This window comes from Mixophyes fleayi, chromosome 3 (genome assembly GCF_038048845.1).
Source record: "Mixophyes fleayi isolate aMixFle1 chromosome 3, aMixFle1.hap1, whole genome shotgun sequence".
NCBI classification, from domain to species: Eukaryota; Metazoa; Chordata; class Amphibia; order Anura; family Limnodynastidae; genus Mixophyes; species Mixophyes fleayi.
This window is the reverse complement of record NC_134404.1, coordinates 204,416,228-204,527,516: the sequence shown is the minus strand read 5'-3', so window position 1 is coordinate 204,527,516 and position 111,289 is coordinate 204,416,228. Positions and strand designations below refer to the sequence as shown.

At 40.8% G+C, this 111,289-nt stretch overlaps 1 protein-coding gene and 1 long non-coding RNA gene across 3 annotated transcripts; one reads left to right on the top strand and one right to left on the bottom strand.

Moving 5' to 3' along the window:
• Positions 1-15,907: 15,907 nt before the first annotated feature.
• On the bottom strand, positions 15,908-109,834 carry RNF217 (ring finger protein 217). Its single transcript, XM_075203012.1, has 6 exons — positions 108,887-109,834; positions 43,361-43,594; positions 41,425-41,589; positions 24,832-25,033; positions 24,027-24,098; positions 15,908-19,436 (listed from the first exon to the last, which is right to left on the bottom strand). Exons 1-6 carry the CDS (start codon positions 109,556-109,558, stop codon positions 19,363-19,365), a joined length of 1,419 nt encoding a protein of 472 aa, XP_075059113.1. The 5' UTR covers positions 109,559-109,834; the 3' UTR covers positions 15,908-19,362.
• On the top strand, positions 72,601-86,097 carry LOC142142855 (uncharacterized). 2 transcript variants are annotated; one of them, XR_012689361.1, is made up of 3 exons: positions 72,601-72,671; positions 73,191-73,265; positions 85,475-86,097. It is a non-coding gene; the product is annotated as an uncharacterized LOC142142855 (long non-coding RNA). The 2 variants fall into 2 exon arrangements; XR_012689362.1 differs by lacking the exon at positions 85,475-86,097 and adding an exon at positions 77,014-77,085.
• Positions 109,835-111,289: the final 1,455 nt, after the last annotated feature.

The following is a 111,289-nucleotide window of genomic DNA, read 5'->3' as shown; positions in this document are numbered from 1 at the left end:
GAGCAAATTTAAGTCTCCATAATTTTTTCAAGGCACCCCTCCAAAATAATTACCGAGCAGTCCCGTTTTATAATTAGTTGGGTCAAAATAATGTAATAATTATTTAGGTCAGGACAGAAATACTTTGTTTTCAAAAATATTACATAAATCCAAGGGAAAAGAATATTTTTATATATTTTTTTCTATTTTATTTCTGTCAAAGAATAATTTACAGCTAATATTAAAAGGAATAAGATCAAACAAAATAAAACAACTACATGTACAAAAATCTTCACATTGCGCCCTTCTTCATTTATTTGCTTCAGCATTGCTGTTTCCTATCACCATTTCCCCTCCATATTTTTACTTGTCATACTTGGCCTTCTTTCTTCTATTTCTTCTATCTTCTCTTCTGTCTTCTTACCATATCCGGCGGCACCCGGGACCCAGCATTCTCCTCCCTCCTGCCGCTGTTCTCTGAATAAGTTGGACGTGAGGACGTTATGTCCAACATTCAGTGAGGAGGAAGGAGGATGTTGGGTCCCAGCCACCGCTGGATTGGTAAGGAATTTGTTTTGTTTTTTCCCCTGGCCGCGGCACCCCTGGGAGCCGTGGCGCACACTTTGGGAACCACTGAACTACTGCATTTTTGACAATCATTTTCATTCCTTATCCCAATGATAAGGAATGAAAGATTGTGTGCATTTAGTAAAAGTGCTTTGCAGGAACAACACAATTTGCATTTTCACAATAACCAGCTGTCCCAGCAAACACCCAGTTTACATATCTCCTATATCAGGGTTGTCCAACCTGCGGCCCGTGGGCCGCATGCGGCCCAGCACGCCTGTAAATGTGGCCCAGAAGGAGTTTTGGTTGTGACAAGGGGGCAGCGCTGTTAATGGGAAAAAAAAGCCTGCAAAAAAAGCAAAGAAAATACTTACCTTGCGGTCACGCGGTCACATCAGCTGGTACTCCGGCTCCCTACCTTGTCTCCTCCTCCGTGCGGTGCTCGTAGTGAATGTCGGGCGTGATGAACAAGCCGATTAAAAGGTAAGTTAAGGGGGATTTTTTTTATTATTTCAAGGGACGCTGACCAGTGAATAAAAGTCACCTGGTCCTGGAGACCTTATCTCCCTGCTACATACTTCTACTTGCAATACTAATGGGGCATTATATATTATTCTCTTTGGCCCATTATAAGTTGTTATCCCTTACATAGTGGTGTAATTAGCAAAACAGGTCACAATTTGGGGTCACAGTGATGTATATGTCAGGTACCGCAGGCCTGGTCAGGGCACCCTGATATACAATGCCTGGCTTAAATGCACTTTATTGATATTGCATCGAAACAATACAAAAAGTGATTATAGTATAATAACTAGAGAGGATTTTTTGAACAGGGCGATTGAAAGGTAAGTATAGGGGGATTTGAAAAAAAAGTGATATATATATATATATATATATATATATATATATGTGTGTTAACTATGTTTTCTATGGTTTTTTGGATGATCAGCTATCGTTATTGTTAGTGTACTCGTCGTCTTCCAATGTGGCCCAGGGAAGCTAAAAGGTTGGACACCCCTGTCCTATATGGTCTCTATCGCAACCTTTGAGATCGTGATGGAGGGGAGAGCAGGTGGGGGATCTGAAGATCCCTCTACCGCAATCATCACCATTTATTTATATAGCACCACTGATTCCACAGCGCTGTACAGAGAACTCACATCAATCTCTGCCCCATTGGAGCTTACAGTCTAAATTCCCTAACATACAGACACACAGAGAGAGAAAGACTAGGGTCAATTTTGATAGCAGCCAATTAACCTACTAGTATGTTTTTCGAGTGTGGGAGGAAACCGGAGCACCCGGAGGAAACCCACGCAAACACGGGGAGGACATACAAACTCCACACAGATAAGGCCATGGCCGGGAATTGAACTCATGACCCCAGTGCTGTAAGGCAGAATTGCTAACCACTTAGCCACCATGCTGCTCCCCCCATAAGATTCAATGGCTAACACCATCTTCAGATGGCGTTCGCCATCAGGCACAAGATCGGAAAATCTTTGATTTTCAGAAATTGTTAAATAACGAAATATAGCCGTCCTCATGGTGCTATTGTGTACGATAACAGTGGGACTGCAGCAGATATTGGAGATTTCGGAGATATCTGCTGCAATCACCTAGTTATAAATCAATAACCCACCACTGCTCCCATCCATCATCAACCGCATATGGCAAGTATATCATATGGAATACATTACAATTTTTCTCCACCACACCCCCATCCCATTTAATAAGGTCTGGAGTCCTTGGACTGACTATCAATGAGCCTCTCCTCCTTTGGCTTTCTAAGGCCTTATAGCTCTCACTCTCTTTCTCATGTCATGGATCTACACCTTCCATATTCAATTCTTCCTTCTTTTTTAGCTAGTGACCCCTCCCTCCCTCTCCTTTCACTCTCCTCTTTTTTGCATTCCCCCATGACATTATATACTGTTTGGATTATGTTGCCTATTTCGCTTGGAAGCTGTACACTGTTTTGTTTTATGTACAATGTCAGTTTCCCACTGTTATTTACCTGTAAAATGTAATAAAATGTTTGTTTATTCAAAAAAACCAAAACAAAACACATACTTGAAAATGCAGTTATCCCCCAAAAAATGGCTGTTTTCAGGGGATTTTAAGCAAAAATTTGCACAATAAATAGACCCCAGAGAGAGAGAAATTGTGTTATTGTTACCACCTCTCTCATTGTCGCCCCTTGCTTATAGCACTTATTGCAGCTCCCTCCCTATAGCTGGTGTAAATTCTCACCCTAGATTTGCTCATAACGCTAAATGAAGCCAATTGGGCAGAGATATTGAAGCCTGCAGCATTGCATTATTATACTTAATTTAGACAAAGCATATATTCTGTATGGAATGCAGAAACACTGCAATAAATGGGCAGCATGGTGGCTTAGTGGTTAGCACTTCTGCCTCACAGCACTGGGGTCATGAGTTTCATTCCCGACCATGGCCTTATCTGTGTGGAGTTTGTATGTCCTCCCCGTGTTTGCGTGGGTTTCCTCCCAGACTCCAAAAACATACTGGTATGTTAATTGGCTGCTATCAAAATTGACCCTAGTCTCTGTGTGTGTTAGGGAATTTAGACTGTAAGCTCCAATGGGGCAGAGATGTAAGTGAAAGAGTTCTCTGTACAGCGCTGCGGAATCAGTGGTGCTATATAAATAAATGATGATGATATGTATATAGGAAAATGTGTTCATGTATCTAAATTAGGGATGAGCGCACTCGGATTTATGAAATCCGAGCCCACCCGAACGTTGCGGATACGAGTCGGATCCGAGACAGATCCGGGTATTGGCGCCAAATTCAAATGTGAAACTGAGGCTCTGACTCATAATCCCGTTGTCGGATCTCGCGATACTCGGATCCTATAAATTCCCCGCTAGTCGCCGCCATCTTCACTCGGGCATTGATCAGAGTAGAGGGAGGGTGTGTTAGCTGGTCCTCTGTGCTGTTTAGTTCTGTGCTGTGCTGTGCTGTGCTGTGCTGTGCTCTGCAGTATCAGTCCAGTGGTGCTGTGTGCTGTGCTCTGTCCTTCTGAGGTCAGTGGTGCTGCTGGGTCCTGTGCTGTGTCCTGTTCAGTCCAGTGGTGCTGTGTCCTGTGCTCTGTGCTTCTAAGGGCATAGTTATTTCCCCAATATTCCCAAGTTTTTAAAAAATAAAAAAAAGTTTTTTTAAAAAATACCAAAAACTACTTTAATTTTTTTTAATTACCACAAAATTTGCACAACCAATCCTGCAGTATAAGCCCATTGGTACTGCAATATTACCAAGTTCACACATTCAGCAGTAAAAGTCCAGTGGTACTGCAATATTACAAAGTTTACACATTCTGCAGTATCAGTCCAGTGGTGCTGTGTCCTGTGCTCTGCCTGCTGAGTTCCGTAGTGCTGCTGGGTCCTGTGCCGTGTCCTGTTCAGTCCAGTGGTGCTGTGTCCTGTGCTCTGTGCTTCTAAGGGCATAGTTATTTCCCCATTATTCCCAAGTTTTTAAAAAATAAAAAAAAAGTAAAAAAAAATAAAAAATTTAAAAAAAAAAAAAAATATATAATAATTATAACCAAATTTGCAAAACCAATCCAGCAGTATAAGTCCATTGGTACTGCAATATTACCAAGTTCACACATTCTGCAGTATCTTGTGCTACATATAATGGAGACCAAAAATTTGGAGGATAAAGTAGGGAAAGATCAAGACCCACTTCCTCCTAATGCTGAAGCTGCTGCCACTAGTCATGACATAGACGATGAAATGCCATCAACGTCGTCTTCCAAGCCCGATGCCCAATCTCGTAGTACCGGGCATGTAAAATCCAAAAAGCCCAAGTTAAGAAAAAGTAGCAAAAAGAGAAACTTAAAATCATCTGAGGAGAAACGTAAAGTTGCCAATATGCCATTTACGACACGGAGTGGCAAGGAACGGCTTAGGCCCTGGCCCGTGTTCATGACTAGTGGTTCAGCTTCACCCACGGATCTTAGCCCTCCTCCTCCCCCCCCCCCCTACAAAAAATTGAAGAGAGTTATGCTGTCAGCAACAAAACAGCAAACAACTCTGCCTTCTAAAGAGAAATTATCACAAATCCACAAGGCGAGTCCAAGGATGTTGGTGGTTGTCAAGCCTGACCTTCCCATCACTGTACGGGAAGAGGTGGCTCGGGAGGAGGCTATTGATGATGTAGCTGGCGCTGTGGAGGAACTTGATGATGAGGATGGTGATGTGGTTATTGTAAATGAGGCACCAGGGGGGGAAACAGCTGATGTCCATGGGATGAAAAAGCCCATCGTCATGCCTGGTCAGAAGACCAAAAAATGCACCTCTTCGGTCTGGAGTTATTTTTATCCAAATCCAGACAACCAATGTATGGCCATATGTAGCTTATGTAAAGCTCAAATAAGCAGGGGTAAGGATCTTGCCCACCTAGGAACATCCTCCCTTATACGTCACCTGAATAACCTTCATAGTTCAGTGGTTAGTTCAGGAACTGGGGCTAGGACCCTCATCGGTACAGGGACACCTAAATCCCGTGGTCCAGTTGGATACACACCAGCAACACCCTCCTCGTCAACTTCCTCCACAATCTCCATCAGATTCAGTCCTGCAGCCCAAGTCAGCAGCCAGACTGAGTCCTCCTCAATACGGGATTCATCCGAGGAATCCTGCAGCGGTACGCCTACTACTGCCACTGCTGCTGTTGCTGCTGTTAGTCGGTCATCTTCCCAGAGGGGAAGTCGTAAGACCGCTAAGTCTTTCACAAAACAATTGACCGTCCAACAGTCGTTTGCCATGACCACAAAATACGATAGTAGTCACCCTATTGCAAAGCGTATAACTGCGGCTGTAACTGCAATGTTGGTGTTAGACGTGCGCCCGGTGTCCGCCATCAGTGGAGTGGGATTTAGAGGGTTGATGGAGGTATTTTGTCCCCGGTACCAAATCCCCTCGAGATTCCACTTCACTAGGCAGGCGATACCAAAAATGTACAGAGAAGTACGATCAAGTGTCCTCAGTGCTCTTAAAAATGCGGTTGTACCCACTGTCCACTTAACCACGGACATGTGGACAAGTGGTTCTGGGCAAACGAAGGACTATATGACTGTGACAGCCCACTGGGTAGATGCATCCCCTTCCGCAGCAACAGCAACAGCTGCATCAGTAGCAGCATCTACAAAATGGCTGCTCATGCAAAGGCAGGCAACATTGTGTATTACAGGCTTTAATAAGAGGCACAACGCTGACAACATATTAGAGAAAATGAGGGAAATTATCTCCCAGTGGCTTACCCCACTTAGACTCTCATGGGGATTTGTGGTGTCAGACAATGCCAGTAACATTGTGCGGGCATTAAATATGGGCAATTTCCAGCACGTCCCATGTTTTGCCCACACCATTAATTTGGTGGTGCAGCATTACCTCAAGAGTGACAGGGGTGTGCAGGAGATGCTTGCGGTGGCGCGCAAAATTGCTGGACACTTTCGGCATTCAGCCAGTGCCTACCGCAGACTAGAGGCACATCAAAAAAGCATGAACCTGCCCTGCCATCACCTCAAACAAGAGGTTGTGATGCGCTGGAACTCCACCCTCTATATGCTGCAGAGGATGGAGGAGCAGCAAAAGGCCATTCAGGCCTACACAGCCACCTACGACATAGGCAAAGGAGTGGGGATGCGCCTCAGTCAAGCGCAGTGGAGACTGATTTCCGTGTTGTGCAAGGTTCTGCAGCCATTTGAACTTGCCACACGAGAAGTCAGTTCCGACACTGCCAGCTTGAGTCAGGTCATTCCCCTGATCAGGCTGTTGCAGAAGCAGCTGGAGAAAGTGAGGGAGGAGCTGGTAAGCCATTGCGATTACACCAAGCATGTAGCTCTTGTGGATGTAGCCCTTCGTACGCTTTGCCAGGATCCGAGGGTGGTCACTCTTTTAAAGTCAGAGGAATACATTCTGGCCACCGTGCTCGATCCTCGGTTTAAAGCGTATGTTTTGTCTCTGTTTCCGGCGGACACAAGTCTACAGCGGTGCAAAGACCTGCTGGTCAGGAGATTGTCCTCTGAAGAGGACCGTGACATGCCAACAGCTCCACCCTCATTTTCTTCCACATCTATGGCTGCGAGGAAAAAGCTCAGTTTTCCCAAAAGAGGCACTGGCGGGGATGCTGATAACATCTGGTCCGGACTGAAGGACCTGCCAACCATTGCAGACATGTCTACTCTCGCTGCATTGGATGCTGTCACAATAGAAAAAATTGTGGATGATTACTTTGCTGACACCATCCAAGTAGACATGTCAGACAGTCCATATTGTTACTGGCAGGAAAAAAAGGCAGTTTGGAAGCCCCTGTACAAACTGGCTCTATTTTACCTGAGTTGTCCCCCCTCCAGTGTGTACTCGGAAAGAGTTTTTAGTGCAGCGGGGAACCTGGTCAGTGAGCGGCGAAGGAGGTTGCTTCCTCACAACGTTGAAAAAATGATGTTTATAAAAATGAATAATCAATTCCTCAATGAAGTACAGCACTGCCCTCCAGATACTACAGAGGGACCTGTGGTTGTGGAGTCCAGCGGGGACGAATTGATAATGTGTGATGAGGAGGAAGTACACACTGTAGGGGGAGAGGAATCAGAGGTTGAGGATGAGGACGACATCTTGCCTCAGTAGAGCCTGTTTAGTCTGTACAGGGAGAGATGAATAGCTTTTTTGGTGTGGGGGCCCAAACAAACCAATCATTTCAGCCAAAGTTGTTTGGTAGGCCCTGTCGCTGAAATGATTGGTTTGTTAAAGTGTGCATGTCCTATTTAAACAACATAAGGGTGGGTGTGAGGGCCCAAAGACAATTCCATCTTGGACCTTTTTTTTTTGCATTATATGACCAATCAACAGTCGTTTGCCATGTTCAAAAAGTAAAACCAAATTTAAAAAAATACAAGAAATTAAACCAAAAGTAAAATGCCGTGTCATAATTTAAAACAAGAGGTATTGACGTGCTCTAAAACTACTGTATTGTTGTTTATATTTTATAAACACTACACTTGAAAGCTTGAGTCTTTCAATAAAAAAGTAACTGTCCATTGCACGAATATTTGCAACAGGGACAATTTTAGGGTTAAGAAAGTCAACTAATAACACTTCGACGCTGTCTGTCTTTATAAACACTACACTTGGAAGTTGGAGGAGGTATTGTGGCCCCGGCACCAAATTTACTACCGGGGCCACTCCACTGTGCAGTCCATATTTAGGTGTATCAGATATTAAACAACGGTGACAGTTGATGCCCAATTTTTTAATTATATTGTGGCCTCGGTACCAAATTGGGTACCGGGGCCACTCCACTATGCAGTCCAGATAGAGGTGTATCAGATATTAAACAACGTTGACTGTTGATGCCCAATTTTTTAATTATATTGTGGCCTCGGTACCAAATTGTGTACCGGGGCCACCACACTACGCAGTCCATACCCTTTTTTGGTGGAATTCTGACACGTGGAGGGTTTTTTAATTATATTGTGGCCTCGGTACCAAATTGTGTACCGGGGCCACCACACTACGCAGTCAAGATAGATAGATGCGTATCATAGATAAAGTTCATTCAGTGGTGTGGGGCAAATTGAAAAATATTCAAAATGCACTGACATTATCAAAAACAAGAGGTTGTCACACGCTAAAACTCCAACATGTATATGATGGAGAGGATGGAGGAGCAGCCGTATGTGTAGTGTAATGCAGATCTGTTGAAGGTTTTTTATATATTTTATTGTGGTGCCCAGTGCCCACTCCTCTACGCAGTCCAGGTACATTTATTGGTGCGAATCATAAAAGTTCAGGGTTTTTAATATATCTTGTGGTGACCCACTCCTATACGCAGTCCAGGTACATTTATTGGTGCGATTCATAAAAGTTCAGGGTTTTTAATAGATATTGTGGTGACCCACTCCTCTACGCAGTCCAGGTACATTTATTGGTGCGAATCATAAAAGTTCAGGGTTTTTAATATATCTTGTGCTGACCCACTCCTCTACGCAGTCCAGGTACATTTATTGGTGCGAATCATAAAAGTTCAGGGTTTTTAATATATATTGTGGTGACCCACTCCTCTACGCAGTCCAGGTACATTTATTGGTGCGATTCATAAAAGTTCAGGGTTTTTAATATATTGTGATGACCCACTCCTCTACGCAGTCCAGGTACATTTATTGGTGCGATTCATAAAAGTTCAGGGTTTTTAATATATATTGTGGTGACCCACTCCTCTACGCAGTCCAGGTACATTTATTGGTGCGAATCATAAAAGTTCAGGGTTTTTAATATATATTGTGGTGACCCACTCCTCTACGCAGTCCAGAAAGATACCTTGTTGCAACGTTTTGGACTAATAACTATATTGTGAGGTGTTCAGAATACACTGTAAATTAGTGGAAATGCTTGTTATTGAATGTTATTGAGGTTAATAATAGCCTAGGAGTGAAAATAAGCCCAAAAACTTGATTTTTAAACTTTTTATGTTTTTTTCCAAAAAAATCCGAATCCAAAACCTTAAATCCGAACCGAGACCTTTCGTCAAGTGTTTTGCGAGACAAATCCGAACCCCAAAAATAACGAAAATCCGGATCCAAAACACAAAACCTCAAAAGTCGCCGGTGCACATCCCTAATCTAAATATAATGATAGAATTAGTGTGTATCTATAGCTTACAGCTTAGGTGGACAACAAACAGACCTCAAATGGGACAACTAATGACCATAATAATTCCTATCTTAATTAGCCACTCCTACTGTTTAATGGTCTGTTCACTTCATGCAGGTGCTCTGGTCTCGATGTGAACCAATTCCGTTTCACAAAGGTAAAGTGTGGGACCAATGGCCCCTTGTTAAGACACTGAAAAATATGCTGCCAACTACTGGTCTATAGGGTTTATTTGTAGGAAAATCTAAGGCCCAGCTAGCTGTGCAGAGAATGAAAACATGAGCATCCTGCCACATAGGTTAGAGTCCCAAGAAACCAACACTAACCAGCCAGCCAGTTCTGCTCCTCTAGCCAAAGATTCTGTCTTTAAGGAATACATTGTCCTGAAAACAGAAAGAGCAGCATGTTCTGGTTAAAACCACGAAGCTGGATTCCTTACTATAAAGCAAAAGGTACTATGGCACACAATTACTCCAGCAGCTGCAAACCAATGAGGTTCTCACAGTATAAATAAGAGCACAGGAGACAATTTGTGTAGGGCTGGACAACACGTGTTTCTTCCTCTCTGTGTTGCCAAAGCTTATAATTACCACACTCTTGTGATAGTTAGAAATGCCATTAGAATTTGATATTGGCACAGATCAGAAGGTTTCTTGTCAATCTTAATTTAGATAAACATAATTTGTATACATCTATACATAAAGCACTTTACAAAAGATCTATCTGTACACCGTTCAAGCAATCATGCAGTGCAAATTTCTGTTTGAAACTGTGCATTGTTTCTAATGCTCTCATTATAGTCTCCTTCATATAGCTGTCTCATTTCACGCAGTGCACATATTTTTACATGCATTCGTATGTTTTTTTTTTCCCATTTAATGCATTTTGTTGCATGTAAAAACTAATTGAAAATGTGGTTCTAAAAGGTAGAGGGGAAAAAACAAACACCAAAAAAAACCTGTATGCATTGCTATTGCATTCATCATAATCATGATTTTTGTTTTTACTTTAAAAAGAACAAAAATGTACATTAGCAAAAATTTAACAGGCAATCCCAACAAAAAAAATGTAGTTCTCACTTGTTAAGCCATATTAGTTACCTGTTTCAGCTGAAATACTGCCAGGTCAAGAGAGCCTGATTTTCCTTAGATACTGGCATTTTTAAGCTGGTAGTGGAGGTGGCTAACCTTGCATGAACAGCAAAAGAGTTTTGTGTAATAATCTTTGAAGACACAGGAGCAGCCAGGGATCCGTCAGATGATTGAGGAGGGAGGTTAGTGTTTGGGGGTACATTAAATGAAAAGGTGTAATGCTAATATAAATGGAAGAGTGTGTTTTTTGAAAATGTTAACGATTCTGCCTGTCTACTGTCGGACTCCCTCGTTCATCCTGTCACGTCTTTTGCTGCACTCTGAGTCCGCAAAGCATTGCTCACCCTCATCTGTGGTACTTATATGTATTACCTCATCTCTTTGTTACTTGCTTCTGTATCCGGCGCTACAGAATCTGTGGTGCCTTATAAATAAATAAATATATATATTTATATCAGCTTTCATTTTTTTTTTTTAAATGTACTATGTTGCCTTGGTTTGTATTGTTTAAGTTACAATAAAACGAAAATGCAAAATGCCACTGATCGAGCTACGGATAACAAAATATTTGTAAGGTATTCCAAACCTAGACAGAACTTAAAACGTTGGACACTGTGTTTCGATTTAATAGCTGTGGTATCCATTTCTGCAAAACTTTATATGAATTTAGTTTTGAGACTTTTTGTATAGCGGTGTATATTTATGAATGTTACCAGTAGCATTTTAATATCGGGTTTAATCAACCTTTAGATTAAATACTAAAGATTTGTCACGAATGCTACTACAAGCATAATAATATATTTATTTTAAACAGATGAGGCCTAGGGCTAGATTTACTAAGCTGCGGGTTTGAAAAAGTGGGGATGTTGCCTATAGCAACCAATCAGATTCTAGCTTTCATTTATTTAGTACCTTCTACAAAATGACAGCTAGAATCTGATTGGTTGCTATAGGCAACATCCCCACTTTTTCAAACCCGCAGCTTAGTAAATCTAGCCCCTAGTGTGCCTTTGTCAAGTTTATATGGGAATTTAATGAAGAATACTTTTTCACTTCAACCATCTTCCTGTATTACCTGTTATATTGATTACTGTAACCTTTGTACCTCCTAATCTCCTCTTCTCTGCTTTGAGTTCCTCAGAGAAATAGTCAGATCAATGTTTCTCCAAGTTCACTTGCAATAACAATCCAGCCAGAGTTTGCCCATCTTTAAGAAGCCCACAACTTGTGGGGTATGGGGTTCACAGATGTCAAAAAGATATTATTGAGCAGCACATTTTACCCAGATCACGACCTCTTTTGCTTCTCCTGCCACCGTATGCTGGCTGGACATAGAAGTTAAATATTTAAAACTCTGCTCCACAGCTGGCATTTGAGGACTCCCTAAACAAACTAGTTCAAATCTTGTAAAAACTCTTCCGAATTTATGTTTTTCTGTCACAATCTTGAATATGTATAAATCCCACATCATCTCACCTTCCCATCCTCACATCACAGTATATATCCCAACTTCCCGAAAGGCTCATAAGAAGGGGTATGATCTCCATTATTTATGGAATCCTACTAGAAAAGGTTCCAAAGCAGGCACTACAGCAGTGTTTCCCAAACCCAGTTCTCAGGGACCCCTTACAGTGCAGGTTTTCCAGATCACAAGTGAAATAACTAGTACAAGTGTTTATCTTTCAAAATGTGTCAGGTCAGTGATGAATGCAGCTGTGCTCCAACAAAGAGATATGACAAACAAGTACTGTTAGGGTTCCCTGAAGACTGGGTTTGGGAAACACTGCACTACAGGAAGTGAGAGAAGGATCTGGGACTTCCCCCCCAAGGAGGACTGTTGGGAAAAAATTAGGGAACGAACTTCAGCCAGCTTCATCTCCAACTTGACTAAAGAAAATGCTTATAAGGTCTATTCTAAATGGTACTATTCCCCAGATATACTATCAGCTATGTACCCTCTGCCACTCCAGACTGCTGAAGAGACTGTTGCCAGCAGGACTCATTCCTCCATATTTTTTGGACATGCCCAAAAGCTCAGCTTTCTGGGACAGGGTTCGGAATCTCTTGGCCTCGCTCTTTCCATGCCCTGTGATTAAAGACCCTTGGACCTTTCTTGGTTATACAGTACTAGAATCAGACAAACATCCATCTAAGTTAGCCTCCCACATCCTAGCCACAGCCAAATACATGATTGCAAAATTCTGGAAGAAATAAGACCCATCCAACGTCTTCTCCCTTAATATATTGGCTTCATTACATGCATGGAAAAAAATTACCTACCTCCTACACGATAAAGAAAACACATTCACTCTGGTCTGGATACCCTTGTTCTAGACCCATAATGTGTCGCTATAATACTTATTCAAATAATTAAACATGTCAAAGTCAAACATGAATTGTGATTTTATAAATATTATATATATATATTCTAGAATGATGTGATGTAGATTTTATATTTTTTGCATACAAATATGGACTTATTTATTAGTACTTAAAATATATTGACAGACATTTCAGAATAACCAATTATAAATATTGCACATTACTATATATATTTACTAGCAGATTGTAATTTATGAACCACCCCGCGAAGGGGCCGTGCCCCTAAAATGTAGTGCCTTTCTTTATTCTAGAATAAATGAATAAACATAAGTTTTCCTTAGTTTTTTTCTTCAAGCTGCAATTAATGATTTACAGTTTGCCATGTGTCATTTGATTACAATGGTAACCGGAATAACATGACATATTGCAGCGAGCAGAGTTGTTTTCTGCATGCTTGTTCGTAACGAAAGCACCCACCCCCCTTCCCCCGGTTTCCAACCTTCTCTGTCACCACATGGCCACTGTGGAGCTTCCTGACTGACTGGCATGGACTCCAAGGTTTAGGTTACACTCTTGAGTGTGTACAACATACTTGAGAGCTGAAAAGCAAATGAATTCCAGTTGACAGACTTTTTCTTGCAGTACCAAACATATCACTATCCAGCAAACAGTGAAGAAGGTGTGTTATAGGAGGAAAGACTGGAAAACAACTCAGCTTTGTGTTACAAGTTACAAAACTTTAAAAAAAAATAAAAAAATAGTCTATGTGGAGTAGCAGCGTTAATGTAATGCAGTTTGTAAATTCAGATATGAGAACTATTTCCTAATTTCATATTGTATTATAGGACTAGCTTCTTCATCGGTTTTGAATTGTTTATAAGAAAAAAAGCAAAAGGGAATTTGTGTAAAAAAAAAAAAAGAAAAACAAACAAAAAAACAAAAATGTTTAATCAGAAATTAATTTTGCCCCACTCACTAAAATGTATTTATTTTCTTAATTACTACAATATTAGGTTGTCTTTGCAAAAAGCACAATAATAACAGATTGACACACAGTGTAATATAAAAAAAATCTTTATTTCTTAAAGGTTACCCTGCCCATCTGTTTATTCAAATTACAAGTCACTTTTATAGCATTTACTAAATGGTTACGTTAATCTCGTAACATGGTGGAATGGTAATCTTCACCTAGCACAAACTTGTATCATGCCTATTCAAACTGCTATATCAAAACAGAAAAACTTTAACCTTCTGGGCACTGCCATACATAACTAACAGGAAAACAAGTGATTCAGGAAATAAGGCACTAAAGTATATTTAAGTATGCAACAATTGTGTATATGCATATATTAACAATATATACACACACATCCATAAACATACACTGACAAAGCACCAAATGGAAGCCTATGGAACCAATGTTTATCTTTAGCTAGAAGCCATGTTTAAGTTATGTGCAATTAAAAATTATTTTTTAAAGTGCAGCTTGTACATTAACATCATTAAATAAGTTACATTAAAATGATGGTATGTGTAATGCCAAACATAAATAGAATTAAATTACAGTACAAGAGACAATAAGTCACCCATTTCCCACAAAATGGTAAAAACAAATTTACAGAAATGAGCATGACAGTTTAGGTTAGACAGAAACTCCAATATAACCAATTTAAACATCTGTGGGCTCATGTACAGTTGGACGCAAGTCTGTTTTATTTACATAAAATAGGCATTTGAGTACTGCGCATGCACACACAAAAAGGCTTACGTTTCAGTCTATATGCATATTCTGTTGCTTCCCTAGGCATAGAGAGGTGGATCGTGGGTAGGAAGGAAATGGTGCACAGTAAGGGCTTGCTCACGTAAATGCTTCAACAATGAAGCATTTTTAAATTATTTTCAACCCCTGGTGCAAAATGCACACTGATGAAACTATCAGCGGCTACTTCTGGTTGGCCGTTTGCATCCCACTGATGACAAATAAACCATTAGTTTATTATATGAAGTTGTGTCCACCTACTCACATTGCTTAACTGATACATGCAATCGGACTGCGACCTAAAAGAAGATTACCATATGATTTTTTAAAGGGGAAGAAAATGAATGTTTGTGTTTAATTGAATTTAATTTGTTATTTTATTGTATGTATGTATGTCTGTATTTAATTATTACACTTTATTTTACATAGTAAATGCGACTTTAGCATTTATTAATAACACTATCCAGACAATATTCTCTTATGGAAATTCATTACAGTATTATATTGTGCATTGGGGTACTATATGGAACTTTAGCATTTACTACTAACATTGTCAAGCCACATCTCTATGGTTTTATTACTCCTAGCATAAACCAATCGCATATGCTACTGTGTAGCACGTGTATGCTATGCCTGTGTGTTTTTCCATAAAATGCGTCCAACTATACACAAGACCTTTAATGTATTATTAGTTGGTACCGGTGCTAAAGTAATGAAACAGACACTTCTGAAAAGTTTTACAAGATACAAGGAAATACATCCACATCCAATGGGCTAAAACAGTAGTAGCTTTACACATTTAAATTGTGCAAAATATAAACTATTGTCATTGTATTTTATGGGAATGAAAATCACATTAACAGTTTAACTTTAAATAAAATAAAGTAAAAAAAAAACAATTATATCCACACAATAAGGAATTCAAAGTAAACACGTCAAAACAATTCATGTGACAAAAGAGATCTATATTTATACTCTACCATTGTTTTTCCATTTCATAGGAATATTTTTTTCTTTAAATTACTTGAACTATAAGGGCTCATTCACATCTATGTGCTCAAAAACGCATGGTTTTAATATGCAGTTTTTAAATGCACTTTCACAGAATATGTGATGCGCTTGCAATGCAGTTGTGAGTTTTTAGCGTATTTCTAGACGTACACTAATGGAATCTTCCTCTCAAGACAGAGTTTCCCCTTTCCTTGCATCATGTATACAATGCTTAATTCAGGCGTGTTTTAATGCTGGCTCCAATTGTTTATTAATTCATCATTTTTGGTGTGCTACCAAAATCAAAACTGCTGCTTGCAAAAACAAATTATATATATATATATTTCTAGTTATGCATTTTAACGCATGGGTCTGAATGAGCTTCATTAAAATGGAAATTAAGTAGACTATTTAAAATGTGTTTACCTGATAAACACAATGTTCGTTATTTGGCGCTATGTCAAACCCCTCAACTCTGGAAATAAATTCAAAATTTCCTCCTTGACAAAAAAAAATAAAAAATAAAAATAAAAAAATTGTTGGGTGGGAATAAAAATACACCACATAAGAGTTAACTTGATCAGTGCAGTGCATTACGCTATACTGAGTTAATTACCTCCTAATACATACAAACAAATGTTGTTCATCTAGATGTGAACACTAACAAATTCACAAGATTGTAGAAAAGCAATAAGGCAATGATAAACTGCTTTAAGACGATTATATACATTCTGGCCCCTAATTGCATGAATATTTTATAAACTTCTAAAATTTCCATCCAAAGATTTAATTTCAGTACAGCACTTTCAATTCATTATTACTCAGTGTTTATGGCTTCCAACTGGGACTGAAACTACATATAGGGCACTAAGCCAACCTGAACATCCTTAAAAGGCAAAAGTTAGTAAAGCAATAATAATAATAATACATTTACCACATATTTTTGGCAAAATAACTTTGAAATGGCATCTACCACACAAGAAATTTTCCTTAAGATTGCCATATCTCCAGTGTGAGTTTATTGCATGTGTTCTTTTTCCAGAAACTAGATAACTTGGTTTTGCACGGATATAAATAAACCAATGAGTAAAAGGGAGATTATGGCATTTTATCTCTGTTAATTTGAAAAGCAGGATTTGTCATACCTGGTTAAAGACTGAAGACACGTGGGCCGGTCCCATAGTGAGCTACCTTGGGCTGTGTCACTTGCATTTTTTTCCTTTAAAATAGGCTGCTGATTTGAGTCTTGCCCACGGGGCTAAAATTTGCGAGCCCTCCCGCTTCTGTCTGTGGCTTGCGGCTTGCCTTCACGCCACTCCTCATGTTATCACACTGCTCTGGTCACATACAGCCCTGTCCTCATTATCATAATCTCACAAATAGATAACTCGTGGTCTCTTAGAATATTCGCTGACTTATCTCCTGCTGTTGAACTTTGACAATTTGTAAAAATCGCATTGTTTCTAGTAGTAAACAGTGCAAGTTTATGTAGCTCTTGGTTCATTAAAGATTAAATGGGGATTGTTTTTTTGCACTTCCAGAAGTTATGGAAAATACCCCTGATGATGTATACACTCTCACAAACAACCCAGGAGTTCCTCATACAATGGGCATCATTCTAACTGTAATCATCTTCAATGGTGATGTTGGACTAGTCTTTCCGAACGCTGCTGTACATCATTCGGCAGCCTGAGGACCTATACAATGTAGTCAATGGCAATACTATCCAATATTGGGTACTGTATGTAATTAGTAGCCAGAACGGCAACCAATCAAAATGTAAGAGTAGGATTTTTGTGACAATTCTATGATTATATGTTTTTATGGAGTTTTCTGATGCTCTTTAATATGGCATTACTAGGAAAATGATCTATTTCATGTAATGCAATATTTATGTTTTTCCTAGAAACAGGGTTTCATTATTAAGATAATCACATGGTAAGGTCTGAATACATAAAGCAATATGTATAAACATATCTAGTGTGGGCCTAAGCAAAATTAAACTCTCATATTGAAAAGGATTGGCAGAAAAACCGTTATGTGCACAAGGTTCATTTAAAATATTTATATTAACATACTAATTCATAATTGGCCTATCAGAATCACAGGAAAATCCATTTTTAACCATGAATTCCACACAACCATTCCAGGACGCCCCTGATTTATACCACTGCTGGCATTTGCAACCACTTCATTCTAAACATTGAGAATACAGAGAACACAATATGAGGTGGTCAGAAAAGTCATGGATATGTCCAAGTAGGTCCCATCTGTCAATGTCACATAGCACTGCCTGTAATGAAAACAGAAAAGACTGGACAAGCACTGCTTGCAGGTGCAGTTAGGGTGGTGGGCATTAGACCCCAGTGTCTTCCAGTTAGAGGGGGGAGTGCTCATGGTTAACAATTAGATTTTGACTGGAGTTTCCATTTTAGGTTAAGGAAATATAATATATAGTTATTAACCAAGTAATTTAATGTAATTGGCAAAAAACAAAACGGTAGCTCATTTTGGCATTATTATTATTGGCAACTTACATGGCTTTGTTCTAAACTATACAGTGTGGTATAGCACTACCATTTGTTAAATGTTACCCTGTTTCCTGACGACCTAGTTGTGGCACAGTTTTAATAGTCATTTAGTATGTCAATTCCAAGTTTAAAGCCATTTTTGGGCTCAACCAAAATTAACCAGGATGCCTCCTATTCATGCATACAAGGTCATTGGCTCCTAGTGACTGAATATTAGTTCAGTGAATGGGAAAGTACACTTCAAAAGAAGCTGCAAGCCTGCTGACCCTGTGACTCTGTGTTCATAAACACCACAATGTAGAATTTTTTTATTTTTACTTCCAATCAAAATGCACCTGCAAGGTGTCTATATATAAAGACATATTTGTTGCCAGGAGGATATGACCTTTACATAGGTTCAGTAAATGGACTCATTCTTATAGGACCATAGAAATGTGAAAGAAAATGAACACCTGCGCACTGGTCTGAGTACACTGTCTTTTTGTTCCAGGACAATTCTATGAAGACAAACAGAAGCAGTGGGCAATCCTTTAGATTAGTGTTATATGAAAAGTTTCTTAACCCATAGGTAAGAAAAACAAAACAAGGGATGGCATTTTCCAGTGACTGCAGTGCAAACACAGCACTAATAACAAATATATGTTCCGTTTCCCTCTTGGGATGTCTGAGAGGAAAAAGGAACACGACCCTAACCTGAGCTGGAAGATTTATAATTCAACAGTTAGCAGCCAGATTGGAAAAAAACAAAAACAAAAAACCTGGTGCTATGGGGTTTATCACCTAGCAATAAAATAACTGCTTAATCATCAGTGGATCCCAATGCAGTCATGTGACAAATCACGCTGCTACACACACAATCCATTACCAGTTTACAGTGCCAGAAGTTCTCCAATTACTCTTAAATGAAGGTCTTACTGCTACACATACAGTGTGTAAAGTAAGAGCTACCAATCAGTGTGAACTTCATCGCCGAGTCCGCTGACAGTTTGTTGTGTATGGTTATTGATTTGTTAAAAAATTCTCTTCAATAACTAGCATTAGAGTTTTCCTTAAATAGGTCAGTTCAGTGACAAAGGCTTTAGGAGGAGAGACAGGCTAGTCAAGCCTCAAAGTTCCAATCAGAGTAATTATTTTGATTGTCTAACAAATGGGAATCTAGTCTTAAGCCTACAGGAAATGGCAATTCAAATAATGTTCCAAAATAAAAATACAAATATCACAAATAAAAAAATAAGCAGCAATTCTGGGCATATCCAGCTGGGAGTGCACCATGAACAGGTGGCATTGTGGTCTGCCTTTGGGGGCTTTTCGGAAAGCAGAGCATTGAAGGTACTGTATCCTACTGTCCTTGTTCCAAGATCATGTAATTTACAGATGATCATGCTCACTGGTACATATTGTATTGCCCCCGTAGGACTTTTTCAAGCTTCAGGAAGTCCCCCATTCTTACCATGGCATACCCGTCCGTGTCCTTTTCCGTTGCTTTTTACAAAGGCAATAGACAGGCAGTCCAAATAACCCTATAAGAAAAGAGTTTAGCATCAGAATGAAAGTTAATAAAACCACATTATAAATAGGAGTATTTAATTCATACAAAGTGCTACATTCTTGTTTGTTCCATGCTGCACAAAAACTATATCACTGTAATACAACACAAGAATATACTGGTAAATGAAGAACAGGTTTAATTAAGTTTATTTCTCTATATGTTGAGTAAAATATATAACTATAGGTTATATTGCCCACACAGCAATATCTAGGCAGATTTGTGCTTACTAACATCAGTGAGAGCTGCCACATCATTTTCTCCACCAAACCATCATGCAAGTACATTATAAAATAATGTGTGTAAAGATTTTTTAATATGGGAGTGCTATTGTTTTTTTGTTTTTTTAAATAAAATAATTTTGTCTGGAAAGTAGTCAACAAAACATTATTTTCAAACTATCTACAAGGACCTTTCCAAATGAATGTGCTCCACTTCATCATATTTACATATATGTCAGAGTGCAATGAATAGAAGGTTAAACACTGTAAAACAGCTTGCCCGAAGAAGCACAACATTTCCTCTACCAAATCAGTGCCTTGTATAAGTAGAGATGTTCACTGACCCCCGTGTTCTGGTTTTGGATCCCTATTTTTTTGCTAAAATCACATAATTTTGCTTTTTTGTTTCCCTACATTAGTATTAATCTCAATAACACTAATTTCAAGTGATTTGCCATCCCACAGGTCACAATATTATTTTCATACGCTTTCAAACAAAGACTGCAGCGATCTGGCTGGATGGTAAGCGACAGAGCAATTAAACAAACACACGGCAGTCCCTAGCACATCTAGGAAACATTGCCACACAGCAGTGTCAGTAAAGTGGTGCAAGATAGAATTGTCCTTGGATCATGAAATCAGTTATGGTTCATTTGATCGCTCCACTCGTTGCTTAGATAACTGGTAATTCTACAACTAATACATGGCGATGAGTGCTGCCCCCCCCCCTCCTCCTCCTCCCTCCTTCCAGAATGAGTGCTTTTATCAGACCAAGACCAATCCAGGGTGCCAGACAGGCACTAAAAAGAGCCATTGTAATTCACAGCAAAAAGCAAGTTCATCACTGAGCTTCGAATCAGCCCCAATTCACAAAAAATTATAATATAGTTAGGTACCTTTGACATACAGTGCAGATTACAAACACTCTGTGCAATACTGATGAAACAGCAGCAAAGTGGAAGGTAATGCATATACACGTCTATTTAAACATCCATACTTGGAATTATCCTTAGGCCTTCCCACCCACCCTTATGTTGGATCTTAAAAGGACATGCACACTTTAACAAACCAAGCACTTCAGCGACAAGGAGTGCCACTTTTGAGGCTGATGTGTTTGGGCCCCCACAAAACAAGCTAGTGCTGTTAATGAACTCTACTGTGGCAAGATTTTGTTGTCATCATCCCCAGCCTCACTCTCTCACATTATTAATTCATCACCGCTGGAATCCACCATTACAGAAGTCTCAGTATTTTAATGTAATTGGCAGGAAAGGCATTCTTCGTGGAAATTGAAGTTAATTTGTATGAACATCATCTTTTCCAAATTTTGAGGAAGTAGCCTCCTACGCCGATCGCTGACAAGGTTCCTGGCTGTGTTGAAAACTCTTTCCGAGTACACACTGGAGAGTGGGCAGCTTAGGCAGTACAAAGCGAGTTGGTACACGAGTCTCCAAATTTCCTTTTTTTCCCTCCCAGTACGTAAAGGGACTGTCTGATGTGTCTATTTCTATGCTGTCGTGAAAATAATCCTCCACCATCCTTTGGATGTTGATAATAGGATCAGGTGGAGTTACGACAGAGGTGTCACTTTTTTTTGGTCAATTCTTTTAGACCAGCCCAGATTTCAAAATGTTGTGCAGAGTCATCTGCATCATCCCTGGGTCTCTTGGGAAAGCTATTTTTTTTCCTAGCAGCAGCTGAGTGAGAAACTGAAGGAGGAGACTTCGCCCTGTCACGTAACACTTGAGCTGTCATCTTGCTCACCAGGAGCAGCAGCAACAAGAATTCCTCTGAGGAATCCAGGATAGTGGAGGAGTCATCTAGCCTTAGCAACTTGGATGCAGGACTAACTCCGATCACTACTGAGGATACTGATGAGGGCAGTGTTGTGGGTGTACATTGCAGGTGCCAGGATCTAGCTAAGAGAAGGAACCTAGCTGATGATGGACTGCTTGTTATTTTTTTTAGCATAAGTTTCTGATTCTCTCAACAGTTTGCCAGGTACTCACTTCAAATGGCATAACATGGATGAAGTTCCTAGATGGTTAAAGTCCCTACCTCTAATGACTGTGGCTTTACAAATGCTACAAATGACTAGACAACTGTTGTCAGGATTTGGGTAAAAATAATTCCACACACAAGAGGTAGATTTTTTGGTCTTATGCCCAGGCATGACAATGGCCTTCTTCTTATCATGTGCAAGAACTGCTTCCACTCGTGCAGGACTTACACAAATAACATCATCCTCATCAACATCCTCATTAGCGCCCTCGTCAGCTACACAAATATCCCCCTCATCTTGTTGCAATTACAAATTGACACTTGAGCTGTTCATGCACACATCTGCAGAAATGCTGAAAGGGGATTTATTTATGGGTACACTATCAGACAGGTCAGGATTACACATAGCAGTCGTGGATAGACTCTCCTCAGGGATTTGTGCATTTCTGAATCTGAACATACATTTTCCTCTAATGTCTTACTGTTTTCATCCAGCTCGGCTTTTACACGTAAAAGTATTTGGACACCACTTTTGGAATTCGAATGACCAGGTCTTGCTTGGTCATGACTGATCTTACAAGAAGATGCCACAGTGACAGTTGCAGAACTAGCACTCAGAGAAAGGCAAATGCCTCATTTTTTCCTTGCCACTTCATGTCTAGAATGACATGTTGGCAATTTTATTTTTTTCTGCAGATAACTTTGCCTGGATTACAGGTCTTTTTTTCTTAACAAAGGTAAAAGGTGTTTTTTATACATTTTTGTTTCCCTGACTTAAAAACACTATGCACTTTAAAATAGGCTTAAGCAGATGACGTAGAAGATTACCATCATCATGACTGGTGCCAGCAGCTGCTTGGTGCTCCTGGTCTTCTGTGTACTGCTGTGAATCCATTTTGATAATACAGTACAATGTCACTGCAGATTAAGAACAACACTGCAAGCCCTATTATTTCTATTTCAGCAATAACAATTAGCAATGGAGCTCTCCTCTTTGTATGTTACCTATATAACACAGTACAATGCGACTGCAGATTTAGAAGACCAAGCCTTCCAGACCTATTATTTCTTTATCAGCAATGACAATTAGCAATGGAGCTCTCCTGAATGTCACTGGAGACTTTGAAGAATACTGCTACCCCTCCTCTTTCTTTTCTACCCATGACGCTGCCCAACTGCACTAGAGACTGCCAAGAACTGTGCTACCCCTTCTGTGTCCCTCTGTGAAATGGCGCTGGATCACCATGGAGGGCGGTACCTAGAATCCAAAACTCACAAGATCCAACGACGTAACAATGAAGTTTTGCCTTATTTTCAATTCCGAGGGAGTGCGAAAGTACTGAGCCGAGATCTGCTAAGTTCAGGTGTGTTCGGTTCTCAGGGAACTGAGCCTGAGCATCTCTAATTATAAGTAATAATAATATGTAGAAGGAGTGAATTAGTTTCCTGATGGATGCATGTAGTAATCTTGCTAGCTAGCTAAGTATAAGGAAGAGTTATGTTATGTTCAGAATAACATTAAATTTAAATTAATGTTCCTTGTTTGCAGAAAAAAGAAAAAAACTCTACTGCAAATCGTGGGATCTTTGTTCGTGTTATTGTCCTGATTTTTTCTTCTATTGGCATCCATAATGAATAGAGAATTGGCTAGCTTATTCACAGGTTGCCAAAATAAAAAAAAGTGTGTGAAAATTTAAAATCGTTCATAGTGTTACGGGTGAAGATCCTAAAAAATTAGTAGTAAAATTTAGATGGCTACGTGATATTTCACCTGATGTACCATAAACCTTTGCATCAGCTTTGCCAAGTCCCTGTTTTACAGGCTTTCATGTTTGGATGTCAAATAAGATATATTCTGGATTTTGAAAGTGAAATAGATTTAAAGGCTATGAAAGCAGGCAGTGAAAAAGGATTTGTACAGTAAATCTGGATTTATGCGCTGTACTCCATCTGTAAAAGAGCATTTGAAAGTATACAGTCCGCATTAGAGCACAGTGGTTGTCCCAGATTATGTTTGAGGAGAGCAGACGGCCATGTGTGTTTAGCTGCCAGTGTGCAAAGCTAAAAAATATCAGACTATCGCTTAAGAAAAGAACATAATTGAAATATGCTGATGAATAAGCCACCCATTTAGATAATATATGCATTACTGTTCTTTGGGAAAAATGATAATCAAAAAGATATGCACGACGTATAAAAATTAAATGTGAAGTTGATTCTTCATGCAGATTAAACACTGGAGAGCCTCTAATTATATGCCAGACAATTAGCTTACATTGTAATAAATGTACATATATTTCTGCATACATATGCACTGACAGTACAGCATAAATCATTCTTACCTATTACAACTGCAATCGCTCCCAATGCCAAACCTATGACTAGGAGCAACGGTGTAATAAGAAGTTTCCCAGCTGAAAAATAAAAATACAATAATTTTTTAGAACCCATTCAACCCATTCTCAAGCAGAACTGCTTAGAAAAGTCAGCCCTGGACATCAAGTACGTTTAAAAAGAGGCTTTCTAAAAGTGTCCCTCCTGCTAACCACTATCAAGCATCAATAACAGGACATGGCACTGATGATGTGCATAGTTACATCATCAGTATTTCAAATATAGCTTCTAACAGAGCTATATTTACTCCAATAACCTAAGACATAAGTGTTGTACAGTGCAGAAATAGCTTCATGTTCACTCATAACGCTAGAGAATGGCATTTATTCACATAGATGTGCTGCAAATTGCATGCAACAATTAAAAAAAAAACAACTTAAAATTGTATATATAAATCAAGCATATACAAAAAGAGGTTTGCAGTGCACTGTCTGGTGTTAGCTGCGGTTGGTGTACAGCAGAGCAAAAATGGGGCACATCATGACAAGCAAGGTTTACAGAACATAAATATAGTTTGAAAACTGGTCTTGCTAGTTTTGGCAGCAATATATTAGAATGTAAAATACTCATGTATGAACTCCACAAAGTTATATTTATGGTCAACTATTGAAATTTGGTTGGTAGTTCTACCCTAAAGGACAATTTTTATCCCATCAAAACTTCATATTGAAATTTTGAGACGTCATAGCTTTCTCGAAAATGTTAACATTGAGTTACCATGCAAATAAAATGCCCAGCAATTCATGCACTCACCACAAACAGAGCCTCGCACTAATCTCCTTACATGCGGTCTCTCGGGGAGGTAGCGGTATTTGCATCCAAATATACTGAGGTTTGATGTGTGATCACCAAAGAAGCGCAGCTGACGATATCTCTCCCCACAGCGGTAGCAAAAATTAGTGTTACATTGAGAACAGGTCATATGATCACAACCTTCTGTTCTCTGAATGTGGACCTGAAAAAGATTACAAAATTAGAACCCATTACTCCACTTAAACAAGTCTATTAAATAAAAAAACACTGAACAAATGTATAGCTATAAGAATGGGTAGACAATACCTAAATACCAGAATAAAACAGGCAATGCAAAAGACATTTATTACTTATTATACAAAAGGGATAGGGGAGGAGATTGAGGTTAAATAAAACATCAATAATGAGAAACTAAATTGAGTATCTAGCTAGTTATACTAGCCATAATGCCCTGTGATAATGATGTATGTGAATGCAAATATGCAATTAGAGCTTGTGCCAGCCGAGCCATCCAGGACAGTACAAGTAGAAAACAAATGTGTGAAATGTATTAATGTATGTATATAAACATTTAAAATCTATATGCCTTCTGAAACAAAAGAAAAATTATGTTCCTAAAATTAACTAAATAGTTACTTGTTCTCAAGAAATAAAACTATTTGTAAAATCTCCCTGTTCCTAACAAGCACTTTGTTTTGTTAACATACTCATTGTAATAAAAATCATTTGTTCCCATTCTCATTTATTTGTATGTCATTTTAGACTTTCCTTAGCTGTTAGTACACATGAAAGTTCACAGGCAGCAAAGATTCTACAACTGATGTAAGTCAATATATCAGTTAAAAGTTTGTACATTGGTCTATTACAGGCAGTTATCAAATGTTTTCAGTGTTTGTTGAAATGAAGAGCAGGGCTTCACAGTATGAATAAATATATTCTTGTTTTAGGTTTATACTACCCTTACTCTGTGCATGGTTAATACATTATTGTTAATTCAAATGTATTGCTTGCTGAAGTAAACATATACCATGGCAGGGACACAACTACTGCAGAAAATCAATTATTTTACCTATGTAGTAGAATAACTTCTTCGTACATATTTCAATCCATTTTGTAGAGATAAATAAAGTAGTCAATTCAAATGCTATAAAGAATGGATGCTAAAATGCACAAGAAAGCCAGCAGAGGGTGCTTATGTTCAAATTATGAGTTAGTACAAACACAGGTTTGTGTCATATATATATATATATATATATATATATATATATATATATATATATATATATATATATATATATATATATATATATATATATATATACACATACACAGATCAGCCACAACCTTAAAGCGACTGACAAGTGACGTGAATAACATCTCATTACAATGGCACCTGTCAAGGGGTGTGATGTATTAGGCAGCAAGTTAACAGAACTTTATTTGTTGCAAGCAAGAAAACTGGGCAAGCGCAAAGATCTGAGCAACTTAAACAAATTGTGATAGGGTGTTCCTGGTATGCTGTTGTAATACCTATTAAAAGTGGTCCAAAGAAGGACCAGAGAACCAGTAACAGGGTCATGGGCAACCAAGGCTCAGTGATGCGCGTGCGGAAGGAAAGCTAGCCCATCTATTCCACTCCCACAGAAGAGCTATTGAAGCACCAATTGCTGAAAAAGTTAATGCTGGCTATGACAAAAAAGTGTCAGAACACATAGTGCATTGCAGCTTGTGGCGTATGGGTGTGCATAGCTGCAGCACAGTCAGAATGCCAATGCTGACCCCTGTCCACTTCCAAATGCGTATTTGGCACTTGAGTGCCAGAACTGGACTATGGAGCAGTGGAAGAAGGCCTGGTCTAATGATTCATGTATATCTTACATCATGTGGACGGCCGGGTGCGTGTGCATCATTTACCTGGGGAAGAGATGGCACCAGAATGCACTATGGGAAGAAGGGAAGCTGACAGAAGCAGTGTGATGCTCTGGTCAATGTTCTGCTGGGAAACCTTGGGTCTTTATGAATGTCACTTTGACATGTACTACCTACTTAAACATTGTTGCAGACCAAGTACACCCCTTCATGGCAATGGTATTTCCTGATGGAAGTCGGGGTTGTCTTTCTGTATGGGTACACTGGGCAACTGCCCGGTGGCCCCATGGTCATTGGGGGCCCCATAGCCATTGCCCAGAAGAAAGAACAGTTTTTCTTTTATCGCCTTTACGGCAGCGATCCAGCTCCATCCCTCCTACCCACTGTGTTCGGCTCTCTCCCTCCTCCCCACTGCACTGGCATCATCATGCCCGACATTTTCTGTGAAGAGGACAGAGAGAAGAGCCGTGACAACAATGAATAAAGACAGAGGAAGAAACAGAGAAGAATTCAGAAGAAAGAAGGGAAGAGAAAGGTAAGTGAAGGGGAGTGTGAAACAGGGGAGGCAGAAAGGGGAGCAAAAGCAGCATAATATGGAGGGCACAGTATGAAATAAGGGTGCAAAAGCAGCATGGAGGGCATAGTGTGAAATTGGGGACACAGAAAGGGAAGCAAAAGCAGCATAATATGGAGGGCACAGTGTGAAATAGGGGTGCAAAAGCAGCATGGAGGGCATAGTGTGAAATAGGGGAGACAGAAGAAGGGCACAAAAGCAGCTGATGTGGATGTAAGGGGCATATGGAGATATCTGATCGGCATGCAAAGGGCATTTTGTTAGGTTTGATGGCATGTGGAGTGGTGTGATGGGTATGGTGGCCATTTATGACTTTTTTATCCCCACTTCAACAGTTCAATATTAGATTTTAACAACAGCACACTTGCCTACATTACTCTCCTGACGTGTTCAGGAGACTCCAAAATGTTTTAATGGTTCTCCTGGACCCACAGGAAAATGGGCCCCTCTCTCCATGGCGAGATTTTCCACGGAGCCAAAATTATGCGATTTGTGGCGACATGCATCACCGCATTTTTTAAAATTAGAAAGTATGCTTTACAGTTGATTAAATATTTAGTAATACTAACAACATATTATTAAGTACTTTACAGAGAATGTTTAAACATTCACATTAGATCCTGCCTCAATGGAGTGTAAAGTCTCTTGCAAGCAGTTACTAGGGTTATTGTTTTCAGAAGAGAAATTATCCTAGCATATTTTTGGCCTTGGGGGAAAAAACAAAAACAAAAAAACAAACAAACTCCACACAGATAGTGCCCTATTGGAGCAATGCTAATTATTGTGCCACCATGCCACCCATTTAAGTTTAGTACATTATTTGTATTGAAAAATAACATATTGAAATAGGTATTTGCATAAAACATTGTTACACTATAAGGAATTAGTGTCTTAATAGGTATTACTCAATAGTTTTCAACAGACGATTATGGTAATCCATGATAACCTACTAGACACTATATGGCACACGGGTTACAAACATCTGCATTAAATCAAAAGGAAAAGAAAGAAAGGGGTGTATATAGGGGCTCTCTGGGATGGGTGATAAGTTGGGTAAATTAAAATAACAATCCTGATAATGAGAAATCTAGCGAAATATTAAAAACAGAAAATGGTGAATTAAAAATTGTAGATCAACTACAATGACCCTGTTGTCACATTTGATAAATTGGTATAAACACCTTAATTCGTGTCACTCTTATTATTGTGTTTGTTATGTTTATATTTAATAAATTAGTATAAGATAGATTAGTTCATACTTCCTCTAATAAGATAATCTTGGTAGGGATATAGTCAATACATAAATAGTAACTTTCCTATAGTAATATTCAATTGTCAACATGGGTAGGATGACCTCTATAGGTAAGGATAGTAGTTGCAAGTCTTGCAAATAGGCTCTGATTACTACATATTTTGCATCCTATCCCATAGTATCTACTATAGTCAAACTCTCCTCCCACTCATGTTAGGCATATGATGATACCAAAACCGATAACTAGTTAATAAGTGTCTCTTAATGAATTTACTTAGCAGTGAAATGTATCTGCCAGTCCTGAATAATAGTTTAGTCCATATTAGGACTACTAGAATAGTTTATTGGCATATATTATTAATTCTGTGGATTGCCTGTAGTTTAAAAATGGGATGCAGCTGATGGTGCCAAATCCCAATGGGGAGGATTTGAGGATCCTATTCCTTACATACAAGATAGAAATTAGAAGACAATCAGGGTTAACGCGTCACTGTATCCATAGACTCCCTTCATCCTTTTGCACAGTAAAACCTGTCCCATTTTCAAATATACAGTATTAACCCTGCTCCTGTGGAAAGGACTGAGGGTCCAAGCAGAGGTATGAGTGTCTCTAGAACCACATAGATGCTCATAGTACTATGAGCAACTCTTGGATTACAGAGAAGCTCATAGCCCTGAATAAGCTAGCCATGTAGATGTTCCAGGTGAAAAAGGAGGCATTGCAATGCCGGGATTCACTCCTGTACCTAACAGTAGTCAAGGTAGGGGAGAGAAGCCCAGGTACCAGCATGGCACATGACAATTCAGGCACCAGAAAATAGGCTTGTCACCAAGCAGCAGATGGTTGCTCCTTTTTCTTTTAAGACTTGTTACGGTTGTGACTCCGGATACTGTGCCTCTGGCACAGAACAACCTATGTAAATTGCATGTTAGAGTGGTATATATTATGCGCCACCAAGATGACATTTATAAAAGGCACTTATAGCTACTAAAGCAGAGTAATAAAATGGTGGTGAAATAGGCATGTATGCAATTTTACTCACTATTCATGCCCTGTAAAAACACAAGTCTCTTTCAATTTAATATATTAAAGTGTTTTAGCTACACTCTGCAAAAAAAGTGTATCAAACAAATGCCTTAAGCTGATATAGAACATATTCAGGGATTGTTCACTTTTATATGTAACAAAAAAAATGTAACTTATCACAAAAAAGGCACGATTGCTTAAAATTAAACAAAAACAGTTAATGACTCAGAAAACACAAAATAATGTAATATACCCACTTCTCATTAAAAACAAAACAATTTTGCAAATTTTTGACATATTTAAAATAAATTAGTCTTTTGAAAAATCATAAAATAGACCGATTCAGTGGGAAAGCTAGGCAACATAGACAGAATGTTTAATCATTCATTAAACATATTCGATCTGATTACAATCTCCAACTGTTCCGCAATACAGGGTATTCCATTATCAAACTTCTTATCCCACCACCCACTGCTGTAATCCTTCTACTCATCCGGATTACACTTGTGAAGGTGACAGAGAAAACTGACTGGCACATTGTCAAGTGGTCCTTCCACAGTAACATACACCTGGTTTCGGTGGCCCCAGCTTACAGAGGGAGAGGCAGTTGTCACGCAGAACAGATTAAAAAGGATGGAATCTATAAGCAGGGATGAACAGATTTTGGTGTTTCGTGTTCTTATTTGAACATGAAGGGCATCCAAAAAAATAGACACCCAGTTTGTGTCAATAGCCATGAGAATGCAGCCTACCATGGATGACACCTGATTAATAGTCTTGAGGTACTGTTTCCTAGTGAACTGGAAAGGTTGGACTCTCATAAATGCTGGTACATCTTACAAAATGGCTGCCTCCAGTGTTATTTACAAATTGTTATATGTGCAAGTTAAACATTAGCTGTCGAGGGCCAGACCATAATAAATCAAAGCTTGTATGAGGTGGGCACAAACTTCTGCAGCAGCCACATATTTCTATTTCTTTCAAAGGGGATACACATCTTCCCTGAGTTCTGTAAAAGTCTACCTGTGTTATCAATTTGACTACATTATTCTGTCCATCCTGGCACCCAAATTCTTTCCAATCTGCTAATCTAATGGCTGAAAAAAGTTTATTTATAATAAACACTTTAGGATTTGTGTTGATTGCAGCTAACTGGAAGGCTGCAACAGTAGCTAGGAGTTTTGGTGAGGGCCTAATGCCTTTCACCTGCTGTAAAAAACCACATGGTACATATTAATTATACGAGCGCCACTGTCAGCGCTGCCTGGACATTCATTCAGATTCAAATTGCCTGCTGGCTCACATCACTTTCTTAATTGTTAGGTGTCCAACATAAAGGCTCTTCTCTATCTCCCCACTTTTATTTACACTCTGCACTTTCTGGTCTCTTGACCTCTCCATGTACTTTCCCTGCTGAACATCTGTCCTGTCTCCAAACCTATTTATCTTCATTTTTACTCCTTTTTTTTTATGCTGCCATAGTCGCTCTCCTCTTTGAATTACCACTTACTTCCTCCTTCCTTTGTCTCACTTTGCTCAGTGAAAGAGTAATTGAAATGGTGGCTCCAGAAGCCTGCTGGCATAAGTGCAGCTCCTGGTGCTGGCTCGGCACTCCACTGCAAAAGAACAGGGGCTCAACCAATATGGCTGCCAGTGCGATACTTGTGCCGACATGGTTAGTCCAAGCAGTGCTGTGCAAATACGGCAAGGAGAGAACCAGGCAATGCAATGGTTCAGTGTGGCAGAGTTCTGCTTTGCCCATTCAATTCACTGACAGGTAATGGTAAATTTGAACTCAGAACTTATGTGAGCTGATTGAATGTTCAGGCAGTACTGACAGAGTGGTGCCTGTGTAATTAACAAACAGGGCCGCCATCAGGGGGTTACAGCCAGTACTGCTGTGAGGGGCCTGGACAGACCTCTCCATCTGTCCGGACTCCCTGGAATGTCCGGGAGCCGCAGTCACCGACCGTGCTGCCCATTTTTTTTTCTTACCTTCTTCTCCGCATGGAGGGGGTGGGGGGGAACTTATCTGTGATGAGGGAGCGAGGGGGGAGATGTACTGTGATGAGGGAGCGAGGGGGGAGATGTACTGTGATGAGGGAGCGAGGGGGGAGATGTACTGTGATGAGGGAGCGAGGGGGGAGATGTACTGTGATGAGGGAGCGAGGGGGGAGATGTACTGTGATGAGGGAGCGAGGGGGGAGATGTACTGTGATGAGGGAGCGAGGGGGGAGATGTACTGTGATGAGGGAGCGAGGGGGGAGATGTACTGTGATGAGGGAGCGAGGGGGGAGATGTACTGTGATGAGGGAGCGAGGGGGGAGATGTACTGTGATGAGGGAGCGAGGGGGGAGATGTACTGTGATGAGGGAGCGAGGGGGGAGATGTACTGTGATGAGGGAGCGAGGGGGGAGATGTACTGTGATGAGGGAGCGAGGGGGGAGATGTACTGTGATGAGGGAGCGAGGGGGGAGATGTACTGTGATGAGGGAGCGAGGGGGGAGATGTACTGTGATGAGGGAGCGAGGGGGGAGATGTACTGTGATGAGGGAGCGAGGGGGGAGATGTACTGTGATGAGGGAGCGAGGGGGGAGATGTACTGTGATGAGGGAGCGAGGGGGGAGATGTACTGTGATGAGGGAGCGAGGGGGGAGATGTACTGTGATGAGGGAGCGAGGGGGGAGATGTACTGTGATGAGGGAGCGAGGGGGGAGATGTACTGTGATGAGGGAGCGAGGGGGGAGATGTACTGTGATGAGGGAGCGAGGGGGAACATTTACTGTGATGAGGGAGTGAGGGGAACATTTACTGTGATGAGGGAGTGAGGGGAACATTTACTGTGATGAGGGAGTGGGGGGCGCATGAGTCGCAAAGATGGAGGGGGGCACATGTATGGGGAGGGGGGCACAGCTTCTAATGGCAGCCCTGTCAACAAGCACCTATAAACACCTGGTATTTACAAGAAGCCCAGCGTTACTAATTAATAGAGACCCAGTAAGCTCCACGGCCACTCCTGAGTTCCCAGTATGATAGTCCATTATATCTTAAAGCAAACACAAAAAAGTACAAACATTTTTAAGTAATCTTTAATCTGAACAAAGTACACCCACTCCCCAATCTTTTCTTGATTAGACAAGGTATAGGTTTTCTTCTAAACAGGTAGGCCTACATCACTTATACTAATCCTGTCTCCTGTTTGTACAACATTTTACAATAATGGGCTAGGGGCTGTCAAGCATAATAGCTGTCTCTGTCAGTTTTTAGCTGACAGACATAAAACTATATATAGTGAAAAAAAAAAAAATCAGTTAGAGGGAAATAAACATTTTAAAAGGTAACCTAACAAGCAATGGGTATAATGAGCTAATACTGATCTAATTAGAACACTTGATAGCTTAGTATAAAAATCTAGAAACAAACTGAAGAAGTTTCTCTTTTGTTGATTCTAAAAAATAAATAATAAAAATCCTTGCTTACCGCATACTCACTCCAATTCATGTCAGCAGTGCATATCTAAGCATGTCTATTCTAATTAGAGATGGGCGGGTCCGGTTCTCCGAGAACCGAACCCACCCGAACTTTGGGTATCCGAGTACCGAGCTGAGCAGCTCGGTACTCTCCCGCCAATTCCGAATCCAAATCGAGGCCGAACGTCATTGTGACGTCGTCGGATCTCGGGACTCGGTTCTCGCGATACTTCAACTTTATAAATACACGCCTCCACAGCAATCCATCGCCATTTGACAGAGGGAGAGAGCAGGGTGTAGTCATAGGCTAATTAGAGCAGGGACAGAGAAAGAATACAATATTGTTCTTGCAATTGCTCTAACCAAAATCGCTAGTGCAGAGAGGAGGATAGAGGTTTATTATTTTTTCTTCATATTTGGCACTCCCCAGCGCTTTTGGGTTGTCCCCCATAATTGTGCATTAATATTTCTGGCTGTCAAAAGTCATATCTGTCAGCAGTATCTACTCAATAAATGTTAGCACTCCTCAGTGTTTTTGGGGTGTCCTCTCTAATTGTGCATTAATATTTCTGGCTGTCAAAAGTCATATCTGTCAGCAGTATCTACTCAATAATTTTAAGCACTCCTCAGTGTTTTTGGGGTGTCCTCTCTAATTGTGCATTAATATTTCTGGCTGTCAAAAGTCATATCTGTCAGCAGTATCTACTCAATAATTTTAAGCACTCCTCAGTGTTTTTGGGGTGTCCTCTCTAATTGTGCATTAATATTTCTGGCTGTCAAAAGTCATATCTGTCAGCAGTATCTACTCAATAAATTTTAGCACTCCTCAGTGTTTTTGGGGTGTCCTCCCTAATTGTGCATTAATATTTCTGGCTGTCAAAAGTCATATCTGTCAGCAGTATCTACTCAATAAATGTTAGCACTCCTCAGTGTTTTTGGGGTGTCCTCTCTAATTGTGCATTAATATTTCTGGCTGTCAAAAGTCATATCTGTCAGCAGTATCTACTCAATAATTTTAAGCACTCCTCAGTGTTTTTGGGGTGTCCTCTCTAATTGTGCATTAATATTTCTGGCTGTCAAAAGTCATATCTGTCAGCAGTATCTACTCAATAATTTTAAGCACTCCTCAGTGTTTTTGGGGTGTCCTCTCTAATTGTGCATTAATATTTCTGGCTGTCAAAAGTCATATCTGTCAGCAGTATCTACGCAATGGATTCAAAGCAGTCCACATATGATCTAAATGAGCAACCAGGTTCTGTCACCAGTCCTGATGTTAGTGTTCCCAGTACGTCATCTGGCCAAGGCGATGTCAAACAACAGAGTGTTTTCAAATTAGTGCAAAAAACAAAAACCAAAAAAAAATTTACTGTATTGAAGCGAAAAAGAAGTGTAACTGAGCAAAAGTTAAGTGACGATAAAAAAAAAATTGCAAGCATGCCATTCTACACACGCAGTGGCAAAGAGAGAATGAGGCCTTCACCTTTGGCTATTAGTGGCAGATCCCAAAAAGTTACCCAGCCTACAATTGGTGCACAACTACTGTTACGCGTCAAAGCCGAGCTGCAAGATAACAGTGAGGCATTACAGGAGAATATTTGCTCTGATTCACAAATGACAACAATCCCTGTGGAGAGTCCATCCAACAGTGGGATGTCTAATCGTGACCATTCTGTTAGTCTACCCATAAAGAAGGGCCCTTTCAGCAGTTCTGCTGATATGTGCCTGAACAGCCCGAGTGTAGCCGGTGATACACCAAGTGAGGATGACACTTTGTCTTTAGAAGAGGATGTGGGGGAGATTTGGGTATCCGACGATGAGGATGCGGTTGATTGTGTAAGTCCTGCAGCAGTGTGGCACCAGTGGGAGCAGTTCTGGCATGTGAGGTTCTGGCACCAATATGCACTTTCCAAACACAAGCAGGGATGACGCAGGGGGCAGACCACAACAGTTTGACATCTGGGCTGGTTTGAAGGATTTGTCAAAAAAATGTGTGACCTTGACCATAATTCCAACCAATCCTACTATTAACATGCAAAGGATGGTGGAGGGCCTATCAGGGATTAAACTGTATTTTTCATAATTTTCACTAATAATGTTTGGGTGTAATATACACCCAAAGACGAGTGCTCAATTGCTAAGAGTCATTGATGGAGAGGAAGACAAGCAGGCTTGTCTGTAGAATTTGCAGGCAAATTGTGCTGCGTTATATAGGTAACACCCAAAGAGAAGAGCTCCATTGCTCCATTGCTAATTGTAATTGCTGAAATAGAAATAATAGGGCTGACAGTCTTGGTCTAAATCTGCAGTTACATTTTATTGTACCATAGCTCACTGCGAAACTGGAGAGGTGGCAGGGTTTAGTGATAATCTTCCTCCAACAATACTAATTCATCCCAATATCCCAATATCATAGAAGTCTGTGTAGTATGATGTAATTGCTGATAATGGCCTTCCAAAGGGAATGACTAGTTGATTTTAGGGCAGAGCTGTCACGGTTTTTGGGCAATTCTTTTACAGCACAGCAAATATCAAAATGTTTAGCGGACTCATCTGCATCACCACTGGGTGTCTTGGGAAAGCAATTTCTTTTACTACAAGCAGTTGCCAGAGAAACTGAAGGAGAAGACGTCCCAACAAGATGTTGATAAGTCTGGGATCCTTGCAAAGAAAATTAAGTATTTCATCTACAATTAAAATATAGTTAGCACATTTACTTTGTTTTATTGCACACTATAATTTTATGTAGCACCTTTTCAAAATCTATTATTAAGGCAATCACTTGACTCAAGCTAACCGTGTCTGCACTTTCTTCACAGGTAACTACTTCGCTGGACTAAAGTATATTCCCCTCAAATGCTAATCTTCTTGCAGCTGCTGTATTCTCCTACATGCTGTTGCAGAAACCACAAATTGACCCTAAATGTTTATGGACACAAACAGCATCTCCTGCATGTCATTTTTCAAAAGTTCTGTAACACCAAGTTGATAGTGTGTGCAAAACAGGAAATGTGATGGAATTCAGCCCCGCTGTAATGCTGGACCAATATTGGGGTCGTAATCAGAAATGACATATCCTCAGGAGACTCCAAGCAGGATTAGCCATCTTTCAATGACATCCCTTAGTTTTTGGAACAGTTTGTCAGCTGTATGCCTCTTAGTGAAGCTGCTGATACACAGAGTAGCCTACTTCTCAAAAATGTGATGTACCTGGGTACATGCTGCTGCTGTCCATGCTGGGGAAGGCGAATGACCAACCCAGTGGGCTTTCACAATCATATAATATTTTGTTTGCCCAGTTACGCTTGTACACATATCTGTGGTTAAGTGTACAGTGGGTAGAATACCATTTTGTCACCCAATAATGACATTTTTAGTAAACTTTCGGTACAGGAGAGAATTAGCTTTTCTAGTAAAATGGTATAGTGATGACATTTGCTAACAGGGACATAACACCTCAATTAAATGTCTTAAACCAACTGTATTAATAGTGAACATTGGACGCAGATCTAACACTAGCATAGTACCCAGGGCGTCTGTGATCCGCTTTGCGACTGGGTGACAGGTTTCATTCTTGCTTCCTCTTGCAGAGGATTGTTTAACTGCCAATTGTTGGGGGGGAAGACTGCAGGTGCTGGGATGTAGATGAGAGAAGGGAGGTAGATTATGCTGGAATGCTTGTTGTTATTTTTTTTTTAACCGAAGTTTCTGATTTTCCCAACAGTTTTCCAATAACTCGCTGAAAAATGACGAAACATGGATGAGGATCCCAGATGGTTAAGGTCCCTACCTCTACTGAGTGTGGCTTTCAAAATGCTACAAATGGATAGACAACTCTTGCCAGGATTCGTGTAAAAATAATTCCACACTTAAGAGTGGATTTTTGGTCTTATGCCCAGGCATGACAATGGCCTTTTTGTTATCACTGGCAAGAACTGCAGCAATTTTTCTTTTCAAGTGTATGAAAATCATATTGTGACATAGGAGGTGTTCAAAATTGAATAAAAAATGACTGGAAATTAGTGTTACTGAGGTTAATAATAATGTAGCTACAAAATAATACCTAAATTATGTTATTTTAGCACCAATAAATGTAATTTTTATAACAAATTGCAAAACAAAACCAAACAAAACCAAAACCAAAACCAAAACACGCAATGGCGGTTTTGCAAAACCAAAACCAAAACCAAAACACAACGGTAATCCAGATCCAAAACCGAATCCAAAACCAAAACACGGGGGTCAGTGACCATCTCTAATTCTAATGCTTTTCAAAGTCTGTTCAGGATTACACAAGACTTCCATATGGTGGCTCCCCAGCTGCTCTAATCACATGACCATGAAGCTACTACTTTTACCTTAGGAAAGTCATACTTTAAATATATTTTATTTCTGTCACCTCAAAGGTGTTGCTGAAACAAAAGCTTTAGCCCAGCAATCCTTGGCTGTTGTCAGCCCTGCCCTGGAAAACCAAACAGAGCACATATGGAGAGCACATCGTAGTAAAAGAAAACCACAGCAGCCAGTTTAGCGACAAGTAAGCGATTACAATAGACAGGTACACTTCTATATCTCACTTTTGTGCCCAGGTGGGAAGTGGTTTCCAATGTTAATGGACTATTGAAAAATGAGATGTGGTCACTATTGTGTGTTCTCTTTAGCATGAGATTGTTCCCGTTAAATAAACTCTGGTTACAAAACAGGCTTTTGCTTCAATAGACGTAAATTATTAATGTCTCAGTGACATGCCTGTAAATACAGCTCCAAACTAATCTCGCTAACAAAAGAGAATAAAGAGAGCTTCTCACCTATTACCTTTTACCCTGTTTGATGTGTAAGGTTGTGACATATCTGCCCTAGATAAACAGTCTAGTGACAGCAGCTCAACTGAAAGGAAAACAAGCAGGCAAAGTATGTCCATACATTTCAAAGCATTAGCTTACCACCAGTGCCGTAACTAGACATTTTAGTGCCCCGGGGCGAGACAGGGCACCGGCGCCCCCCATCTAAGTGGGCGTGACATTTGCTGAGTGGGTGTGGCCAGCCTAATGTGGGGGTGTAGTTGGCACTTTACTGAAAAAATTCTGTTACACATATTTGCAAATGCATGAAAAGCTAAATGCATGTATATATATTTATATCTATATAGATATATGGCACTGGTTCTATATTAAAGTACAAACCAAATTATTGATATTAGAAGACAGATGGAAAATCAAAGGACATTGTCTCATGAGAGATCTTAATCAAAAAGGTACTGACAGAAGCAAAAACAGGATATTTTATAGGGGAGAATACATGATTTTTATAGAGGTGGAAATCAACTTTCCCTTTCACCAAAACAATCTGAATCATATTGGATGTATATAATCTGCTAAATTCTACATTTACTATCAGTAGCAAGCATTAGAGACAAATCCTCTATAAGAAAGTCAGTGCAACTTCATATTTTGCTCACTAAATCCTGTCTGGAGGGGAGATCCCAGGCACATACAGCTCCCTCCACTACCCTCCGTTTCCTATCACTGTAATATCTGTAACAAAGATCTACAAAAGTCACAACCTTACCGTGCGGGATATACAGGGGACACTTTGGTAAGTTGTGTATACGGGAATTGTGAGTAAGTTGTGTATCCGGGAGGTTACAATTCATTCATGGCATCAGAAGCAGTGGAACGCATGTGCGTTCCACCGAAAACAGGAAGTTCGGAATGCGTTCCAAATGCCGAACTTCCTGCTTTCCACCGAACTGCTTCTGATGCCCTGAATGAATTGTTGCTTGAATTAGAGCGTGGTTTCTTCTGGGCACAGAGGCAGGTAACGGGCGGCTGCGCCCCCTTGGGCTTGCGCCCTGGGCGGTCGCACCGCCGTCGTTACGGCTCTGCTTACCACTGACCCAGTGCAGAAAGCTAAATATGCTTACATACAAATAGTTATTCATAGCAATCTAAATGAAGTCTGTGGGTGGGTTGTTTGTGGTTCTGAGTCCCATTATATGAAGCCTTATCCTCAGACGAAATTAAACTAAACACAGAAGCTGCTCTTCAATATAAAGCCCTGCAGACACGGCATTGAAACACTGCTTGTTTTAAGTGAAGACAATCCTTGTACTTTGCCCTTACTTTTAACATAGTGTTCAAATCATGTACTGAATGCCTCCCTATAGCATAGTGCACAAAGTGACAACCCTCATGAGCACTACAGGCAATGTCGAACCTGACTGAGTAACAAGAGAAAGTGTGTGTGTGTACAGGTTGTGCCATCAGTGCTAAAGTGTGTTTAGCAGGTTTGAGAATATGCGTTAAATGCATCGTTTTAATGCACATGTATTCGAGTCTCAGGAAAGGATATTGACAATCCTAAGGCCCTCGTTTTATTGTCTGTACTACCATACTTGTATTGGTAGTTTACATATAACAATTTGGCACGAAATACAAGTTTCTGTCTCTACAAATTATCAATTAGAGAGCTTCTTACATAGTTATTTAGATTGTCCATCAAGCTCAACTGTAGAAGTCATTAACCCGCAATGTTTAGTTTTCCAACATTTAAATCCCTGATGCACCTAAATTAACACATATGTGCTAAAGGTTCCTTTATTTAGCACCCAAAAAGAAGTTTGGGATTTTCTATTTTAAAATGATGAGAGCCCTAACCAAGTGATCTACTTCTTTCCTCTGGTACTCAGGAAGGTAAAAATGTTCAAGCTACCATCTGTGTGATGGGCATCATAAGTCCATCACTGGACGAAATGCATCAGGGAAGCACCTGCCATCAAAGGCATTTGCTGGGGCACTGGAATAATATTTAATCTAGAAGTGCTCACAGACCAGGAAGTGACATTTGCGTGTCACATGTGTTTCAGTGGGCCGTGGAATATTACTTTTAAGCACAGAGTTTGAATACACGTCGGATGATTAATCACTATATCGATCATATTCTTGCATTTGCACATTGGAATTGGAATATCAGGACACCACTGAAAATAATAAAAGTGGCTGCTGTGTTATTCTATTCTATGGCTCAGGATCTGATCTTGTGCATGTTAAAGGACTACATTACTTATGAACGTATTGTTCCTAATATAGGACTGTGTGACTTCTAGCGTACTTTTAACTGGAGATTCTTGTTTTAATAAATTTACAATTAGTTTTCATGAAATTATTAATATTTTTGTATGCTTTCATTGTTATTGTGATTCTGTTTGAATTAGAGAGAAAGTTTGCACTGAAGGTCTTTTTTTCTTGTATTTACTGTTTGGGAAGCAATTGTTTTTAGTAATTACTGACTAAAGCAGCGTCCTGTGGCATATCTCTTATTTAGATGGGAGCCTATAGGGTGTTATGTTACAAAAAAAATCCAACCCAATTTGTGCAACACAAGTATAACCACCATTATTTGGTAGGGAGGTGGTTCAGGACTAGGCAGGAAAGAAAGCTACTTTGAGTGGAGACGTGGGGCACAGAATAAAGGTATCGAATACATTTTATTTTCTCTAACTCTGCATTACTTTGAACAATAACAGTTCCAAAATTAAAAATGTAAACCTTTAACGTGATCCCACTTAACTGTGTTAAAAAATAATAATGTAGCAGCCCTAGACTTTTTGTCATGCCATCCTCACCAATAGGAAGTTGCTAGTTCACAAGTATGAAAACAAGTAAAAAAAAAACAAAAAAACCCAGAAATATTCAAAAGGAGAAGGATGAGGAGCAGAAGAAGACAGAGGCTGATGCAGAGGGAATGCATATACATATATATATATATATATATATATATATATATATATATATATATATATATATATAGTGGAGGCACAAATATATATATATAAGCAACCTGTTCTCTGACATTGCCCACAATATAAGCTGAGGGCAACTGTATATATGTATATATCAGCGCTTGCAACCAATTCTGAAATAAAACCAACAAATTGGTTAAGTCTAAAAGCTTTTGTGGTTTAACATCTACCACAAACGCCGCTGACATCCATTACATATAACAGCACAAGTGCTCTGATAATAGGTCTCTGCCAATAGAGGCATATATTACATATTATACTTTAGTGTGCGTATTTATTATTTCTGACATGAAATGTGGAGTTGGAATTTGTGTTGTGCATTCTAGCGCAGAACAGGTTTCTATCCTATAGATTGTGAGCTTATGACCAGGGCCCTGTTACTGTACCTCTTTGCTTATTAACACCCAGTCTTGTTTTATTACTGTGTTTGTTCCCAAATGCTGTAGATTATGCTGGCATTGCATAAAAATATGGTAACAAATAATAAATATTAAAAATATAGTATTCAACTTACCCATGTGCATGGCATATCTCCAAAAAATACATCAGCTACTGTAGTTGTGTGCACCTTTTTAGTACTTGTAAACAACCAGAAAAGCTCACCTTGCATCTTGGACATTTCTGGGCATTTCTCTGTCCATGTTCAATCTCATTGGCCCAGTGACGCAAAAGCTTGTCTCCTCTCTTGTACTCTCTACAGTTAACGCCTTCATGCCAGGGAGAATGGCACTTAAAACACCATACAAATTGGCAAGATGGGCACTGAATCTGCCAGCAGCAAAATGAAAAAAAAAAAAATATTATGTATTATATATTATACTATAAATTATGGTGTGCATTTCATTTGGGTGAACATGAGCACCACATAAGATATATGTTAAGAAACAGTAATTATATTTTTCTTTTGCACAGTGTGATGATATCATGGTTTAACAGTAACATAATTACTGTTCCTTCCTGTCAGGAGTCAGCAGAATAGAGTTGAGATGGTTAATCACCAAACGACTAGATCTGTGTTTAATATGGCCAGGCAGGTTATGACAAAATTGGGCAGATACAGGTTAGGTGGGCGGGTTGATCAAACAAATGAAGGAACCGATGTTCCCTGCAGACCAGTGACTGCACAGATTGGCCAATGTTGTTAATGGCAGAGAAAAATTGATGCCATTGTCTCTCCATTCCAAATATATTATCATATAGGATACCGTTTTGGGGGAAAAAACAAATCCCAGTTACCAGCTGAATGACTAGGAATGAATGACTATACAGGAAACAGACAACCAACATTGTTGTGTGACAATCATATAGCCCCACTAAGCACTTTTCCCATCACAATCAAGCTGACCCAATATGCAATCTGTGGCAATTAACCTCATATATCAAACTCCTATTTTCCTATACACTTTGTCTGTTTGGTAATACACAGTTTGTTTTATTACCATGTTTTTGCTTCCAGTTGTAAAGAGCTGCAGGATATGCCAGAGCCATATAAATATTAATAATAGTAAATTAAAACATTTCTATCTAATACTGGACTGATGAGTTGTTTTTTTTCTAGAGGTCAGACATCCGTGCACTTGGTCTGGAAGCTCCAACTACTAAAATGCATTGCAGCTCCCATAGACCATTAAACATACTGGGCCTGAATCATTAAGGAGAACAAGGCAAAAGGAAAAAATTTGAGCCTGGACAAACCATGTTACAATGCAAGGGGTACTAATTAGCTTATTATTTTGCACATGGGAATACTGTCTTTTTTTGTCGTATAACACATAAATACTTGATCATTTTATTTTTACACTGACCTTTAAAGTTGATCTAGGACATGCCCTACCCCAAATATAAATCTGTCCCCACATTTTAAATTTACCTCCCCCTTCAATGCAACATAGTTTTGCCAAAGTGTAAAGTTACTTCGTTTTTTTTTTTTTGCTTTGCTCTCCTTAATGACTCAGGCCCACTATGTACACAATGAATCTGACTACCATTTGTCATAACCATCCATTATGTTACCAGAACAATGGACTTGAATGATCCAAAGTATTAGCACAATTGAACACAAGTAGCCTTTACACAAGTCTAAAAATAGAAAAAGCTGCTACACATATTCATAGTTACACAGCAATAAATATTGCAAAGCTGAGTTGAAGCAATTCTGTGCATTTATTAATGAACTCTGACTTACACTGTGTTATGCAACTGTTCTAGATATTTAAACCTTCCAACAAGTTACAGTAAGCAAATAGATTGGTATGCTAAAAATGAATGTGATCCCCTGGTAATCCTGAAGGGAATGTGGTCAGTTGTGCTCAAATATAGGAGGAGATTCAAAATCAGACCTGTTTATCTTTAATACCAACGTCATGAAGCAACAAAACTATAAAAACCCGTTCACACCTATTTTTGCTTGTAATTAAACATGTTTATATAATTTCTAGGGCACTTTCACCGAAATTAAATGGCTGTTAATGCCACAGTAATCCTTGCCCTACTTTCAGGATGACTAATCTGAATGTCATTGGCTCATTGTCATGCTCACTTTGAACTTGTTTTCGGATTTGGTTGTGGTTGGAATGTGGTTCTTCCTCTTAAAGGTTGTAAAGTGCTTGCACTGCGGGCAGGGTTTGGTGCTGGAGTCCATACGGCTAAGTTCCAGGAAGTACTTGTACTTGATGATGTCATCATGTGGCAGGTTGTACAAGATTGTGGATTCATCCAGGTGTTTATTGCACTCAGTTATTGGGCATTTTATCTCCACTTGTCCAAGCTGCACCTATAAGTAAAAGGAAGATGTGAGCAGACTGTACTAAAACAAAATGTATGTTAAGATACAAAACATGTAAACAAAAAAAGATGCTAAGATATGCAAGTGTTTTATTCAGTAAACCAACATTAATTGCTTAGAATTTGTTATACCACATTTTAAAAACAACATTGAAAGAATATGTACTGCACTTTTTGAAGCATGTAAGAAGAATAAAAGTACCTGTTTGCTGTGTGTTATATCTGGGATTATTATGTTGAAATGCCCCCTTGCTTATATATTCATAAAATCAGAGGTCGAAGTGTGGGGTTTATAAGGTGGTATGCCGTACCGCCACTTCGCCTACTACCTTCATTGTAAAACTCATACTTGCCAACTCTCCCTGAATGTCAGGAAGACTCCCCGAAATAGGGGTGATCTCCCTCACTCCCTGAAGAGTCTGGCATTCTCCCTGATGCTGAGCCAGTAGAAGACGTAGTTGGCTTCGCCATCTGTGGCATGATGACACAGTTCAGAAATTGTGTCCTATGTCCATGCATTGATACCTATGGAGGTGGCCATTTTCATGGAGACCAAGATTTAATCAAAGACTGACAGGTAAGCCAACATGACTTCAGTAATGGAGACAGAAATGTAAAAGACACTTCAGTCTCTAGAGATTCATTAGCTGCTTTTCTTTAACACATAGTTGCCTACTCTCCTAGAATGTTCGGGTGACTCCCGCATTTCAGGGAGACCTCCCTGGCTCCCGGGAGAGCAGGGCAACCTACTGGCTCTTGCCCCCGCAATAGATAAGTAGTGGGGGTGGGGCTTAATGACGCAAATATTGTGTATTTTTGCTCCGCCCTTGCTGTAATTGGCCAAAATTGGGACAATCGTTTAGGGGGCAGGGCCAAAATGATGCAATTAGTCAAGCCCTGCCCCTGCACGCCCACCTCCCCCGGGATCTCCCTGAAGCCAACGAGGAAAAGTTGGCAAGTATGGTAAAACTTTTAAATTCCATTCACTTACAATCCCATTCCATCTTTATATACCGACACTTCTAAATTTCCATACCCCCACTTCTAAATTTCCACTTTGACCACTGAATAGAATGTTGTAAACTATATAAAAAGTGAGGATTTTTTGTGTTTATTTTCTACAGTATATAAGCAATTTGAAATTGTCAAGTACAAGGATGTGCTTTCCTACTATGTAGAAAAATGGTTCCTCCATCAAAACCAGGGCCGCCGAGAGGGGGGGGAGCGGGTACATTTTACCCGGGCCCGGCCATGCCAGGGGGCCCGGGCCGGGCCCTTGCTGCTATTTTTTGTCATTTTTTTTTTTATTTTATTTTTTTGTATTTTGCGTATTTTTATTTTTTTAAAAAAAAAATTCCCGCGGGGTAGGGGGAGGGGGGGGGGGGGCGTTGGTGGGGGGAGCTATAAGAAATAAAAAAAAAAAAAAAAAATCAATACTCACGTGACCGCGGCGCCGCGTCCCTCCTCTCCTGTCTTCTCCATTCACACTGACTGTCGGGCGTGACGTCATCAAGTCACGCCCGGCAGTCAGTCAGTGAGGAGCGCCGCAGCCTGACAAGACCAAAGAAGAAGAAAGAAGAGAAGACAGAAGAGAAGAGAAGAAAAGAAAGAAGCTGACAAAAGGTAAGGAAAGAAACTGAGAGGCACAGAGGAGGAAAAGAGAGGGACAGAGGAGGAAAAGAGAGGCACAGAGGAGGAAAAGAGAGGCACAGAGGAGGAAAAGAGAGGCACAGGGGAGGAAAAGAGAGGCACAGAGGAGGAAAAGAGAGGCACAGAGGAGGAAAAGAGGGGCACAGAGGAGGAAAAGAGAGGCACAGAGGAGGAAAAGAGGGGCACAGAGGAGGAAAAGAGGGGCACAGAGGAGGAAAAGAGGGGCACAGAGGAGGAAAAGAGGGGCACAGAGGAGGAAAAGAGAGGCACAGAGGAGGAAAAGGGGGCACAGAGGAGGAAAAGAGAGGCACAGAGGAGGAAAAGAGAGGCACAGAGGAGGAAAAGAGAGGCACAGAGGAGGAAAAGAGGGGCACAGAGGAGGAAAAGAGGGGCACAGAGGAGGAAAAGAGGGGCACAGAGGAGGAAAAGAGGGGCACAGAGGAGGAAAAGAGGGGCACAGAGGAGGAAAAGAGGGGCACAGAGGAGGAAAAGAGGGGCACAGAGGAGGAAAAGAGGGGCACAGAGGAGGAAAAGAGGGGCACAGAGGAGGAAAAGAGAGGCACAGAGGAGGAAAAGAGAGGCACAGAGGAGGAAAAGAGAGGCACAGAGGAGGAAAAGAGAGGCACAGAGGAGGAAAAGAGGGGCACAGAGGAGGAAAAGAGGGGCACAGAGGAGGAAAAGAGGGGCACAGAGGAGGAAAAGAGGGGCACAGAGGAGGAAAAGAGGGGCACCGAGGAGGAAAAGAGGGGCACAGAGGAGGAAAAGAGGGGCACAGAGGAGGAAAAGAGGGGCACAGAGGAGGAAAAGAGGGGCACAGAGGAGGAAAAGAGGGGCACAGAGGAGGAAAAGAGAGGCACAGAGGAGGAAAAGAGAGGCACAGAGGAGGAAAAGAGGGGCAGAGAGGCACAGAGGAGGAAAAGAGGGGCAGAGAGGCACAGAGGAGGAAAAGAGGGGCAGAGAGGCACAGAGGAGGAAAAGAGGGGCAGAGAGGCACAGAGGAGGAAAAGAGGGGCAGAGAGGCACAGAGGAGGAAAACAGGGGCAGAGAGGCACAGAGGAGGAAAACAGCGGCAGAGAGGCACAGAGTTATAAAAAAAAGGGGCAAAGAGGCACAGAGTGAATAAAAAGGGGGGAAAGCAGCATGGAGGGCGCAGTGTAGTTGTGATGGGGCTTGTTGCAATGTAGTGTGTGTGCGGTAGGTGGTGGCTAATTAATGGGCGCTATTTTGTTTGTAGGGTGATGGTGAGGCAATTTAATAGTGGGGATTATTAATTTAAGATGGGGTGATTTGGGGCCTATTGAATGTGGAGGTGAGTTTGGGGAGGATGAGGTCTATTTATTAAATGTGACTATGAATTATTTAATGGCAGTGATGGTTGCGGGAAATAGGTATTGCTAGGCTGTTTGCATGACGGGAAATAGGTTTATTTATTACATGTGAATTCTATTATTTTAATGTTGGGGCTGGAGGAAGGCCTAATTATTAATCGTGGGTGCTATTGATTTAACGCTGCGTCTGACTGAAATTTTCTAAATGTAGCCATTTTTTTCCCAAATAGGTCCTTCTACATTCCAAGATCCAGGCAAGCCACAACTAAAGAAACCAGCAGCCTCGGGTGGAGAAAGTGAGAAGAACAGGTAGGACAGAGCAGCATAGTGTGTGAAATGTTGTGATTCTAGTAGGGACAATGCCAATGTTTGGTGAGCCCAGTGGGCGCAGGCCAAGACTGAACTGTTTGTGTACACACTGCATTCTTTGTATACTACACTGTGGTGCTGGATGTCTTAAAAGTCAGGAGTGCTTGGACATATGTGACGCTGTGGTGAATTCAGGACCTAGTGATTTTGATGTGCTAGCTATGCGCCCAACGGTGCATTGCCACGGCCCCAAATGTATGACCACATTCCCGAAAATTTTTGCACCGTCGTTAGGCTAGCCACGCCCCAATGGCGCATTGACACGCCCCTGAATGTATGACCAAACCCGCGTCGTGTTTTTTGCGCCGCCGTTAGGCGGCGCAAAAAATTTTTAGGGCTTACTCAACTATGGGGGGGCCCCATGAGTTTGTTGTACCCGGGCCCTGAATTCCTCTTGGCAGCCCTGATCAAAACAAAACGTTAGGTAAAACTTTGCAGAAAGTTGTTTAAATCACACTTTCATTTTACATCACTGGTGTTACTTCAGAGCAAGGATCACAAAACATGCAACTATGCTTAAAATAATAAAGCAGTTTTCTCTCCATGCTGACTTCATAAGCAATAAGCATCCCACATAGTTGCTGCTATTCCATGAAATGGCTATGTCTAGTATATGCAATACATTATACCAGTGAAGAGCAATCTGAAATACATGGAGGGCCTCATGGAGTTGCCCTCTAATCTTCATAATGGCAGCACATCACTATTAATCTCAGTAATAAGTTAAAACAATACAATTACTCAAAGAAAGAGACACCTATCTATAATAGGATATCAGCATATATATTAAACAAGTGTTACAAACTCTAACAAACAAATCTGACAACCAGGAAGGAGCCGAGTGCCACAAGTGAAGGGTCGGAGGGCTGCATGTAGCGCACCACTGCATTATACTAAGTAGAATGAGAACCATATAGGTATAATCAATGCATTGGTCATGCACTAGCGGTTTTCAGGAATGTGGTGTGTTGTAGAAATACACATTACAGCCCTCAGTCCTGGCTATCTTAGAATATCCTGATTATTTAATTCAGTCCACTTTATCATTGTTCTACTTTACTCTTGGACAACCCTACATCTTTAAGCACTTTCCCCACCACAAACCCCATGTAGCAAACAGAGATATCCCCCTTCCCTCAGGGCTCATGCCATTAATGTTGCATACTGTGTGCTCACAAGCCAGTAGGACTCAACCTCAAGTCCTATTTAATAGAACAGAATAGACAACTGCTGTGAGAAGCAGAGGTTACATGTACCATCCAGCTCCTATTTGCAGGAAATAGCAGGGATCCTGGGATTGAGAACCCCTCCCACTATTTTCTACAAAGAGGACATTTGTATAAATGCAACAATTATTGCCTGTTGTATTTCCTTAAGTCCCTCTACTTGCTACTATAGGGTTAATACTCATGCTTGTTTGAACGGGAAAAAAAAAGTGTGCACAGGAAGTAAAGCTTCCTACTGCGACTTTCAGTGTCTTCTGACTTTTTCTCAGTGATATTCCCCAAATAACAAGCAAATACCAAACTAATAACAAAAAAACCCAAAAAAAACAATAAGGTGCAAAAAATGGCAGGCTATAGACAGCCTTGGAGAAACTCGAGGATAAAGGTAAAAATTACTGCATTTCTATTCCATCCCGCCGTGGCAGGATATATTACTAGGCAGTTAAAGTCACTCCCATGTTGGAGTATTTACAATTTATTATTATTTTTTTAATCTGAGCGGATATGTCAAGCTTATATGTTTAACAAAGTCATGCCAGGAACTCTATCCTGCTTTCTCTGCTCATGAAGAAGCTTTCGGAATACCTGGAGACCGTTTTCCCTTGACTTTATATGATTTATCAACACAATGGAGGCTGTCTATTATAAGTACATAATGAAATAATACAAATTTTCTATCTAAAGTAGTGACAGACAACCTGAAATACTTAGGGGGCTGCATGGTACGGCCTACAAACTGTTCTAAATTGAAGGCCCTGTCCCGCAATCCCAATTGAGACAGCTTTGTGGGACATTTGGGTCTCATTCACTGATGATCAGAGCGGCGGTGAACGGATGCCAATGCCGCTTGGAGAAGAAGGGAGAAGGAGGCAGTGACCAAGCCTGTCCTGATACCGGATACCCAAATGTTGGGAGGTATTCTTTACTCTTAATCTCAGTAATAAATTTACACATTATATTTAATCAAAGAAAGAGACACCTATTTGTAATAACACATCAGCAGACATTTTAATTTAGTGTTGCAAGCTGTAACAAACAAATCTGACAATAAAGCACAAAGAAGCTGGGGGGCCACAGGTGAAGGCTCTGAGGGCCACCTGTTGCCCTTCACAGGTCAAAAGTGACTTGGTTCTAGTCATAAAGATTTCACGCAATCTAATTAAATCTAAGTGCAAAGCCCTTTGCTGAGAGTTTTTGGGATTAGGGAAAAAGGAAGGAATACCAGATCATGATTAATATTGAATTTAAAGACCACTTATGGAAATAACCATGGATCAGTGCTTAAAACACCTTTATCCTTGCCTATATTTAAACCCAGTCTTGGCACCATAAAGCTCCCCAATCCTCCTTTGAGATTTACCCACCTGTCAAAGCAGTATGGACAAGACTCAGGTCCCAGGAAGCTACAACAGATCTCATCTGGGGTTTATTAGGTTTAATTGCCTGGCGGAATCTAGATGGAAATGTATCTCATGTCAAATACCCTTCTGGAAAGGAGTTCGTCTTGAAACCTTAAAATTAAGAGACTTAAGTGCCAATGCTTAATCTAGCTCATTTTGTTAGAAAAGGAAAAAAACAATAATCTAAAACTGAAGCAATAGGCATTAATATTGGGTCAATATCTTTCTCAATACACTAGAAGGAAAACCTTTACCAGATCCTTTTAGAACATACTGAAGTGGTGGCTTACCTGGCCATCAAGAGAGTACTGTAGCCACTAAACATATATTCACTGACAAAGCAGGGATTTCCCTTGTATCAACAATCCCCTTAATGTTTATATCAATAAGTTAAGCTATTCATCACATATTAGGCGAGTTGATACCATGGCAACCTGACTAATGTATCACAAAATAGTAAAAGAAAAAATAAGTTGCCTATATATGGTGCACACTAGAATACGCCGATAAATTTAAAACGTAATAACTTTCATTGAATTCATTCAAATCTTAACTTTGATAAAAACTAAATATTAATACACAAGTATGCGTACAAGAATGGAAAATGTCAATCAAAAAGCCCAATGCAGAGATCTACAGTGACTGTCCTATACTTGTATTGAATGTCAAGGTTGATGTATTCGTGGAGTTTAATCTGATGCTTTGGCTGTTAATATACCCTATGTGGAATTGCTGAAATGTGTTATATAGCATGTTTGTTTGTTTTTTTAACTTAAAAGGTTTTTATTAAGTTTTTAGCAAAAGAATATGTAACAAACATGGCAGTTACAACAGAGTGCAGTGCATAATGTAGATCCAACAAATCAGTCAGAACTGCCCATAAACAAACAATCAAAAAAGAAACAAACAATAACACAAGAAACATTCAAATACACATAAGACAAAGACTTCAAGGGAGAGGGGGAGGGAGACAGACAGGGGGGCAAGAGTCGGAGACTGGCCGTATTAAACCCAATCAACCATAAAAATACATTTTGAAAATAGGACATCTACCCTCCAGAGAGGTATACAGCATGGGAGAGTTAGGTGGCAGACACAGGTCTGTACCCTAAGAAAAATTTGTACCATGTGAACCATTTAACCAGGGGTGAGGAAGCCCTTGAGGTGAAGTTAAACTCTATGGTTTCCATCTCATAGCTGTGTTGTACTTTGCTGATGATTTTGGTAAGAGATGGAGCCAAGGTGGATTTCCAGCTTTGAGCTTATATAGCATGTTTTAAATATAATTTATGAGACACATCTAACTAAAGCCTGCAGTATCAATATTACTTTATTATTGAGTTCGGATCCTGTAAGCGTCATCTTAAATAATTACTTAAACACTCACCAGATAGCTAACAAAAGATCCAAAAGTAATTGATTCACTATCTATTCTTTACACAGACATCTGAAATAACTTGATAACTGAATAACTCAGATTTTTCTCATTGAAGAGTATCCAGTGTTTCTCCCCTCAACTGATAATGTGCCGCTGTGATGCGTTCTACAGTAAAAATTCTTACGATTCTAAACAACTAAATGGTGATCTAAAATTATACTGGTTTATTCTATTTCAATAAAATATATATGTTGTCTGTGTTTGGCTATTTTACTTGATATGTTTGTTCACATCCAATGTAATAGTATAACAATTGCATGTGGTTAACATATTCTATTTGAAGAAGTATATTTCATTCATCAAAACATTTCATGACTGACATCAGAGTCTTTGTATAAATCCTCTCCAGGTTCTGATACTTCAAAACTGCTTGTGTTTTATTTGTGGCATTGTTTTACATAGAACTCCAGCTTCATTCACAATGGCAGTATGTGACCATTAAACTGCATGTGAGTAAAAACTGTTGTCATTGCTTCCACATTGTGTAGTTCTAATACTGCTTAATGTGACCCCGATTCTCATCAGAAAACGCTCTGTGATAGATTTAAGGTCATTGCTCAATAGTCAAAATATGAATTGGTAATATTTCACAAAGCTATAGTAGATCATTAGAGTTGCCACATTGTATTGTATTATACATTTGATTAAGTGTATTGGGTTGTAATATCTAATCCCCATCAGACTAAATACTATTCGGAAGCATGGAGCTCCCACACACCACTCCACTAGTTTGTTCTAATGGGCAATGGCATGCCTAGTAGGTGTATTGCTAGCTCAGTAGCATTGCAACTGAAATTTAGTGAGTACCTCACTGGGGTACTCTATCAAAGTATTCGGATCAAAAGGAAGGCTTAATCTAGCCCATCTTGTAAAATAAATAAATAAATCTAAAACCAAAGCTTTCTCTACTAATCTTGGGTTTATATCTTTCTCAAGGTACCAGAAAGAAATATTTTCCATTTCCCCTTATAGCATACTGATGTGGTTGGCTTCCTGGCCGTCGGGAAAGTATTAATGACCTCCTGTGAGACACCCTTGTTTCATAAATTTACCCTTTCAACGTCCACTCCCTCAAACACAGACTAGCAGTTCCCATTCCCATGGGTGTATCATGATCCTGTCCAGAAAGTCTGCTGCCACATTGACCTCCCTGGCCACATGGATTACAGAGAATGGGTGTACCATTTGTTTAGCTTTTGCCACTTCATCATTGACCACTGTCCTGAGGCCTGACTAATTTATATATGGTTGTGAGAAATCTGAGACAGGAAGGCTTAAATTACCTGTCAGACCGATCTTATTTCAAGCAAATGTGAAGGAAGATCCTTCTTGACCCATTCTACCTCTCTGTGCTATTTTCTCCCCTAAGGTGAGCTTCCCAGTCCACCCTGCTTACATCTGTATAAATTTGCTTTTTCTAGACTTGTTACTTGTCAGATTTCTGGAAAACGCCACCATTTCTGCAACTTTTTTTTTTTGTAACTGAAAAGTTTTACAAAAATCATAAATAAATGGGGAACAAAAATAAATGTAGATAGTAAAGGAGGGTACATAGCAAGAAAGAACACAATAGCAGATCACATAAGCTTAATCCCTGGCCTGGGAATACCAAGATATGACACCAAAGTAGTAGCAATACATCAACACCTCAAAGTCCCTTAGTTTAGCTAGAGCACGAGACTGAGCCATAGGAGAAAGGGTGGGAAGACACAAACCTAACCCCCTGGAAAGCAAGTGCTTACAACCCAGAGAGCTTTGCAGTGACAACCTGTGGGTCAGGTGGAAAATAGGTGCCCTCTCCCTCTGTCATACAGACATGCCAACTATTCCATTTAATCAATGGTGAGACCGCCGCTCTAGAATATGTCACCCCCACCATCTCAATCTCAAAACTGCAGTGCACTTTGGAAATAATTTTATTCAATGTGGGAGGTAGCGGTTGCTTCCAGAACTGGGCAATGGCTGCCCTAACAGCTATCAGAACGTGTCCCATCACATACCTGTCACATTGTGAAATAGAGGGTGGATAGTGGTGCAAAAGGGCCACCTCCAGAGTGGGAGGCAGAGTATTAGAAGATCTTACCAATCAAGTCAAATAAAGCAGTTCAGACGGATTGAACAGCAGGACATGACCAGAAAATGTGGAAGAGATCCCCTTTCCCTGAACACCAACATAATGGAGACAGGGAGAGACATCTTGTGTAACATATAGTCTGTTCATGAGTTTCACCCACATTTCTGAGTGGTTGAGATAACGGGACATTTTAAAGGAATTCTGAAAGACATTTTCCGAAAAACTCAAGATGAAGGTCCACCTCCAACTGGAGCTGGACCCTAGATTTTGGAAGGTCAGATTGCATAACCAGAAAGTTATACTGGTACGATTACCGCCACTTGTAATTTTAGCAAAGTAAGCTGGGGGGTGGGAACCTAATGACAGGCATGAGAGCCAATGTCTTATCTGAAGGTATTTATAAAAATCATTTTGGAGGCAGCCGATATTGGTCACACCGATGGGTAAAAGAGGAGATAACAGGACAGAATCTCCCAGGATAACCACAGAGAGAGGTTCAAATCCAGAATCCGATGAGCGGCTGCCTTTAATAAGACAATGGCGGTGGGAAGAGGGAATTTGTCAGTGCCACTACATAGAGGGTCCCACATCATCAAAGCATCCCTAGTTAGAGTGGGCCACCCAGGGCCTCTGGCCCAGCAGAAGAGATCAGTCGTGCATCTGGGACAATAAGACTGCATTGCGGTAATTCGTCAGAATGGGCAGGGCCACACCCCCCACTGTGATTCCCACAGGGTGATAAGCTGTATAGCTGTATGGTGGTTTCTTCTTCAACACATGTCTTCATGACAGCCGTTAATTTAGTCAGTAACCTGGCCTGGAGACTAAACGGGAGCATATGGAACAAGTACAAAAGTTTTGGAAGGAGCATCATCTTAAATGTCAAAATCCTGCCTAAACATGAGACCTCATAGCACAACCACGGAGATGTCAGGGCTGCAAGCTGTTGCATAAGAAAGGACTATTTTAAAACATTTTTTTATCAAAGTCCAACGGGTAAATGTATCAAGGCCTGATTTTTTCAGCGTTTTAAAATCACAGCAAATCGCAGGTGATAACCCGCAATTTTAGTCCCCAAGTTGGCAGGTGTATTAAACTGCGATTTTTACTCCGATCTTAAAAATTGTTGGTCATCTCTGGCGATTTGCTGCGATGTCAAACACTCCCGTGTATAGCTAACGCTCCTGTGTTTCCTGCGTGATTAGTAAGCACATCACTGTTACACTGCCCTGTCTATAGAGCCGGAGGTCCGGCAGCTGTCAAAACTTAAAAAAAAAAAAGAAGTGTGGGGTCCCCCTGCCCGAGCACTATTAACCTGCAAGCCTACTGCTGGTTCCGTGAAAATCGGGGGGAAAAATTGCGTGGGAGTCCCCCTGATTTTCACATAACCAGCACTAGGCAAACCAGCCAGGGTGAGTGGCAGGGGTCCCCTTGCCATAATGACAAACCAACCCCAGGCTGTTCAGCGCTGGGCTGGATTCCCCAGAGAGTGGGGTCCGCTGAAAAATACAAGTGGGCCCCCCCTTCTAGGGACACCCAGCCCAGTTATGAAAGCACTAGGGCTCTTCCTACACCCCTGGGCGGTGGGTGTAGGGTAATAACGGCAAAAGTTAATGTAAAAAAAACAAAAAACAAAAAACGGACACCATTTTGTTTTGTGAAACTACAAGTCCCAGACAGCCATAAACAGTGTGGGCATGCTGATGCTTGTATAACTACAAGCACCAGCATACCCGTGGCAGCCAGGGCATGCTGGCCCTTGGAGAACCACAAATGCCAACATGCCCCGACACCCAGGGCTGGCTGAGACCTGTAGTTCCACATTTTTTTTTTTAAAAACCCCAAAACACACCCTGTTTTAAACCACAAAATTTTATTAAAAATAATAAAACCCCAATAAAAACAATACACACACTCATTAATACCACATATATCTATTAAAAATAAGAAACCCCCAAAACACTTACCAATCAGAATTCTTCTTCCTTGGTCAGCAGCTTTTAATCCAAAAATGCTTGAACCATGTCCAACAATTTTGTAATTCCAAAGTCCAGCTTGAAATGTCCCAAATAAACAGACATATCCCGATACGATAAAGATTAATCTAATGTGCAACTCCTTCTCCAGACACACCCCCAGTGGATAGCTGCGCAAAGCAAAGAGGAAATAGTGGCAATGCCTTAATACAGTGGTTCCCAAACTGTGTGCTCCCTGGGGTGCTGCGGCGATCTCACAGGTGCCTCGGCCAGCGTCTTTTGTAAGCAAGGGAGAGGACTTTTTGGTAAATACTTTGGCTTAGGGGTGCCTTGAAAAAATTATGGAGACCCTAAAGGTGCCTCGAACTGAGAAAGTTTGGGATCCATTGCCTTAATATATATTTAAACTTTAAAGGCTGAGTCATTAAGGAGAGTAAAGCATAAAAAGGAGTAACTTTGCACCTGGGCAAAACCATGTTGCATTAGAGGGAGAGGTAAATTTAAAATGTGGACAGAGATTTATAGTTCGGATAGGGCATTTCCTATATCAACTTTACATTTCAGTGTAAAAATAAAGCTATCAAGTATTTGTGCGCTAGATGAAAAAACAGCCAGTATTTAACTTATGTGCAAAATAATAAACTAATTTGCACCCCTTGCATCGTAACATGGTTTGTCCCAGAGAACATTTACTCCTTTTTTTGCCTTGCTTTCCTTAATGACTCAGGCCCTAACTGTTTTAGATAGCACTCCAAGTATATCCTTTTTCCCATTGGGCACATGTCAGATATTCACTTTATGCCACAAAAAGCATGCAGATTTTCAGCATACCATACATGTAAATTATATATTTTTTCAATGTACTGTGCATCCTGTTATGTAGAGCAAACCAACTACATACTTTTTGCCGTAGAGCACTGTGTTATACAGAAAACTAATTTAAACATCTTTTAACATTGGGTGATTTGCAAGTCTAATAGTGATCCATATTGTGTCCATTTTGAAGGAAGCTACTTTTCTAATAAAATTCTTACTTATCAAATTATATCCATAACTGATAACCATTCTCTCATAAGCGATACCTAAGACACAATCATAATTGTGTCTTAGGTAGCACTTATGGGAGAATATACCTAAATGTTAAATAACAACAACAACAGCAATTTGTGGTAGCACCAATATCTATTTGAGATGTGTGGCCATTAGACAAACCGAAATTAAAATCATGGGGATGAGTGACTGGATGAATCACCTATTATCTGTGGCTTCATATGGAGTATCAGCCAATAGGGGCTGGAAGGGGAGGGTTCTTTACACAGTTATAAGGCAGCCCCTGTAGGATTTGAGTCTTCCTGTTTCCGGATTCCTCCCTCCCTGCAAGTTATAGTTGGTAGGGTTTTAGATTTGATAGCTGTTATTTAGTTTTACTGGGAGAGCAGTGCAGTCGGTAAGTGTGCATATGGTGCTCGGTTGATCTGGTCATAGGTCACTACCCCCTCTTTGTTATGGTGTCATCGTATGGTTGGTCCTCCTGTGAGCAGGACCCTTGGCCGGTATTGTCTGGTTTATACTGGCGGTTGGTAGGGGGGGGTGTAGTCTTGCCGTTGGACTAGATTTTTTAGCACCGGACAATAGATAAGGTATGATCCTGGGTTGGTGGTACTATGGTCTGACCTTTCCACCTTTATTGGTTTTGCTGTTGCCGACTGCCCTGCTCTCGTCCGCCTTACAGTCCTCTTTGGCTTCTAGTTAAGATTCATTCCAAGGTTAAAAGTTATTATCCAATTTAATATATCCGTTTATTTATTCCAACTTTAATCTGGTGTCCGTGTCTTTATTGGGGATGGTAATTATGGTTATGCTACGGCATGGTGAGTTTAAGGGAACTTCTCCCCTGTGCATTTTAATGCATAAATACCTCTGATATAGGTAACCTAAAATATCTTCTGGCTTTAGCACATAGCCAAATGTATGAGAGAGGCCATTAAGCCGAAGGATTTTAAAAGCATGTGTTGTGAGCTGAATATGTTACTTACCAACAAGGGGTTAAGCCTGGGACGGAATCAGCCAATTGGAACGAGGTGGGAGTGGTTGTTGAAAGAATATATCCAGCAGTCGAGGAGGGAGAGCTTCCTGTTTCCTGGATCCGGATAACTGGCAGCATCAGGCTAAGTAGTTCCTTTTATATTGCATTTTTCTGTCTTTGTCTGCTCTTATATTTTCCCTCGCTTCCTCTATCCCCTTTTACTCTTCTCTCCTCCTTTTGGCTATATCTTCTTCTTCTTCCCCCTCTTTGCAGTTCCTAGTTTCTCCCCCCCCCCCCCCCCTCCGTGCCATGGCATCCACCCGGCCCCGCCGTTCCAGGTCTGTCCCCTCCAGGTTTTCCCCCCCTCTGCCTCCTCCTCCCCGTTCCGTGGCTTCCACGGAGGCTCCTTCCTCCGTTTCCCGGGCTGCCGCTCCCCCCCCCCTGCAACCCAGCGTGTATTGCCGGGTCCGTCCGGCGGGTCTGGGCGGGGGGCGGGGCGTGGTTTTAGCGATGCCGCTGCCGCGAGGGGTCCTCGCGGGGCTGGCATGAGGCGAGCTAGGAGGTCCAAGGCGCCGGAGCGGGCGGCTAGGCCGCTTGTTACCGGCGCAGGCTCCAGGAAGAAAGGAGCAGTTGGCGCTAGGGGCAGGGGATCTCCTTCCCCGGCGCCCGCGGCGCCAGGTCACTTCCGGCCCTGGTTTTCCCTCAGTCAGCTCCTGCTTCTGGGCTCAAGGATGGGGGGTCCCCAGTCGTTAAAGCAGCGGGGGCAGGGGTTCCAGCTCCCCCTGCCTGTCCCCAGGGGCTCCCTTCTCCCTACAGGGGCCTGGGCCCCATTATATTTGACCCCCCTTCTGTTTCTCCATCCATCACCAGCATCCAGGTTTCCGGGCTTTACGGGGCTCAGCCCCACACTAATATGCAACAGGAGATTCTTCCCCTTTTGCCAGCATTCCATGGGGCATTAACGGGCGGTACGCCCCCCCCCCCCTCCCTTTTCCTCGTTCCAGAGACAGCCCCCCCCTACCTCATCCCCTCTACTATTTTCCTTGGAATCCTCTGGTAGGGCCGGTATATCATCTAACCAGGCCCCCGGGCTGTTGGGGCCAGCCCCGGTCAGTTTTTCTAATAACTGGGGAGCATTTTCACATCAGGCCCCCTCCGTAGTCCCTTCTGTAATGCGGTCTTTCGGCCCTTCAGCTCCAGCTGGCAGCTGGCCTTTTACACCGGCACCATGTAACCAGCCCGGGTCTGCCAATACTAGCACCCAGGGGTTTCTGCCATACCCCCCCAAAGATTTCAGGCCCGTTCTAGATGGGGCCAGCCCCGGTCAGTTTTTCTAATAACTGGGGAGCCTTTTCACATCAGGCCCCCTCCGTAGTCCCTTCTGTAATGCGGTCTTTCGGCCCTTCAGTTCCAGCTGGCAGCTGGCCTTTTACACCGGCACCATGTAACCAGCCCGGGTCTGCCAATACTAGCACCCAGGGGTTTCTGCCATACCCCCCCAAAGATTTCAGGCCCGTTCTAGATGGTGGAAGTGAGTGGTCGGCCCCCTATCCTTCCTTGTCTGGTCAGTACCTTCACGTGTATCCTAGACCCTCCTTTTATAATTCCGCTGTGTGTTCTAGTAGGGATCCTCAGCTCCCCCCACCAGAGCAGCTATGGGACCGTAGTCAAAGGGTCCCTCCTCCCGCTGGTTTCTATGGTCATCTCACGAATGCTTCTCCCTTAGTCACCCCGGCAGAGGTCCCACCTCACATTTCACACAGTTTGTCTCCCCCGCATGCTAACGTGTCTTCTCATCCAGTGACACAGGTGCAGCTGTCCTCCGCAGGGACACAGATGGACGAGGGCGGGGCAACGAGTCTTCAGCTGCGGGGAGAAGAGTCGGTGCAGGCAACAACGCAGCAAGGGGCTCGGCAGAGTGGATCGGAAGATGAGGACGTAACGGGGGCTGTTCGGCAGGAGGCACTGGGAACATCCGGTGAGTATGAGGGCTCTACTATATGTAATACACAATACATGTCTGATTCTAGCATTTCAACTACCAGTGCAGAGTCAGCTTCATCTTCCCCTAGGCAGGGTCAGCGCAAGCTGATTAAAATACTGAACACTCATTTTGGGGGAGCTAAGAGGAAGAGCAGAGACAGGTTAGATACCATCTCTTCCACACCGACAGGAGGCCCGCTAGTGAAGTGTGAGAACACAGCATTGTCGATAGGCATTAGACGCAGTATGAGATATAAGATTAAGAGGGGGTATTATGTTGACATATTCGAGCTGACAGCGGACACACAGAAAGAGTTGGCGGCCGCGTGCACGAGAGGTGGAGTTGGTGAGGATGCGTATAGAAATTTTTCTAACTGGCTAACGGGGTACTGTGTTTTTTCGGTCTGCTATTTGGAAACGAGACCAGATGCAATTATAGACGTTTGGAAATATCTCCATTTGATTAACGAAATGCATAGTTGTGAACGCCCCGGTACCTGGAGGTTGTATGATAAGCTTTTCCGAGAGAAAGTGCACGGCCAACATTATATGCCCCTGGCCTATAAGGATGTAGAAATCTGGATGAGATTGAATAGAGCCCAGATGGGAGGGGTGCACATGGGGTACGGCCCCCCGCAGTCAGCTAGGTTTCAGTACGGGGGGAGACGTGGTGCTCCCCTGTCCTCAAGGAATCGGTGCTTTGCTTTTAACAACTCCTCATGCGGGAGGGGGGAGGCATGCCGTTACAGACACGCCTGCTCCAATTGTAGAGGAAGTCATCCCCTCAAAGACTGCCCTAGGGGCACCGTTGGCGTCGGTAGGGGACGGGGAGGGGCAGGGGGTGCTATCTAAGGCGGCTTCTCCCATTATATTCCCAATCCTTTGTAGGTGGCTGGCTCTTTATCCGGATGCGGCCCAGGCCTCTTTCCTTAGAGAGGGTTTTCGCCTCGGTTTCCGCCTCCCCATTGACAGTGGGGTGACGGGTACCGCCGCCAGGAACCTTCGTTCCGCATATTTACATCCTGACATTCTGGCAGAGAAGGTTGGTAAGGAGATAGGCCTGGGACGTATGGTGGGCCCCTTTTCATCCCCCCCAATTCAGGATTTAGTCATTTCCCCGGTCGGGATAGTACCAAAAAAGGCCCCGGGAAAATTTAGATTAATTCAGCATTTGTCTCACCCAGCGGGCAACTCGGTTAATGATGCGATTGACCCTACAATTAGCTCAGTGGTGTACCAGTCTTTCGATGATGCTTTAACTTTAGTTAGGGAGTTTGGCAAGGGAGCGATGATGGCTAAATTGGACATAGAATCCGCTTTTCGCCTCCTCCCTTTGCATCCCGAGTCCTTTAAATTTATGGGTTTTAAAATTCGGAACGAGTACTATGTGGATCTATGCCTGCCAATGGGCTGCTCGGTTTCATGCGCATATTTTGAGGCTTTTAGTTCCTTCCTCCACTGGTGTGTCGGGGCGGGAACAGGACACCGCGGAATAGCTCATTATCTGGATGACTTCCTGTTTATAGGCCCAGCCAATTCCCCTTGTTGTAAGGATATTTTGTTTTCGGCACAAGCGCTATTCCGGGTGATGGGCGTACCAATAGCTGCAGACAAAACAGAGGGCCCAGCCACATGCTTGGCCTTTTTAGGCATAGAAATTGACACAATAGAAGGTTGTTGTCGTTTACCCCCTGATAAAATTGTTAAATAACAGTCACTGATTGAAGAAGTTATGTCGTCCTCGTCCTGCTCCTTACGGAAGGTTCAATCTCTGTTAGGCTCCTTCAATTTTGCTTGTCGGGTGATACCTATGGGCCGAGTGTTTTGTAGAAAATTGCAACTAGCAACGTCGGGTTGCCGTAGTCCCCATTACCAAGTACGGCTGTCAGAGGAAATTAGGGAGGATTTGGTTGTATGGAAACGGTTTCTGGCATTTTTCAACGGTATACGAGTATGGCCAACACCCCCAGTATCCAGTACATCCTTGGACTTACATACAGACGCATCTGGCTCGAAAGGTTTTGGTGCTTTTTTCCAGGGAGAGTGGTGCGCGGCGCCTTGGCCGCAGTCATGGGAGGATGAGGGGTTGGTCCGGAACTTGGTAACTTTGGAGTTGTTTCCCATAATCGTGGCTTTAGAGTTGTGGTCTGATCGGTTGCGCGGTAGGAGTGTGGTATTTTGGTGTGATAACCTGGGTGTGGTCCAGGCTATTAACAAGCAGAGCGCCTCATCACGCCCGGCGATTAACTTGTTACGAGTCTTGGTATTGAGATGCCTAGAGTGTGATATTAGTTTTCGAGCACGGCACGTTCCTGGCGTAGATAACCAGATAGCAGACTCTCTTTCTCGTTTTGACTGGCAACGTTTTAGGTCTCTGGCCCCGCATGCCCGTGTAACGGGCTTACAGTGTCCCCCTTCTGTTTGGCAGATGATACGATAGGTATAAAGTGGCTAGCGGAGGCGTCCTTGGCTCCTGCGACTAGAAGGTGTTATCAAGGGGCATGGGAACATTGGTTGGGTTACCAGGCGTCTTTCAACAGCAGCATTTCAGGTCAGATTCCCTCTATTACGGGCTTTATGTGGAACCAGTATAACGAGGGGGTGTCTAAAGCGAGAATGGGGTCTCTCTTAGCCGGTATTTCATTCATGGCTAGGCTTAATGGTACACAAGATCCCACGAAGTCATTTATTATATCAAAGGCTTTGAAAGGTTGGTCTAGAATGCAGCCGATGAAGAGTGACACTCGCCGGCCTATTGACGGCCAAATTTTAGCTAGGCTGGTCGAGGTTTTGCAGAAGCTAGCTATGGATGATTATGAGGCTTTGCTGTTCGGGTTAGCTTTCTCAGTAGCGTATCACGGTGCTTTCAGAATTAGCGAGCTAGTAGCCAGATCCAAGAATGACGTAGGGGGGGCTTTACTGTCTAGAAATGTGATTTTACAACCTAACGTTATGCGCTGTAAGATAGTTAAGTCAAAAACAGACCAGTTAGGCCGAGGTCATTGGTTGACGATTACAGAGCAGCAGGGAGCAGTTATATGCCCAGTCATGATGGCCAATAAATTCGCTAGTCTCCGGCCCACGGGGGAGGGTGTGTGGTTAACTCATATGGACAAGACCCCTTTAACTAAATTTCAGTTTAACGCCTTGTTGAAACGGGCGCTAGGGGAAATAGGTCTAAATCCTGCAGACTATGGTACTCATTCTTTTAGGATAGGGGCTGCCACTGCCGCTGCAGTTGGGGGTGCATCTGTCCCCGAGATTCAAGCACTAGGGAGATGGAGGTCACAGGCATATAAGAAATACATCCGGCCTTATAAGGAGCCTTGAAAGGGCTCTTACTGCACAGTCTTGCATCTCCTCAAGTCTTTCAGTTTTCTCTATCGCTTTCATCTTATCCTTTTCTCCTCTATCACTTGGTGACTCAGGGCTGTGCTGCTCGCTGTGTTGAACGGGGGCGTGAAGGGATTTTCTCCCCTTGTTTCCTTGGCAAGGCCTGATTAGTGTGTGTGCCTCCCAGGGTTATAAGGGGTTTTTTACCTTCATGTGGGTTACCAACTTTCCTTTTCATTTGTTTAAGAGGTAGAATAAATTAGTTTTGAGAATAAATAAAAATAAATAAAAATAAATAAATAAATATTAAAAAGTTGAACAGGTGTCCCTCATATGGGGTATAAATGTGTAACTAATGAAAAAGTTTCTTCCGTGGCAAATACTTCAAGTAAACGGGGGTGGCCCCTCTGGTAAGGAGGGGCTATTTCCAGCAAGAAGGCTGCAGAATTAGAACACGTTTTGTGGTAGTCGTTATGGTTTCTTAGATATGGGTATGATCTGATGAGAATATTTATTTTGTCCTAGGTTCCACGGTGACGACGACGCGAGTATGGGTCGTGGGGCATTCGTTTATTTTTTGGGCAGCGAAGCACAGATTAGCGGATAGGCGGTTCGGTTTCAAACACCCAGTTGACATCAGGTGGTTGGGCAAGAGGGGCATGTTATGGGCGGAGTTGATTCCCACATTGTGTAAGGAAATGGAGGAGCACGGTACCCCCGATATAGTTGTGATTCATCTGGGAGGTAATGACGTGGGTAGAGGAAAATCCCTAGATTTAATCATAAACATTCGTGAGGGCCTTGCGCAGATACACGCCCGATGGCCTTCAATGAAGGTTTGTTGGTCTAATATTATTCCCCGGTTGTCTTGGAGGTCATCTATTCCCCCGGCCACATTGATAAGGGTGGTTAAAAAGATAAACGGGTACGCAAGGCAGAACGTGAATAGCATGCAAGGGGTAGTGATAAGTCATCCCGGGTTAACGGTGGATAGGAGACATCTTTTCAGAGCGGATGGGGTGCATTTGTCGGCAGAAGGAATGGTTTTATTTATAGAAAGTATTTTTTCGGAGTTGAGGGGTTTAGTTTTTTCTTTAGGTAGCGGGCCGCGTGGTCCATAAGAACACACGGCTGTGGTGGGAGAGCATGGCAGTCAGATGGTTGTTAAACATACGGTACGTAAGTGTTGGCGATGTAGCCTTGGTTCCCTCGTCGTTATCAGACTCGTTGATGCTCTAGTAAGGAGTATCAGGTTTTGCCTTGAAAGGGTTTGACCAGTTTGAGTCCAGAGGGTATTGAGTTAATTTATAGTCGATAGTACCGGCCAATAGATAAGGTGTTAAACCAGGTTGGTGGAAAAGAGACGATCTTCCACAATATTGGTTTATGTTGGTTTAGCTGGCTGCCCTGCTCTTCGCCACCTATATAAAAAAGGTCCAAATTGTTGATAGAAATTTTGATAGATTTTGATAGAAATAAAATAAAATAAAAGAAAATAAAAATAATAAAATAGTTTATAGAAAATAAAATAAAAATAAAATAAAAATAAAAATAAAAATTAATAGCAAAAATAAAAGGACCTTTTTATTTCCAAACTTAAGTCGGTGTCCGTGTCTTTATTTTATGGTTTCTAAGTATGGTGTAAGGTTAACACAAAGGTGGTTTTACATATGGGGGGGGGGGATCAACACTATGCATTTTAATAACAAAACTAGCCTTCACAGAATCCTAAATAAAGCCTGAGTGCAAAGTTCACCTTAAATGAGTGTGGTGGTTTCGATAAGGACTCCTGGTAAACACTGGCGTGGACCTAGACAGGTTACTTGTGACCCACTGATTATCTAGTTCATTCAGTTTAGCTGTTATGTTGACACAACGAATACTCCAGGCAATTGCAACATCAAACAGTGTTCGCTATACAACATAACAGCACAGTAGAGGTTTAAAAGCTTAGTCAGTCTTAATTACATCAGATACAAATGCAGGGAAAAAAAAAAAGGGGGGGGGGGGGATTACCATCAGTTACAGTAGCAAAGAAAAACACCTCTATGATGCATTGCTGAATGAGAATCTTATTATAAAAAGACAATGCACATATGAGAGCAAGTGGATTTATTGTGTTAATCACATGACATGTGTTGCTGTATCCCAGACTGCTCAAAAAAATCAATCCCCGATGTCTCAGTATCCTGCAAGAAGCAAACTATTCACAATAATCTGTTATTCTCAAACTCTAGGCCTGTCTCCCCATCGCAGCAGAATATATTTTTCTCTTGTTCTAGTAACTTTAAGACTATGACTTTTTGCAGAGAGGAAATGGGTGGTGTTATTACTGTACTATTCCCTATATTCTTCAATTGTTAACTTCGATCTAGAGCAATATGAATGGATGTGTTTTGAGGGGCAGCCCCTCATTTGGACCCAAATCCCCTTGGGGTTCTTATCAAGAACTGTATGGTTATACTTCTTCTCTGGCTAAAGTGTTTATGAGACTCCTACACAGGGAAAAGTTTTTCCCCAGTTAAACTTTTGACATCAAATGCTAATCTTGTGAAAATTCAGACTGGTTAGGATTAACGGAAATAGATTTATACAGCATTATCCCATGAGTTGACGGAAGGATTATTTGGACCCAGTAAACTTCATGGCACATGGGCAGTTCCAGTTTCAAAATGATGGGACTCTATTCCTGTAGTCATCAATATATTGTGTGTGTCGCAGTTGGAGCATCTAGTGCTTTGCAAATCTTTCATCTGAAAACTTGTGATGTATATGTTATATGAAAATATACCCCAATTTGTTAACTCTTCTCACTTTTTTAGTAAGACAACAGGCATAACATTGTCAAAGACTCATTTGTCAGCATTTTGCCATTTCCGAAAATAAATGGATGCTGCCATAAGATTTGCTATGCCAAAATAATGGGAAATAAAAGCAGACACAAATAGAACATTCTTTATGCCTCTGGTGATCTAAATGTCATGTATTATGTCTATGCAAACTGTTCAACATACCAGATGTACATATTGGGACACACGGCCATGGCCTGCTGACATTGTTAATTTTGTTCTGCCTGTTCCTGATCTGCCCTATGACAGCTACAATCCAGTGAGGCAACACTTTCTTCTACCTACAGTGCTACAACAGAGGGGATTTCAGGGGAGAGGACAGAAACTTGGAATATATTGCCAAGAACTGGACTTGCAGTAAATCCATGTTTTTTGGGGAACATGTCTTTATTCCTACTTGTGCTTTAGTTTTAGAAGCGCAAGTAGGAACAAACTGAACAGCTTTGAATAATTTCCTGAGTCCCCCAGTCACTAAGATATGGACCAGAAAAGGGGATTTATATACTTACGTTAAATCCGTTTCTCTGATTCCGTCTGGGGGACACTGCTTACCACCATGGGGTGTGAAGGGGAGCATGGGAGTTGGCACCTAGCTAGTTAATTTCTAGCATTGCTGACAGACCCCTCCCCTCTACATACCCCCGCCTCTTCCTCCTCAGTTAATTCAAAAAGCCCCAAGGAGAAAGGTCAATCAAACAAGAGCACATAGAGGAAAGGCAGAAGGGAGGGATTGCAGTGTCCCCCAGACGGAATCAGAGAAACGGAATTAACGTAAGTATATAAATCCTCTTTTCTCTTTCATCCAGTCTGGGGGACACTGCTTACCATGGGGACATTCTAAAGCAGCCCCCTAAGGGTGGGACCGCTCTGAAAGCCCCGCTCGTAGAGCACTACGAGCGAAATCTGCATCTGCGGATGCGAATACAATAAATTGATAGAATTTAGTAAATGTGTGGACAGAAGACCAGGTGGCTGCCCTGCAAAGCTGGTCAGCAGAAGCCCCATTTCTTGCTGCCCATGATGCCCCTACCGATCTGGTGGAATGGGCCGCAAGTCTCTCCGGCACAGGCAGGTTAGCTGTCATGTACGCCTGCCTAATAGGTGCCGTAATCCATCTTGCAATGGACTGTTTAGAGGCTGGCCAGCCTCTTTTGTTAGAATCATATAGGACAAACAGAGAATCGGTTCGTCTAATCCGAGATGTTCTTTTGACATAAATACAGAGAGCCCTGACCACATCTAACTTTTTCATAGACTGCCGATCAGAGTGAGAAGAAGATGAAAAAACCGGAACTACAATTTCCTGGTTCAAATGGAAAGACGACACCACTTTTGGAACAAAGGAGGGGAGTGTTCTCAGAACCGCTCTGTCCTCATGAAAAACCAAATATGGCTCCCGGCAAGACAGAGCTCCCAATTCAGATACCCTACGTGCTGATGCAATTGCTAAAAGAAAAACAACCTTCCAGGTCAAACACCTAAAATCTACCTCAGGTAAAGGTTCAAAGGGAGGCCCTTTAAGCATGTCCAGTACCAGGTTAAGATCCCATGGTGCTCTAGGTGGAACATAGGGAGGTTGAATATGTAAGACTCCCTGAAGAAAAGTCTTGATATCTGGTAACTCCGCTAATTTCCGATGAAAAAAGGCCGACAGTGCCGATACCTGAACCTTTAGGGAACCTAAACGAAGACCTGTTACCAGCCCATGCTGAAGAAAAGCCAATAAGCGAGGGAGACGAAAGGAAGACGTGTGATATGACCTATTTTCACATCATCTGATATAGGTTCTCCAAATCCGCTGATAGATGCGAGCCAAAACTGGTTTTCAAAGTTGCATCATAGTGTTAACTACACTATAGGAAAAACCCCTAGCCCTCCAGAGGCTGGCTTCAACCTCCATGCCATTAAACTGAGCTGAGGAAAATTCTGGTGACTGAAGGGAACTTGAAGAAGGAGGTCGTCTCGTGGCGAAAGACAAAATCCTTATCTTATCGGAAGACCCTCTTGCCTTACTCGTCTGAGCATGCAAGGAAGAATGGGAATCGGAGGAACCAGGTATCCCAACCTGAGCTCCCATGACATCATCATTTCGTTCACTGCCACCGCTAAGGGATCTCTTACCCTTGCTAAAAACCTGTGAACCTTCTTGTTGTGTCTGGAGGCCATGAGATCTATATCCGGAAGACCACACCTCTGAACTAGAGACTGAAATACATCCGGATGGAGTGACCACTCCCCCGGCATCATTTGATTTCGACTTCCGGCCTCCTAATCCCTTATTCTTGGAATGAATACTGCCGAAATTGCCGGAACCTATTGTTCTGTCCAACAAAAAAATCTGAGCTGCAATTTTCATTGCGGCTGCACTCCTGGTTCTTCCCTGCCTGTTGACATATGCCACAGCCGTGGCATTGTCGGACTGAATTCTGACAGGGTGGCCCTAAAGGAGGGACTGGGCCCCCCGAAGGGCTAAAGGAATTGCCTACAACTGTAACACATTTATTGGTAAGGCTGATTCCTGGACCGACCAAGGTCCCTGGAGCCGGAGGAGCAAGATTACCGTCCCCCAACCTCTCTGGTAATGGGAGGACCCCACTGTGAATCTTAGGCTGCAAATGACTCTTTGTAAAAGAAGAGAGGCGACACAGACTTGTATTGCCTGACTTCCTGATCGCCCTCGGGGTAGAGGTGTAACAAAAAAACAATTTGGTACCGGACCCAGCAGGTCTAACATGTACCCCCCTGCTATAATACCCCGAATCCAAGTGCCTTGGGATGACGCTGCCCACTGTTCCCGAACAGAGACAGACGTTTCCCCCCGCGGTGCCACCTCTGGCAGAGTAGAGTGGTCGTCAGGACGCTGGCTTCTCCTGTGTCCTAGAGGCCTGGTGCCTAGCTGCAAACGAGGATCTACCCCTGACTGAGGAGCCTCGAACATTTGGCTGTCTACCTCTAAATGACTGTCCTCTAGGCCAGGAGTTCCCTCTAAAGGGCTGACGAAAGGAGCTGACCCGAGAAGTCCTGCCCCTACCTGAGAATACCGGCAAAGAAGTGCTTTTGCTCCCTCCCATAGTATCCAATTCCAGCCCGAACAAACCTGCTGCTGAAAAAGGAATGGATTCAACGGACTTCTTTGATTCCGAATCTCCTTCCCAGGATTTCAGCCATAACGTTCTTCTAGCTGAAATGGATGTAGCCTGAATAGAAGAGGACACAGACGCTGAGCTCTGAGCTGCCTCATAAAGGTACCCCGATGCCTCTTTCAGATGCAAAGGCAGGGGAAGTAACTCAGAGTCCTGTAAGGCCTCTGCCAGTTGGTCTGCCCATGTTTTCATGGCTCTAGCAATCCAAGCTGAAGCAAATGTGGGTCTAAAAGGAAGAACCCGCAGCCACAAATATAGATTTTAGCTGGGATTCCACCCTGCGATCATTGACATCCTGCAGAGTTGCCGAACCTGGGACTGGTAGTAAAGTGTGTCTGGCCAAACGGGCTACTGGAATATCTACTTTAGGAATACTCTCCCAGCGGGCCACATCTTCCTCCTGTAATGGAAACAGGGAAGAGAACTTTCTGGGAACAGAGAACCTTCTATCAGGCTGTTTCCAGGCTCCCTCTGCAATATCTCTGAGTTCTACCGAAGGGGGAAAACGAATAGCCTTCCTTTTGGCCTTCTTAAAGAGACTTCTGTCTCTAGGAGTAGGATCCTCCGGTTCAGGGAGGTCCAACGCCTTTCTTACCGCTAAAACCAAATCATTAACAAAATTGCTTTTAGGGTCTTCTTCCTGCATCAAAGGTTGCCCCTGGTCAGGATCAGAATATACTTCCCCCTCCTCCTCAGAAACCCCCTCCGTGTCTGAAAGGACCATAAGGATATTAGTGGGTCTAGGCCTCTTCCTCTTAGCAGGCGGGATGTTTGGGGATTCAAGTAACTGGTTTAGTTTAACCAAACCCTTAATAAAAGCTGCGGACCATTCCGGCTCTGTGGGAACAGGGGCCTGGTCTGTAAGCAATGAGGAAGGTCATGGCATAGACTCTTCAAAAGAACCTGTGACAGCAGGAAGGCCCAAATGCGTACTAGCACTATTAGCCACCGCGGCTGCCACAGTAGACATCAGCTGATTGGACCGTGACACCATCTGTGCTAAAGAGGAAACCGACTGTGTCAGGGAGGCCACCCAGGCAGGGTCCTCCGTCAGTGGGGCTGCAACAAGCTGGAATTGCATAGGGGGACCCCCTGCATCGCAGACAGAACATAGAGCCAACGGGTCTCTCTGCCCACTAGGTAATTTTGCATTACATTTTGAACAAGTGAAACACTTTACTTTAGGGCCCTTTCCTTTATCTGTCATTTTACAAAGGAAGGCACACCAAACATACACACTTAAATTTAGCTGTTAGAGAGCGAGAGACAGCATAGAAAACAATATGAAAAATAAAAAAGAACAGGCATAAAAGTTATACTTGTAAATTATTAAACCAAAACAAAATAACTTTGCAAGTGGGAGAACTATAATATAATTTCCACTAGCCCACTTTGCAGTCAGCAATACAATAATATATGTTTAAATAAATCAGATACTTAGCCCAAACAGGGGAGAAGTCCAACAGCAGTGCCTGGTGTCTGCTCCGTCTGATCTGTGTCCTTTCCCGGACTTATATTTGGTGCCAAAAAGGCTGGGCTAATCCAACTTTCCATGGAGAGCAGGGGAGCTCTATATCATAGCTCCACCCACTCTGATAATGCTGTCTCTCTGTAGTGCTTTCCTGCCCCATTAACGGGGATAGAATAAAACAAATAGTATATGGCAGAGTAGTGGACACCTCAATTGAGGTCTCCGCAGCGGATTTTCCCCCCAATGCCCCTTCCTATGTATGAGGGGGGATCTTGGTATGGCCCCCTTCCGTTTCCTCTCCTCCGCGGCTATATTTTTTAAAATGGCCGCGGCATTCTTTTCATTCCGATAACCGGCCCTGCATGCCTAAAGGCAGCGCCGGTTATCGGTGAGGCCCCAAGAGTGAAAGAGGTCCGGAGAGACCGCTAGTCACTCTGTATTCAAGCACCCTAATTTGCTCTGCCAGTGAGAGCATCTGGCTCTCAGCAGACAGAGCAGTGCCTGCGCTGCTGTTCTGTGAGTTTGCTCTCTATAATAGAACACACTCCCAGGTCTGCCCAAGATATTCTCCAACAAAATAAACAAGAAAATAAAATAAAATCTAGCAGCAACTAAAACAGTGCCTAACTCCATGGGCACCTAGAAAAAACTGAGGAGGAAGAGGCGGGGGTATGTAGAGGGGAGGGGAGGGGTCTGTCAGCAATGCTAGAAATTAACTAGCTAGGTGCCAACTCCCATGCTCCCCTTCACACCCCATGGTAAGCAGTGTCCCCCAGACTGAATGAAAGAGAAAAACAATTATGTACGATACTAGATCATGCTGGAATGGCTTACTGTGGAGTATGGGAAGTTTTTGTAAGTCATGCAGTACAGTTCCTATGATTGTAGGGGTCAGATTGTAACTGCAGCTAATGCATACTTGCCAACTCTCCCTGAATGTCAGGGAGACTCCCTGAAATAGGGGTGATCTCCCTCACTCCCTGAAGAGTCTGGCATTCTCCCTGATGCTGAACCAGTACAAGACATCTGTGGCATGATGACACAGTTCAGAAATTGTGACCTATGTCTATGTATTGATGCCTATGGAGGTGGCCATTTTCATGAAGACCAAGATTTAATCAAAGACTGACAGGTAAGACAACATGACTTCAGTAATGGAGACAGAAATGTAAAAGACACTTCAGTCTCTAGATATTCATTAGCTGCTTTTCTTTAACGCATAGTTGCCTACACTCCCGGAATTTCCGGGAGACCTCACATGCTCCCGGGAGAGCAGGGCAACCTCCCGGTTCTCGCCCCGCAATAAATAAGTGGTGGGGGCGGGGTTTAACAACGAAAATATTGTGCCATCTTAGCATCTTTGTTTGGGGGCGTGACCAAAATGATGTGATTCGTCAAGCCCCGACCCCGCACGCCCACCTCCTCCGGAATCTCCCTGAAGCCAACGAGGAAAAGTTGGCAAGTATGAGCTAATGTGTAGTTTTAAACACGTGAACTTGATGTGTGAAACACAAAAATGATTTACATATGTATGTGTTAAATGTAAATGAGAACAAGAAGAAAAAAAAAAGTGTGATATATGGAAATTTTAGATTTGACTATATTACCTTATAAGAGAACACAAGTGTGAAGATACTGGGTGTATCTGGCCCAATGCTACCCACTTCACGCTGGCTGGCGACCCACGGGTGCCTTTCTATGCCAGGGAAGTCTACCCAGCACCTTCTAGGATTCGTATGGTCACTCAGGCAAAATGCAGTTATAAACGTACAACAGTATATTTATTGTCATACAAACAACACTAGAATCTTATGTACACACAGAAAATAAATGCCAGGCAGATTTACCACATTATCTGTCCCTTACTCCAATAACTTAAGGAGATATAGTCACCTGCTGTCCAGACTTCACGACCCATGGATCACTCTCAGCTGCATATATAGAGACTAGTTAGAAAACGATAATTCAAAACTAGATGCACCTTCATGAATGAAATCCCAGAATGAACACCCCCTCCCCCTTGGAGTTGTTCCTTATATCCGATGTCTAATTTCCACAGCCTTTCCCCTCCCTGGGCAAACCCCTGGGTCTATTCTACTTAACCATTGGTCAGTGCTGGACTAGGGGGGTTGGACAGGGGAGTGAAGATGAGCTGTCCTTCCAGAGAACCTCCCCTGTTAGATGGCCTGTCTGGACTAGCCTGGTGAGAACAATGGACACTAATTAGTTTTCCTACTCCAGCACATGGCAATCTGATCCCTACCCACAATCCCCCTGGCTTCACTTTAAAGACAATGAATAGCAACCTTACTGCAAGTCATCAATATACAATACACAATATACATATGTACACTGAACTACAATGTCCCCTTAGCCACATGTTATTGGACAATGCAGTTGTAGTCTGGTGAGCTAGGGACAGGGGCGGATTGGCCATACAACCTACCGGGACTTTTCCCGGTAGGCCGCTGCATGTATTTTTTGTCTTTTTTTTTAAAAAAAAAATAATTTGTAAGTCTCCCCCCCGGAACGGGTGCTAGCGGAGGGGGTCTGTGTGGTAGTGGATGGCTGCCCCCTCCTTCGGGACCAGCCACCTTCCTGAATGTGGCTGCGGCGCGGATCCCTGTGTCTGGCTGCTTCCTCCTATCAGAACAATAGACAGGAGTCACATGGGGTGGCACCTGTCACGTGATGCACATCCCATGTGACTCCTATCTATAGCACTGATAGGAGGAAGCAGCCAGACATGCAGAGCGGCAGGAGAGGCTGTCTGCATCTCTCAGACAGCGGATGTTACAAGGTAAGTGTAAGTGGGAGGGAAGAGGAGAGGTATGTTAATACAGTGTGTGATTGGGGGGGGCTTTTAGTATATAGATAGTGTGTGAGGGAAGGAGGGGTATGTTAATATAGTGTGTGTGTGTGTGTGTGTGATAGGGGGGCTTATATATATATATATATATATATATATATATATATATATATATATATATATAGTGTGAAAAGAGAGTGTGAGGGGGTTTCTTAATATCATTTATGTGGGAGGTAGGCTATTAAATTAATGGTGGTGTTTAGGTGGGGGCTAATTATTTAATGGGTAATATCTTATTTGTGGGATGATGGTGGGGCAATTTCATTTATTGGTGGGGCCTATTAATTTAAGATGGGGAAGCTTGGGGTCTATTGAATGTGGTGCTGAGTTTGGGGAGAGGATGGCTATTTAGTAAATGTATATGCTATTGATTTAATGCCGGGGATGGTTGGAGTTTTCTAAATTTCATGTACCCATTTTTTTTTCCAAATATGTCCTCCAACATTCCAGACAAGCAGCAGCTGAGCTAAAGACACCAGCAGCTACAGGAGGTGAAAATGACAAGAACAGGACACACGTATACAGGTACACACACTGGGCACACATACTCTGGGCAGACACACTGGGTGCACACACATACTGAGCCCCTCCTACAATTTATTTGGCCCCTCCCACATGAGGCCACTTTTCAGACTTTTTTCCAGGGCCACTTTAAGTTCCCAATCCGCCCCTGGGCTAGGGAACAAAGCATGGGCTATAAAAAGTACTATAATCCACATTATGTGAGAAATGAGACACCGAATGCTCACAGGGTTATCCCACTCATTTCGTCACAACAAGCAATGTTAATATATGTAAAAACATCTGTAAATAATATCTGTATGTTGGATACATGTACTGTCAAATTGACTATACTAAAAGTAATGAATACAAAATGAATTATAAATATTCCATTTTACTTTTCTGAAATTTAATGCTTGCCACATTTACTTGAAGTGACAAGGGAAGTTCAAAGTAGTTCTGCAAGTCCCATGAAATAATAATTAGGATAGCTTTTGTTACTAGTTGGACATTTTAGATGTACTTCAGGAAACAAGAGCCCTGGTTGAAAACAAGGTATTACAAGCTTTTAATCTGTTTGAGCATGGCAATGACAGCCAAACCTGTGTAGACAGGTGGGTTTAATGATACAGATCATTAATTACTGTTATGAAATCTCTTGGCAAGAGCACATTACATGGAGGCATTGTGCTTCTGGCTTTACATTGGAAAAAGTCATTTTAAATATGACAAATACATTTGGTTTCTTCTTTGGCTGTAGTTAGACGTAAAGGGGCTCAGCACCTAAAAATGTAAACATTACATAATGTCTGTGAGCAAAATACAGAAAGATATTTCACCAACCCACACTCGCATTAAGTCAGTGGCTGTTTATTATAGAGGTGCAGCGCGGATCTCTTGATGGCTCTATTCTGTATTCAATGCCTTGTACAGTTATTTTTGTTTCAGATTTTATTTTTATACTTATAAAACTCCATTTAAAAATAATGCTTACACTAAAATACAAATGAATCCATCCGGAAAGGAATATCTTTAAAATTCACAAACCGCTATGTAAAAGTTCCCATACCATGGCAGAATTTAATATACAGAGATTATATATACTGCTTGTACAGCACAGATTGGGATATTTATAAACCAATGGCAAGGCACTAATCTTCATCATCTCACTCTATAATCAATTCCCTAGACCGGCGGTTTGCCAAAGTGTGCGCCGCGGCGCTGTCACTGGGGTGCCGCGGGCCAGCCATAAAAAAAAACCAAAAACAAACACAAATTTACCAATCCGCGCGGCGCCGGGACCCAGCAGACTCCTCTCTCCCGCAGCTGTCACTGACGTTGATATTCAGTGACAGCTGCGGGAGAGAGGAGGCTGCAGGGTCCCGGCGCCGCGCAGATTGGTAAGTTTGTGTTCTTTCTTTTTTTTTTTATGGCTGGCGCGGGGCAGAGTGAGAGGATCGTGGCGGCAGAGGGGGGTGGCAGAGGGGGGCGGCAGAGGGGGGCAGCGTGGCAGCAGAGAGGGGCAGCGTGGCAGCAATGAGGGGCAGCACAGGGGGGCAGCGTGGCAACACAGGGGGGCAGAGGGCTGCAGAGGGGGACAGCGTGACAGCACAGGGGGACCGAGGGCTGCAGAGGGGGACAGCGTGACAGCAGGGGGGGGACAGCGTGGCAGCAGGGGGGGACAGAAGGCAGCAGAGGGAGGCAGCGTGACAGAGGTCGGCAGAGGGCTGCAGCATGGCTGCAGCGGGGGGGCAGCGTGACGGCAGAGGGCTGCAGCGTGACGGCAGAGGGCTGCAGCGTGGGGGCAGAGGGCTGCAGCGTGACAGAGGGGGGCAGCGTGACAGAGGGCGGCAGCGTGACGGCAGAGGGCGGCAGAGGGGGGCAGCGTGACGGCAGAGGGCGGCAGAGGGGGGCAGCGTGACGGCAGAGGGGGGCAGCGTGACGGCAGAGGGGGGCAGCGTGACGGCAGAGGGGGGCAGCGTGACGGCAGAGGGGGGCAGCGTGACAGAGGGCTGCAGAGGGGGGCAGCGTGACAGAGGGCTGCAGAGGGGGGCAGCGTGACAGAGGGCTGCAGAGGGGGGCAGCGTGACAGAGGGCTGCAGAGGGGGGCAGCGTGACAGAGGGCTGCAGAGGGGGGCAGCGTGACAGAGGGCTGCAGAGGGGGGCAGTGTGACAGAGGGCTGCAGAGGGGGGCAGCGTGACGTGTCTGGATGCAGAGGGGGCATTATTTTGGAGGGGTGCCTTGAAAAAACTTGGAGACTCCATGCCCACCTCTTCACATGGTCTCCCTCCACTGACACATTTCCATCTGCCTTTAAACATGCACTCATTACCCCAATTCTAAGGAAATCAACTCTTCACCCAGCCTCTCTCTTCAACTACTGCCCTATTTCTCTCCTTCTCTATGCCTCCAAACTACTTGAACAACTTGTGTACCACTGCCCATTTCACTTTCTCTTCTCTCACTCTGGCTTCCGCCACCAACAATCCACTGAAACTGCTCTCACAAAAGCGATCAGTGAGCTACATATATCAAAGGGCTGTCTACGGCTCATTTTCTCCATACTCATCCATCTGGATCTCTCAAATCTTCCTTTCTTCCCCTTATCTGTGCCTTTCTGTACTCTCTCGTATAAATGTCTGCCTCTCTGCTATCTCCACATGGATGTCCCATCGCTACCTGACGTTTAACATGTCCAAAACAGAACTTCTCTTCCCTCCTCACAATCTCCCCTTACATATCCCAAACCTCAAAAACACCACAATTTCCTCAGTCTCCCAAGCCTTTTGCCTTGGTGTCACTCTTGACTCCGCCCTCTGCTTTATTCCACACATCTAGACTCTCCAGTCCGTTCACCCTTTTCTTGTCAATTATGCTACCTACCAAAACTATTATCCATTGTCTCATCATCATTCCCGCCATTACTATTGCAACTTCCTGCTATCTGGCATTCCCCTCAAATATCTATCCAAACTTTAATCCATCTTAGAATGACGTGGCAAGACTGATCTACCTCTCTCACAGCTCCACATCTGCTGTACCACTTTGCAAATCCCTACACCAACTCTCTGAGTCCTCCAGAATACAATTCAAATACTCACCCTTACCTGCAAAGCCCTCAACACCACCCCTGCACACATCTCAAATCTCAAAATACTCTCCCTCTTGCCCTCCAATATCTGACCTGCACTTCACCTCTGATAACCACCTCTCACTCCCACCAACCAGACTTCTCCTGTACTGCTACTCACTTATGGAATTCCTTACCACACCTAATCAGGCTTTCACACAGGCTTAAAATCTTCAGATGCTCTCTGAACACCTAACTCTTTATAAGTTCTTATCTTATCCTCACACTAATACACCCTCACAACTGTGGCCCCTTTAAAAAAACAAAACAAAACAAAATAACAGTCAAAAGGTACAAATTTAAAAAATTTACTTTTTTTTGGTGACAGAGTAAAAACGAGGCTCAGGAACAGCAGTCTCTAGCAGGCGACTTGTGCAAAAGAGCCTTAACAATAAGACATTCACGGAAGTATTGACATTTTCATACATTTTGAAACAGGATGTAACTTTTTAGGAGGAATTCTTTAGGAGAGCGCAATTGTTGGCATTTTCTAGAATATGCATGCTTCCTATTTACATTGCTAATTCATTGTTTTGGTTTTTAAAATTTCTTGCAATGTGTCCACATATATTTTTGACCCAGTGGCTGTTGGCAGCATATATTTTAGATTTAGTGACCCTTTAAAATCTTATATACTGCAGGCATGTCAAGCAATGCTACTCTGTGAATGCTGAAATTTAAATAAACAACCAAGAAGAGGGAAGTAAGGACTTAAAAGGCAACAAAGCCCCAAAATATGAACTTTGAGGCTAATATACAATTTTCAGTGTTAACCTGATATTTCACTGTAGTAGTGTTAAAAATATAAAGCATTGGCTCCAGACTCCATTAGACTTCCTAAATCTTTAGGCCAGTGTCCTAATAAGATTTAATGCAAATAAAAAAAGCGGAGACTGCTACACAGGAATGAGAGAGAGCATTGTGGACATGTTTATTTAACTATAAAGCTGTGTGTCATTTGAGCTGCTGTCGTATCACTGGTCCTCAACACTGTGTACATATCTCAAATCCATACAGTACTTTTACAAGATTTTCTAGGAGAATAAAATAAACCAATACAAAGATGCAAAATAAATGACAGGGTAATTGCTCAGTTCAGTATGTGTCTGGAATTAGGTCTGGTGACATTTTATAACAGTACCATGAGATGTATCCAGACACACATACCACTGGTTAACCTGGTTATGCTTTTATTACTGTAACAACTCCTAAATTAAAATGCCCCTTACTCCTGCTAAGGGGTGTACATGAAAAATCATTGTGTGTGTCACTTATTTCTTTGTGCACAGTGCCTCCATCAAGTTTTTTTTTAGTCTGGGTATGTATGGACGTGGAGGTAATGACCACCAGGGGCAACTTGGGGATCCCCTGTAATCACACACACACACTTCGCACAACTCTGACACATAAGATTGTTCATTTATATAAAAACATTTACTTTGAAAATATATATTTGGATGACTCTGCTTTATTGTCATTTTTGGATGATATATATTTGCCCTTACAAAGCACATGGAGGATGTTTCCATTTAGGAGATATGCACTTTTTAAGTTAATTGCACTAAAATGTTTCCCGAATTGTGAAAAACCTATTAGTGCTACAGTTTGTCTGATTAGATACCTCTGCAAGCGCTGTATAGCTAGCTTTTAATTTGCTTCTTTTGGTTGCAAGAGGAAATCATCTATTTTGGCCATGCAGCTTGGAAACAGGTTTAAAATGCCTAAGAGGAGATAACCCCATCCACCCTCTCCATACAATGTGCAAATGAAGATACAGGTGTAAATTCTACGAATACATTGTACATAATATCACTGAATTCCTACTCAAAGTCACATCTTTGAAAATGTCTTTGCTATAAATACTTTATTCTGGATTTTAAATGTACTAATCCGGTTGCTTAAACCAATTGTTGGATGACGAACAGTGAGCAATTTAGGCACATATAGAGGTCACACAATTGCACAGATCAAAGACCTCAACAACCTGGTTTGACAGGTATCAAACAGAAAACTAATTTGGGTGATAAAGTCTGAATGTGTCAGGCACATAAGGAATATTTTTAGTTTAATATCCTCTTAAATTAATCCTGTTGTAGTAAACAAGTCACTATTTAGTTTGACTACAGTATTAAGTCTATTGGACACAACAATTTATGTTACAGCTGGTCGAAATTGAGTTTTTGTTTTAGGGAACTGTATTCAATCTGCTGAGCTAGACCAACAAGCGTAACCAACTCTTTATTTCAATGATTCAACATTCAACAGACCTAACCTTATCTTTACCACTCCCAGGTTCTAGTTTAATCTGCAAAGCTTAATAGTGCATAGTCCTACTTACCACAGCTGCTCCCATTAATCTATGCGACATCAAAAAAAAAATCAGCTGTCACAAGCTCGTTTGAATCTAGGGAATTTATCGCTAGTAAAGATACTATTACCCAGCATACTGACTACACTACTAACAACTCCAAAACATTCCCATGGTGGCACTTACTGAAAAGGAACAACACACTACTGCTCTAGCTGCATATTCGCATCGGCAGTTTGTTGTCATTCATTGACTGCAGTATACATACAGTACACTGTTGTAGTCAGACATAACAGTTAGAAGAAAGCATATTTATGAAGACTTTGTACTCACACGATGCTTAATCACAACGTAATATTGCCTTTCAGGACATTCCACTGAACATAAAGAGTGGAAAAACACTCACATAAATATGTCTTGGTTTAGTCTAATGATTTTTCAGCATTAAGGTCAATTACAGAAAATGCTCAAAGCATTGAGATGACAGAATAAAATGGAAAAAGAAATACAAAGCAAAAAACAAAACAAAACCTGGAATTACTGAAAGAACCAATGTTCTGATGGAGATTTATCAGGATACAAAAAGGTAAAAGTGCATGACAGCCTGCATCTCATCTGCATAAAACCTTCTTTTAAAACAAGACATTCACATACTTTTTTTTCTTTACATAGCAAGTTAAGTACCTTTTTGTAACAACTTTATTTAAGTTTTCAAACATAAACAGAACAAATACCAGGTACATATACATATGGAAAACCAAGAGAAGGACCATAAATATCTTATAGACAGCAAAACAAAGTTGCTGATATGGAGTGAAACTTACCAGGGAGGCCTTCGTGTTTCGAAGGTGCATACCCAAACATTTTTAGCTAAAGAGAAGAGGGTAAGGGGTGTGGGCCGGGGGGACCACAAGGAGCCCAACAACCCGGAAAAGACAAACATTCTAGAGAAAACTTCTGAAAATCACATGTACAGTATGCTCATCTACCCCTACAATGTCAGGTCTTTGAGTCTGCCAGTAGAAGAATTGCGATGTGACGAGGCATTATAGGAGTTTGAGTTTTATTATTTAGGTAAGCAGAGATTTTTCCCATATTTGCAAGACACCAAATTTTACTATAAACTTATTGCTTAAAGGGAGGGAAGAGGTTTCTTCCATTGGGAAGCTACCAAGCAAGTTAAGTACATTTTAAGCATGCATCTGATAGTTATCATTATCTCCTTTTCAAAAGCTCTCTGGTTGGCAAACAATAATGGCTGCCAGACACAGACATTGCTCATAGCGTGTTATGCGATAGTAGAGGGGGGAGAAGGATGTTGCAGTGCAGACAAAACTCAAGAGTCACATTCCAAAGCCTCTCTGCTCACTACATCATGTGCCTGTGGTTGTCATAGCAGTCCAGAATCATTAATAGCAGTCTGAAGAAAAAAAACAAGGGAAAATGGTAAATTCCAACATTCTTCTTATAGCCTTCCACAGGGATCTATTTTAAAGAAAAACCCCACACTGATATTTTCATGGAATTGCTGCTTTAAGAAACACCAATGCAGTCTGACACTGCAGGTATCTTGCCATCTATCATGGGGTCTAAGTTAATGAACTGATCTGACAGTTATCAAGTTCCAGTGCAGGCTCAGGAGGCAGCACTAGGTGACAGGGTTAGGGTATAGGAAGTGGCCACTGTAGTCTGGTGATAGTACTGTAATCATTGAGACCACAAGCACACATCATCTCCTGTTTATACACCCCATGGCTTAATAACACGTGATTATGTTTTATGCACAGCTCAGCCTCACCCTTACACTGGTCCTGAAATTACATTAAGTAGTTGAAGTAAACAAGAGTTTACTTTTCACCATTCAGCTTACTCCCATACATTGTAAGCTTGTGAGCAGGGCCCTCATACCTCTCAGTTGGTATGTATTATCCGGTATGGTTTTATTGCTGTTTGTTCCCAATTGTAAAGCGCTACGGAATCTGTTGGCGCTATATAGATGAAATACACAAAGAATAAGGCCACTACAGAAACTGCATACATTCAGAATCCTTGACAACAACCTAACTACACTCATTTTACTCATACTTGCCAAGAGATCCCATATGGGAAGTGCACAGAACAAGTGTGGGGCTGTGACATTATCATATCATCAAGCAATGAGGCCATGATGCCATGGCATCAAATCACATCAGCAGGGCCCCGTCCACTTCAGAAGAAAGTGAAATGAGATCCAGGAAATCCGCGAGTTTCCTGGACATTCCAATTGAGTAGGAAAGTATGATTTTACTACCATAATAAACAATTTATTTCACAACCAGTTTATTAAAAAACAAAAGACAAAACAAAACTTCATTAACAAGCTGCCATTCCCCCATTATGCTAGCGCTGTATTACTTGAGAAGCAATCTAGCCGTTTGTTTTGGAAGGTTGGAAATGGGTAATACGTATAATTATTTATTTTAAATACTGAACGCACATAATCTCATAAGACGTTAAGTGATTTGACAAGCCAACTTGTCCTGGAAACCAGCAATGTTTTCCCATATTGGAGTCAGAGAATGGTGTGAACAAATTCTGCATGTACAGTTACATGTCTGATGCTTAACCAGAGTCAGCCAAATAAGCTTATTAATGAGCCAGCAGGTCGCTTTCACTGACTGCCAATTACAAGTGTTCTCATGCAGGGTTACTCTGTGGAGCTGCCAGTTATAATGCTTTTTTTTGCAGGAGGTCTTCACAACTACTCGGCTGACGTTAATTGTGGATACTGATGTTCACAGGTCTAAATCTGAACTATTAAATGGTCCTCTACTTCTGAGTCATGCACACAGGAAGCGCGAGAACACAGAAAATTATATATTTTTTTAAATTATTCAATGCTGGTTTAATAGCAGCCACCCAAACTCAGTGCAACAAATAGTTCATTGTTTTCTGCTAACCAATTTACAGAAACATGTAAACAAACACACACTACTTTAAAAATTGTAGAGTGAAGGTCTAAATACATTATACCCAAAAATATATTTAGGGAAAAAAATGTAATGCCTGCAGAAAAGATCATTGCACCTCCAACGGTGTTGTAATGGTATGGTATCCAGTTTGGTGATTTACTTAACCGACAGCACTGTGGATGACTGTTGGACTATAAACCTGAAAAATTGGTTTATACTCAATCCATAGTGGTTGTTTGTGAACTACAGTGATGGCAACCACTAATAAAATATTGGAACACCCTGGTTTTGTTGAGAATTGTCATTCTGATAGGATTTTCAGTTTTGGAAACCAAGAATAATGTCCAATCTCCAGCTCTCAGATTATAATGTTAAAAAAATGACAGTGGTCTATGATAGTTGTAGTATACTAGTCTGGCAACAATTGCAGTATGAGTCTGGCAGCAAATACATTATCAGGATAAAACCATATGGTATAGTATTTTATTGTAATGTAATAATATCTGGGCAAAGTTGATAACCGTGACATAGGTCAACTAAACGGCTCGAATGTGTCTGTCTGTACAAAAGCTTAATGTAACAGCGGGAATAATGACCAAGATACTGCTGCAGCTACTAGTGAATAAATTAGGTTTAAAGGCATGATGCTTATAATGTATACTCACACATTGCATAATGCATTAAGAGGAGTTAAAGGGCAGCTAAGCCTAAAATACAAGTTGATTAAAAGGCACTTTGTAACGTTAAACAAATAGATGTATCTCTAACTTTAGGGGAACTAGACAAAGGAAGTTAAGATGTTACATTTGCAATACAGCAGAGTGCAAAATGTAGTTCTTTGTTATTAGACATTTGAGATTGAAGCCAGCTACCTACACACACACAACAAAAAATGGTCATCTTGTGCCAAATCAGTGCATGTGGGCCATAAGATTGTGTGAAGCCAATATGATAGAAATCAATCCAATCATTACCTAAAATTATCCATGGAATATTTGCCTCATTACACATGGAATATCATATGTTTCACCAGTGGGATATGGCCTTAGGTGTTCAGAATTTTCCCATATCATTCTTGTTCTGGCGAGACTTCTCCCTTACTATACTCCAATCCAAAGCCAAATGAATGGACGTGTTTATCATCCCAGCTCTATTTATAGACTATAAATTCCACGTAATGTAAAATTACAAATACAGTGCCAAAAGACAAAGGAGATGCATAACTCGAAGACTGTATCGCTGTAACTTATTGCCTATGTGAAAGGGACTGCTCTGCAGTTTCTGTCATTTCTACTGACATGTTTGTAAAAATATCCAGATAGTGACAGCTATCAGTTTTTCCATTATGAGAAGTGCTGGTTGCAGTGTCCTTTCTTACTTACAAACAAGAAGTCTGCTGTGCACGGAGGAAAACAAAAAAAAAGTATTTCTCATGACTACAACTTCACTCTCCTTCAATGCTAGCCATGTGCAGCAAGATCACAACCAGTAGCAGGCAATTGGCTGAAATCAATCACATCATTATCGGTTATCGTGGTAAATACAGTTGGCAGATGACTGCAGATCACTGCTATCGGTCTGTGTGCATGGTCACCGCACCTCATTAACAGGCCATAAATCGAATGAGTGGTTAAATTATACAATGGTTTTGCTTGCAGGGCTAAGTGCCAAGAAACTCTGTGTGACTAGCTTAAATTCTTGCCTGGTGAAGAAATGTTTCTTACAGAAACTGTAACAAATATTCCAACAGAAGTTTAGGATTTTTCTTTTGCCACTAGCCAATTGTTACATATAAAGACAGCTCAAGTTACTGATCGCTGTTATCTCTTTGTGATTCATGTAGCCGATTCATGAGAGACCCACCAGGTGTCAAAGGTACAAAAGTACTGACTGAGTTCAGGAAAGTGGCTTAGAGATTGTGCTGACGATAAGATATTGTCAATGAATATCACGTGTCTTGTGAAAACCTGTGTGTTTAGAAGGGGTATATTGTTGCATGCAAAAGGAAATATATGATTATCAATCAGTACATCTTTCTATGACTTTTGGACCAAAATGTAAATAAAATAAGAGAATAAAGCATATACACAATATGATCATGTTTCAGTGATGAATTGATATGCAGTTTCATGAATATTGTTTCAATCCACAAAATAGTTGTCTCCATTGTATAGCAGTGTCAGGTGCACTATAATAAAAGCAAATGTGCACAGAATTAGGGATCTCTGTGAATAAAACATGTCATAATAAAAAATAAAAAAAAATAAAAAAAAACCCCAGACAAAAACCACCACCTAGAGCAGCGGTTCCCAAACTTTTTCAGTTTGCGGCACACTTAGAGTCCCCATAATTTTTTCAAGGCACTCCTCCAAAATAATTACCGAGCAGTAACGCTTTATAAATAGTTGGGTCAAAATAACGTAATAAATATTTAGATCAGGACAGAAATACTTAGTAAGTTGTTTGCAAAAATAATACACATAAATCCAAGGAAAAAAAATATTTTTATATATTTTTTTCAATTACATTTCTGTCAAAGAATAATTTACAGCTAATACTAAGAGGAATAAGATCAAACAAAATAAAACAACAACATGTACAAAAATCAACACTCTGTGCCCTCTTCATCATCTCACACTCTGCCCCTCTTCATCCTCTCCCACTTTGCCCCTCTTCATCCTCTCACACTCTGCCCCTCTTCATCCTCTCACACTCTGCCCCTCTTTATCCTCTCACACTCTGCCCCTCTTTATCCTCTCACACTCTGCCCCCTCCTTCATTCTTTTGCCCCTCTATTGCTGTTTCACCATTTCCCCTCCCCTTTCTTTACTAACCATACTTGGCCTTCCTTCTTCTGTCTTCTCTTCTGTCTTCTTACCGATCCGGCGGCGCCCGGCCCTCAGCAAACTTCTTACCAACCCAGGGGTGTCGCAGCGCTGTCACGGGTGCCGTGGCCAGAAAACTTACCAATCCAGCGGCGCCTGGCACCTGGTACTCAGCATCTGCTGGGTCCCAGGTGCTGCCAGATTGGTACATTTTTCCTGGCCACGGCACCCGTGACAGCGCCGTGGCACCCCTGGGAGCCGTGGCGCACACTTTGGGTACTGCTGACCTAGAGTGTATTTTCCCCTTAAAGGTATAACAAAGCGATTTTGTGTGGGCACGATGTCAATTAAAGTGTTGTCTAATAGTTTTTCTGCTGGTATAAAAACACAGCTTAGGTCTTTTGACAGACTGAAACCATGTTTTGTAGACAAATATTATTTCATTAAAAAATATAAACAATGCTTTTTAATCCAAGTACAGTACACTATACAACACATACAGGGGATGGGATAAATACACCCAGGCAATGCTGTAAAAAGGTGAATGCATTTCTAAAGTACTTACAGTTGTTCTGCCGCATTTTTTTTAAAGTTGACATACCAGTTCTTTGTGGAAACTATATGTTGTAAAATACTCTCAAGGAAAAAAACCTAAAGGCTTGTCTAGCAATATATCCTCTGTATTCACTGCCAAGCCCTTTTATTACGGTCTCTCCACGCTCATTTAAACATCTAGCAATAATAGGTAGGCACTACTGTACTACTACTGTATAGCCTATGCAACCAGAATTTTTTAAGCTCCTTCAAAACGTGAACATCATTGCTGCCTATACGGACAACATATCCAGCACAGCATAGGGATCATTACATCTTTATTCTGTGCCATTTTCCTGGAGGTTGTCCTGCGTTTTGTTCCATTTAAAGCACAACTAGAAATGAGAACTCTTGTGGACATGCTGCAAGTTGTGTTTTCCTTCTTAATGCTACTTTGTTTGTTTCGTTTGTTTTTTAATACTAGGTGCTGGTATCTACCTTTCTACAAGAAATTTCCAACTAGTCTCTGCAAACCAATTCACCATAGCTGCAATCTAATGTTCTCTACGATTCAAAGCTCAGCCAAGCAGACAGCAAAGGCCTACAATTTCCCTACTATCTGGATGTCTGTTAACTTGTGGTGAAAATGTAATCTCATATTGTCAACTCTGTTATGCAATATTTGCATGTACAATGTATGCACTATTAGTAACCATTTTGAATACAGCAAAATAGATGGTTGTGGCTTTTGTTGCATAGGGAGAATTGTGACCTATTTACTTTGTCAATCATATGATCTATGTTGATCTATGTTGCTTTTGCTCAGACCAAATCATGCATGTGTGCACGAATTTAGCTATATATTATTACAGCAGTACATAACATGTAATATGTTATTTGCATCACCAGTGATCCCCTCATCTATTTTCTTACATTCTACTTTGGGTTTCAACTCCTGTCACAACGAAATACTGTAGGTTTTCATGCTCCACTGTTCTATAATAAAAATGGAACACTACAATTCAAATGTATTACAAAGAATATGTTAATTATATTGACCCCCTTCCTCTAGTCAGTTTTAAAAAATATTGAAATTCGCCATACCAATTGTCCATAAAAAAATAAAAATAAAATATACAAAACAATGTAAACAATGTTTCCCCCGTTCTTCACTCAAACTGTTGTGACAGTATTTCCCCAAACCTTCATTTGGCTCAAACACTAAATGGTTATCCTTATTCTCTGTCTCAGACAAAATTCACAATCATAACATGAAATGGACAAGGTTTCTGAAAGTGAATACAAGCTTTACTGTCAGTAGACAGCATTTTCTTTTTGTCTATTCTCCAGAAATCAGCAAGTCTGTCGCTGGATTTTACATACAAATATTTCACACTGTATTTTAGCTTTACATTTCAGTCACAACAGTTATATCAGTTAATATTCCAAAAATAGACAATAGTTTTACTCATTAGGCCACAATCAGACAGTTTGCTACCACTGTTACTCTGATCGCTGTATGATGGTACAGTGGTAATGCTATGTAATGTTGTCTTTGTCACATGCAATTGTCTGTGATGAATCATGACTTCTGCACCTGCAGAATGCAGTCACCTATGAAATGCAAACAGTAGCCACCCTCCATAGTCCTTTAACACAGATGACATGAATTGCAAATGAAAAAAAAAATGTATGTTAGCTTAACAGTGATATGTAAAAACACTTTTCTACTAATAGTTGTCAAGATTTTCACCACCAAAATTGCCCAAGAACCAACAGCATAATGGGAAAAAATGGCTACAACGACCAAAACCCACAATGATAGATAACCTAAGGAACATGTCTGGTCACTTGTGTGCTATATTTTGCCCGTGCTATGCAACAATGTGGTATTTATAGTAGGTTTTATTAGCTGCTGCACATTTGGGAATTCACCTTACGCCTGACGGATAAAGACTATAAATCTATATAAATGTCTTGAAAAGTGGAGATGTTGCCTATAGCAACCAATCAGATTCTAGCTATCATTTTGTAAAATGTACTAAATAAATGATAGCTAGAATCTGATTTGTTTTTCAAACCCGCCGGAAAACTCTCAGCTTGATGCATTTACTCCCAGGAGTCTTTACATCTTAAAGAGATCACCATACATTCAACTGTCATAAAGAGGTCATAGTCTTCTGCTCATCAATATTCCAGTATTAAAAAAATATAGTTATAATGCAAAATAACGTATAGCAGATACCAATAGGCTTTGCTATTGTGGCCACTATACAATGCTGAATACATATATCGTTACTATAAAAAGTTAAATATATTTGGTAGTCACGATTGCACAATGCAGGGCTCCATGCAAGACACTAGTAGATGAGTCTTCATGGATGTATTGGTGAAGACAGAGGAGTCCTGGTTCACCAGCACTACTTTTCACTGGGACTGGTAGCAGCTAGGTATTGTCCAAGTGATATCACCATGCAATATCATAGGAAATTCCTCTACTTTTTTAATCCTATAATACAATATTTATATACAATAACAAAGCTCTGCATACCCTGCAGGCTCCCCAGAAATGGAGTCTTTGGTCCATTAATAAAAAAAACTACATCAGATTGATTGCGGCCAGTATCTGATTTCACCCTGTAACCCAATTACAAATCTATAAATATATATATATATATATATAGTCCAAACTTGTGTCATGTTATAAATGTTTTTTATTTATTTTTTTGTTCGTTTTTTTTCATGTACATTAGCAATGTTATTTTTAATGTGTGTTATGCTATTTTGATGTGCGGTATCAGTGTTAGTTTTGGGGGCATATTCAATTGTTAGAGAGTTCGCTGAAATACTCGCGCTCCAAAAATATTACCGTTAATACGGTAATATCTCGCTGAATTTCAGCTTGCGGCTCCCTGAGCTGCGAGCTGAAATCCAGCGAGTAAATTACTGTATTAACGGTAATATTTTTGGAGCGCGAGTATTTCAGCGAACTCGCTAACAATTGAATATGCCCCTTAATGTGGAGTATCATTGCTAGTTTTAATGTGTGTTATCAATGCTATTTTGATGTGCGGTATCAGTGTTAGTTTTAATGTGGAGTATAATTGCTAGTTTTAAAGTGTGTTATCAATGCTATTTTGATGTGCGGTATCATTGCTAGTTTTAATGTGTGTTATCAATGCTATTTTGATGTGCGGTTTCATTGTTAGTTTTAATGTGGAATATCATTGCTAGTTTTAGTGTGTGTTATCAATGCTATTTTGATGTGCGGTTTCATTGTTAGTTTTAATGTGGAGTATCATTGCTAGTTTTAATGTGTGTTATCAATGCTATTATCTTATTGTGGCGCTTTATTTTTTAAGTTGTATTTTTGCTTTGTTCAAAATTCAACTATTTGGAAACCCCCCCCTTAAAAATCCTGCGTTTGCCCCTGGGTCACATAGGATGTTTAGAACACACCAATTTTCTGAAGACAAAATTGTAGCCATTTCAAAGCGAAAATAAAATGTTAACATTACAGAGTGGTTTGTGGTGGTCAGTGGTAAGAACTCCTGATTTAATCCATCATAATTTCATGATGTAACAAAATAAAATATGTGAAAAAGTCCAAAGAGGTGCATACTCTGATGCTTTCATCTGTAGAGAGAGAAAATATGGTGTGATCTAATATATATGCTCCTGGTTCACGTAAGCGATTTGGGGGGTAATAATTCTGTAATACCCAATAATTAGGACGTGTGTGTGTAACAGGACACATACATAGACAAAGTCAGAGGAAATTTCATCACTAGAAGTATAAACATGTAAAATACACCAATGTGTATTTTTGGAAGGCACAGAAGCTAAATAAGCCTTGTGTGCCACAAATATGACTAATTACCAAACCATCCAGTTTGAATGGGTAAAAGTAGTACACTCACAAGACTGCCAAATAGATTTCTACTTCTAACAAACTCCTTGTGTTCCTTAGTTTACATGCTAGTAAACACTTATAAAGTATAAATTAAATAACCTGCTTCCGTTCAAAATAATAAGTAGTACTTAGGATTCCAGCCTTGATTTCTGCCAAGCAAATCAGGTCTTGGAAGTTGGCAACATTTCTCATTTACACCAAACAAGAGATGTAAATAGAGCATGGCAAATATTTCCAGGATTCAAAGGGTATCAGACCTTACCAGCATCTCAAAACCCTTTTGGTATAGAGCCATCTTTTAAAAAAACACTTCTATTTCTCTTCCACTTTTATTGTCACGTGTACTCAGATAGGCTGATGTACCTATCTGAAATACACAAGTTATATGGCTGAATATGTGAATTTAATGAATAATAATAATCCTTTAATTCATAATGATAATTATCTTTAACAATAGGTTGCATTCATGTACAGATATCTATAGCATATATATATATATATATATATATATGTATAGCAATCAGTGCGCACAGCTTCAAATCTAATATCAGTCCATACAAATGACGTGCCCGTTCATCAGCAGATAAATGTTCCACCAAACTTCCAACACCAGCAGATTGTATTCTGTGCGTCCTTCCCTCTTTAACCACCCGATCTCCACAGGGGAAACAGCAAACTCCTAAAATTCAAACAAAAGGGGCGCTTCCATGGTGTATTATCCAAGTAAAAGATTTATTCAAAAGAATAAAATTGCACGTACCACAGGATAAAATGTTTCAGGCATATGTTACAATACAGCTCACTTCCAATCTCCATACACGGACATCAGATTTGAAGTAGCCAGTATCAGCATAGATCCATGAACACCTCTACGCGTTTCGTCTCAAAGGACTTCGTCAGGAGGTGTGGATCTCAATTCAAATGCACACCTATTTCAAGGGCAATTTTAATTACCTACACAGGTGAGCAGGAACACACCTCGTTCACTCACATACATACATATCTTTATATCAGGACAGACTAATGATCATCTATACAATTCAAGTGTTATTCTACACATAACCATTCTAATAATGTTACATATGCAATACATATAAAAAAAACTTTATATAAAATGAATAAAACAGATTCAAAATACATCAAATACTTTTATAAAAAAGGAGTAATTTTCATTTAACCCAAATGGGACAAATTGGGTTAAATGAAGGTTGTGAAATTACTCCTTTTTTATAAAAGTATTTGATGTATTTTGAATCTGTTTTATTAATTTTATATAAAGTTTTTTATATGTATTGCATATGTAACATTATTAGAATGGTTATGTGTAGAATAACACTTGAATTGTATAGATGATCATTAGTCTGTCCTGATATAAAGATATGTATGTATGTGAGTGAACGAGGTGTGTTCCTGCTCACCTGTGTAGGTAATTAAAATTGCCCTTGAAATAGGTGTGCATTTGAATTGAGATCCACACCTCCTGACGAAGTCCTTTGAGATGAAACGCGTAGAGGTGTTCATGGATCTATGCTGATACTATGCTGATACTGGCTACTTCAAATCTGATGTCCGTGTATGGAGATTGGAAGTGAGCTGTATTGTAACATATGCCTGAAACATTAAATCCTGTGGTACGTGCAATTTTATTCTTTTGAATAAATCTTTTACTTGGATAATACACCATGGAAGCGCCCCTTTTGTTTGAATTTTAAGATATAGATATATATATATATATATATATGTGTGTGTATCTACAAATCTGTACAGATTAGCCTTGTGTGTATGTGTGAATTGCCTTCTATTGCGCTGACAGAGTAAATTAGCCGACACCAGCATGGTCTTCACATCAATTATTTGAGTCAAAATTAAAAGCAAAATCCTGAATGTTGCAAAAGGAAACTCCACACAACAATATGATATATTGGCACTAGTTCTCCGTACCTTCCAAACAGCATCCAGTCAAATTAGAGCCAAAAGACACATATATCAAGACAGAATGCCTAAATTATTAACAACTGAAACCAGCAGATGTCTTACTCCTTTGCTTTGTCTTTAAGCAAGTTGATGGATGTGTATTAAGCTCCTCACATCTAACTTTGGAAAACATATGCCTTATTCTTGTGTCTAAATGACCAGATAAAGGGTAACAGCCACAGATAGATAAACTAAGTCTTAAATTTCTGTGGTTGGCAATAGTGGAGGCAACTAAGTCAGGAAACTGTTGCATATATTTAGTTGAATCTTTCCTAATCCGACAGCCAGCAGTTGGAAGATTATACTTCATGTCAACATATGAATTCAAATAAATCAATCTTGGGGAGCAATGTAGTGAACAAATGAGTGGCACTGGCAAAAATGCCTGGAAGTTATCCCTCCAGGACCCATTTTCGAGGTCTTCAACTTTCGGTTATTTAATCGCTATTCGTTGCTAATTAACAGCTTCATATCTGTATTTAAGGTTTCTATAATAGTTTATTTTTCTTTTCTTCTTCTTCAGGCCTATGTTCTCGGCAGCCAAATATCTTGCACCATTTGAACCAGCTCCTTTTTAAATGTTGGTTTAAATGATTGGTACACCTGCTTCAATTTGTTAGTAATAGCGGAAAAAAAAGGGACTGGGGAGAGTCTATATTGGCTCCTGAAGCTGCTCCCGGCCTGTGCCTGATGCTGCTCAGATACCCTTTATTGATTTGGCAGCTTTGCAGTTGTACTAAAGGTGGTAGATGCCATTCTTACACCCTGCAATCTAAATCAAATGGTGATTGCAGAAAATCTTGATAATTGCATTTCTTACATCCAAATTAATCCGACTGGGAACGAAGCATAGCAAGCCTACAAACATTTGCTAAGGATTTGCACATGTACTTCACGTTCTAATCTATAAACTACTTTTGGCGATACAGATGTCAGAATTAAATAACCCTTAGTTTTTCTTCTTGCTTTTTGGACTTTATATGCATGGCAGATTGGTCCTGTTCGTATAACTAATTATAATAATTAAGTAATTTATAATATTTTGACATTATTTAAATACAGCTGTCTGGAAAAATCTCAATGTGTGAGATTTCTCTTTAAAATAACATGATTGTGATTTCACATGAACACTGTAAATATTTTTTTAAAGAATAAACACACCAGGGTAGTGGACCTTGATTCAGTGCAACTTTTCCCATGTAGCAATATGCTTTAGAACAAATTATATCCTGGTCAGTAACACATAATGGAAAATATTAACGGCATTGAAGAGAATACAGTACGGTACCGTTCACCTTTTGTTCTGTGGCTGTGCTGCAAAGAAGCGCTTTGTCAAAGCACAGGACCAAACAATCACAGTCTGACAATATTCTCACATGGCCAGCACAGAATAGTTACATTTGTCAGGACCATTAAGGGTCACAAATCTATCAGGAATGTAACCTGTCTGAATACATTCAAATGAATTCCACTGTATGAAACAGGAAAAAAAAAATGGATAAAGTAATGCGTCACTCTTTTAAACTAATGCATTGTACACGTGGGCTTCAGAATTCAATGCTTGCCCCTAAAGTTTGCTAAACACCCTTCAGCGCTGTTAGTCAGAAAAAGAATGTAAAGGGTCGGTTACATAAAAACAGAACAAATGCATACAAGGATGATGAAGAAAGGGAGGATGTGAAACACTGACTACAGAAGTCTCTGCTCACAAGAGCTTACAATCCAGAGAGAGCAATGCAGAGACAATAGGAACTAGTGGTGCAGTAAATGTGGAATGGCAAGGAAGGTAGATTAACACCACCACAGCATTTAAATAATATAGAAGATTGCAGGGAAAACCATATAGGAGACAGTTGCAATACTCAAGGTAGGAGATAATGAGAGAATGTATAAGGATATGTCCAGAGTGAGAAAGGGGCTTATTTTAGAAATGTTTTGGAGGAGCATGACAGTGTTAGGATCTGGATGTGTGGCGTAAACGTGAGTCGATTATGAACCCAAGGCAGTGGGCATATTATTATTATTATTATCATCATTTATTTGTTAGACGCCACAAGATTTCCGCAGCGCCGTACACAAAGCAAACAGTAGACTATACAGGGTATAACAGTACAGAACAATAAACAAAAATACCAATGCTTCAGAAACTCCAGTTAGGTCAATGCAGTAGAGGCGGAGTAGAAGAACAGGTATGGAGACAAGAGGGAAGAAGGCCCTGCTCATTCGAGCTTACATCCTAAGGGTGGGTGAACGAAACAGACACAATTGGAGGATATGGGACTGGGAGAGTGTGATGTGGTCCACCTTGAGGAGACTTGAGGGGGATTAGTAACACTGGGAGAAGGGATGGTGAACAAAATTTTGAACAAATGGAAATTTACTCCATCCAAGTGGATAAGGTGGACAAGACAGTATAAAATAGAACAGAAAAGGTAGATTTTGGTGTTGTCTGCATAGAGGTATTAGTGAAAGCCAAAAAGAGTTTGTTAGTACATCAAATAAAGAGGATTAAAAAGACAGAAATTAGGGCAGATAACAGAGCCTTGACTGCACCAATCAGATAAAGGGAGGGGAGGGGAAGATGTGTTGGGAGTAGGAACACTGAAGGAGTGGTAAAAAAGGTGGGAGGTGAACCAGCAACCAGAAGGCAATGGGAGTGAAAAATGTGCAGGAGAAGAGTATGGTCACCTTTACCAAACACAGCAGAGAGGTCAAGAAAGAGGAGTAGGTAGAAGTGACCCTTCAGGGACACTGAAGGAGCTGTGAGTACAATGTTAGTAATGGCAGTCCAACAGTATAGAGGATGGAGGCCAAATTGCACAATGAAGAGGGAGCAAGTTAAGAAAAAGTGGGTTAGGTGGTTCTATATAAGCTGCTCAAGTAGTTCAGAAGGAAAGAGGGGAGAAATGGGGTAGTAGTTGGAGAGAGGGCTAGGGCCAAATTATGGTTTCATGAAGATGGGTGAGATAAGTGTATGTCTGAAGATGGAAGAGAAAGTTGAGCGAGATGCAGGCAAGAGCTGGGGGTAAAAGAGTGGAGAAGTTGGGAGAGAACAAGTTGAGGGGGGAAGAGAAAGAAGTGTGGGTAAAGTAATAATGCACTTTTCTCCTTAAGATTGGATGATATATATTAACTTGACAGATGGTCTCCTCTTATGTTGCTTATACAAGTCCAAATTTGCCAAAACAATTAGTCATACTGAGCTATCAAAAGATGGATATCGATAAAAATAGTTAGTATAATGTGCGGTCCGTTTACGTTATGGGGTTGAAAATATTAGATCTTGTACCGATACATATACTTCAAAGAAAGATACATATCTTCTTCTGACTGATCTTACTCTCTCACCGCTCCACATCTGCTGCACCACTTTGCAAATCCCTACACTGGCTGCCTGTGTCCTCCAGAATCCAATTAAAATTACTCACCCTTACCGACAAAGCCCTCAACACCACCCCTCCCGCCATACTAGATCTACCTCTGACCTGCGCCTTTTCTCGTCTCTGGTAACCACCTCTCACTCGCTCCTACAAGACTTCTCCCGTGCTGCACCTCACTTATGGAATTCCCTACCAAGCTCAATCAGACTTTCCCATAGACTTCAAAACTTTAGACATGCTCTAAAAACGTATTTCTTTTTTTAAAGCTTACCTTATCCCAGATGATACTAATCACACTAATACACCCACAACTGCCATACACACCACTAAAGTTTACCATCTGTTCTGTGAGATTCATACAACTACAAAAGCTAGATGTTACATGTGAATTGGAAAGCTCTGCTATATAATAAACAGGTGAGACTTTTTACCTCTTCATTACTGCAAAATGTTGAATACTAGTGGGACTTTACTGTTCCTAAAGAAGATCATCTTGACAGATTAACAGTTCTCACCTAATAAATTAGAGCAGACTGATTCCTACAATAATTTATACTGGATCTGGGATTTAAATCTCTAATAAAAAAAAAACATGGAAAAGTGGTGTGAGCTACTATAATAATAATAATATACAATTTTTGTGCATAAATACATATACAGAGGTCCATGATTATTGGGATTTGATTTACGAATATTATGAATGTATGCGATTATATTTGATAATAAACTTATTTTAATACTTAACTTATTTGATTACGGTAATTGTGCAGTTTATTATATGTATTAATTACCTTTAATATATGATGGTTGTTACATCAGAAGAAGAAACATAGCACAGCTGTTGTTTGTTGCAGTTTCATCTTGTACATAATTTGGAGAAGGAGGTAAGAGCTATAACTTCATGGCAAGCTGAATGTTCACGCAAGAAGTCAGAAGCATGGAACCAAATTTTGACACAGAGGCACAGACCACCTTTTTGTCACGCTGTCCCCTACATCAGTGGAAAGAAACAAGTGGCCCGGCAAGAATTTGACTATAGGCCCCAGCTATGTGTCTCGCTCTGACTTATTCTCTGCACCAAATGAACTTCCCTGCCCACTGCAGAGAGGTCACGCAGCACATCCAATCGGAGAACAACGTGCAGTGTATCCTGCACCATGTGCTCTCCCTCCTTTCGCTGCTGGCTTCATACTAAAGGTAGGTATTTTTACTATAGTTTAGTATATTCGCTAGTGATTAGGGAAAAATCTGTGGAAGTTGAGTGGCATGTGGGGGCGTTTTTGAGTACATGTGTCTGGCGAGTACTTTTATGGCAAATGGGGGGTCTGAGTGCTTACAGGGGAATTTTGTGCCAAGTGCATTTTGGTGGAGTCTCTTTTTGCCGCCCTATAATTATGTCAGGCTGTCCCTTACTGTCCTCTTTCAGACTTACATATTTTGAAGCCATGAAGCTGGATAAATGATATTAGTACTGATGGTTTTCCGTTAAATTAACTTGTTACACTTTAAAATGGAAATATTCTTTATGGTAAAGGAGGAACTATTTCCCCTTACATTATTACAAGTGAATAAGTTGGTTCATTATGTCCTAGAAACAGCAACAGCAAAAAGTGGGAAGTGAAGAAAAATATTTCAATGTATTGTCTTTGGTGCCAATACACATTGTATGGGCACTGGTGCCAAGTAACAGGAAGGATGTAACAGTTACATCATGACGTGAGCCTAGCACTGTCACTGTCAGAAATAGAGATATATACATACATATACACACACTATATATATATATATATATATATATATATATATATATATATATATATATATATTACATATACACACGCACACACATCCTGGACAACACATGTGTTACATGAAATATCAGCCAGTATGCATGGCACTCCTTTCATTGTAAGACATCGATACCGGACAGCTTTATTTTTAGATTCCAATCTAGAGTTCAGCTACACGACACCACCTCCTAACTTTAAATCTGTGAAAATCTTGAAAATTGACCTGGTCATTTGAGGTGCAAAATATCAACAGGTCTTTGGCAGTAAAAAAAAGTTTAAATACAAACATTGGGTTAGTGTATTACCTTTTTATTTATCAAAAATAAATATTAGGAGATTCATTTTTACAAATGTTCATGTAGCAGGAACTTAGCAGGAAGTTTCACCTGTACAGTGTAAATCATCATCATCATCATATATTAATATAGCGCCAGCAAATTCCGTAGTGCTTTACAATTGGGGTGCAACCGTTCCTAGCATTCCACATACTGTAGAGGTATTACACACTTTTTGAAAAATATTTTACTCAGCGAATTTATATCTGTGATACAGATAAGGCTCAAGCTACGTTTGGGAGATTTTGTTTTATATTGCTTGCAACATTCCCATTCCCACTTCTAAGCATTTTCTACATCTTACATTCATCATGAAACAGATATTCGGAGTGGGATAATGTGACCATGTGGTTTTTGACCTCTTGACCATTTCTGTAGCAAATGTGGATAACATGAGTTTCCTGTTGTTAACCAATGCATCCACACCTATTTATTTAGATTAGGAGAGTGCCCAGTGTTTATGGTGGATAGTTTCTCACCACCCCGTGGTGCAGTTCAGTGGAATTTGTTTGCGTTATGTAAATAGTGCTTAATAATGAATGCATATATGTTTTTAAAATCAAAAACAGGGATTAAGCTGAACTGTTTACCCACTGGCATAAAAAGCATTCTATGGGGTCACTGGCATTTTCTTATTTTAATATTCCACAAAATGTTTTAAAGAAGTCCATATCACTTCTTCTGTTTCACTGCCCGTCAATTTTAATAACTCAATACACTATGAAAACACCAGTTTCACCAAACATTATACAAGCAACCTAGGCAAACAGTATTACCCTTTCTGCCTCTTAAAAATAATAGCCAAGCAACTATTACACTGGGACTTAATATTCATAAGTCAGTGCATCAATGGCGGAGGTAACCTTTGAATATTGTGGGTGATTAAGCCACACGAACCATCATATTTTAACCTTTCAGCAGCTCGCTTGAACAAATCTTGCAGGGCAGCAAAGAAAAAAAAAATCAAAAGGGCAGATATAAATAATTAACTCTGGGAACTTAAATGTTACTGATTCTTGTTAAGTAGCAGACCACATTTGTTTTTAAACAGTGGTTTTTATGTTGTTTTTATAGTATTTCACAGTATAATCCATCTTCTACTTCTAAAACCCATACCACTAGACCTGCTAGACCTCTCAGCAGCTACGTTAACAGCCAGGACAGTTATAGAACTGTTAGCTTTCTGAAATGAAGGGATGTCTGGACTCCACTAGTCAGAACGGTATTAGGCATGATAGATCATAACTTTAGGAACAGATCCAAAACTTTTTTTTTTACATTACAATAGTGTAAAAATATCTCTAACAAGCAGGATCACACGATTTGATCCGTTTTGTAATGTGTAGCAGTTTTTATATATTAGCAAATTATTTGGTAAATAGACCGGAAATGCTATTTAGAAAATAAGATTTGTTGTGTTGCTGTTCTGTAGCGTCGTCAAAAGGTTTCCTTTCAGCAGTCAAACATTTGTTTACAATCAAAAAATGATGCTTTCAATATCTGTCGTTCTGCCGCGTTGTCGCTCTGTGGTCTAATCTAATAGATTACTTTTTTGATGCAAAATAACTGTCAGATTTGGCATCTTTACACACACACACACACACACATATATATACATATACACACACACACACACACACACATATATACATATACACACACACACACACACACACATATACATACACGTAGAGATACGCTTAAAAAATAAAATAAAATAATAAAAATAAATAAATCTGAGTTTTGCCTGGTTGTTGATAATAAAATTAGATTACTTCTAGCAACAGTGAATTCAGGACAGTCTCCACCCATGTCAAAGTTAAAACTTTGAAGCTCCTTCTTACACTTTAGCAACACAAAATATAAAGACTCCTAGAGACGGGGAGTTATATTGTACTATAAAACTGATACAGTACAGTATGTGTCTCAATAATCACATGAATAAACTATATTCTAAAGTACCCAATCAAAGAACTGTGAATAAACAGAATTACTTCCTAAGCTTGGATATTGGTGGTGGCTGTGTCAGAACATCAGCTATAATCTGGTTTGTCTCACAGTATACAAACACAATCACATCATGTTCCACTAGGTCACACAGTTGTGGTGTCTGACATCAAAATGCTTTATTCCATCATTGATCGTCTAACTATTTGCGAGCTTGATACACTTTTGGTTGTCTTTGTATGGTTGAGTGGTTGCTTTTCATATACAAACCAATTACATTTTTTATATGGTTATTTTTTCCTGGAACATGGTCACAAACTGGATGATTCACCAATTGGCCTTATGTCACAATATGAGAACATATAGAAACTATTTTATTCCCCATTTTCACCTAAAACTAAAAACATTCTATTCTGCATAAGATGTTATAGGGTACATTGTAATTATTTTTCCTACCTAAATAAGACATATCATATCCAACAAAAGACATAAATACACATTTCAGTCCTAATAATTGGACTTGAAGAAGCAATATTTTCCCATGACTTTCATACATAAATTTACACATGCTGCATGCTTAGATACCCATAAGGGATGTTGATTTAAGTGAAACACAATGAGATAAATATGAAATCGATTAAAATCAATAAAAATGTTGACGCTTCCTCCCTACACACAATTAACTACTGTAAACTTCAAATGACACCAGCATTCTAGAGGACACACAACTGCTTTTATATATAAAACCAGCTTTCTCCAGCACATAGCTCCTCACACTTCTTGATCTACGCTTCCCTGAACCCCAGAATACCACCAAAGTGTACCTGAATCTTTTTCATGTTGTCAAACATAATACAGTCAAAGTCTTACACTAGTAAGTGGAGGAAGCAGAAAGAGGAAATAATGGACAAAACACAACACTATATTCTATAAGAAATACTGTTACAGCTTAGGTATGAACAGAAGGAAAAGTGGAGGATTTTCCATAGACTAAGACAAGTCACCTCCAAATCGACAACCCTGTGGATTCCTGCCACAACTGACCGCTCAAGAACATTGCCTGTCAAACCTGTTCTCAGGCCACCAACAGTGTACTTTTTTTTTTTTTTACTTTTCACAAATAAACATGTGGATGGGTCACATAATTTGAACCAGTATAATTTACCTGTGCGTCTGTGAATAAATTTACAAAACAAGTACTACTGGTTTAACTTTAGAACAGATTTAAGAACTTCTAAAGACACCGCTTTACTAAAGCCACTTAAAATGAAAGCATTAGGGGCATATTTAATAAAGCACGATAGTGCTTTTAACGGATAATTAAGGTCCCACAGTGTCCTCCGCAAATTTATTAAGGGGGCATCGCAGCAGATATCATGGATATCTGCTGCTTTGCATTCCTCTTCGTTTTTGGGAGCAGTCACCATTCAACAGAATGGTGACTGCTCCTGGCCGCAATCTAACAAGTCCCGAAAAACATTTTTTTCGGGAACTTGTCATGTTAATGTACGCCAGCTGCAGCTGGCGTACATGAGGAAATCTACTGCTGTCAGCTCTGCTCCGGAGAGCAGAGCTGGACAGCGCATGTGTGGAGGGATCACATGATCCCTCCCTGTCACTCAGCGCTCTCTCTCTGCAACTATCGTTGCAGAGACAGAGAGGGGATCTGTGTGCGCATGTCCAGTTCTTGGAACTGGACATGCGCACTTGAAGAGTGAAGAGAAGACCCGAAGACAGCGCTTCCGAAGAGGGGGGTAAGTATGTTTTTTTTTTATCACTGAAACAGCAGTTTTTCGGAACTGCTGTTTCTCTGTACGGCTGTACATAAATGTGAGAAGTAGTTCAATCCTTATCATTGCGATAAGGATTGAAAACTACTTTTCACTTTATGTGAATAATGATAAATGTGCCCCTTAGCCTCCAATGTTGTGCTAATCAGTAAGTTTCACAGCACGTTTCGTATGGATTGTGTTTTTGCTTTGACATGGATTCACAGAGCTTTTATTTTCTTATTCCTTTTTATACATCTAAAAAAATAAATAAATAAATAAATAAGGATACTCTGCAACTAGAATGCCCCTCCTCCTTTTGTTGCCTGTACAAATACGATCATCTGGCCTGATCAACAAAAACTATGTCTATGAGCTAGTTGGTACAGTTTCAGATGTTAGGCCAAACAACCTATTAAGAAAGTAGACACCTAAAATCTCCAGGTCAGCCAATGGTCTCACACAGGGGCCACTTTGAGACATTTGTCAACCTGATTGTCCATTCAGACTAATCAAATTCACGTGGATCACATTGGTCTATCAGAACAGATTGTAGGACTACAAACTTTCAACTTCATCAATTTGGCAGAAAATGCACTCACAGGCTGACATTATTTACTTATTTGTAGCCATGACTTGTTGTGTGTGTTAAATGATGCCGCAAATCTATACCCTAGTGGTTACATCAAGTGGAATCAGAAATCCTTGGATCAACAATTTCTATATATACTTTAACTGAGATGTTATAATCAATTAGTAACAAAAACAATCTATTTATAAACTATAATGTGTGGAAGTGCAGTTGCAAAGAATAACACAATGGAAGAGAGGTTGATCCAGATTTTGCTATTATGCTATTTACAGGTACAGCATGTAACAAATAAATTCTAGTCTTTATCCTCAGCTACAATGTATAGCAGTAGCCACATTTTAACCCCATGCATAGTGATTCCATGAAATGAGATAAAACATCTCAAATATTAACATACACAAGTGTAATGACAACAACCACCACAATCTGTGGCTGCACAGGTGTAACAAAAAAAATGTGACACTCGTAAATGCATAACAATTTCTAATAACCCAGTAATTTAATAGAATAATCAAAATATTAAGTATGTGCGTAGTACTGCAGAAATGAAAGGCCTTTAAAAACAATTGCAGGCCTGGTATCTCCCATTAGTCACATGTGTAAAAAACAAAACACAAATGAACATCCATACAGCCACAACAACATATATCAAACTTGTCCTCTTACAGCCACTTGAGAACTGTACTGCAGTCGTATGGAAAATAGTGTAAAACACTTCCTGTTGCTTTATGAAGCCTCTAAAGACACATAATAGATGTGGACATTGGGCCTTTGCAATACACAGTCAAGATTACTGTATTTGTACATATTAGTGGAAAATTATAACAGCTGGTGTAAAAGAAAAAGGTGGCATTTACAGAAGCATCCACTTTCTAGCTGTCCTTTTTCAAGTTTAGGGCGGAAAGAATAGGAAAGCAATGATCTCATTGATTGCTATGGGTTACAACACATAACAGCATACATTTTAATGCTTTATATCAGACCTTGCCAACCTGTGGCTCTCCATTATTCATCATCATCATCATCTATTTATTTATAAAGCACCGCTAATTCCACAGCGCTGTACAAAGAACTCATACACATCAGTCCCTGTCCCATTGGAACTCACAATCTAAATCCCCTAACTTACACAGACAGACAGACAGACAGACAGACAGACAGACAGACAGACAGACAGACAGACAGACTAAGGGCAATTTAATAACAGCCAATTAACCTACCAGTATGTTTTTGGAGTGTGGGAGGAAACAGGTGCACCCGGAGGAAACCCACACAAAAACAACATACAAACTCCACACAGAGGCCATGGTCGGGAATCAAACTCATGACCCTAGTGCTGTGAGGCAGAAGTGCTAACCACTAAGCCACCGTGCTGCCCATTGTTGTGAAACAACTCTCCCCAGCATGCTTTGCCAGTAGATAGCATGCAGGATATGCTGGGAGTTGTAGTTTCACAACATCTGGAGAGCCACAAGTTGGCCAAGCTTGCTTTTCATTGTACACACTGTATTTTGATAAAATGTTTGGGATAAAAGGAAATATTTTGCAGTCTGACATAAAGATTGCCATGTTTTAAGGTTTCCACGTGTAACCACTGGGGGTTGTGTTGGCATGGAATATGTTCTTACCAGAAAAAAATAGTATGCTACTTTGGGCTCTGTCTGGTTGCAGAAGGTCAGACTTAAAAATGAGTGTAAAATTAAGTAACCTTAAACTAGAAAAAGCTTCCACAAAAAGCTTCTAGCAGAGTAAATGCCACATTTTAACACACATATAACTACAAACTACTTTCTTTAAGAGTCATGTCTCTAATATTTACTATCTATTGAAAAAGTGCTCAATCCACAATGACTATACTAGCATTAGTCTCTTGTGTGAATGAATATGCCTGTGCTCACATGTATTTTACTCCTAAAGCAAATTGGAAATGCAGATGTCATTATTAAATTATAAAGGAGTTGTTAGTGCACAACCTTCTGTTTCAATTGTTCCGCACACATCTTAGATTGTAAACTCATTTGGGCAGGTACATTTTTGTCTTAAGTTTAATGTAGTTTTATGCTATTTATTTGAAGCAAGATTCCTTCAATGTACAGTGCTATGCAATATGTTGGTGCTTTATAAATCAAGGATATTATAGTAATGATTAAAATGTACCACCTTGTTTTTCTCTTCTGTTTACTCAATAAATAATTAAAAAAATGTTTATCAGATGATAACATATTTCTGTTAGCTTCCATCCCGTGTTAATAAGCTGCTCTGAAAGCCGCCATGTGGACTACAAAAGGTGCGTTTAACCTCATCCACTTGTTTATTAGAGCAAAGCATTTCAATTACCATAACATTTTGCTTGCTCTCATCATACACAGTACCAAACAAAAAAACCGCTGAGATTGTATATATGATGGAAATCAGTATAAAAATAATATATATGTAATATCAAAAGAAATTATTAAATTTTCTAGCTAAATGAATCGTTAATATCTTATGATTGTGTTAGAGCAAAGTGGTTAAGTAACGCTTAACGGTAACCCTTCATGGTGATTGAAATGTATGATAGATAAACAATGTAAGCATAATAAAAAAAAAACAACAAAAAACAAAAACAAACAACTTATGTAGTAGTCCGTTAAGAAAACAGGCATTACTCTGATACACCCATGATTGAGGATGGGCAGCTAGGTAACACTGACAGGTAAAAGCAGTTAAACTTGCTTGTCCCTGCCATAATAAACATAAAGCAAGATCATGCACAGAAGTTGAAATGGCCAAATGAAAACACACAGGCTTAATGAGCAGCTCGTGTTTTATCTCAATGGTTTGTTCAAGCCATTTATACTTATCACTTCCACAAGCACTACAAAAACTGCAGTTACTGAACTTGTGAAGAATTATGTCACTGTAAGGAAAACAGAAGCTTCCCTTGAGGACAGTTCAGTTCTAAGCGAAAACTCAGTAATCTAACACAACACAATATAAACAAAGCAAACAGTAAATATAAATATTGACGACCACAGACTGTATGTTTGATCTGTTGCAAACAAAGATGTGCAGAACCAGAAGGGAGATAGGAGACAAAATGGCTCAGTCAGTCTCTCTCATATTTCATAGTAAATAAAATCAATGTGCACAATGCAATTCTACATCAAAAACATGTTTTTTTTTATATGTATTTCTCTTCTATATTTTGCCTCTCTTATAATAAATGTGCAATATTTGGAAGATATTTTTACTTCACTGTCTACCTTCTTCACATTTGTGATCCATACATGAATTACGTATAAAATTCATTTTAACAGGAGAAACCCTTTAAACCCAAGACTTGGACTATTTAGCTACATTTTAATGTTAAGCCACTTGGTAATAAGTACACAATTAAGAGCTGAGCAAAGTTGTAACTGTAGACTGTGCGTATTGGTGTGTGGCTTTAAATGTAATTCACTCACGCATTCTACAGCATACTAAATATAATAGGATACCTAATAATGAGCATCTTTAATTGGCATAATTGTATTATACAGACCACCTGACCAGCAGTGTTAGCATACAATAATTTTATATCTAAGGCAAGCTTTATCTGTCCCCACATCCATCCATCCATAAATACTACCTGGCATCCTACACTCATAGGCGTGATTTAAATACACAATAATGCTTCTAGTAAAAACTTTGTTCAGTACAAGACTCCAAGGGCAAGGTCCCTAAGCATGACACCTTCTGCAGTTCAAAGTGGCAGAAGTGGAAGGTGGGGCTTTTTGTTCCCCTTTTCACCATGTCAATCAATATTTGCCCCGTCCTGTCTTAACGGAATATCATAATGAAGCATTATCTGAAAGTTTTATACATCATTTTTTCCTGGGTAAATTAAACTCACCATGTGTGCCACTTAGTTCAAAAGTACTTTAGTGATCAAGCTAAGCAACCATTTCACCTTATTTCATTACAATTTAACCTTTAGGGAAGCCAATGTGAGTCTACAAAATAAGTTTTCTTCTTACTTCTCACCTCAAGGAAGCAGGATGAGAGGCTCTACAGGATATCAGACAGAATTGGAGATTTGTAAGTGGCACTAACTAAATACAGTGCTCCCTTTTTAAATCAACGCCACATACTTCTAGGTACATCGTCAGCACAAATATACTTTTAACTGTACATGTCACTCACTTTATTATGCCACTCATTATAAAAGCTGGTGAAAGAAGTGGACAGGTCTGGTACAATAAACAGAGGGCACATGACTGGTATATTGTGCATGGGGAGCACATGGCTGGCAAATTATGGATGATTGGCTGGTTCAATATGCTGGTGCTTTTCACTATATAAAATAAGACATAAACTTACATGTTGGCCATTTCAAAGTAGGATCTGTTATGTTTTATGGTATGCAGTGACTTTATGCTTTATTCTATTGTACATAGCCACCCCACTGTGTGACTCACATTTTACATTACAAAACAGTTAGCTATACAGGCAGGGAGACAAACCAGTGGCTCAATGTTAGGGTCTGTCTTTCTTTAACATAACTGTTATTATGTAAAGCAAGTGTATTACCATGATATTAAAGGACAGTATTTTTTTAAAAAAAACATTACTCTACTATTCCCCCATGAATTACAAGATAATTTGTAGAGGTTCCAAATGGTTAGCACCACAAAATAACTTTTGCAAATGCACAGTGTGACAATGACTTCCTGGTGATTGCAATGCCTGCTAGTTGTATGTACAGGCACATATGTAGTTTCTTGGGAGTCTCAGGTTTAATTTAAAGTGAACGTGTTGGTTCAGTAATCATAGTTTGCCTGGCTTCCCCAGTGTGCAGCCACACTGTGTGCATGAATATTCATTAACTACTCAGCACTTTTGTCACCAAAATCTCACTCATGCTCAATGCTTCCAAACACAGTGAGCAACTCTTAGCAAAGGGAAATCTCATAGTAAGGAAACCACCTTAACCAGTCATTTGCTCTAAAATAATGAGAATGTGCTAATTAACATAAAGACACTTAAGCAGATAACCTTATGTTCCCAACATATGCTTTGAAACAGTTGTTTTGTAAGTCTAGTGGATAACCAGGATCAATAGCACACTAATCCAGTTTTTTAGCTGTCATTCAGGAAAAACAGATAGGTATGTACCCCCTGCCACTTCCCACACATGGCAATGGTGGCCCTCTTAATACAGTTTAATATAATATCTAATCAGTCAACCTAAGCAGCCAAAATCACAACATTTGTAGCTAGTTCAATGCATTGTTGTTAAAACTACGGTCATAGGTCTTCCTTAGTTGTGGGATTAAAGCCTAACCGGTCTAGGGTATCCGCATGCCTCTCTGCCATCTCCTCCTGGATGTCCTCTAGATTTCTTAAACTCAATCTTGCTAAAACTGAACTCATTGTCTTTCCTCCCTCTCGTACCTCCTTCCCCTCTGACCTCTCTATCACTGTTGACAACTCCTCTATCTCCCCTGTTCCCCAACTCCGCTGCCTAGGTGTCATCCTCGACTCCTCTCTCTCCTTTGCCCCTCAGATTCACTCTCTCGCCAAATCCTGCTGTTTCCAGCTTCGCAACATTGCCCGCATTCGGCCCTTCCTCTTCCAGGATGCCACCAAATCTCTCGTCCACTCTCCGATTATCTCCCGCTTGGACTACTGCAACCTTCTCCTTATCTGCCTCCCCCTCTCTCATCTCGCTCCTCTTAGATCTGTACTTAACGCCGCTGCTAGGCTTATTTTCCTCTCTCGCCGTTCCACCTCTGTCTCCCCACTCTACCAAGCCCTTCACTGGCTCCCCTTCCCCTACAGAATCCTTTTCAAGCTCCTCACTCTCACTTACAAGGCCCTCGCCAACTCCACTGCTCCCTACATCTCCAACCTTATCTCTATTCACACTCCCTCCCGCCCTCTGCGATCATCGCCTCTCTTCCCCCCTGATTACCTCCTCTCACGCACGTATTCAAGACTTCTCCCGCGCCGCTCCCCTCCATTGGAACAAGCTCCCCCGCTCCATCAGAACTTCCCCTAATCTGTCCTCTTTCAAACGAACATTAAAAACCCATCTTTTCCTAAAAGCCTTCCAGTCTCATGCCTAAACTCCCACTGATCGGCCTCCTTTCTTTCTCATCCCTTCTTCCCCTTCCGTCTCCGTCTCATCCATGTGCCTGTCTGTCTTCCCCTCCCTTTAGATTGTACGCTCCTTTGAGCAGGGCTCCCCTACCTTCTGTTTCCTTCTCTTTTAACTGCGCTCTCCAGCTACTCAGTTCACCTCCTCTCCAACCCTCTGCCCTCTGTCTCCTCTCGCTTCTCTCCGCTCCCCTCAGTGACTCTTTACCTGTCATCCGTGCCCACCCTCTTGGGCCATAGTTATCTGCCTGTACTCACTTTTCCCCTCCCTCTCTTTCTTGCTGTGACTGAGCCCCCAGAGTTATAGTGCTTACTGTTACTTGTACTGTGCCATTGTTTGTCCTTGTAAGGCGCTAAGGATACTTTGTGGCGCCCTATAAATAAAAATTAATAATAATAAAAAATAGTGTGAAGAAAACAAAAAATATTTTATTATGCATTTAAAAAAAAAAAAAAAAAAAAATACCCCCAAATCTCAAAATTTTAAATTAAGTATGTATGGTATAAAAAGGTGTACCAAAAAAATCTAATTCATTTTGTCACAGCAGAAATTAGCATTTCTGGTGGACCCTTGTTATCAAATCCTGCACAGATACTCTTGCTGTTGGCCTAACACACAATGAATATTTGTGTACAGTAAGTGTCCTCTTGTTATACTTATAACAATGAACATGTCATATTTCTGTATAATTAGAGCCTTCAGAATTCTGGCACACTTTCCAAACATTTGTCATTTGTATAGATAACAGCGGAGTAAGTGTCCTGTAGCAATATCTGCATGAAGAGTTGCCGGTTATCTTACAACAATAATTAATCAAACTTGTCTTCAGCATCAAAAGGTCCAGAAGCAAAAAATATCCTTCCAATGATTATATACATTATTTTGAATGTTATTTACATGCAACCATGAGCACATCATTAAATACACATGTATAAATGTTTCCCGCAATAACCTAAATAGATGAAATCTTAAAAATGATTTGTTGATGCACATTTTTTTACCTACAAATTATTAATGTAATAGTGACATCACAGGAAAAGGTCAAAGTTTAAGTATCGAGAGGACAAAAGGGTACATAAATCAGAGGATGAGAACTTTGTAATCCTATTTGGACCTAAAACCACTGATGCGGTATGTGCCAAGTGTAGTTTAGTAGTGTTCATGTGTTATCATATTTTACCCATTTCTGTTTTTACAGACATGCAAACAATGGATTACTTTCCACTGACAGTGGGTGACCATGCTACCAAGACTTTCTAGCTGTAAAACTCTAAAACCTGAAGTGTACACACACTTTGGCAGAGAGAAACAACAAATGCCCACATCCTCTCTACCCTTATCTCAAACCCTGCTGTGTGCCTTGGACAGGTTGTTTTCTTAGCTGAATGAAGATAAAACAGTCAGCCACACAGGAAGTGACCCCCTCACAAAAGCCAGAGGGGAAGGGAATAGATATTTCTAAATCCACAATAAAAGTATGAGTTTGTAATCTTGTAACTATTGTTAATGGTTTGCAAAGCACAAGTACTGAAACTCTGCAATGTCATCACAGTATTTTAAGCATAAAAGCCAGAACACAGTAATATGTTCCACATGGACTACGAATTCACTGTCTGTGGGACCTTTGGATGGACAATCGCATAGAACTGAAGCAATCTATGGTTACTTTAACCAGCTTAAAATATATTTTGGTTTTCTATTACAATAATAGTTATATTTGATATGTTTTTCATTCAGACACACACACATATATATATATATATATATATATATATATATATATATATATATATATATATATATATATATCTTACTCAAAATTAATCTGGAGATACTTTTCAAAATGATCACAACTTACAAAAATAGTGAATGCCCTTGCAGTGACATTGCATCACTATTTGGAGTGATTTGACAACAAATATCAAAGAAATACCAACTTTAACAAGATTCCATAACAAACAACACAAATGTCAATAACATTAGGTAGTCCTTAAGCAAAACACTACTCTCCCACCACACATAACAAGATCTGTATCATTTCTGGTATACTACCAGTATTAGAACTTGACCAATACCTGGGAACTCAGATATCTCTTCAGACATTCCTCACAGACACCTTTTCTGCAGCAGAGAAGAGGTTTGATGGACTTATTCTCCAAACACACCCGGCAGCTCATCACCACCTTGTGGCTGGCATCGCCAAGGCTACTGATCAAGAAGGGGGATAGTTCCAGCTCCAGGCTGGCCGGGCTGAGAGGTAGCTCCCCAGTTCCCCACTGGGAGCTACGAGAGCCGGTATCAGACAGTCTGCGCTGCTCTGCTGGGTACACGGGAGGCAGATCTCCCGATAAGTCACTTTCCACGCAATACACAGTGCAGAGAACACTACACCTCTTCTTAGGCTTCTGCCCCCCGGAGCTGCCCGTCACCTCCCGGGTAAACCTCCAGGGTCCGCTTTCATCTGTCTCCATGGCCCTGTCTGGTGGGATGACCACCCGGGTCATATCCTGAACCCCTTTTGTATCCACTCTGTCTATGGGATCCTCCGAACTGCCCAACGGCTGCGAGTCGTCAGACTCCCCAATAACACCATGCAGACAATAGGGATCTTCTAGAGCACCCCCGTGTTTGCCCCCATCATCCCCCTCCTCTTCGTCTTCCTCCTCGTCACTGCTGGCAGTGTGCATGTCCTGTGTGTGCTGCACCTCCTCATGTTGATCCCCCATTCCCAGTGCCCGTCTGCCCATACAGCACTAAGAGCAGTCTGACTTATTGTAGTTCACTTGTGCTTCCGGGTCCGTCCAGGGGCCTCTCACCGTCCCAGCTGTGATAGGGACAAGCTGTGATACCCCGGGCTGGTATGTCTGCTCCACCGCTGTCTTCAGCGGACAGAAGACCCATGCACAACCCCTAACTGTTCACTCCAGGGCTGCGCTCCTCTACCCTGTACACTACAGAGCGGCCCCGGGATTGCATAGCAGCGCAGGGCACCCAGCACTGGGGGCGGGGACAGCCTGCATCTTTCCTGCTCTGACACTGTTTCAGCTGTTACCGTATTCCTCCCAGTACTCCGCACCGTTCTCCCCAGAGCGTCATTGTCACCGTATTTTCCCCAGTATTTGTTACGAGTACTGTATTACCGTAATCATCAGACATCTTTGACACTTTTCAAAGGTAACTGTATTCAGGATACAGAAGTATTGCAACTGCTGCAGTATTTGCCACAGTATTTGTAAATGCAAGTGTAAGAACCAAGAAGGGGGTTTGTAAGAAATACTCCATAGGCATAATGGGGGAATTCAATTGCGGGCGATGTGGTAGGTCAACACGGTGGCTATGTAGTTAGCACTTCTGCCTCACAGCAGTGGGGTCATGAGTTCAATTCCCGACCATGGCCTTATCTGTGTGGAGTTTGTATGTTCTCCCCGTGTTTGCGTGGGTTTCCTCCTGGTGCTCTGGTTTCTTCCCACTCTCCAAAAATATACTAGTAGGTTAATTGGCTGCTATAAAAAAAAATTGACCTTAGTCTGTGTGTGTGTGTATTAGGGAATTTAGACTGTAAGCTCCAATGGGGCAGGGACTGATGTGAATGAGTTCTCTGTACAGCGCTGCGGAATCAGTGGCGCTATATAAATAAATGATGATGATAATGATGAGGATGTGGCGCACTGGCATTGTGTCATGCACATTGATAGCGATTACGGTAGAAATCTCTGCTAATTTTCCCTCCCACCCAAGCGGAGATTACTGTCAACTCTCAGCCACAAAGTGTCTCACGGACGTTCCAGAGACATTTTGCAACTAATTGAACCCCCCCCCCATGCCTTCAATTCTTACAAAAAGCACTTGCACCACTACTTTCTGCAGGGCAGGGACATTTTTTTAGGCTTTACCAGATGTACAATGTATATACTGTATATACAATATGTACAATGTATTATACTGTATATACAATGTATATACTGTATATACAATGTATATACTGTATAATGTTTGCTATGTATACTAGACAAAGTAAAGAGGATGTATATACCTAGAATATTCAATTTTGGTGGAAGGCCAAGTTGGAATCCATCCTATTAAAATCCTGCCCTTGCCCTTGACAGAAGTGCTTTGTAATTTTGTGACCAGAGACAAATCATCATAATCATCATCTATTTATATATAATTTTTTCTATATACTATGACTTTGGGCAGTTACCCATGGTCAAGATTATGGCCTAATCAGGAAACTAGTATATAAACATGGTCATGATTAATCTGCATAGATATGAAGTCACTGTGTGTATGTAAACCAGGTGTTAATGTATATGATAATGTACACTTTAGAGACCTGGGGGTAAATGTATAAAGCTGCGAGTTTATGGTGGGTTTGAAAAATAGAGATGTTGCCTATAGCAACTAATCAGATTCTAGCAATCAGTTTGTAAAATGTACAAAATAAATGTTAACTAGTATCTGATTGGTTGCTATCACCA

Coding starts and splice junctions, on each gene's coding strand:
- RNF217 (XM_075203012.1), bottom strand. CDS start 109,558: ATGGGCAGACGGGCACTGGGAATGGGGGATCAACATGAGGAGGTGCAG. Junction 41,590..43,360: donor AATCCGAAAACAAGTTCAAA/GTGAGCATGACA, acceptor TGCTGCTGGCAG/ATTCAGTGCCCATCTTGCCA. Junction 24,099..24,831: donor AGTGCGAGGCTCTGTTTGTG/GTGAGTGCATGA, acceptor TTTATTTTTCAG/CTGGGAAACTTCTTATTACA.